This window comes from Homalodisca vitripennis, chromosome 3 (assembly GCF_021130785.1).
Source record: "Homalodisca vitripennis isolate AUS2020 chromosome 3, UT_GWSS_2.1, whole genome shotgun sequence".
Lineage (NCBI taxonomy): Eukaryota > Metazoa > Arthropoda > Insecta > Hemiptera > Cicadellidae > Homalodisca > Homalodisca vitripennis.
Genome location: NC_060209.1, coordinates 115,483,080 through 115,604,975, shown reverse-complemented (window position 1 = coordinate 115,604,975; position 121,896 = coordinate 115,483,080). Strand labels below are relative to the sequence as shown.

At 32.1% G+C, this 121,896-nt stretch overlaps 3 protein-coding genes across 6 annotated transcripts; 2 read left to right on the top strand and 1 right to left on the bottom strand.

Annotated features, from left to right (window-relative positions):
* Positions 1–8,149: 8,149 nt before the first annotated feature.
* On the bottom strand, positions 8,150–42,107 carry LOC124357361. Of its 2 annotated transcripts, none has more exons than XM_046809084.1 (9): positions 40,422–42,107; positions 32,626–32,820; positions 30,292–30,417; positions 27,761–28,074; positions 27,166–27,342; positions 13,340–13,446; positions 10,624–10,863; positions 10,159–10,284; positions 8,150–9,609 (listed from the first exon to the last, which is right to left on the bottom strand). In XM_046809084.1, exons 1-9 carry the CDS (start codon positions 41,759–41,761, stop codon positions 9,124–9,126), a joined length of 3,111 nt encoding a protein of 1,036 aa, XP_046665040.1. In that variant the 5' UTR covers positions 41,762–42,107; the 3' UTR covers positions 8,150–9,123. The 2 variants fall into 2 exon arrangements, with proteins under 2 accessions (XP_046665040.1, XP_046665042.1); XM_046809086.1 differs by having other exon boundaries at positions 32,626–32,817.
* Positions 42,108–56,319: 14,212 nt separating this feature from the next.
* LOC124357360 (tRNA (uracil(54)-C(5))-methyltransferase homolog-B-like) lies at positions 56,320–90,452 on the top strand. 2 transcript variants are annotated; one of them, XM_046809082.1, is made up of 8 exons: positions 56,322–56,655; positions 61,992–62,240; positions 66,580–66,750; positions 70,125–70,354; positions 75,804–76,018; positions 80,800–80,942; positions 83,960–84,038; positions 90,176–90,452. In XM_046809082.1, the coding sequence occupies exons 1-8, from the start codon at positions 56,536–56,538 to the stop codon at positions 90,394–90,396; spliced, it is 1,428 nt and encodes a 475-aa protein (XP_046665038.1). In that variant the 5' UTR covers positions 56,322–56,535; the 3' UTR covers positions 90,397–90,452. The 2 variants fall into 2 exon arrangements, with proteins under 2 accessions (XP_046665039.1, XP_046665038.1); XM_046809083.1 differs by lacking the exon at positions 61,992–62,240 and having other exon boundaries at positions 56,320–56,655.
* Positions 90,453–98,125: 7,673 nt separating this feature from the next.
* LOC124357359 (tRNA (uracil(54)-C(5))-methyltransferase homolog-B-like) lies at positions 98,126–115,797 on the top strand. Of its 2 annotated transcripts, XM_046809080.1 has the most exons (8): positions 98,127–98,296; positions 105,928–106,164; positions 106,856–107,026; positions 107,353–107,582; positions 111,037–111,254; positions 112,692–112,834; positions 114,903–114,983; positions 115,515–115,797. In XM_046809080.1, exons 1-8 carry the CDS (start codon positions 98,180–98,182, stop codon positions 115,527–115,529), a joined length of 1,212 nt encoding a protein of 403 aa, XP_046665036.1. In that variant the 5' UTR covers positions 98,127–98,179; the 3' UTR covers positions 115,530–115,797. The 2 variants fall into 2 exon arrangements, with proteins under 2 accessions (XP_046665037.1, XP_046665036.1); XM_046809081.1 differs by lacking the exons at positions 114,903–114,983; positions 115,515–115,797 and having other exon boundaries at positions 98,126–98,296; positions 111,037–111,258; positions 112,692–112,831.
* The last annotated feature ends 6,099 nt before the right edge of the window (positions 115,798–121,896 follow it).

Below are 121,896 nucleotides of genomic sequence, written 5' to 3'. Positions count from 1 at the left end.
TAAGAAAACTCAAATTTTGTGCAAGTTTAGACACACTTGTGCTGACCTATTATGGACTGTTCCACAGTCACCTGTGTTATGGTATTCGTTTGTGGGGCAACTCAGGTGCTGCAAAAAGAGTATTTGTTTGGCAAAAAAAGGCCATTAGAACAATTGCAGGCTTACCTACCCAGGCATCTTGTAGAAATAGTTTTGCTGGGCTCCATATTTTGACCTTGGCCTGTATTTATATTTTTCAAAATGTGGTCCATGTAAAGGAAAACTTGAATATGTTTGAGACTCACAGTAATATCCACGGCCATGACACCAGAAGTAAAGATAATCTAATCACACCCAATGTTAGGCTTGATAAATCTTATAAGAGTCACTACTATCAGCAGCTCAAACTTTATAATAAACTCCCCACTACCTTAAAAAACTTGCCATTATCAAGGTTCAAACCAACATTGTGTGACTGGTTAAAGAAAAAGGAATTTTACACCATTGAAGAGTATTTGGCCTGTGATGATTTTGAGGGGATAAATGTAAATAGCTAGGGCTTAGTTCTGTTAAAAATTTTATTTTGTTAATTTTTGTAATTTTAGGCTATGTTGTTCTCATTTTGAACTCAGAACTAAGTGAAAAGATTGTACACCCTGTCCTTCTATTGGTTGAATATTATTAAGTACAAATGTTTAGTACTTTGTATTAGGCAACTAGACTGTATAGTATAGAGAACTGACGAGACCTATTGTAATTTTCTGTGTAATTGCCTAATCGTCAATAAAGATTCTTGATTCTTGAATGAAATATTTAAGTGACTAATAAATGATTCTGATCTGCTGTGATGGTCAAATTGATTCTCCAACATCACGTTACCACTATACAAATAAATGTTAATCTCCTCAAATGACATTCAAGTTGCAGGAATTACGGTTTACTTATAAATTGTCACTCTAATGGTATCTTTAATTTACTGCTCTCCAATATTGAGCCTTTCTCAACACAAAATTAACGCACTTTTCTCATCTTTTGGTTCAAATTTTGTAGCTACAGGAGATAAATCTACAATAACCAACCCACATGGCAAAATGTTACCGTCATGCATTCAAAACAATTATTATGAAATCATTAGTGGCGGAGCTCTGACCTACAACAACCTCAAAACTAACAGACTTTATTGACTTCTTTATGTGCAAAGATAGTAATAATTTATTCCCGTCTGCAAAGAATTCATGGACTTATATTCAGATCACACTCCTGTTCTCAACCTCAACTCTCAACCATCTCTTTTGATACCTAAGCCTTCACTAACCATTGGTTTAAATGACTGGTGTTTTTCAAAAAAATGTAATTCAAAATATAAACTTAGTTACCTTTAAAAATTTCTTCAGATGTAGAGAATGCTGTTAACCTATTGTAATTCAGTCACTGACTTGGCAATCTTAATTACCTCCCAAAAGAATTTCAGTCAAATAATGTTATCTCTTACCCTATACAAATCAGAGAACTTAGTATAAGAGAAACAAAGTACAAGAGGAAAATAGCAGTAAATCCGCTTGAGAGCTGATAAGTTATAAATCGATTATCAAAAAGACTGAAGAAAGAAATAAGCCAGTTTGAAAATGACCAGTGTCAGACATACGTACTAAACTTATCAACAAAGGATAATAGCTTATGACATGAAACAAAACTGATATTAAAGCATTATTCCCAATGTCTTTCTCTATGCCAACGAGATCAAACATGGACAAAACAGATCTTGATAAAACAGAATTATTTTCCAAACCATCATTACTATATCGTTTCTTGGACATTTGTAATTTAACACTTTTGCACAGTAAAAACAAGTAACTTAAATAAACTATTTTTCAATCAAAAGTACTCAGACTTATTACTAGTCCTCTATATAGTCAACAATACAACAATACATCATAACCTGAAAATACATTTAAGATTCAAGAAGTAATCAAAATACTGTATACAAAATTCTATGTTAAGACATCACCTAAACCCTCTGATACAAAAGTTACGAGGTATGTTCAAAAAGTATCACGAATTTTGTGTATTTTCAAAAATTATTTATTTATTTGTGAATATCTATTTTGTCCCCTTCAAAGTAATCCCCCTAGGTTATTATACACTTGTGCCAACGTTTTTTCCAATCTTCGAAGCACTTCAAAAAATAATTTTTTTGTATCTTGTTAAGCTCCTCCTTTGATGCCGTCTCTATCTCGTCAATCGTGGCGTAGCGTTGTCCTTTCATGGGCCTCTTCAGTTTCGGGAACAAGAAAAAGTCACAGGGGGCCAGATCTGGGGAATATGGTGGCTGCGATATCATTAGTGTGTTGTTTTTAGCCAAGAAGTCGCGTACAAGCAGCGATGTGTGAGCAGGGGCGTTATCATGGTGCAAAAGCCAATTTTTGTTTTTCCACAAATTCGGGTGTTTCTGGCGGATTGCTTCGCACAAATTGCACATAACTTGCAGGTAATATTCCTTATTCACTGTTCTACCTTGTGGTAAGAACTCATGATGCACCAATCGAAGAAAACTGTAAGCAAAAACTTTCACATTCGACTGAACTTGGCGTGCTTTTTTCGGTCTTGGTTCGTGCGGCAGCTTCCATCGAGATGATTGAGCTTTGGTTTCCACGTCATAACCATAAACCAACGATTCGTCACCAGTTATGACCCTCTGGAGCAAATTCGGGTTGTCGCGGACAGATTCCAATGTATCATTAGCAATGTTCATGTGATGCTGTTTTTGATCGAAATTGAGCAATTTTGGTATGAATTTTGTGGCGACCCGTCTCATGCCCAAATTATCGATTAAAATCGAATGGCACGTGCCAATCGATATGCCTAGGTCCTTGGCAATTTCTCTAACGGTGATTCGATGATTGGCCAATACCATTTTCTTCACTTCATCAATTTTTTTGTCTGTTGTTGAAGTGCTCGGGCGTCCGGCACGCTCTTCGTCGTTCCCATCTTCTCGGCCTTCTGAAAACATTTTGTACCACCGATAAACGTTGCTTTTGTCCAAAGTAGCTTCTCCGTATGCCACAGTCAACATTTGGAATGCATCCTCGCACTTAATTTAGTTTTTAACACAAAATTTGATACAGGTTCTTTGTACCATTTTTTTGAATAGGTAAAAATCGAAGACGAACCAAAACACGTGCAAGCAAAGCAGCTGTCAACAATTAACTGAACATTCAAAATGGCCGAAATTGTCAACATAAGTGAAAGACATATGTACCAACATAACGCCACAAAAAAATCGAAATTCAAATATACGTAACCCGCGAAAATTCAAAATTCGCGATACTTTTTGAACACACCTCGTATTTAGACAACACAAAAGGGTAAGAAGACACCTACACAGGTGGAGCAGAGATCTTTTGGACTAAATATGTATGTGTTTCTATTATCCCTCTTTTCTTTAAATAAACCTGAGTTTGTGCGTGCTAATAGGTTATTAACTAATATCTCCAATTCATATTATTTTGTTTTAATTGTCTATTAAATCATTAATAGTAATAACACTATTTAGATGTGTGTGTACATAAAGACTAGAATAAACAATAACACTGCAATATATAATAAATTCACATTTTTAGATTAAAAACTAAAATGAAAATTTATACAATCTCTGGAGCAAATTCCAAAATGAAAGGATAAATGAGTGTTTTGTTTTTTTTTTTAGTTTTTTGTAACAACTAACAAATTTTATTCATAAATCATAATTATAACTAATCATAAATAACCACATCTACCTCAGTTGATATTTTGATAGAATTTTTATATTTGGTATAGTTCTAGAGAATGTACACCAATAAATAGTTGTATAAATGTATTCAATAATACAATGGAATAAGTATAAAATAATTTTAGCTTGACAATATTGCTAAATAACAACAATTTTCATTAATTTCACGTCATTTTATTCAACAAAAAAGGTAAAACATAGTACTTTTGAAGATTTATTTTCTAACTATAATAAACCTACTTTTTCTTAAATTACAAAATATATATTACCGGTAATGAACCCTTTGGGTGCCAAGGGCCGATATTATCGGCTCACTATATTTAACCAAAGCGTGCCGAGAGCCGATATTTTCGGCCCTTTACGTTTAGCCGAAGTGTGCCGAGAGCCGATGTTTTCGGCCCATTACGTTTAACCGAAGTGTGCCGCGGGCCGATATTTTCGGCTTTGCGATTATATTATCTTTTTAAATCATATAGTAAGCGAATCTTCATAACAGATACATCAAACGAAAGGGGAAGAGTTACTTAACAAATTGATATATAATTTGTTATAGTATAAGGTCCAGGACAGTATGTGTCAAGTGCACCCGGGGTTGCCACCTTGACTGTTTCCCCCGCCACGAGTGTAAATAGACTGAACGTTTATGTAACAATGTATATATTTTATATATAGACATTTCTTTGCATAGTTTTTTATAGACTTAGTAACATTTTTCAATAGGCCTATGCTATAGACTATAGGCACTAAAAAATAGTGAGTGATTGAAGATTGGACTTTTTCTGCCTTTCAATAACTGAGTGTGAGTAAAAGCAAATAATATAAAAAATAGGCTATTTGTCACGATTTTATTTTTGGTGAAGATGCATTAGGGCCCTAACCAATGTTTTTCAACCATCTCAATGCTAGTTTAATAAATATAGTTTTGTTTAGAAAAGTCCTTACAATAACATGCCCTTACATTACATTGTCAATATTTTAGCATTTTAGTCCAAATGTAAAGTTTTATTAAAAATCTTATAAAACTTTTATTTCTCAATATTTCTTTCTGAAATTTTCTATATTGATTCATAATTATACATACTAATGTAAAATGTAACATATGTTTACATAAATAGTAAAATAATATAAGTTTTCTAATAAATTTTTTTTTTAATTTATTTTTTTTAGTTTACTTATTTATATTTTTGGATATTATCATAAAACTTTGTTATTACATAACAGTATATTTCATAACCTACAAAACAAAACAAAAATTGTCCATTTATCAGTATTAGGATAGGAGTTATACAATTTTTAGTCTAACATAACAAAATAGCTGTTTTGTGCTTGGCACACTTGGCTGTTATAGGCCATTTACCACTGGCACTCAGGAAACACCCACAGCTCACATGCATGGCATTACTAAAAACGAATCTTGAAATTTGCTTGGCATCCAAAGGGTTAAAAAAAATTACTCAGTCAAAATGTTTTTGGAATTTTGTAAAGTTGCGTCACTATATTATACAAATAGTAAAACAATTAAAGTACAAAAATAGGGATAGTGGTCTAATGACTAACAAAAATAATAATATGACTAGTTCTTATTTACAAATTTATACATCTTTGATCTTATGACTAGAATTTACATTTTTACAAGGAATGATTTTTTTTCTATCATATTAAACAATTTCCATGGAAACACAATTTGAAACGAACATTACAGGATATAAGATCACAAGTATATAAAATATTCTTTACACTATGTCTTTTAATAATATGTTCATTTTTTGTTTACATTTCACTAACAAAAATTATAAATGATTTTACATCTAGATGACTTTTCGTATTAAAATAGAAAAATTAATTTGGTTTAGATAAGTATTTGCTTTTTTATGATCTCTTCAATGTAATATCTTAAATAGTTCAGCCACTTTTAAAAATAACTAAAAGTTATACAGAAGGGATGTTTTTAAGAGTTGAATGTATAAACATTTTTACAGTACTAGTTCAAAGTTAATTTTATTTATTGTATTTAAGTAAAAAGTATTAAAAAACCACTCTAAATTTCTAAACTAAGAAAATATATAAATATTAGTTTACTTTGTGTTCAATTGTAACAGTCTAAGTAGAAACTCACTAAACGTTAATTTTATTCAACAAAGAACATACTGTAATGAGCAGGAGAATTAGTGGTTTGTTGCTATAATAATTTTCTATGTAGAAAGATGTACAGTTGACAAAAAAATATATGAAGAAAATATTTGTTGTTAACCCTAGTGTTGGCAATTGACGACTATTCGTCGGTGACAGTCCCGCGGTGGTTGTCAATCGACGATTAGTCATCGATAATAATAGCGTCACTATTTCACTTATTATCGTATCACTAAAACTCGTATCAACGTTACTTGGGCACCATTGCAAACATCAGAATCTGTCCTGTCTACAGACATTATTTTTTTTAATAGTCGTAGGAAGTGGACGGATGACGCAATCAGCTGTTTATTAAGTGGAATTTATTTTCAACTCTAGTGCTATAGCCCGGCACAGTTGTTGACTGACTGTATTGGTTATTTTGTTCATTTCTTACGTTCGTTGACTGTAAATATTTATTGATTATTGCATAAAACGTTTTTATTATGATTCTGTAATGTTCTTATGTGAGTAGTTTTAGTAAATAATACTAACAGTAATATATTTGTTTACTAAATTTAGATGCATATCGTAGTTTTGTTTTAGCTCAAGTCAGAAATAAAACCATTACAAAAAATAAACAAACTAATTATTGATTTATTTTACCACTGTAAATATAATTTTGTTACTTTCTTCTCTCTTTTCAATAAGTTTCTTTATACTATAGCTCAAAAAAATTACATTTTTGGTTACTAAATTCAAATTGATATAAATAATAGATTTATTATTAATGATAGTATTATTGTTGATTATATGTATATTCTTTTTGATAATGGTAAATATTGAAATATTAAAGAAATATATTAACCCATTGGGGAAATTGCCCGAGCGTCACTTGTTGCAGCCAAGCGGGACTAAATAATCTTGCCTGAACGGCATTGGTTGTGCTCTTTCTAGACGCTAACAATCACATATTCGTTTGTTTTCCCGCTTTTTCGCAGTTTTGTGCATCCTTATGAGCAGTCATTCCGTTTCGATTTGTTATGTTTGCATACTGGAACCACAACTAGTATTGTTAGTAGCTTGTTTTGTTATTGTTTACATTTTGCCATATGCTCAATTTCTGTTACTTCAATGTTCTGCTTACATTGTATGTATTGTGTTCTCAATGTTCAGTGTTTAACTGTTTATAGTTGTTGAATGAGATTTTAGTTCTTCCGCTAGTGATATTGAGATATCAAAGATAATAAAAAGACTGACACAAAAGTGAATTATAAACATTTAATTAATGATCAATGTATGTAATGTACATAGTTCATTTTAATTATCGTTTCAATAATAACAATTAAATGTAAAAATGTTGTATCTCATCTCCTAGACAGCTATAATTCAGGAGCTTGTATTAAAATCATCAAAAAGCAAAAAAATGTAAATAAATTTTTATTATTTTGTTATTATGCTTTATAATTAAGTAATCCAATAAAAACTGGTTTTCCAAGTAAAAAAAGTTGTGCTGCTTTGAATAAAACATTATTGTAACAGATAAACAAACAAAAAATAGAATATTGGCAGTTGCTTTAGATTTTTTGTTTTTCTTACTAAAAATATTTGTAAATATATACTAAAAAAAAAAAAAAAAAATATAAAAAATTATTTGGAGAAAGCAACAAACACTATTGTAGAGCAACCAAAAAGACTAAAATGTTCTCAAAAATAGACTAATTTATCTGTATCCAAACTCATTTTCTTAATATTTCAGTACATGCATGCATTTTTGCCAAAATCAATTCAAACATTCAGTCATACAGGGGCTAGGTTAATTGGTTCCTCAAAGGGTTAAATTAAGTCATAGTGTTTTTTACATATACTATTTACTAAACAACCAATTGTAAAAGAAAACAAATTTGTATTTTGTGTCTTGAATGTTACGTTTTATCTACACAGGTTATGTTTTTATTACTACAATTTATTTTCTGTTTAATTCTATCTTTAACTATTCTACTTTAATGCCTACAGTCTGTTTCACACATTTTTCTTAGGGAATGAAAAGAATAATACTATAAAAACTCTTTAAGAAATATTAGTTTCCTTTTCTTAGTTGTGTAATGTTTAAGCAAAAAACAAGGATTTCTCTGTGATGTTCTAAAAAGTTTTTTATTTTACTTTAAGAATTATCATACTGTAGTCTGTATTTTGTGCCACAATTAAATAAATGATTTTGATTTAATTAGATTATCAGTATACTCTTTTTTGACAATTGAGCTAATTGCAACTTGTAACATTAATAGAAAATCAAGATATATCTGGTTTTATTGTTGATTCCTGCCTTTAGAAACCATAATAAATATAACACTGGCGTACATGGCAAACACTTTTCAGATTAACATTCTTTCCATATTAATATTTAATATTCATCATGTACAAAGATATTACTCACAGATAGAGACAATAATTATTTTTACTGAATCAAAACTTGTGCTTATTTTATTTTATTTATAAGGCAGCAAAGTAAGCAATTCTTTATACTAATGTTACATATTCTTACTTAAATTTTATTTAAGCTAACATTGTTACGTGTAACATTAAATTTGCTACTTTATTTAAAATCTGCATTTTAGTTTTAAACATATAGTTTACAATAAAAAATAAAAATGTGAAAACAAAATATGTTTTATTAAAAACATAATAACAATAAAACACATTCAATAAATAAATGGTAATAAAATAATATTAACAGAAACGTATTTGGAAAAATCTCACTATTTACTTGGATTACTATGATTTCTTTTGAGCTCAAACAATAAATGGTCACAAAGTATAAGATATACAAATTAATATTAATGAGACTTGGAAAAAATATTTTTTTAAGTTTCTAGTTTATAAACAGGACAGCTTTGCCCCATGTTTTCCCACTTTAGTCAAAACTTTTAAAATTAATTACGATAGAATTCCAAATTACATTTTTGAATTGAGGTCAGATTATAGTTTCTTGGATTAACATAGAGATTCCATTTTCCTTATTAAAAAAAAAAATGTATTAATCAATTAAATTACAAGTTTGTGAACTTTTTACTGTAAACTTTCTAAGAAATCTTATATTAACTAAGCTCTTCATGACTAATTAAATATAAAACAATAATTAGACCTATACCATAAAAAGCAAACACTGATTAGTTGTATTGCATACTAGCACAATTTATTGCCTTTTCAAGCTGTTCATCATTTACGTTTTAAAATTGAATAAATCATTATAAAGTAGAACAATTTTACCTATTATTTGAATGAAATTCTCTACTTAAAACCTCAAAGTCTAATGTATCCACATTTGAAACCCTGTCAAAAGTGTCTCTATCTAAAGAACTAGGCGCATCAGCATGATTCAAGTGAGATTCAAAATGTTCCAAACTTTTCATCAAATCTTCAGTTGAAGCTGACACATGTGTTCTTCGAGACACGATCGAGAAGCCTTCCATCAGATCATCTGTCTCGAGTTTACTTCTTTGATCTAATTCATTGAGCCCTTTCATTAATTCATCTACAGTTGAAGATTGACTACCTGTAAAGTTTTGTAGTCGTTCACTCACAATCTCATCCACATTTACAAGACTCCTATCATCAGTGTCACAGATCATCTCTTCAGTATTAAGAAGAAATGGTTGAGGCACTTCATCTATGTCCATTTTGGCAGGTTTTTCTGTTTCTTTCTTGTCAATCACAGGTATCGGTACAGGTACAGTTGGTGATAATGGCATCTGAGGACAACACTTTGAAATTAATAAACAGATCAATCTATATGGTGACAATGAAATTACAGACATAACATTTGAGTTCCAAACATAGTGTCAACAATCACTTTACACATATATTACGTTCAAAAATAAAATCTACTTACAAGAATATGCCCATACTGCAGTTCTAATAGTAGCTTTTAGAATCTATGTATAATTGGTTGTAGGCTATGACTTGAAAATGACAGATCAATAATGTTACACCGGGATTAATAAATGCTGAATAGAATAAACTTCAGTTCAATGATAGTGACTTATCTGAATAGTGTTAGCACAAGAAAGCTCTTTATTATACCCAACAAAGTGAAAATAATGTGGTAAAGCCAATTATATAGGGTTTATTGATTTGATAAAACAAATGTGATAAGGCTAGTAATCTGCAAACTTTCCAGTAGGATTCACTTCTGCTATAATGATAAAAGCTTCCACAATACTATTATCCCTTGAAGTGAGAATGTATGCATTATTTGGAAATAGTAATAGTCAGGCTAAGAAAATAGTTAAATAGCTTACCTGTGGTTCGTTTAAGGAATGTTCCTGAATGGTAGGAGTAGAAATGTTTTCATTAAGATCTTCATCAGATGCCAGGTAGATTCCACAAGGAAGATCAAGGAGTCCTGTCATGATCTCATCTTCAACCTGAATAATTTAATAATTTATATAACTATATGTTTATGAATTATCTCCTTCGTTGAGTTCTAGTACATCATTAATGAGAGCAACTTCAATACAAGTTACTAACTAAAAGACACTATTATCATGTGCCATTTGGGAAATCTGTTAAATCTATATTAATAAAAATTGAGGAACAAATTGGTAGATTCAAAATAATATGATCAGAGTTCATATTTAAACTGACATGGTGACATTACTGTAAGTTTAATAAAATTATATAGTACATGTGATGATATAAAAAAATAGAATTAAGATTACTAAGAACAACGGCAAAATCATAAATGTTATAATCTGATAAAATACCTGGACAGTAACATGCTTAGTGCCTGGTGGGAGAGGGTGATCTAACGGCCGGAAGAGTCGATGTGCCATCTGGCGAAGTTTGCACAGCAGTTGACATAGCTCATTGTATAGAGCAGCCACACGGCTATCCTGCTTGACACAGTCCACCCTCAACATGAGCAGCTCCCACAGAGATAACACACTGGCGACTGCTGGACCTGCAATCTCAGCAACCTCCTTACTCTGACACCAGTCTAAAGCCTGCAAACACGTCACACATCAGTTAACACAATTCATTCTATAGAACAGCACACAGCTAGCTTGACACAGTCCACCCTCAACATGAGCAGCTCCCACAGAGATAACACACTGGCTACTGCTGGACCTGCAATCCTTGCAGCCTGTTTACTCTGACACCAATCTAGAGCCTGTAACATTAGTTGACACGATTTATAATAAAGAGCAGCCATACCACTATCCTGCTTGACACAGTCTACTCTCACATGAGCAGCTGCTACAGTGATAACACATTGGCTACTGCTGGACATGCAGTATCTGCAGTAAATTCAGTAAATTCAGAGCCTGCAACACCAGTCACACACCAGTTGACACAATTCATTACATAGAGCAGCTATACGGCTATCCTGCTTGACACATTCCACCCTCAATATGAGCAGCTGCCACAGAGACAACAAAGTGGTCACTGCTGGACATGCAGTATCTGCAGTGCATCCTCATTACTCTGATACTTTTGCCCTTAATGATCTTAAAAGACTATTGTTTTTCGCCAACTACAATAACTGACAGTAGTAAGCCGCATTCTTTGCACATAGGTTATGTCGAAAATCAACCGATAAAATTCCCCTTGAGTCAAAAAGATTTGTTACCAGAACTTTTCCAGCAAACAGACAAGTTTTGGCTTTTTACAACCTTCATCTTTTCTTCCACCCTACTTGCCATTTTTGATTCGGGGATGTAGTGATTGATGTATTTTTGTGTTGTGTGTGTGTGTGTTGTTCATGTATGATGCACTTTAAAAACGCTTCCTCTTCTTCAGTGATCTCCGATCTGACCTGTATTTGGTTTTCAGTCAACAGCCTCAGAACCCATTGAGCATTAATTTTTCTGACCGAGTTGATCAGTGATTACGGATTGAACACTTCCAAAGCTGATATGCACTTCTGATGAAACTCCTTCCACAGTTGACCAGCGATAACGTTCAATAAGCTTTTGAACGGCACAAATATTGTCATCTGTAAAGCTTGTCCTTGGGTGTCGATCTCACCCCCGTAAACACATGATTCTGAGACAGTGTACTGTCTCCTAGTTGTGTCTGCAAACAAGTTAAAATTTTCAATGGTTTAACACCTTTATTGGTTAAAAACTTTATGATAATCTGTTGCAACAGACAAAGGAACTTCTTGCTCGGTCATGGCTGTACTGACAGCAATGCTGACCTTGAACACTAAGCAGAATGGTTTCCCCACTCCTCATAAACCAAACATCTGCTCCACACAACATTATCTAGATAAAATGTGCATTTTAAGAAGAATAGCAAAATTACTGTATATACTGTATGTGTATATATTTGACTTATGTATCAGAAAAATGCTAGCAAACAAATAAATCAATTTTGATTTTTTTCCATATAAATTAAAGTTCCAGCTTGATTCCAGTAATCCCAATCTCCACATACTATTCTGTCTCGTTGCTTCGAGACAGATTCTACATGGCCTCTAAAAAGATCATTCTAGACACTACCATGAACAGCAAAATGTTTTCTAGTATCCCTGAGGTAAGTGGTGGTTATGGCTAGAAAATTGTGTCAGCAATTCATTTTGTTCTGTTAGTCCGCGCTGTGTACCACTAAAAAATACGGACATCAGTCCGTATGACACAGGACCTATGTATATATATATAAAGGTATTGTATATATATATATATATATATATACACAATTTTAATAGAGTGAAATATTTAAACAAAATTGGAAATAAGTTTGATGCCTTTTCATAACTTTCTTCCGATACAATCAATTCAAGTTATCAATATTTGAAATGAAAGTGTCAGATTAACAGAGTATTCATAGACCAAAACCAATATAATACATTATTTAGATTCACAGATATCAGAAATCAAACCATCTACGGAAATATAGGTTATAAGTTGAAAAAAGAAAAAGATCAAATCAAATTTATGTATAACTTAATAACATAGGTGCATGAACACCTTTCATTTTAAAAATGAAGAAAATTTGCTGGATAGCCATTAGGATGGGCTTGGAATAGTTTTCATAACATATTTTAATAATAATAAACGGATGGCAAAAGTTATATATTTACAGGAAATGATCCTTAGAGGTTTACTTTAATAAGGTTTAACAAGGATATTACTTTCTTTATATCTGAACATTTCTAAATCCAAAGAGAACCAACTATCTATTCAGCTATGAAATATAATATACAACCTGGATCTAATTTTGTTCTGCATCCACTTATCTCTAGTTCATAAAAGAACTCTATTAGAACAAAGGATCACAATTCATTAACGAGTTAACTAACTGTATGTTTTATCCTATCCAGTAGTTATAACCTTGTTCATTTAATATCAAACATCCATTTATGTTGGACTAGGTGATACTACAACTACACAACTTAATTGCTTGTAGTTGTGGAACTCTTAAACAGTCAAATAATAACTGTGTCATAACATTGAAATTTGTTTGTTCAAAACCCACCTCTTTTAGTCTTGTACGTTTGTCTGCTGTCATGAAGAAGTTGTTTTTCCCTCTTCCTTTTTTCCTGCCCATTCGTTTTTTCCACAGCAAGTGTGCACCACTTTCAGCTAAAAATACAATTAAAATAATTATACAAAAATATGAATAAAAATAAAAACTATGACTATAAGGCGCTTGTCAAGGCATAGCACTATCCCCTATTGATAAATTTTTGAACATATGCAAATTGAAAAACTAAAGCAAAGTGAGTTGTATTGGACTGATTGATTTTTCCTACCCACAGATATAAAATTAACCCTTTGAGTGCCAAGTATTTTTTGAATGGGTATACTGAAAAGTGCCAGGTATTTTTCTAGTGGGTGTACCTAAAAGTGCCAGCCCTTTTTCAGACATTTTGCAAGGTTTTAGTAAAAAATTCACAATTCAATTATTTAATAAGCTATCAACATGGTTCTTTTTTATTTTTCTCTGAAAACTCTGTTTAATTAACATAAAATAACAAAGTTACCATAACACTAAATTTAGGAATACCAAAATAGTCTGGTCAATTTAGCCAAAAAATAGGGATAACTTTGCATTCATTCCCAGAAAGCTGAAAATTTGCATAGATGTTAGGGACACCATTGTTATGAAATTGTGAAAAGTCCCCATCGATCCCATGTCTACAAAAATTTTTATTCAAGGTCAAATTTCACAAAATTAGGTTTTTTGAATTTTTTAGCGAAACTGTTAGTTTTATGAAACAATATTTCAAACAAAATTGTAGATCATGCAATTTTCTACAAAAATGCTCCTTATGCTTTTTATCATAACACTAACCATTTTTGAGAAAAAACAATTACAAACTTTCTTACGCTGTATTGTCCATAATAAGCACGACTAAGCTGCCTATGATATCATTAGGCGTGTAATATAAGTAAAACTATAAGTCTAAGTGACTAATACATTCATATTGACCAATAATTCTGAGAATATGATATTAAAAAAACGGAGTCCCTAATTTTAAGGGACCATGTGCCCTTTGAACAACATCTTCCTGTCATTCCAATGTTCGAGTGACCGTTCCATCCACCTGCTTTTCTTGAGGTCGCACCTAAATCACCGTTAGCATAGTCTTAAAAATTCTTTCGTAGTGAAAACACGTAGTTATTTCAAATATTCTCTGTTAAAGTTTGTGCTGTATTCACTCAAATATGTCGCAAGAGTGTTTTATTTGCACTAAACTTTTATCTTCAAGTGAATGTGTTATTGTTGATCGTGGCATGAAGACGTTAATTAACGTGAGTATTCAAGGGGGAATCAATTTACTGATTACTTGAAGAATGTAAATTCAGCGACAAATCATGTGCAGTGTCGCAAACAATACAATAGAAAGAGTACAATTGCAGCAGCAAACCGGCAACATGAAGAGCAATCGGCTAGCACCTCTCAAAAAGTCCTCCTCGTACTAAAGCACATGTAAATGAGTCATATTTTTCTTTTAAAAATTGTTGTTTATTTTGCGGCGACGAGTTGAGTGAGGAATACAAAAAGAAACAAGCACAGATCTCTCATCGTAAAATTTGTAACATTAGAACTCTTTCATTTAAAGACTCAGTTATGAAATCAGCTCAATCTTGTTATGTTGGCACAGCAAAAACTATTGTTGCTCGCATCGAGTTTGAACACGATTTAGTTACTGCTGAAGCTAAGTACCATAATGATTGCTTTGTATAATTTTTAAAGACGACCACTGGAGGCTAAGTCGGCCGTCCTCAAGATGAAACACTGTATCTCGCCATGGGGTAAAATATTTTCATATATTGAAAGTAGTGATGACTGCCAGTTTACGCTAGAAGAATTAGAAAATATTTGTAAAAACGTAAGTGTTGATAACAGAAAAATTAAATTACGATTGAAGTTAAATTATTGTAATAGAGTAATTATTACTCAGAAACTAGGACAATTAACATTGTACGTTTCTTGTTTTTTATCATGATATTATCAATCAAGCTTAGATTGAAAAAACCTAAAGGCAAAGAAGATCAACTAAGGCCCTATCAACTGCGGCAGCAATTATTCAGGAAGATAATCAATCGGTTCAATCATATACAGTTTTTACATGCTATGACTGGCTGTGATAAAACATCAGCAATGTTTCGAAGGGGTAAAACAACAATTTTTTTATTACTTGTGCACAAGCTTTCCAAGATATCAACTTTTCACCAGAAATTCGTTTTCTTCTGTCTGTATGTGGAGCTCAACAAAATTACTTTGATAGACAAATTACGTTACTTATCTTTTGCAAAACAAACACGTAATAAAAAACGTGTGCAATTAGCTTGCCTTCCTCCAATCGCAGCTTCCGCTCACCAATAGTTTTTTTCTGTATATTACTAGGTTTAGGTGTGCCTTGGTAATCAACTAGACCCAGAACAATGGGGGTTGGAAGGATGTCAATAATGCATTGGAACCAACCCACACACTTCTTTAACCTGCACCAGAAAACCTCCTTAATTCTGTTTTTTGCAACTGCAAAAAGGGGTGTAACTTAAGATGCGGCTGCAAAAAAGTAGAATTATTTTGTTCACTGGCGTGCACCACTTGTCAAGGCCAATTGTGTTCAAATGTTGAATCTTCAACAGAAGAAGGTTTTTACATGAACGACGAAACAACTGATGTATCGCTGTTAGTACAATTTACGTCTACCCAAGATTATGAGGAAGAAGAAGTAAATAGAGAGAGAGAAGAAGATGGAGGGGAAGAAGAGGAAATAATTAGTGACAATAATCATGAATAAAATATGTTTACAACCAAGTATAACGGACTTGTCACTCGAGCTGTACTTGATCGACAACGACCACACTAACAAGAGTGCAACGACTGAAAAGAAGAAGAATAAACAAAAATTCATTAAATTTTACTGAAATAGACTGTGGAATATGCCTACTGGGGAAACGACATTAAAAAAATCGCGCTAGGTACACTACCTCATAGGTGGTGTGGAAACGTGTCCATATTATAGACAATACAGCTTAAGAAAATTTTGTAATGGTTTTTTCTCAAAAATGGTTAGTGTTATGAAAAAAGCATAAGGAGCATTTCTGTAGATAATTGCATGATCTACAATTTTTTTTGAAATATTTTTTCATAAAACTAACCGTTTAGCTGTGAAATTTGACCTTGAATATAAAACTTTGCAGACATGGGATCGATGGGGACTTTTCACAATTTCATAACAATGCTGTCCCTAACATCTATACAAATTTTCAGCTTTCTGGGAATTTTTGCAAGGGTCAATGTCTAAATTGACCAGACTAAAAATGGACTTACATAAAAAAAAATTCAAAAATATTTTTTAATTTCATTTTTCAACCAAATTATTATGACCAAAAAAATTCATATCCTTTTCTTAGTCCATATCACTGGAAAGTGTATGCAATTGTCTGTAAATCTTGAAAATGTATATTATTATCTTCAATAATGAGTAAGTTATATAACTTTTAAGAAACTATTGTCACATTGTTTCTGGTAGCTATGGCAACCAAAAATGTTTATATGTGAGTTTCATAATTTAAAGTTTGATCAGAAGTGTACTATAACAATTTATTTTCGTGTACTATAACGATTCTTCACAAACATTTCAATATGATATTATTTTAAAATATTAAAAGTCACAATTTTTAGTGACTTTTTCCTGAACGTCCGGTAAAATCGGACGTTGGCAAAATCGGACGTTGGCACTTTTCGGCCAACTTTTGTCGTCCGGTAAAATCGTATGTGGCACTCAAAGGGTTAATTTTGTGGTATCCCTTAGTATCCTATCCTTAGCACTTTCATCATTAGCCTGTGAAGACAAGCTATCATAAATCACTGTCCTGTGTCTCACAGCTCGGTTGTCTGCCTCATCTCATACCGGACGACAAAACAAGGTCAAATAACTTTACTAAATCAACGAATTGTTTTATACAGGGTTTGTCCGGAAAGTAATAGGACTGATTTTCTTTTGCCGAGACTATACTTCGGAGCGTGCGCGCACCGACTGGATTCGGTAGAGGGCGTTTCTAGCTAACGAACAAGCGGCTGGTCAGTTGTCTCCGAGCACCTGAAGAGTCAGGAAAGGCATTTTCGCGTGACGTGTTTCTGTGGGTGGTAGAAGCCGAAAATGCAGTGTTCGTTAGAGCAGAGGTACGCGATCACATTCAGTGTGAAACTCGGTAAATCTGCGACAGAGACATTTGATATAACTAAGCAGGCTTACCTAGATGGTGCTTTAGCAAGAAGTGGTGTGTTTCGATGGCACCAGGTCTTTTTGGAGGGCCGGGAAGAGGTTGCTGATGAAGACCTTGCTGGAAGACCTTCGTCTTCGACAAACACCGACAATGTGACTCATGTGCGCAAAGTTTTGAACTAAGACCGTCGACTAAGTATTCGTTTAATTGCCCAGATGTTAAATTTACCGAAATCTGTGGTTCATGAAATTGTGACGGAGCATTTGAACATGCGCAAGATGTGTGCAAAGATGGTCCCAAAAGTGCTCACTGACGACCAGAAATTGCGGCTCACACCACCTTTCTTGTGAACAGCTACCTGACCAAGGCCGGCATCCCAACTCTTCCACAGCCGCCCTAAAGCCCAGATGTGGCTCCTCGGACTTTTTTTTGTTTCCTCATCTGAAAAGGCTAATGAAAGGCAAGCATTTTGAGACGACACAGGGGATCCAAGCAGCATGCACCGCGGCTCTCAAGGCTATTCCGGAGAATGCCTTCTGTGTCGCCTTCAATGCTTGGAAATCGCGCTGGAAGCTCTGCATAGACGCAGAAGGAACCTATTTTTAAATTTTTTAAAGAATTATAACGATTTGCTCAATACATTTTTCTTAATTGACTCAGTCCTATTACTTTCCGGACAAACCCTGTAGTTTGCTGGTTATTGTCTAAAGCCCAAAAAGAGTTACAAACAATCCTGGAGGAGATATGTGTGAGGGAAATTGTACGAGATGTTTCATTTTATTTGTGCTTGTAAAGAAATAAAAGGTTATTCGTTTTCAAAAAGCGATAAATCAAAGTTTGTGTGTAACAAATGTAAACCGGAGTCAGAACAATGTGAAAATGCAAAGTGTTTCCCATGCTAATACATCCAATAAAAAAGAAGACAGTAATAGCAATAATTCTTGTGACTGTAATTTCCACATACAAATTCTAACTAATCAGAATATTTATTTAGCGAAGAATCAGTGTAAGCTCCGTGAACAAATTTAGTGCAAGCTGAAAATACTTGGTTAGCATTGGTAAGTACAATAGTCACACCAAGACAAATGTTGACATTTTAACTAATATGGTGTCCTACTCTAAAATTGTTAAATGTGCCACAAAATATACAAACTCTTTTTATTCAACCAAATAATGCTGACAATAATTCCAAAGGGTAATGACGATGAATATGTTTTGATTTAGTTAAAGTTAGCTTAAAAAATGTACATGTTAGCGATCATTTAGGCATTTTTTTTTTGTAAGAAATAATGTAGAGTTAGTTTTAAACTTTGATAGAAATGTTTGCAACGTATATAAAAGTGTGTCTAATATTATGATAAAATAGTAAATATTTTAAAATATCTTTTAAATAGGGAAACTGGTCTGAAGTTTTCTTTTCTGAAAGTATTGATGAAAACTTTGAAATTTATGTAAATATAATTTTGACATTAGTTTTTCTAAACAAACTAGTATAAACCCAAACATAAAGAAGCCTAATAGGCCTTCAGGAGGGGGGGGGGGCACAGTGGTACACTACTGAACTTAGAGAGATATGAACAGGCTTGACTTTCTGTACACATTACAAGAATGAACCACAAAACAGTTCTTTCTTTGGAATTAGTTAATAGACTAAAAGTAGGTTATAAGTACAAAACAAGAGAGCAAAAAAGATGGCAAATGTGTCTAAAATAAAGAGTTCAAAAAAACCAAATGAAATCATTGTTGAAAATTGTAAATAAGTCTAAGGGTTCAAGTAAAATGTTTAGGTTAAACGACAATGTATTTTATTCTGGTGAATTCAATAACTATTTTGTAAAAGTTACAAAAGAAATTATATAAACTCTGACCAGTCAAAATGTGTGCTCTAGATTTTTTAGCTCGTAAGAACCTCCCTGAGAACACAACTTGTTTTAGTTTTATTGTTGTTTCAGAAGCTGACATATAATGTAAGTGTGGTCAAGAGTTGTCCAATAAGTCAAACAAAGATCATTTTGATTTGTCAAACAGGCTAGTTGAAGATACCATTTACCATACATCACTCCTCTTGCTGTTTTAATTAATAATTGTATGTCTCAAAGTAAATTTCCAAATATTTTAAAAGTTACAACTTGGTGATTCCTGTTTAAAAAATATCAACTTAATAACTTTAGGGCTATTTCAATTGTTCCTGTTTTACCTAAGGCAATGGAAATTATAATAGGCAAATAGCCATTCACAACATGGAGTCTAACAAATGGATCTGTAGTTCACCATTTGGTTTTAGAACAGGTCTTTCTACAACCAATGACTTAATAAAATTGATTGAACATATTCTAGGCTGCTTTGAGGAAAAGGAACTTATTGGTGTCACTTGAAACCTTAGCAAGGCCTTTAACTGTATGTCTAATGAGCTTTTATTAAATAAACTTCAGCACTATACAAATTACAGGACCTGACTTAAAAATTTTCCAAAGTTACCTGAAGAATCCCAAACAATATTTAGTAAATAACAATAAAGAATCAAGCAGCCTATATGTAAATTGTAGTGCCCCAGAGGGATCAGTACTTGACCTTTTTATCGTCATGATAAATGATTTGAGTAAGTATGTACTTGTGGATGCTGTTTTCTATGCCAAAAACACTACAATCATTAATAGGCAACCCATCATCAGTCTAGCATTGACAAAACTAAAACTAAATAAAAAACTTATTCAAAATTGGTTGATTGCAAATGAATTGGTACTAAATATTAACAAAACACTTACAAGTTTGGCTTGAAATAAAAACCAAAACAACTAATGAAAAATCCAAAATTCTTAGGCTTAACTCTCAACTCAACACTAGTCAATAGTCAAACTACTTTATTCTGTAATATGGAGAAGGTACAAAGAATAGTGTCACTACAATGAAACTAAATACTAATATTAATTTTAAAATATAAGTAAAAAAATAAAATCGTAACATCTTAACAATTTATCTTCAATTCTTCTTTAAATGAATTAATTGGTTTTTGTATTGAAATTGAAATGTTCCTCAAAAGAATATAGACACAAATTACTTAAATAATCTTTGACTACTTTTTTAAATTTTAACAGATCTGTTTCCATTATAAATTTTGTTGGTAAATTATGTAAATATCTAACACCTCTGTAATATGTTTTCTTTTTGTAAAATTCGAGATTGTGTTGATCGACATGTCTATTAAAACGAGTATTATATGTATGTTTATTGGTTTTTAGAGTCGGATCAAAAAATTGTTTTACATAAATTATTGATTCAAATATGTGTAAACCATATACTGTCCAGAATTCCAAGTTCAGAAAAAATATGTTTAACAGAATCTGTATATCTTAAATTTTTCATGATTCTCAAAGATTTTTTTTGTAGGACCAAAAGCCTATCTAAATTACTTATTGTTGTTGCTCCATAAATGCTTATTCCGTAAGCTAAATGTGAATGGATCAAAGAGAAATATATTAATTTCAGTGTATGTAAATTACTAATTTTTGCCATTTGTCGCAATGCATATAGACCAGTAGACATCTTCTTAGTAACATGATCTACATGTTTATCCCAAGCTAAATTTTTATCCATTATAAGTCCTAAAAACTTTGTGTGGTCTACTTGTTTGAGTCTGCCATTGTCTAGAAAAATGTCACAGTTTAAATTTGATCTGGATTGCTTTGTAGAAAAAGAAATATAATTAGATTTATCTGAATTTAATAAAAGATTATTTTTGTCAAAAAAATCCTTAATCCTACTTAGACCAATATATGATGAAATTTCAATATTCTCAAGCTTCTGACCAGAAAACAAAACATTTGAATCATCAGCATACAGACACACGGCACCATCCAACCCCTCCATCACCCCTGGCAAACCTCCTATATAACATAAAAACAATAGAGGTCCCAGGGTAGACCCCTGGGGCACACCATGCCGTAGTGGCTGCAGCTGTGATCTATGAGCCCTCACATAATGATTTTTAAGGTGAAAAATTGTTTCTTCTATTTCTACATATTGTTTTCTATTTGTTAAATAGGAATCAAACCATGTTTGCTCCTTTCCATATATACCGAAGCTGTTTAATTTCCTTATTAACTTTACATGACTGACACTATCAAATGCTCTGGTAAGATCTAAAAATATCCCAATTACTTTTTCTCTTTTATCAACTGAGTCAATAATGGACTGGATAAATTCTATACTGGCCGTTATTGTTGATTTTCCACGACGAAAGCCATGTTGTTGTTTGTCCAACAGTTCATTAGACTCTAGGTGTTTTAAAAGCTGATCATAAACCACTTTTTCGAATATTTTAGAAAAAATTGGGAGCAATAACACTGGCCTATAGCATGCTGGATCAGTCACATTACCTTTTTTAAAGAGAGGAATCACTTTTGCAACTTTTAAAATATCAGGAAATATTCCTGAAATTAAAGAATTGATTACATGGACAAGAGGTTTTAAAATAAAGTTAACAGATTTTTTCACAATATAAATTGGTATATCGTCGTGCCCCACAGAAAACTTAGTTTTAAATGACAAAACAATTGTTTTTAACTGATACTCAGACACCGGTTGAAATCTGAAACATGGCCGAGCACAGGTCAGATGCTCACTATTGGTATAAATGGAGTTGAGCTGAGGTATGTTAGGTAATACTAGCAAGTCAACGGCTGTCACAAAAAAATCATTAAAAGTGTTTCCTACAGTAACAGGATTAGTTATTAATTTTCCATTTGCAATAATACTTTTATTATGATTTACATTGGATTGTTTATTTACCTCATATTTAATTATTTTCCAAGTTGTTTTTGGTTTGTTGTCAGAGTATAGAATTTTACCATCAAAGTATTTTTGTTTATTTCTTCTATTCATGCACTCTTTCAGTACCTTTTTCTTTTCTTTTATGACTACTTTCAAATTTGTGTTTTTGGAAATTCTAAATTTTTTCTCAAGTTCAACTAATTCATTCTTTTTAATTTGTACATCATCTGTAATCCATTTTTGTCCTAAGAAATGTTTTTTTAACAGTTTGACTAATTTTAGGAAAATGTATTTCGAAAATATAACTAAAAATACTATGAAATAGTTGATATTTCATATCTACCGGTGATTGATAAACTTCTATCCATGTCTCCTTTGCTATATCTCGCAAAAATGTTCCAGTGTTATTCAAAGTAAATCTTTTGCATAGTTTTTTTATATTCATTTTACTTGAATCAACACAATTTAATTCTAAAAATTCTAGAAGTTGACCATCATGATCGGATATTTGAGTTATGATACCTGATATATTTAATTTTGTACAATCTATATTCGTAATAAAGTTACCTATGGCTGTCTGAGAATCAGCTGTAACTCTAGTTGGAAAGTCCACCAAATATATCATATTATACACTTTTAATATATTACTAAATTTAGTGTAAATTATATCTTTTTTAATACATTTATGTTTATATTTCCAGCCAAAATCACATTTTTGAATTTATGACATAGTATATTACATAATATATCTAAGTTATTTAACCCTTTTAATGCCGACGTGCGCTGTAAGCGCTCGTCACTGTTTATTCGAGAAATGCTGACGTGTGCCACGAGCGCACGTCACTAGGTTTTACAAAAAATTCTGACATGCGCTGGGGACGCTCGTCCGGTTTTTGTTATATTGTAGTTTTAATTATTGACCAAATGCCACTAAACTTTGCATACTGTATCTAGACACTACTACTATTGATACAGTAAAATCTTTTTTACTCTATGCTCAACATGTGATGACGTATATCAGCTGATATCAACCTCATTTACATCCAATCATTCAGTGAGCGTCTTTGGTTGCTGTGGTAATACGTTGTTGGTAGGTTATGTTTTAATGGGAATTATTCGTGCTTTTCTTTTGTTTATTTCAGTTTGCTTATATTATTATTAGTTTTGTGATTATTGTATATAGATTTGACCATGAGGGGGATTTATACTTTGTGCTTCGGCAAACACAAGTGTTAAAAAATTTTAAATTATGTACCCTATATTGTAAATCATTAATTTTAATTTTATGTAACCTACTTTCTTTATTATTTCAACAAACAATTTTATACATTGGGCTAAACAACATGTGTAAATAAAGTGATTTTGAATGAAACTGACCAAAATATGTCTTATTGAATTTTACTGTAAAATGTGGAGTTTACAAGGTTTTCGATAAAATGCTGTAACTTCTCTATTTTTCAAGGCAAGTTCTTCAAATTTGGTGTTTGTGTGTTAACAGTTAAATATAGTACAATTGCCAGTAACTACTTTTTAGTTAAGGCTAATAATAAAGGTACTTTTATATGATCAAACTCATTTTTTTAAGTTTTTTTTATTTTTTGTTTTTTACAAATATAAATTATATAAATTTCTTAAAATTTTAATACTCATTTTCTTTAACACTCCACATTATTACATAAAAAACAACACCTCAATGGATAATTTCCTTCAATAAATAAATAAAAAAGTTATAAATTTTTAAAAAATAGTTGTCAAATGTTGGAAAAAGGGCCTGGCATTCTTCGCATGTACTTTTTGAAAACAGGCTGGCATTTTTCACATGGTCACTGAAAAAATGTCTCGCATTAAAAGGGTTAAAAATGTATCTACTAGACAGTGTTGGGGTGATGTAAATAAAACTGCCAATACAAAAGAAAATTGATCTATAGTTATTTCAGACAGGCAGCACTCAAATTCTTTTTCTCTTAAGAGAGCTTCAACTGCTGGTAATTTAATACATCTGAAATGTATATGCTCTTTAGCCAATATTAGCACTCCACCTCCAGATGAATGAGATCTCACAAAAGACGAGCAAATGTTGTACTGAGGAATGTGTAACCCAACCAATTCTGCTGCTGTCAATTTATGTTCAGTTAGTGCTAAGATATCTGGTTGTATTTCCTCTAAATTTATATTTAACATATTTAAGTGGGATGACAAATGTTGAACATTTTGATGAAAAATAGAAAACTTAGATAATGATTGACAGCTCCTTGCTTTAGTATGCCTACTATCTTGAGCAAAATTGTGGAAACTTTCAGTTGATGAGGGCAGGTGCTGTATGTTCTCATGAAAATTGGTAATGTTATTTGTATTTGTTGTATTGCTATTTTTGTAAAATTGAACCTTTGATATTATTTTTCTCTGCTCTATTTTACTGGGCTCTTCTGCAATTGATTTTCTAAAAAAGGTGACAGTGGTGACATTAATGAAGGTTGTGTTGACAAGTGACTACATGTGTTTTTATTGCTCATGGAGTTGCTGTTGTTCTGGATATTAGAGATTCTATGTGTGGTTGAATTGTCTTGTGTGTTTGTGTTACTCTGAGCACTGCAATGATCTTTGTTCACATTTTGTCTTATCAACTAGGCTAGTAAAGCTTTACCTCTTCTATTAAAATGAAAGCCATGATTTGTATAGTAGTTAGGCTGAATGGTTGACAAATCTATAAAACCTCTGATATTAGATGTTGACATACATTTATGTAGTTTTGCATTTACACAGTGAATAGCAAAGTTTTCTTTAGGCCTATCAAAACTTTTGGCATCTGTTGGCATCTGCATATAATTGGTCTTCAAGTACACTCAACCGAAGCATTTTATGCTATAAAATACCTTTGTGGTGAATTGAACCAGGATGGCATCCACACAACATTCCAAGCATGTATTATATGGTCTTGTTGTATGGCCAAAGAGGTATTTATAATGCAGGATATCTGTGTTAATGCTAGAGCAGGAAGGCTTTTCCACTGTAGGGATACTTTTAAATGTCTTAAAATTCTCACCCTGTCTTGTCTTTATATACTGCAATGTTTGCTATACCTTAGAAATAATGAAAACAGTATTGTGCTTAGAAATGAAACCCACTCTTACATAGTAGCCACAATACATGAAGTAGCCATTTTATAAATTTACTTCAACATAGACTAAGCAAAAGTGAAAAACCCCTCTTTATATTGCATATAGGTTAATGAATAAAGTTGCCAATTAAAATGAAAACATTAAGTGACTATTCTTTTAAATCAAAACTACACAATTAATTTGCTACATAATGCATGTTGTAAATGAGTTTTTATTGAGCTAATGGAATGAATATGACTTTTTTAACTGACCTGTCCAAGTATTTGCTTGAAATATTTTGTGGTCAATATACTATTCTATTCTATTCATTACCTATTTGTGCCGCCCATATTTCAAAAACTGATATTTAATTAAAGTACAAATTATAATCAACCAAACCTTCACACCATCTCAGTGGATTCCAACTGATCCTTCAATCATCCCACTCCATATCTCGTTTGATCAATCATCGTTTGACTATGAGCAGCTCTCCCACATCATCAGTATCTTTATTCCTTTACTAATATTAGTTTTTTATTTAACATTCCAAATTTAATTATTATTAGACTTCTTTCCATTTTTAAAATTAAATATTTTGTTTTTCTGCCTAAAAGCCCAAAACCCACAATTCTGATATTGAACTCATATCTCATTTCATTTTGTTCTTTATATCACACCTGTGCCCAGTTCACTCATCAGCAACTCACATTTCAAGCATTATAAAATAAATTTTTTGACAAAGTTTGATTTAGTGCACTTTTCTAAAAAAGGCACTACCATGATCGTGAATTGATAATTGGTATCATATTGAATACAGTAACAAAACATGGATCAGAAACCACTAGAAAAATACTGGTAAATTATTCTTTTTTCTACTTTCACTGTTCACCAAGATATTATGCTGAGCCATGTGGAGATGCTATCGTCAGGAAATACAATGAGGTGCCCTCATTCAGCACCTCTCTATTATGCATGATTATGTAATAAACGAAGCTGCAAATATATGTCCTGAGATTATTGCTAATGTGTGTAAAAATAAAATATAAGGGCTCATGGGTGCTATCAAACACGAATAGATCTTTCAACATTGTGTGCTCTTATTAGTGCTATTTAATGCCCATGCTAAAAATTCTTACTACAGTACAAGAAATACTGAATTGTGGTGTTGATTGACTACTTATGTTGCACGTAATCATATGTAAATTAATATTCATCAGATGATTAAAGACATATTTGGTTATGATCTTCTTGAAACATGTTATAGTTTGAATTTAATTAGTTGATCTTGTAAAATTATTGGTGAAAATAATTTATTTATGCAAGAAATCCTTTCCCTTTGTGATACTTTTTTGTTTCTATTTTTGTTTTTACTTGTACTTATTAAATTCAGTTTTGATTTTAAACCTTTGGCTACATACATATTCAATTAAATTCAACTAAATCTTAATAATCGTACCTTTCATTTTATCAATTTTCCACCACATTTTAAGAAGAATAATAATTTTTTGCTCTTCTTTTCTAGTACAATGCACGCTCCGTCCCAGGTAATTTAGTTACTAAAGAAAATTTGTATTTATTCAAAAGGATTTGGGACCATCCTTTTGAACCATGATCACTTTTTTAAATTTTAAACAATTTCACTAAAAGTATTCCTAATGATACTATAAATATTTTGTTATAAAGCTAGTAAACATTAGAGGGAAGGTAAATATACAGTATATAACAAAAACATTAATTTACAACCAACCTTCAGAATCAGGCTGAGAGTTGCGTACTGAGTTGAGATATTCAATGCTACCATGATCAGGGTACTTGTCAAAGTGTCTCTTCATCCGTACATAGCCCAAATAAATTTTTCCACATGTTGGACATAGATTATCTGCAGAGATATTGCGTTTGTGATTCTTCCTCTTTGCAACCAATCCTGTAAAAAATTATTTATTAATAAAATGCCAAGCACACTATTTAAAATTATTAATATGCTACTGATTAAGTTGTAATTTAAAAAATATATATTTTTAATTACCACTTAATTAGTATATATATATATATATGAACCATTTTTCTATCCTCCTCAAAACATTTTTAAATAATTTCAGTGACAGTCAATAAATTTAATAAAGTTACTGAACATGAGAACAGCCAAGTTTAAACTCTTCTGGTGAGACAAATAAAGAATATAATAGCAATCCAGTAACTTCTTGATAGAACAATATTTATTTTTTTATTTAAGAGGCATTATAATTAATTGAATTAAAAAATCTGTTATTTTATTTCACATGACAATCTAATCAATTCTATCCAATTGGCTTTTGTCAGTCAATGAACATCATCTGACCCACCAGGTAATAAATCCACAGGTGCGGTGTCAAGAGAGGGGGCTAGTTCTTCCTCGTGGTCACTTTGATAATCAGAGTAGGCTCCGTCAGAGTCATCTAGTTCTGCTCGACGGATGTGTTTGTAGTCTCGAACCATGTGTTTTGGTGGTCGGGATAATCTCCCTGACCTTGTTCTAGGAAAAGCTTTTTTAGGTGGAGGGACACCTTCTCCACACTCCTCTGGTTGACTCTCAGCTGTCCGTATCTTCTTAGGTCTACCCCTCCGCCTGGGGAACTCATCCTGTTTGCGCAGTGATACCTCCGCAGGGCTTATAATCCTACAAAATACCAAAATGCATAAAACTTTTTTTAAGTTTCACAAATCTGAGATAAAAATAAAAATTGTATATACGTGTAATAGAAAAGGTACGAGAACTTTCTAAGAACTTACCAAGGTCACTTTCTAATCAAAATTTAAGATATGTTATAGAAAATTAGGGGACACTGATAAAAATAGATGTATCAACATACTAATAGCCTCTCTTTAGTAAAGGTGCAATCATGTTGTAAGTTTGTGTATGTAAATACTACTCATACTCATTAAAATACTACAAAACAAGTTTCAGGATTCTTTGCCCAAATCTGGATAAAATATTCTGCACAAATTGCAATGGTTTTCTAGCACATTTTATAACTAAGTAAAGTTTAAAAATATACAATTTGTGTAGTTTTTCATATAAGTTTATACTTTTTGAATATTTAAAGAAGAAGTACATAAAGTTTACAAAAATATTATCTTGAATGAACAATACAAATATTGAAAGTACTAAAAATAGTTTGGATGTATGTTAATTATACCTTTACGGTCAAAAGTGAGGACATAACATTTTTATTATGGGGCTGAGATAAAAGTGATTGCCAGTGAAGCCGGCTTTTAAATATAGGAAGATATGTTGACTTTAGTTATACAATCTATTAGTATGTATAACAAGTTCATATCTAGCCCAAATAACACATATACATAATAGCTTGATTTCCAAAATATCAACACTGTTTTGAAAATCATAAAAACTCTTTTACTTGAATGTTTCACACAATAATACTACAAAACTAGCATTTCTTAAAATACTTATCACTGAAATAAATACAGGACGTTAGTAAATTAGATAGCCTACAATAAATTAGTTGATTACTATAAATACTTTCTGCAAACTTGAAAATAATTTCATTTTTCAAGTATTTGAAATAAGCAATACTTCAATTTAACATTTAGTGCATTTAAGCAATTACTGTACAGTACTTAGATAACATTTTAGTATAAATAAACACACAAGTTGTCAGTATTTGTACAGTATAGTACAAATAGTATACAGTATAGTAGCATTTGTACAGTACAGAGAATTGTACAGTACCTTTTTTTAAAAATTAATCTCTAACATCAATAATAATAAAGACTAAACTATACTCCCAGTTTTATTTAAAAAAATCAACAATATAGATGCTTTTAAAACTGTTAGAATAAATTAATGAACCGTTGTAATGTATAAATTGTTCAATTTGAATATTTAATAACTTCTAATCTATACAACTGAAATTACTTTTGTTTTTGAAAGAAAATAGTTGTGGCAGTATTTACTAATATTTTGAATACATTGCTACGAATAATTTAAGAAAAATGAAAGGGTCAAGTATACGATTTTGCATGAGAGCACAGAATACATTTACCTTGGTCAAATCACGGACGTACTCAAGATATTCATTGGGTTTCCGAGAGGCCCATATTTGCTGTTGTGATAGTTCACACAACTATTAATGTGGAAAGTTTCCTCATCACTAAAAATAAATTTATTGAAATAACTAGCTCCTTGAGATTATCATTGTTACAACGAATGATTTGATAGAATAAGAGTTCTTGGACATTTGCCTTTCTTAATGTTTAAAATTAGAACACTACATTTTGAGGATTAGAATCTATCCTCTTAATCACGTGAAAAAAACCTTAACACATTATGTTACATTAACAATAGCATTAACCTATCAAATTCAACATGTTGAGGTCAGTCTGTTGACTTAATTTTGTACCATGATTGAATCATGTATGCATGTAGTCATTGGCAAAATATGAGTCACATTTAGAAAGTAATTTTTATTATACATAATTCCAAACTGTGTTAAGCGATAAACTTCTTAGGGCTGCATAAATATGACTGTCTATAACTCTCTAAATTTTCTTCTGACATTCAAGGCAGGCCAGGTAATTTCTTAATGTCTACATTTCTGATTTCTTTAAAATTATGAAACCAATGAAAAAAGTTTCATTTTTGGGTGGGTCTCCTTAATAAGTTGGCCAAAAATGTTGTTACACAACCACCCCAGATTTACACTGTGTACCACGCAGAGTAACCACTACTGAATTCTTACTTTTTTCTATAGCATTTTAAATTATTTTACAGAATTTTAGTCATTATTACTTTTACAGAGTTATAAACTGAAATTAAGGACAACATATTCAATTACATGGGGAAAAAGAAAATTACGTATAAACAAAGACTCACCTGTAAATTATTCTTGTGTTGCTAGTTGGATCATACACAACATTTTTGCTTGGGACTCTAGAGTCAAAATTTTCTTGCAGAATTGGTTTGATCTTTGAAATATGATCTTCAGTCAAAGCTTGCATACTAAAAAAATAAAAACATTTAATCTTTGGTTCTGTTATAGAGACATCATCCTCAATAAAATGATTTTCAATTAATTCAATGACAACAGATTTGATGATGTTGAAATGAAAATTGGTAATTAGCAGTATTATAAAGTTATTTATTTCCCTAATTATTACTCTAAGATGAATTAAGGCAACATTTTGAGTAAACTATTAAACAGTTTTTATATAATAATTTGTATTATGATTTACCGTACCAATCAATCATATTATAGGACAGGACCGTGATTGATTTCACCTCTTTGAAACTTTGAAACAAAGTTATGTATTTATTTCTATTACATTTATAAGGTAGAGGTATGCCACATGAAGTGTTGCAGACTTCACTGAGATTCATTGCAACATTTCTAGTCTACAGCTCATTTTTTAATCAACAGATAGAAGGACAGACAATCGTACGGAAAAAACTGTGTACATCCCCCCGAAAAAAACAGACATTATGTCTGCTTAAATTTGAGTCATATGCTTCAACAACACTCAGCCAAATTCCATGATTGGACATCACCAACATATAATTCATTCTTGTTTGTGTAGAAATGAAGTTTCATGTACAATTTCAAGTCTACAGATAAATTTCCACAGACATCCTTCCTCAGATAATCTTACTACATGATACATTCACATTTTTGTTCATTTTAAATTGGGTTTCATAGCAGCGTTTAAATTTAAAAAGTTTACACACCAAGTCACCATAAACTGAGATTGAATATGTTGAATAGGTAGGCTAAATGAGTTAATAGGTCTGTCACATGTTAAATCTCCCTTTATATTAGTTAAATTGATACTTCATAGTTTATCTCTTGTTATGCATTCATCTTGGTGTCATTATTTCTTGTTGAGTCTTATATTTTATTATATCACAGTTAACTTATTTGTCAAAACTATTACCCACGTCATAGTTCATTTCTTGTTATGCATCGTTCTTGCTAAGCACCTTTCTTTGTTATATATTTACCTATTTATTGTTACACATTACTTGTTATCTATTTATACTTTCTTGTTATGCATCTTACAATTCATATCTATTTGTTTCATATTATGTATCTATTGTTTTGTTTGGTTGGTTGCATATTCTATTGCTTTTGTTTTAGTCTACTAATTAATTTCTTTGGGCACTTGTTAAGCATGTAGATAAAATTGAAACTTACTTGTTGAAATGGTGATGCCGTTGAAATAAAAATAAAATAAAAAAAGAATATACAAAGTTATTTATTCTGCTATTTCCACATTGCCTTTATTTACTCATAAGATCAATGTAAAAATATATGCTAACGTTCACCCAAATCCTAATACAGATTAAGAGATTTGTATAAAAACGTTACATTAACCCTTTCAGAGGTACATGTATTGCTAACATTACAGACTAATTTGCATTAAATTGTAGCAACGTTCCGGAACATCATTTTTCAGTCCAATGGCAGAGTAGTGGATAGTCACAAACATGATTGGATAAGCCCCTGAATAGATTTGACAAACATTATTCAGGTATGAAAGGAAAATATATGTCCTTTCTACATGCCACCTGATATATAGAAAGCTACTAGGTGGCATGCCACTAGATATATCAACATGTCAGTCTCCCTTAGCTAGTCGATATATCCCAGACATTATTCCTAAACTAGTCATCTTTATATTTAAATATTACATATTTCTTACGACACTATTAAAAATTCTCCTGAATCACCAAAACGACAAATTCTTCGATTGGTGAATAGAAAAATGGTAAAGTTCTAGTTGAAAAAAACCCTGAAAACGTTTAAAATCACGCTTATTAAAACTCATCAGTGCAAAATAGACCAAAGGACCCCCTGGATTCCAAAAGTTCACAGAGACAATCGTAGCAAGATTTCATTGTGCGCACATCATACAATCTCGTCTGTGAAAGGAAGAATTCTGTTAGGTGTAACTGAGGGTTACCAGTTAAAGATATACGATATTGTTTCTTTTCTCCCCATATGGCTTCATGTTTCATGTATCTCTGGTGATTATAAAATTTATATTTTAGATTACACTTGTTTGTTTGAAAACCTCCAATTTATTGAAATTAAGAGAATGAAACAAGTTTTCCATTGGTAATTGGGTCATTAAAAATCTAACAATTAGTTTCTTTTATAACTACAGTGGTTTAAATTTGAGTATACATACTTTTTGTTTCAGAGTTCATTACCTGTGAAAAGTGCTTCCCTGCTGGACAAGTTGTATAGGATTTTCATTGGAACCTAAAGGTTTCTTGCTGTCAGTTTTTATTGGTATACGACTCAAAGCAACAGAAACCTCCTTTGGAACATCCCCCTTTCTGGGAATGATAATGGTTGGTGCAACTTTTCCATCAGCTGCTATCTCTGTTCTATTATCAACACTTCTAGAACAAAGAGAACACATTTTAAAGAAGTAAAGTTTATATAGGGTACTATACGAGATCCATTCAAAAAAGTATCTATATTAGTATCATACATATCTGCTGATAAGCATTACAGGATTTAGAAACTTGGCAGAGTTGAACACTCTACCTAATTTACTTAAAGGTTTGGTGAACCTGCGTTGATTAGTTCTGTGACAATCTCTGTTTATTTCCACGCTTATCGAGGTCATTATCACACTTTGATTTATCAGAAAAATCAATCAGCATATTTGTATCCAGTTTTGTGAAAAGTATGGTTTCTGAACATTTATTAAACATGCTTTAGGTGATGACTTGTACTCAAGTTCATGAATAATTTCAACATTTTAAAGATAGTTATGAAATTGTTTAAAGTGATGAGAGGTGTGAAAAACCCAGAAGGCGTCTAAGTTATAAAAACATTGAAAAAGTGTGTGAATGAGAAATGGAAGATAACCAGTTAACTGTAGAAGAAATCAAAGAGGAATTAAGAATCAGTGTAGGTTCAGTTTACTCAATTTTAACCAATGATTTGGGTTTGAAATGTGCACTCACTTATTTAACTAATGTTTGTTTTTTACATTACTTATATGTAAATTTAGAAAGTTTGTTAAGTAATTTTGCATTATTTTCAATTTTCTTTTTATCGCCAATGATAACAAATTCACGTAATTAACCTATTGCAATCGTCCTTCTGAACAAAACAACATAGGGTTTAAGGATGAAAATGAGAAATAACGAAGATTTAGAACATTTAAAGTAGAACTACTTTTTATGGAAGATAGTACGAAGTAAGTTTGCTTTGTCAAGTTGCGTAAATTTCCTAGCTCGCAGTAATGGTCGAAGGTATTTGTTGAGGTTGACAGCAATTAATATGAGATTGACTCACAGTGACACCTAGTGCAGATGTAAAATAAGGAAATATTACTGCGATCGACAAAAGTAGTTACACTTTTAATGTTCTATTCATTGTTAATATCATTTCCACTCTTTGAAATCTTTACTGGTAGTTTCAGATAGTGATAGCAACACAATCATATCACATAACTGATATTTTACCACTTCGACCGTTAACTTCATAATTACCTTTTATTTTGTTCATTTCATCATTGAAGTTAAATCATCTGTAATATAAATAAAAACACTAGGCCTACTTTTGCAATTTATGTATTTTAAGTTTATATAACCCAAGAATTACCAATCTAATACTGTTGTGTTTTTCAAAACAGAAAATGGTTTGTTTTTAGTTTATTCTACCAACTTACTCATGATCTGAGAATACGATACTTTGGTATTATCCGGAGGCTACTTTATTTAAAAGTTTTTCTTTCTGGAATCTAAGAAAATACTTTCTTAGAAAGAACATACTTTATTTGACTTACTGTGAAAACTACATGCCATTATGAAGATCGGTTCTGTTATCTGCCTAAAAAAGAAAGCAATGTCGGCAAGAAAGAAGCCACTCTGTCTCTATCTACTACTTGTTATTATACAATACAAATAGGTTTAAATTAGGTTATAATAAACATGGTAATAGTGTAGTACCAAAGTTAAAATTAACCTTTACGTGCACTCACGTGATCTGAGTTTGAATTTTGAGTTCTATTTAGTGTGATGTTTCTTTTCTTTCGCAAAAGTGTGGAGTGGCTTCAGAGACGCCACTGATTCCCTGCACTGATGGCCAGGGGTATTTCTGACCGGTACTTTCCTTAGAATCATGTCCCAGATCATCCAACTTTACCAACATCAGATAACATTGATCATCTGGTACGTGATCTAAAAATGGGGAAAGTACTGATCAGAAATACTCCTGGCCATCAGTAAAGGCTTGGCCATCACCCTGCACTTCTACTTATATAGTCTAATGACAAACAAAAGAAAGGGACAGAGTAGCATCCTTGTCACAATGATGTGTAATTTTCACAATAAGTAATATAGTCTGTTTCATGGCCCTCAGTAAGAACTGTCCAACACTCAAATGATCGATAATATCAATGATTCGATATTCATGAGTACAGAATCATCAATGTAACTACTTTAAAAACCAAATTATGTTATACGTATTTCAAATTCCAGTATAAAAAAATAATAATGTTATGGTGAATAAAAAACAATCTAGGCTAAGTATATTTATAAAATATAACAAACGAAACAGTATAATATTTACTTACTTTTTACTATTTTGAAGGATAAACATGTCTGACAAATAAAACACATACATAACCATTGTACATGCCATCATTACAGATGCGCAGTATTAGTGTCGTAACAGGAAATTTAGTGGTAACTTATTACCGGGATACTGTTACTTCATTAACAGCTGGGCTGCATGATTAGGTGTTCTCTTAGGGATTTTCTGGTTTTAGGTTACCCAGTAACCAGAAACAACCAAGGCCATTTCATGGAAGCAATGAGGCTATGAATGGAAATATTACACTATGGAATGTTACTAAGTAGGTTTAGATTAAGTTATCGTAAATATGTTACTAGTAGTACCAAAGTTAACTATAATCTTTACAAGTGCTCATGTGATCTGAGCTTGAATTTGGTTCTATCTCTAGGGATATTTTCCTTATTTCACCAGAAATGCGGAGAAGACGCCACCGAACCCCGCACTGATGGCCAGGGGCATTACTCATCAGTATTTTCCTGACCTCAAATCACTTCCTAGATCGAACAACGTGATATGATGTCGAAGAAGTTGGACAATCTGGGACGTGATCAGGAAATTACCGATCAGAAATGCTCCTGGCCATTATTTAGGCTTTCCTCCCTTTAATATATATTGCACTACTCCCCTAAACTTTTATTTTAGTTGAAATTTTGACAAATAGTGTGAAGTGGCTAAAGTATATAATTACTGAGCAGTGTAGTACTTACAATTACGAGTATTTAGCCTAAGACAATAAACATGTCTGATAACATTTAAATTGTTCTAATCGTAATTCGATATTATTGATCATTTGAGTGTTATCCCTTCGCAAGACACTAATAAATCCATTAACCCTTTGCACTTGTGAAGGATTTTAAGAAATGTCCGCTGGGCTCGCGTGGCCATTGCCAGTGGCCACAGCGATTTTCCCGTCCGCTTGGAATTATTTTCGTACTAAATGCCCTCTCCAGTCGTATGGCCATTGTCAATAGCCAATGATGTCAAATTCCACGAACACTCGCACGGCCATTGCCAATGGCCATGTGTCATATCATGATAATATATATTTGTTATTTTTTCATTATGCAATGAAAATAAACTTTGCAAACTAACACGTTCTGTTTGGATACTCTATGGACTATGTCACTGTCAGATTCTCGCCTTTTGTCCACTGTTTTATTCCACTTTATAACCTTACCTATTTCAGAGCATTTGTTGTTGTTCTGTGAACAGTCACCATAGTAGCAGTGTTTTGATTTAACGTCTACATTAAATTTATTACTTCATTAGTTTTTAGTTTAGTTATCAGTTCATGAGCTGTTAGTAATTAGTATAGATAAGGATGTGTTGTTCGGTTCAGATGACATCAGAGACACGCTTGAAGGAAATGTTTCTGGTGACGAATATGATTCAGTACATGACAGTGACGTTGAATCAAACATTGGTGAAAAATTCAACGAATTAGTAAATTCCGAACTCGATTTTGTTGAACGTGAGGACGTAAACAGTGAAAACGAGAATGTAGAATTATTCCAACCAGAAGAGGAGGACGACGCTGTTGAAGAGCAAGAGGACGATGCAGAAGATGATGAAGGTTGGAAAGCATGGACAGCAGGTGATTTACCTTTTACAAAATTTACTTGGTTAAACGAAAGCGGATTTAAACCAACAGTTGGGCAATGCATAAATTAACCAATTGATTACTTTCAACTGTTTTTTACAGATGAATTGCTTATTGAAATTATAAAAGAGACTAATCGTTATGCGAGGGAAAAAATTCAAAAGGTAACCTCTTTGAGGAAAAGGTCGATGTGGTGGTCATGGGTTGATGTGACCCTCGAGGAAATTAAAGCTTTTTTGGGAGTATTAATTAATATGGCCATGAACCCAAAGCCAGAAATATCTGATTATTTTTCGAGTGACTGGATTGACTACCAACCTTTTTTTTAAGATGTATTTTCTAAGGAAAGATTTCAGCAGATTTTGTGGAATTTACATGTCTCCCACCCACCAACTGGTCCCGTATCAGGAACTATGACACGTTCAGGAAAGGTTCGAAATGTTGTGATGTACCTTTATAGAAAGTATAGGGAGTACTACCTACCAAGTAAAAAAGTCAGCGTAGATGAAAGTACGGTGGGATTTAAGGGAAAAATTCAATTCAAGGTGTATAACAAAGACAAACCCATTAAGTGGGGAATTAAAATCTTCATGCTTTCAGAATCCAAATCTGGATACATTTGCGCCTTAGAACCGTACTTTGGGAAAGTAACAACAGACAGGATGGAACGGCAAGACCTAGGGGTAACAAGTAGGGTAGTCTTGCATCCTGTAAATAAGCTTAAGGACTCATATGAAAATATTGAGGGACTACACGTTTTTTGTGATAGGTACTATACCAATTTAGATTTAGCAGCTGTACTACATGACATGAAAGTGCATGTAACAGGGACAATAATGAGGAATCGACTGGGTTTGCCCGAGCAAGTTAGGAAAGCAAGAAAACGAACAGGAAAGAAGATTAAAAATACAAGAGAAGTTCCCAAAATAAAATTAAAGAAAGGAGAAATAAAATCATTCAGGAAATATGATAAGTATCACCTCTTACTTTGGAAGGATACAAACGATGTTACGATGTTGTCTACACTATACAACAACAGCACAAAAACAGTAAGGCGTGTGACAAAAGGAGGTGTTACCGAAAGAAGTAACAAAACCGCTTGAGGTATGTAAATACAACCTGTCAATGGGAGGTATTGACATAAGTGATCAATATATATCATCTTATGGATTTGCAAGGAAGCCATTAAAATGGTGAAGAAAAGTCTTTTTCTGGCTTCTCAAGACGTCAATTGTAAATGCTTATTTTGTTGTACAATTTGAATGTAAGGGCAGGGAAAATTGCAGACAAAGAAAGTTTAGAAAACAACTTATTAAAGATTTTAGGTAGGAAACATCAAGAATTCGAGGAAACGAGGTAGGCCTTCAGACTTAGACGAAGAGGAAAGACTAAATGGGAAACTGCATATTCTTTACCCCCTAGGAGGTAAAAAATAATAATAAGTCAAAGGATTGTGCAGTGTGTAGTGACAGGAGTGCTGGCTAGGCAGTAGAAAAAAGAACAAAATATTACAGTAAAAACCTGCACTAAAGAGCCTGGTTTGTGCATTGGCGATTGTGTTTGAACTGTATCACAGTGTAAAAAAGATAAAAATGTAAAAAAAACTGAACATTTATCTATTATTTTGTTTCATTTTAAAACCCATTGCGGATCGTGGAAAACGGCGCGCGCGCGGGCCTTAGAGTACGAATTAATCCGTATTACAACTCAGCACCCCAGTGTTTGCACGCCTACCTGCCTGCTTAGCGCGCTCGCTAATTATACATGTTTTGTTTGTTTATGTTGTTATTTATGTTATATAAACATTATACAGATCATTTAGACAAGTATATTATACTAGAAGTATATTCCAAGTATATTCATAAATATCCTCGGAAAGCACTACTTTGAGCGTTTTTATTTATATTGAAATGATGTTGAAATAGAGTTTCCACATCCGGTGGAATTTTAGGGTTTTAGGGTGTTTGTGTGGATGTGCGGATGATGGACTGTTTTGTCAAGAACAATGTCTGAAATAGTCTGAACATCTGAATCAATGGTCACTAGCACCAGCTCGTTCACTGTCAACATTAGTATCCGCGTAATTATGAAAACGTGGACAAATAGCGCGTGATAGAACCGTCTCCATCCTCAATACACTATCGATATCACTTTCGTCACTTCCACTTTCTAATAATAGTCTATATCTAATTCAGATGATCGTAAATCGTCCACCCATTTTATTTACGTACAAACGCGCACGAGGCAAAGGAAAATCGAACGCCACGACTGTACGCCTCAGACAGAACAAACAATTTTGTCGCAAATAATAAAGTTATTGACCGATAACGAGGGGAGTGTTGTTTGTGGACGGAGTACCAGAGATAAGTGGCGGATAGGAAGCCAGTCCAGGAAAACTGAGTATAAATATGGGGGGGAGCTGGAAATCCGAGGCCCTTTATAACGGGGCGAGTGATAAGCGTTCAAAACAAATGAGTATGCTGTGTGTTTCTCGTTTTTTCCAAACTTGTCGTCTTATTTCCCTTGTAGGTGTGTTCTCTTTCTTCTTCTGTCATTTTCTCTTTGATTGTGTCTTTTGCTTTGTCTCTTCTTTCTTTCATTTCCTGTCTTTTCTCTTTTTTTTCATCGCGTGAGGGTCACGTTTATTTCTTTTTTTTCCATTGTTTATTTGCTTTTGGTCCACGCCTCGCTCCGCCGCACCCTCACGTCGTTGATCCGCAATGGGTTAATACACATTTGTTTCAAGTGTAAAAAATTCATTTTATTTGTATTTGTTGTTAAACAATATTTACCAATAAATAAACCATAAGTTTGTAAAATTGCTCAATCTTAAGCTCATATTTGTTTTTTAAACTTTAAATGCCCATCCCTCCAATTTCATATACAATGGTGCAAACTAATCCCCGACTAGTGAAAACTGGCAGACGACATTGCCCACCGAATGGCTCAAGATGGCAGCGCGGCCACTGACAATGGCCAAACGTAAACTGAATAATATACGAGTGCTCTCAGAGTGAATGGTGGCCATTGGCCATGGCCTTACGAGTGCAAAGGGTTTAAGTTTCCTATAACGCCAAAACAAGTAAAACATTTTGTTTCTTTAAGTTTAAAGCTAATTTTTACTATAGCTAAATTATAAAAGGTAAAAGCAAAAAATGTATAAAACAGGGCATGTTACTAAAAATTAGCGTAATTATTGATAACAATTAAAAAAAATCTATTTGCAAAACTGTTTACTCCAAACTAAATTTCAATTTTACTATAAACCAAGATAAATATTTCAAAATAATCGCAATACTACCGGACGATGAAGAATAATAACGAGATACATAGTTGACGCGCACTCATGACAACTGAGAAAGCAGTATCTAATACATGACACGGATATGTTTGGTTATGGCTTTATAGAAGACGCAGAAATGACGAGCAGGCGATTGGAGTTAGACAAAGGGCGCTCCCGTTACCCTGATGCTGAGTGAAGGTCATTTATAAATACTTCCTTGTCAACTGCAATAGGAACGGAGATTGCACCGGGCTTTTGTGAACTAAAAAACTCCAAGAGACATAATCTATATCAGATATAACTGTATTTGGCATTTTGCTCCAAGTCTGCCATTCTAATATATCTATCTACGGCGTGGGAAAGGTTAAGACGCAAATCATACAGGAGTCCAGGTAAGAAAAACTCTCGAAAAATAGAGGCCTAAGGATAATACCAAAATACTGTCATATAGAAACTTAATCAGTAAGAATTAATACATAAAAATAAGTTGTATAGGCTAATGTAACATAAGCTAATGTAATACTCACATTTCACTTTGCTTCGAGGAAGCAACATATTCAACTTCAGGCGGTAACGTATCGGGTTTATCTGTGTTATTACTTTTTAAGAAAGAAGAGAAATCTTTATCATTAGCTATTGTTGGCTCAACTGGAATGTTTAACTGACAATTTAAAGACTCATTAACTCCTTTGGATGGTAAAGTAGAAACTTGGTTTGGTCTACTCAAGATTTGTTTGGTCTTACTCTTTGGAAGCTGTGGATTTTTATTACTTATTCCATTTTGACAAACATCAGCATTTCTTTGTTTCAACAACAGAGATTCCCCACTTCGAGTTACAAACAGCTTCTGTTTTGATATATCTGTAGAGCGGCAAGGTGCTTTATCAACTAGTTTAGACTGTTGTGTTACTGATACATTATTAACATGTGTTACAATATCGGAAATATTTGTACTAACTGGAATTGCATCAGATAAACTCAAAAATGTAACATTCTCAGAGTTACATGATACAAGGCCGTAAGTCTGATTAGAATTACTATTACCCATGTCACTTTGAGCTGAATTGTCAACAGTTTTATTAGAAACAATATCTACTGGAGAATTGATAAAGTGTAAGTCAGAGGACGTAGCAAGATTATCCAAATCCAATTTTAAACCACTCTCAACTGAATTTTGAGCTCCAACAGAAGAACTATCTCCTAATCTAAAAAATTCACTGTTTTCTAGTTCTGTTATATTTTGATTTGATAGTTGAAGAGTATAAGTAACAGAACCATTGACAATATTAGGCACAAGAGTAATCTGTTGATCTTTAGACAAACTCACTGTATTAAAAGTGTCTAAAAATGAATCATTTGGGTTATCCTCATGCAACACATTCTGAGTGAAACTGCAAAGATGTGAATCTAATTTTATACAGTCTGTCTCATTTGATTCATCAGATTTTGCAACATGATGTATGTACTGGTTACTTCCAGAAGAAATGTCAACTTCCTTTAGGTTTGAATTTGGTTCTAGATTTTGATTAATACTATCCACAGCAACATGTAAACCTAGTTCTGCTGCTTGTTCTAATGTGAGGCTGATTGTTGATGTTTCTTCAGGATTTTGGTCATTTGATAATACAGCTACATATTCATTTCTTCCTGAACCATTAACATTTAAAGTTTGATCAGGATTAATTATACTTATGTTATTACTATCTACACCAGGTGAAATCGAACCTGTTGTTGTAACATCATCTATTGCTTGTTGTAAGATGTCAGAACCAAAACTCTGTACTGGATTCAAGCCTATTTCATCTTTCATAATATATGGGTGACCATTCACAATTAAAAGCCGACTGAAAGTACTAGACCCAGCCATCTTAAAATAATTGTCTTAAATATGTTTACTGAAACACTAACACCAGAAAGTAAGATGAACGCACATAGTCTTTATAAAGCCTAACCTATTTTTACTTCACTCGAGAGTTCAGGATTGACTTTTTTACATAAGATCCATTTCTTTCTAGTATTAACTGAGGCCAGACTCATATAATTACTCAAAATCACACATATATTATAATAGAATATACTACTGACTTCTAATAAAACACATAAACTTCTTTTTAATTCACAAAATATTAATATCAATATCCACATGCACATCAGAGGTTAAGAATTATTCTAGTCTACTCCTTCTCTACTGTTTATTTTAGAAGAATACAAGACGGTAGACACAAGAACTGCTGAAACACAGTTGTTGAGAATGCAATGTGAAATAATGTTATAATCTGTGAATTGTCAATATTTGCATTATACCAACTTATCCTAACTTTAACATTTATACGGCCAGTGAGTGAATTTTTAGATGATCTAATAATTAATAGGTATTTAAATTATTAACTATGTACATATTAATGGCCTTATAAAGAAGGCAGATAAATATTTACTTCATAAGAAAGCCTTATTTATCTTGTCTATAAAATTAAGTATTTAACCCATTCCTTCATTTTCTCATCCACAGTGCCCACTGCTTTTTGTGGTTTTATATTCCTTTTTGAAAAGAATTGCTATTTCTCAACACGAGTATGATTTATAAATTAGAAATATATCGAGAAGAAAATGTATAAATTGTAAAGAAAATAGTGGGACGAGTATCTTTACTTTAGCTTTCCCTAATTTACAAATTGTTGCATACGTAACACATAACTCCTTCAAAACACATTATGTTTGGGTACTTTGGGATTATACCGACCACACCCAGACATGAATCGTTATTTCACATTTCGTTTCTACTGATTACTAGATTAGCGTAGAACAATATTTCGTCAATATAAAACAGGAATTGTCTTATCGCAAACACCTCCCCATCCTCAGACAGAGGTCAAAGTCGAGCGTCTAGTAGATAACGTGATTGCAGAGTCTCGCCGCCCGTTCAGCTGGTGCATCGCTTTGTTGTACTTCCGTGTTTTACCTCTACATTTCTCCAAACACAAAAATTCAACAAAAACAAACATTTACCAAACTAAACTTTTTATTAAAAAAACACTCAAAACTTGTTTTTATTCTTGATCACATTCCGCCACCCAAAATGCGAGTGCCTCCGGCCATCAGCGCGGGCTTCGACAGCACCTTCGGTGCTGCCCCGCGCTGATGTCGACGAAAGAAAAACATCCCTCGAGATAGTACCTATCAGTAAAATATCAAATTCTAGAGGGGCTAATCAGAAATATAAATTGAATTGTAATGGAAAGGCAATGATGTACCGTGCAAATCACGTGATGCCGCGCGGCCTGCCGTAATCAGGATTCTCGAGAAAGATAAGATAACAGCGACAACAATACCGATCACAATACCTGGAAATGCTTGTAAGTTTGTAATTTTGTAATTGAAGAGTTGTTTTTTCGTTCTATCATGTTTGTTTCTATAAATTTCTATTTTTGTGTTCTTCATACTGGTGTGGTCGGTATAATCCCAAAGTACCTATGTTTGTAATATTTTTCTAATATTTATTAATAAAAGTTCCTATGTTTGTGCAATAATACAACCAAACATATCACATCACCAACGCTAACATGGAGTGGTTTAATTATTTCTGATGCATGGTGTTCAATATAATTCGGCATGGCCTCTTAACCTGGAAAGTCAATTATCTGTTTCCATTGGTACTTCTGTTACTAGAACGTGGTACATGATGTGTAACCCACACCTTGTTAACACGTCTAGTTTATTGGCTTCCATATCCCGAATTTTCGATGTACTGCTTAGTGCTTCTTACTGGTTACGTTCACTTGAAGCGCAAAAACTACGATCCATGAGATATAAAATAATCCATCCTCTTGTACCATCTGTCCTTCAGCATTACCTTATTCGAATCTAAAAACGATCTGATGTTCATAATTACAGTCCATAGTGAATAAAGATCTATAATTCACTAGATAAGAGTTTTTAGAATCTTGACTTAGATGGTTTAGAGTTTCAACTGAGAGGTTTAATCGTTATTGAGCAACATGGGCAAAGTATACATCCATAACTGTCTACATTACCTCTGTTTTCAACCAACGAGATCAAGTTGGATGCATTGTGTAAACATCTCCAAAACATTCTATATAGTTATCCGTAGTATTGGAATTTCCTGCTAAGTACTGCATTGACTGAGGAGTTATATAACTAATCGATGCCTGATAGCCAGTTTGCTAGAGCTCATTCTAGACAGAATCCAGTCATGTTCTGTGTACCCTAAGAGTCTCAATTGCCACAGGTCCTGTGATTTCTTCCTGAATGACATGAGCAGTGTAATATCCACAAAACATAAGCTATTTGCAATAGTATCAAGGTTTATCTTGGAGTGGCTTGCGTGGATGATTGTAGCATTCTGTAAACCATCCTGAATTCGATCATGACATTTTGTTTTCTAAACTGTAAGAATATCAGCTTTTTTAAGAATGCTGTCATTAACAATTCAAGAAACACTCATCCGTTATATTCGACTGCAACCAACTGGCATTGTACCAGAAACAGTTACAAATGGAAGTTATAATAGCACCGGATCTCAGCCCAGGAGAGCATGTCTCTGTGCAGCAAAATTAACTTCCTTCCTAGTTTCTTATTCGGAAAATCCAAGGATTTACTGTCATCTATAATTTATTGTACTATCACTAGTATAAACGAATACAACATTTTCCAATATAATTCGTATTTTGTGCAAGGCCTTTCTGAATCAAATATTCCATCATCATCCATCATCAGGCACTTCACAAATTATAAATTGATTTTATAATTTGTGCAGTGCCTGATGATGGGATATTTGATTCAGAAAGGCCTTGCACAAAATAAAACCTAAATTGGAAAATGTTGTATTCTTTTATACTAGTGATAGTACAATAAACCTTTTTTCCAATGCTCCAAGATTCTACAATCATCTATAATCTTTTGTTGATGTTATATTTAAGTTGCATGAAAATGTTGTGAAATTATTGTATATTGACGGATGCCGTTGAAATAATAAATAAATAAATAAATAAATAAAAATCTTAGCAATCCTCTTTACAACGCTAGTCAGACCAGTCCATAAATGTGCTACTGCAATCTGGTGAGCTTACCAATCTGGCTACAATTTGGAAAGGCTGCAGGTGATCTTAGTAAGAATAGTAGGATTACGAAATATTCATTTTACTGCGAGGTCCTGATGGAGTTACTGAGGAGTACACTTGAGCTTCCTTTCATACAGGTGAGAAGAAGTGTAGCTATAATTTCTGCTACACAAGTTAGTGAATTGTATAATTAATTGCCACGAGGACTCAGAATTTCGGCTTTGAAAATATTCGTTTCCAAGACATCGTTTTCAAGAGAGCCATGCCTTACTTTACAGCCATCTCTGCAGCGCCTCGCGACTCATAATAGAGGGTAACGAGGTATCCAATATTGCCAATATTGTAGGTTATTTTGGAACTTTATAACATTTTGCTTTTAATAAGTGTATTAGTGTTATTTCTTCATCATAAACAATAGTTATCCAACATACAATTTTATCTGCATTTTCAGTACCTCTTCACCTTATTTATTAATGTTGTTGTTTATAGTTGTAATTTATTTATATAGTTGTTGTTACAATATTAAATTGGTTATGAAAGACACAGCGCAATAGCATTTGAAGGTATTTACAATATTTGTCATTTATTAATTTGGATCTAAAAGTATTTTATCCCGAAACAGCAAAATAATATTATAGAGTGCAGAGATGGAGTTTTATAATTCCGCCACTTACTTTACGCGTGTAAGTAAAGACTTTCCTAGTTACGCTCTGGTTCCGTATGGCTTCTATTTTGGGTTTTGAAGTATTATAAAACCTGCCCTAAACTGACGGATATTTGGACGCGTTTATGCATAAATGGACCAACTGCCACTTTTGCTCATTTGAGTTAACACTGCTATCTGGTAGAGCGTTTTGTAAACTACATGCTCAATAATTGTGTAAAGTTTTTTTTAATACATAAAAAAAAATAATAATAATATTGCGTCACATTCAATAATACGCAGAAAGGAACCAAGTCCTCATTCTACTTCAACATTCTGCAGCGGTGTGTTTTTTGCTTTATGTTGTCATGTCATCTCTTTAAACTAATAAGGTTAAAATCTAGTATTAAATAGATTTATAATGAGTTTGAAAAGGATAAATCAATTCATTATTCAATTAGCTTTGCCTTAAAATTAAAAAGAAGCTGAACAGTCAGATGTTCAAGAAATTGCCCATGAGCCTTGATATTCGGTGAGGTAAGATATTTAGGTTAAGTTTTAAACTTAAATTGCAAGTAAATTGATATTGATAACCAGGCAAGTACAATAAGTGATGGAATCCCAATTAATGGCATAAAATGTTTTGGTTCTACAACAGTATGTAGCAACGCAGTTGTTTTAATTTTGTTTAGTATGAGTAATATGTAAAGCATGCCACTGTTAATGAAAGTGTTGAGCCGAAAAACCGGAAACTGTTAAACTTTCAGAGCTCAAGATCTGTACAATATGAAATTCTCTGTTCAGTACAAAACCCATGTAGTAATTTTACTTCTAACAATGAACTCCAACAGAAGTCTGCCTTGCGTTGTTTGGTTAATGCTGTTGAGTATTGGTGTGGCTTTTCTTTGTGAATCCAGTTCTTTTATTTACGATACTGAACTAAGGGTGTAATTCTTCCATAAATAACAATAAGATATTTTCATATGACCAGAAAATCCCCGACAGAATTTCAGAAGACCATATATATTACAACAGATTGCCTGTGCAAGAAGAATCAAAATAATTTTCCATAAACTGCTGATGGTGACAGTAATGTTACTATACATTTGACAAGAGAGAATCTAAGCATAAATTTCGAGGAAGTCAACAATATTATCGAAGAAAACGTGTCAAGCCTGGTAACTGAATCTCCTTCTTTATCGAGTATGATGGATTTGCAATACAAGTGTGTAACTTGTTCATTACAGCGCTGTATATTTGTTTCAGGATAACAGCAGTTTGTTGAACATTGAAAACATGGAAGTTTTTTTTTTAATAACACGACTCAGCTACTACACACGTTTACCATGCAGCTCAAGAAAATCAAGTTAGTTAGCCCAAACGCTCTTAACAATCAAACTGGTGTTGGTGACAGATGCATCTATTCATGTTTATGAAGGGCATATTCATTCATTATGTTTATGAAGGACACATTCATTTATTGGGTCTATTAGGCATACTTACCAACATCAATCTAAATATGAATGTATCAAATAATCAATCTTAAAAATACTGCAACAAATGATATAAGGTTTAATACAACCTAACCCTACTGAAAAACAATGTGCTTTCGTTAATAAACTAATAATGTTTTGCTTTTCAGAATGAAGAGAATTTTGAACTTGTCTGCAAATGAAAGTGAGGATAAGAGTGAAGAAGTAGAAGTCATTCAGCTGCCATATACAAATGAAGAATTGGTTCTACAATTTCATGGAGGATCGACTTCTAGTGACGAAAAGGAGCAATCTGATTTTTCTGAATTTGAATTGATTAATTGCAATGGCCGAAAAAATAGTGAAAGAAAAAGGAAATATCCTTGTAAAACTCGAACTACTTGTAAAAAACGGAAAGATAGTAACAAATCATGCAGTAACAAAAAAGGTGAGAAGGTGTACTCTAAGACCTTTCGGGATTATCATTGTATTGTAATTGTACATGTAATGAAAAGTTTCTGCACAGGCAAGAAAAAAATATCTAAAAAAATTTTGAGAACTTGGCAATTACAATAGCCAAACAATGTATATTTCTTTTCAAATTACAGAAAGGCCTATCGAAAGAAAGAAGGCAAAAGATTGTAGTAAATGTACATGCACTAAAGAGTAAAACCTAAATAAAGAAACCGCATGCCAACACATTTTTATGCATACAAATTTGTATCTTTTACAAACGAATTATTACAGCTCTGAAAAAGAAAACAGTTATCATTTGAAAGATCAACTAGGGACTCATGGAGGTTATAATAAGCTTGATATAGCTTTCCAAAATACAAATCACATTACTGTAGGGCAACGACAGAGTCCTTTTACCTACACAATGATCTTACTTTCTCAAGAATGTATGATTTATATATAGAAAATCATGAGAACACAGTGTCAGAGAGTAAATGCAATAACGTATTTTACCCAGAATGTGATATAACATGAAAACCACTAAAGAAAAGACACTTGTAGCGTCTGTGATGACTACAAATGTAGATTATAAAGAAATAAAAACTTGATGCTGAACACAACGATCAGCTCATAAAAACAGAAAAAAAATCTAAAAGATCTTAAATTTGCAAAAGAAACAGAAACGTAAGAAACTTAAACATGTGATTTACAGAAGACACTCCGACTTCCCAGATTCCAAACCAATGTAGTTTATTATAAAAGTTAGATCTTTTACAAACGAATTATTACAGCTCTGAAAAAGAAAACAGTTATCATTTGAAAGATCAACTAGGGACTCATGGAGGTTATAATAAGCTTGATATAGCTTTCCAAAATACAAATCACATTACTGTAGGGCAACGACAGAGTCCTTTTACCTACACAATGATCTTACTTTCTCAAGAATGTATGATTTATATATAGAAAATCATGAGAACACAGTGTCAGAGAGTAAATGCAATAACGTATTTTACCCAGAATGTGATATAACATGAAAACCACTAAAGAAAAGACACTTGTAGCGTCTGTGATGACTACAAATGTAGATTATAAAGAAATAAAAACTTGATGCTGAACACAACGATCAGCTCATAAAAACAGAAAAAAAATCTAAAAGATCTTAAATTTGCAAAAGAAACAGAAACGTAAGAAACTTAAACATGTGATTTACAGAAGACACTCCGACTTCCCAGATTCCAAACCAATGTAGTTTATTATAAAAGTTAGATTATGCTTTACAACAGTGGCATACATTCTGGAAAAACAGACAGAGGCTACATCTATGTATGGGTAGAAGGAACAGCTGGAAGGGAAGCTCATGAAGTGGGATCTTACAGCACATTTTAAACCACTGTGAAAATATCGAGGAGCATTTACTATGGGTGGATTCGTGTGGCGGACAAAACCGCAATATTAAGATTGCCCTAATGCTTAAGCGTATTTTACAATGCCACCCAACCTTGAAAACTATCAAGTTGCGTTTTGTAATGCCAGGTCACTCGTTCCTACCAAACGATTCTAAATTCGGATATATAGAATCCTACCTAAAACCCCAGCAAAGACGTGATACAGATGATGATTACATTGGAGCTATGCGTTCGAGTAGAAGGAACCCCCCTTTTGTAATCACAAAGATGAATTTTTCTCAACTCAAGAATTAGAATATGAAATAACAAACTTCAAATTTCGAGAGATCGTAATCCGTAACAATGCTCCCCTTTCATTGTTTTTTAAATGTGATTTTGATGAATATCAGCGAGAAGTGGTGTTGAAAAAGAGTTCAGCACGGAGGCAGAGTTCCCTTGAGGCAATGTATCTTTCTTGACTATACCTAAGTAAAAACAGTTGTGTTTTACACTTCAATAAATTATAAATTAAAGTAACATGTTTAAATGTTACTGGAACCAAGTGACTCATTATAGGTACTATGTGATTCAAGCTAATAATGCAATAAAGAACCAAGGGGCATTTTCATCAATATTTATTAAAGAACAAGAATATAAAATAATTCTATTTTGTTTAAACAAACATATTTGAAAACTGAGTGCTGTTACTAATTACATGTGTATGGTAGTGAAGCATTGATAACCTTAACAAACTTTGAACGTAAATATCTCAGTTCACTAACTCTTTATTTATTATAATATAAGGTCATAATTCATTGTCCCAATTCACACTGCAAGTTGCTTGCGGGAACCAAAACTAAATAAACGTATGTCCATTTACTGCTGACTTGCTGCATTTTCTTGCTATGATATTTTTATTAATATAAATATGGCCTGTCTATTTTGTAAACAATACATTTTCTCTGTTTTACAGTTTTTCAATTATTAAATTTAGCTACTGAAACAAAACAAACAAAAAACTACATATAACCTGAATTAACACAACACAACATCATACATACACATGCATTATACGCATTTGCATACACATACATATGACACTACAATAAATAACCATTATATAAACTATGAGAATGTACCACTATATAAACTATGAAAATGTATAACAATATAAACTATGAAAATGTATAACAATATAATATAATAAAATTAACAATTAAATAATAACCAACAAGACATGTATACAATTAATAAATTAACAAGCAACCAATAACTGCACATTCATCTTAATATGTAGTACACAAATACAATAAATAATACTACAAATATATTATACAAATATTTAACGTACAACCAAATATAGACTTCATTTTGACCTTAGGTTTTTTCTTTCAAAAATTAATTCATAGCCGCAATCCATAATAAAACGGTTAAATAAACTTGGACCCAGGCAGCACAACTGACGTATAGAAGACGTTCCATACAGAAGACAACTGACGTTCCATACAATGTGTCACATGGTCTCTTTGTGCATAAAAGCGTCCATTTCAAAAACAACCTCAGAGACTGTAGAGAATAATTTGCTAACCATGTTATAGTTCCAATTTATAGTTTATGGTCACATAATGTAAGTACTAGAGCCAGTCTAAAGTCGAGAAGTGGTGTTTCCATCCAATATGTCACTCACCCCTGAGATACTGTAAAAAATTGTATTATTTGTTAGCGGTTAAACTCAGTTTAGAGGTGAAATGTATTCCATCCTGGAGGAATGCGATAAGACGGAGTAAAGAGATTGAGGTTTATCCTGTTTTTTATTTACTGTATATGTTGTAAGATACCCTGGAATAATTTTCCAGGGGATCTTATTAGGAACAAAATAAAATCGTCTTTTATAGTAGAGACGTGATGTTTATGCTCTCTTGACTTTTATGAAGTGACAACGCCTGGGCTCTGTGACAATAGGCACATTCTTTTGTCATTTTTTAGTTTTAAGTTCAATCAGTAGTATTCTTAATTAATGAAACATACATATTAAGTTTAAAAAAGAGAGTTAAAGAGAGAGATTAGTTATCCCTCAAATAACTCTTCTAACGTTTTCACGGCCGAACCACCCCTATGCCCACGCTTCTCGGCTTAGCTAGTGTGGCTGCATCTTTCGTAACAGTAATATCGTTGTCATTCCTGACACGATTTACCTTTTGCTCTATACGACTGTATACTTGTGTCTTTGTGCCTTTTGCATAGATTCACTTCTTTGTAAACAATCCTATCTTATCAACTCTATCTCATCATCACTTTATGCTGGGTAAAGTGAATTGTCTTCCACGAACGTTGTCTACTCCATTAGTGTGAAAGCTGCATCCCTACACTCTCTCTGGTCCCAGCGCCCTGGTCCTAGGAATCCTGTTTTGATTGTGCTCGCGAAAACTTCTATTTGTGAGTGACTTCATTTTGCACATTCCGTGAAATTTCTCCTATCCTCATCTTATCTCCTTACACTTTTTGAAGTGGAGACCTCAACTGGTACTCCAAACTTCTGTAATTTAGATATTTTTCAACATTTGGTAGATTTGTTTTAATTCTCCACTACACGAGATTCTTGGATTAATAGTTAGGTTTATAAAAATACCAGGCATTTTGAGTATCAAATCTTAGTAATACGTCCTTTCATCTTAAAATAATATAGATCTTCCATTTAAAATTAAAATTAAATTAAATTAAACGAATACAATTTTTAATTCTATGTCCAGCTTGTGTAAAAGTTGAATTACAAATCTCGTCGAGTTGAATTAATGATTTGATTCAAATAATCATAAGGCACCCGTCATAATGTTGTAGAATAATCGAGCTATAAAATGCATTATGTGATGTGCATAGTATACCCATTGTATATCTATATGCATAAAAGTCTAATACCACTGACTCATTCATTATAATATCTTTGAAAATACAAAACGGATTAACATGGATCTATATATTTATGTTTGTCTCATCTCTTAGGTGCTCACTAAGAACATATTGAAGCTTTTGTTACCTAACCATAGAAATGCGCAACATCTAATGAGAATTATGTTTGTCACGTTCAGAATTGTAAAAAATATTAAAATTACCATAGGATCACTTAACAATCCTATAAGCGCGCTCAAGATGTGTTTTTTCCACGTTAGAATGACCAATTGCGAGAACTCGTGAAAAACCACGGAATCACTTACGTAAACTCAACACGCTCCATACATATTGGATACTAACACTTAAATATGAGTTAACATTTGAAAACGTTTCCTTGAAATGATGATTGCAATTATCAATAAAGTCCATTGTTTGAACCTACAATTTGGGAGATTTAGAATGCGTAAACAGTGACCTATTCTATGACTATCAGTATTACAGATTTTAACTAAGTTTGGGATCAGGTAGGCAAGTATATCGATGATAAGCATCTTCTTTCCAAATCTACAGTGTCATTATTCTTCCCATGATATGATGAGTGAACACATTACCTTCAGTATCTACAAAGCACATGGTAAGCTGTTTTATTTAAATAAACGTGCTATACTGTTAATTTTGTAGTTTTGGTGTGTGTGTGTGTGTGTGTGTTTTTATAGAGGTATGAAAAAAGATCTTCCAAAGACACCGCCATCGCTAAAGTCCACCGTCCATCTTCCGGCAGATATACGTTGGCGATAGTGTGTGATTCCTGCCAGACTGGCAGACCTACCCACTAAAAAAACATTCCTCTCCCCTTCCCCCGTAGATGGTACGGGGGGGACTGGATTGGAACCGCGTTAGCATTACATCTTACATCAATCCAGTCCGTGCTGCGTCTTGCGACGCCTACTCCGGGTTACTGATCCCTTTCTGCGATTTTACTTTTCTAAAGGCGCTGTGCGTAAGCTTGACCAGCTGACCAGTTTTCTTTTTTTTTGGATCATATAGGCCACCAGGCTTGAGGGGGAGCTCCTGTAGTCCCTCCACCGAGCACACTCGAAGAATGTGTGTTCGGCGTTGTCAATTTTGTCAGGGCAGTATTTGCACGTCGGTGTGGTGTGCAGGCCTATATTGAAAAGATAAGCATTGAACTGCCCGTGTCCCGTCAATAACTGGGTCAGGAAGAAGTCCGTGTCCCCGTGCTTCCGAGAGAGCCAGACATCTATGTTCGGAATGAGGCGCTCCGTCCATCTGCCTGTCTCCCCCGACGTCCATCGGTTCTGCTACTCCTGTAGCGTCTCGTTTTTTATTCTTGTTCTTGCCTCCGTGGAGTTGTCACCATTTCCTTTAGCGCCGTAGAGCTTGGCTCTCTCAAACGCCAATACGATAGGCGCAGCTCCTGCAATTACCAGTACTGCTGCTTCGGAGACGGTGCGGTATGCGCAGGTAACCCTGAGAGCGCCTCTCCGCTGTACCGCTGCTACCTTTCGCCGATATGTTTTCTGCTTCAGGACGTCCGCCCATATTTCTGCTCCGTAAAGCAGTACAGAGTGAACTACCTCAAGCAGGACTCGTCTTTTCCTGGTTCGTGGTCCTATTGAGATGGCCAAGATAGGATAATATTTTTTGATTAGTAAGCTCCGAGTGAATATTCAGTACAATTTATTACTAAATTGTTAACTATTAAATATTATCTGGTTTGTCTAAAATAAAAACACAGTTCTAAATTAAAATAATGAATTTATTTTAAACCGGCAAAATAATAAGTTCAATGTTTCAGAATTTTCGTCACTCTTTTCCACAAAGAATTGACAAACCGTTTAGTAAATTTAAAATGTCCTTTGGCAAGAAAACAAAATATTAATGAAATATATCAAACTAAAATCAGAGCTCTCTTCTGAAATAAAATAATACAGTTTTCAAATAAAAATCAAATACCACTTGGAAATAACTAAAATAAAAATGTTCACTTCTAAACTCACTCACAATTCAAAAATAAAAGTTTAAACTTCTCTTTCCACTAGTTGAACCTTAACTTTCAAGCCTCTGCAATTCAGATTACAACTCTCTTAAACAATTATTAAAGTTCAATTAATTACCAATTAACAATTCACAATAAAACAGTTCCAATTAAATATTAATAAATTACTACATTTCTACATTTCAATTAAAGTTATTGACAAAGTTCAATTTTAATTCAATTTTCTTGCAAGCTTGAACCAAATGTAACTTGTTTGATTTTATTATGCTCTATTGTTCATCGAGAATTAATTATGCAGATTGCTCTGTAGTTTATATGAATTTAATTTTTCCTATAAAAAAGACAACAAAATTAATTTAATATCAGATCTGGTAGAATATTTCAATAAAACGTGCAATAAATTTGGTGCTTACCTCAAAATCCCTCGCGGATAACAATTTAGAAACACGGCGCACTGTAATGAACTTAATTCACGAAAATTACCAAAAGAAGGGCGAAAATTATGAGCTGGCGCTTATATACTTCCCCCTTCCAACCAATTCTGATGGACATCCGCGGTTTTCTCTCATTGGTCCAGCTGTATCAAACTAGGAGAACAATAGCCGTAACAAGACAAGTTCTGATAAATTCAAGGCAGTGAACCGCCTTCCTAACAATTTAAAACTACCAGTACTAACTTGCCAAAGGATTACATATTCGTTTTTACCCTAACTGCTCACAATCTAATTTAAAATTAAATCCCAATATTTCGTTCCCAGAATTTTCATTTAATTTAAGTTTTAATTGAAAAAAAAAAACAATGTAGCTTTAAAAACACTACAAATAGTTTCCTGAATGTTGAAAATACTAGAATATTTACAAGTCTAACAAATAGACCCGTCAATTATAAAATGGCATAAGGGAGATTTGTGTGAGTAATTTCCAAAGAATTTTCAGTGTTCCAAAGTGACGGTGTGGGACTTCTAGCCTGCCAGATCTGCTAGAATAGAATGAAAGGCAATGGTACTCCGTCAAATAGGAAACAAATGAATATATTTCTTCGGTTCGTTTATGACCCTGGCGTTGTCAAGAACATCTGAAGACGTTAGTGTGCATCGTTCTTAATTTGTAAAACTGTAAGTAGACTAATGGTTATAGTCTCGGCTCTCTAACCGAGAGATCACGGGTTCAAATCCCGGGGAGGTTCAATCATGTACTTTGACAATAAAAAGACGTGTACTTTGAAGCCGGCATAGCTGACGCTGAGGCTTAAATGAGATTAAAAACCAAGTAAAGTGATTTCGCAAGAATCTCATTAGAGGCGCTAACTGTCACTTCGTGGTTGATAAAGCTAAACAAATACCGCCTGATACAGGACATTCCACTTATTACTGGACATGGTTAAATTCAGGAAACACTTGCACCCCTTAGAACTCACTGTCGAAGATCCTAGGTGTGAAATGCTAGCTAGAGGAAACTATACTAAACAACTAAACTTATTATTTTTGATTGTGCAAGACTTCAGGTTAGAAGAACCCTATGTGGAACCTTTACAGCCATTTGATGAATTCGACCTCAACATTGACGTATTGTATCTCATTAAAGGTTTAAAACATGATCTTATTTTTTTTGTTTAAGAACTTCTTCACCTAAATGTCCAACGAAAAATTATTATTCGCTACAGAAATGTAAAAGTAATTGATCATCTTTTAGCTGATGCTTCTACTATTTCAATGCACGAAGTCACCTCATTAAATGGCGTTGAAGACATGATTATCATTCATGTTCAATGCACTTCTAATTCGCTTGTTTACTATCATCTACTTATAGTGACTAAGAGAGTGAGTAAAAACCTGAGTATCTGACCAAATTCGTCAGTTACAAAAACAAAGATAAATTCTGCCTTCCTTAAGACTAAGAGAACTAAATTATTGAGGATTGCAATGCTAATAAGAGACGATTTTATTGATCTGGTCATGATTGTCTAAACCGTTACACATACGTCATGAAGTGCAACATATTGAAGATTTAAAAGTGAAATTCTTAACTCTGTTCATTTATAAGTTGATTCATATAAATTAATTTGAGACTGACCATGTTACTAGAAATTTTGTCAGTGTCGTTCCAATAAATAAATAATTAATTATACTTATTTAGTTATATTGAAATTTAAACATTTTGATATAGATATATAATACTTGTGTAATTTTGGATTGCATTTTTTTGTAAATTATGTTGTATCTACATTTGACGAAACAATTGTTGTACAATGTTTTAATTGAATGAATAGAGTTAATTTATTTTTTATTTGCGTATAGAGGAATACCGTATTTTTCAATATACAGCACAATATTACAAGTAATGATTATATTCAGTGATATCACAATTAAAGCACTAAGATTTAAGATTTCAAATTTCTGGAATATTTTACAAAGTAAATATAAAGTTTTCGTTATAATCTGCACTATGGAACTTCAATGAAATATTATAAAAAATTAAAGAATGTGCAGTTTCATGTAAAAATTCAATACCATAAAATAGTATTATCAGAAGATAAATACAAATTTGTTTGGTTTGGTTTGTTTATGTTTATACACAGAGCCTGAACTGTTCGTGGTTTTAGGTTATACCTGCATATGACTAACAAGTCTCTTCATATTTAACTTAATTCTGATAATTAAGTAGTTTATTAAATATAATTTTGATTTTACTCTGGAATATGTTTAGGATTTGTACAAGCAATGTGGAATTTGATGCTTTCTCCAAGTTTCTTATGAAGGGTTTAGAAAATTGTTTACCTTATGTAGGCCTATGTGTAAGAAGAAATTATTCTCAAAGAGTAAGTTGTATAATTTGCTTATTAATACTCTGATTCTTCATTTAAAATTAACATTACTTTAGTTGCAGTATAGTAAGTGGCCTCTTCCACAATCAAATCAGGATATAAAATTATCGATTAGAAATATAGCTAAACTCGAATACAAAACATTATAATCATTGATATATACGAGTAAACTGTAAACAGTGAATTGTTCGATAATAGCAATCGAATAGCATGTGTAGGCCCGCTTATTAAAGTCTCCCCATATTTACAATTAATTATTGCCAGCTCTTTTTAATTTATTGACTAACAATATTGTTCTAAGTTCATTCAAATAAAGTAAAATAATTTGCATAATATATGAGTAATGGCCACAAATACAGTACAATGGCGATTTAGCCTACATGTGCTATTTATACCACAAGCTGTCAGACATGTTTATCCTTCAAAGTAGGATAAAGTAACTTAATTTTACACTGTTTTGTTTGTTACATTTTATGGGTACGGTCCAATAAGCGGACCCGGTTTTTTTATATCGAAGAATATAATCATCGATACCTAATATTCGCATATCGAATCATAGACTATCAATCGATATAAAAGTAATAACAATCATATGTTTAAATTAAAATGTGAATTTAATGATAACAAATAATAAATGAACATAACCAAAATCAGGGAAATTCATAACTTTAACTAAATGAAACAGAACGAAAACGTTTTTACTAAAGTTGTGTCCACCATTACCTTTTTTTTTTGCATCTGAAGACGACCAAGTTAGCTCCTCTAACAGTTACATTTGTTACCTTTCCACAAATATCACATAATGGATTCTTAGGTATTAACCCAACATCCTGAAGCCATAAAAAACATATTTTATCGTCTTTTAAAGCAATTTCGTGAAGCTTCCTAAGATTGACGGCCATTTTAATACACAATGTTACGTGAAATTTAAAATATTACCTTAATTGTATTATTTGAAAGTGTTTACAGCTGTTCATATAGATTATTTAAGTTGTTAAAAATAATTCATCAGTATCTATTGATTATATCGATGGTTATGATTAAGTAATATCGTTTGCCAATTTCGATATAAAAAAACCGGGTCCGCTTATTGGACCCTACCCCATTTTATAAATACATATAACCTAGACAGTGTTTTATTCATCATGTTATTAATTTTTAGATATAAAAACAGTGAACAATATATTGTAATTTAAACTATCTATAAAGTAATTTTGTTGGACATTCTGGTTTTGGTAGTTTAGATAATCATGAATACAGTGATTCAATTGTGGTGGTGGCTGCTTATTATATTACAATCTTTATTATACTCATGGTACCTGAAATGATCTAATCCCAGGGTTGGATTTGAAAATCTGTTGGCACATTAAACATCTTAGCGCCAATCTTTCGTCCTCTGAGCAGAGTATGATAACCAAACCTGGTTTTTATATAATTTAGTATACTGTAATCATTTGTACTTAATATCCCACTGGACATCAGAGCAATAGTTTATCATTGAAATCTTTGGTTTAAGTGGGTAGAGTACGATAAGCGGACCCGGTTTTTTTATATTGAAGAATGTAATCATTGATACCTAATATTGCATCTCAAATCCTAGACTATCAATCAATATAAAAGTATCTATAGTCCTCAATAACAATCATATGTTTTAACCCTACAACTGGCAGTCGCCTGATTATCAGTCGATATTAATGTTTCTGTAGTGGCAGTCGTCTGAAAATCAGTCGATTTGACACGTGCCCGTTTGACATCTGTTATAATCAATACACGAACTAAACTGCAATGATTCATATACCACTGGAATCAGAAATAGTTGCTGATTTGTTCGATGTATTTTGTTTTGTTTTGTATGCCATGATTTAAGTATGACATATTGAAAACGAGAGTTGTTTGTAAACAGTCGGCCATTGTTGTTGTATTGTTACCTGGTCGCGTTATTCTTGTCCATCTAAAACGTAAGTTTATTACATGAAATAAGTGTTTTTATGTAATAAGTGTGTTTATTTATGCGTATAAATTCTCGTATATTGTATTTTATCAGTTTATTTTGTCATGTTATGAAGAAATATATGTGAAAAAATATATTAGTGAGATTTTGTGTTCTAGGCTATGTGCAGTGTTGTGATAGTTTTAGTTAGCTTTAGGATCATTTTCATATGCGATGATCATGATATAAAGCTTCTTTATTTATTTTTATAAGCTTACTTTTAATGTATTTTTATGAATTTTTCGAGTAATAATTAAGGTTTTGATGAATTTTTGTAACACAGTCGTATCCATAGCAACGAATTTAGCCGTATTGTACTATCTTCAGATTAGAGTATTTCATAATTGTTTTAATTAAAAAAAGTGTAGTAAATTATACATTTTCTAAAATTATAAAAAATTTTCAACATTTTGGGTATTTTGGAAATATTTTTTTTCACACAATATGTCTTTTATAGGTGCACCCCCACCACTTTTACATACCTTTTTTATTTTTTGAAAACAAACTTAGTAAAATAAAGTGATAAATTTCTTATATTTTTGGGTTTTTATTTCTATGAATAAAAAGTAAATTTTCTTGTGAAAACAGTGATATATAATACATATAGGTTTATAATCAAATTATATTAAAAAAAAGATAAAAACCAATACTACTGCAAAACACCTCAAAATGGCTGCCACTTGAGGAAATTTCAACTGCCAGCTCGAGGGTTAAATTAAAATATGAATTTAATATTTACAGTGATCAAACAAATTATTATAACCAAAATTTTGAAAACTGAAGACGAATATATTTGCTCCTTTCATAGTTACAGTTGTTTCTCTCCCACAAATTTCACATAATGGGTTTTTCGGTACGAGTCCAACATTTTGAAGTCATGAAAAACATGTCATCATCTTTCAAAGCAATGTCGTGTAGTTTTCTAAAATTGACTACCATTTTTAATAATCAAATGTTACTGATATAAAATTGAAATTTTACATTACGAGTATTATTTGAAAGTGTTTACAGCTGTTGATATAGATTATTTAAGTTAATTTTTCAAAATAATTAATCAGTATCTATTGATTATATCTATGGTTATGATTAAGTAATGTCGTTTGCCAATTTTGATATAAAAAACCAGGTCCGCTTATCATATCCTACCCGTTTAAGCTAATTGCAAAAAATGTGTTTTAAGTTAGGTCTATGACTTTAATTCATTAACATTGACATCATTCATGTATATGTTTTAAATACAGAAAATTTTAATTAGAAATAGAATAAAATAACTAGTAATCGATGCCAAATTGTTTGAACTACGAACTAAATAATCATGTTTAACGTTAAAAGAATAATTATATAATGACAATCTCCTAAATAAGGAACTATAAGTTAACCATTAAACAAATGGTATCAGTGAAGTTATCACCCAGAGTTACCAATCATAATTTCAAGGTTGTTATTATAGCCTACTCTGCTGAACCTTTTGAATAAAACTATATATAGTTTTAAATGGGGAAATCATAAATAACTAACTACCTATGCTTTTTAATAATTGAAATGTAAATGTCACTTAGTGGTTATATTTGTGTACTGTTTTTGTATGATTTTCAGCTTTATCTGCTCCCTATTATTGTGAGTCAGAAAAGATTAGTACACTACCATCAACCATCCTGTGTAGTAGCCTTCACTGCCTTATGGAAAACTATGTTGCCATTACTCAACTACTATGGCGCATTAACTCTAATACGGACAATTAGTTTTGAAAGTTATTTATGTGTTTGAGTGTGGGTTACGTTAGCAGTTGAAATATTAGGAAACTAATGTATTTCTTTATTGGTACTTTAGTATTATCTGGTGGCCACTACTTTCGGAACAGTTTTTCTTACCGGGGACCTAAAAAACTACATAACTACAGATAAATATTGAAATAGTCCCAATTGTTTATTTTGTTGTTATGGTTCCTGTACTATTTATTTATTAATCAGATGTTTCTCCATTTCCTTACATATTTTTTTGTTTAATAAATTTGAAATGAATGCCCAGAGTGGCAGAAGACGAGTTTTGTGTTAGTAACCTATAGCAAACGTTGGTACTTTTGTATTACCCGGAGGCCACTATTTTTAGTAGAGTTTTTCTAACCGGCGACCTATAAAAACTAAATTATTAGAAAGACTTTATTTGACTTAGTGTGAAAATTACATGTCATTATGACGATAGCCCAAAAAGAAGCGATGTCAGCGAGAAGTAGGCCACTCTGTCCTGTATGAAGTCATATAGTCTGTAGGTGATTGAGCTAGTTGATATATTGTTTTGATTATCGCACATCAAATGAACATGCCAATCTTCTCAATGAAATTCTCAATCTCTATGAAATTTTCATCAAATCAGCACTACATCATTTAAGGCCTCTATATACACTATGCAATGATCAAACCGGCAATCGCATAATCAATATCTAATGTAGTTTACAATCCACTCGAAGGATAAACCAAATGATGGTCAGTGCTATCACAGGTGGATTTCCTGTGCAAGCACGCATCTATTATCTACTCAATACTTTAGTTCTGTTTTCCATTTTACAGTGTTCAGTTATGTATAGGCTGGAATGTGCCAATGTTGTTGTCTTAGTAACAATTGATTGTACCTGGCCTAGGTATGATATACTATGGGGAAAATAAACCTTACAGAAGAAGATGCTGGGTAAATGGTTGATTGAGTATTAACATTTTTATATACATGAAGAATAAACATTAAATGGAAGTAATCACAGCAATTCTAGGCCTATTAGATTTCTAGGTTCTCAAATTCAAGGAATTACATGTGGAATGTGTACTTCCAGAATACCATCAATAAAATCCCAAATAAAACTTAATTATGAATATTTTATAAATGATGGCAAGTCTGGTGATGATGATGAACTATAAATAAATGTATTTATGAAATATGATGTTTGATTTATATTGACGATTTTTTATTGTTAATATAGTTGATGGAAGGTGACCTGTAATTTTATTTCAACCCTTTAAGTAGAGGTTGTCTAGAAAATGTTGAGCCGAGCGTAGCACTATAGTGCATAAATCAACATTTTGATTTATGTGAGAAATCAGAGTAGTAAAATATACCAATGAAATCTGATTTCAGTGGCATATTTTGTTTGGCTTTATTATTTAATGTTGTAATCTTTGAAGAAATAACCTATTATGTTGAGGAGTCATGGGAAAAAACTTACAAAAACTAGTACAGTAAAAACTGTACAATTTGACTTCAAAACTGTTAATATAGATAAGAATCAAACATGAAATTTAATTTTCTTCCGATTGATTGGAGGTAAATTTTAAGTTAGAAAGTGTTTTAGATGCAGCATCCTTTTAAAATGAAAAGTAAGAAATTGAGAGAGCAGCAGCACAAGATGATCAGTAGCATCAATGAAACTAATCAATATGAAGTGTTATCTAATAAGATTACTCCTTACTGGGAATCGTCTTATGAAGAAGAACTGGAATCCAAACAGCAAACTTGTGAAGACATTATTAATCATGTGTTGGACAAATTTTCACTGAAGAAGAAGGATTCGAGAACAATTTTGGATTTCATAATTCCCTCTGTAAGTTAATACGTCATAGTATTTATGGCAAATTATAAGTATATTAACCACTTTTACACTTTTTCTTATATATTAACCTCCTCAGTCCTGGAGAAACCTATTGCTTTTTGTTTATTTTCATGTATGATTTCTGTTTAAACTGATATAAGAAACAACCAAAAAATTAAAATAATTATTTTTATTCAACTACCTATAGGAGTCATTTGGGCAATTGGAAAGTAAAAGAAATCTTATTTTGAAAATACTGTTCATTAGAATACATAATTTGTTATTGAAAGTATGTTTAAATCTAGTGGAGAATGACAAAAGAATATGTAGCCTACATTACTCTAAATTACAGGTCGCCTAATCTTTACAAATGAGTAAAATTGTTATAGTTATGGGTAAATATACATGTTTTAGAAAATAACTTGATATTATGAAATAAACTGAAACAGTTAATTTTATTTTCTCTTGAACAAACAATAAACTGAGGACAAAATGAGAATAGTCACAGCTCATAATAAAGATTAAAACAGTTCCTGTTTTCCTGGATGCACAAGTAAACCTTGTATGTTGAGCACTTTATTCTTGCTGTGTTTGCTAAATAACCTGGTAGCCGACAATGGTTCTTGGTTGCAGGTGGTAGTGCGGTGTGAGGCAGCCTTAACACTTATATACCTGGTTGTAATACACTCAGTGACAAAAGAAGTGATTGGAAAATTATATGTGTGTGTATATTTATTTTTGTAACTCGGACCAAAAATCTGACAGCAGATTTAATAATTATTTTATGTCTGTTCTCACAGGAACATATGGTGAGAATTTTTAAAATGGCAGTGAATAGAAATTACTGACAACACATTTTTTATAATATAAAATCAAAGTTATAATAAGTACATTTGCTTGTTTGTTTAATGTTCATTATTAACAAAGGATCATTTCAAGGGATAACAGGGTTATGGACATCTATTTGTCATCGATAAGTGTTACAATTAAACAGACACAATATTTTGAAGAGTAGAATCTGTCCTTTTCTTATCGTGTCAAATATTAATCAATGCTTAAGCATGCAATCAAGTAAACAAGGGAACATAGATTAATGAACATGTCAAAATTAATATCAAAAAGGTTGTAGCCTATGTCCAAACACATAAACGTACTTGAACCCATGCCAATAAGGAATACAAATGAAAACTGCGACGCTGTTGAGAAAAGCTCTTACAAAATTGAAAGACCTTGTTTATTTTTGCGTCTAAACATAAAATCAAATTATTTACAAACAATAAACAAGTTTTGTGTCTGTAAGAATCTAAAAAGTTACTGGTTGTTGGTGCTTAACTACTAAACCGCAATTTTAAACATTAATTATTCATTGTTTAACCTGCAGTTAAGCAAGCTCATATAAAAAAAAATCTGAGGGAAAATGGTAAAATATTAAAACAATATTTAATTTATTACGGTTTCCTCTTGCAGTTAAGGGCGTGCATGGACCGTGCCTGGTAGTCACAACACCAGCCTTGACAGCCGACGGTTTAAGCATTCCAAAGCAAAGGCACCAGCCGTGGTAGATTTTCAAAATATGATTAATTAAAGTGAGGTAAAAAACTATAGTTTTATATTGTGTTTACAAAAAGAAATGACCTTTGAAATAAAAATAATGAATAAAAGCTTTATAATGTGACCAATGTCGAGTTTTTTTTTAACCAAACCCGGTTAAGAATAAAAATTAAACTGGTTATTTGACAACAAATTTTATCCATATAATTCAAAACTTCTAAAATGACATACTCTAAATCTGTACACTTATACATATCTTGTATAAAACTTTGGTCTTAATAGGATTATAAGTTTTCCTGGTTATCAATGTTCAAAAATTGGAGTTTGTTGTAAACGCCAAAAACAGCTCCATTTATCGCTCTTACCAACATAAAAACTCAAATTTAATGTTTGTACACAATTTGCTCTATATGTCTAGACACAGAAATAAACAAGCTAAATTTTTAATGTATCTCCTTTAATTTTTGCTCAACTAGTTAGTTTGTGGTTAACGTTTAAAGTAGGTTATCTGTACTTTTTGATGTGAGAGTAGTATTCAACCAAAGAATGGTCATGCTTGTTGTTATGACAGTAGTACTGATTCGTTGTGGATTACACACATATGGACAAAAACAAACATTGTACGCTTCTAAATGTCTTGTCTTGGCATCTGTAACTAGTACTAGAGATCTTTTGGGGTTATGTTATAGTCAAATTTTACTTTGAAATTAAATGATAAAATTTTAACAATCGTAAAAGGGTAAGTTCAACCAATTTAAGCAATTTGTTAATGATCTCTACTGAAAGTACTAATAGAAAGGTATTTTTACAATAAATTTAAAATTTTATTTTCAAACCAAACAGTTTTAAAATAAACCTCTTCACAATAAATCTTTTCACTATTGAGGTTTTAAATATTTTAACAATTATTAAGTGCTACAGGACAAACGTTTTTGCTAAAAAGTGAAGAGCCTGTAGCATTTTTGCTACAAAAATGTTCATTTCAGCTTAAATTGTTGACACATCACAGATGTACCACTGAACCACATAATACATGCATCGAAATAGCCAGGATAAGAATAAGACAATTGATAGAAAGGAATTTTGAAACAGTATTATCACTCATTTCTCAAATAAATGCATGAGTAGAAGTTCTGAATGTCTAAGCTGCCGAGTTAACTAAGGCCTTTTTTTAATTAATATGTTTGTTGCTTTATTAAATTGGGTATCTTTTTTATATTGCTACGTGATGCACACAAGGATACATTATTTTGGTGTGATATGGTGCACTGATGACTCTAAAAGATGGTGGACTTAATCATATAATTTTTAGTATAAAGTCATGGTATAGCGCTCTAGATGAAATTGGCAGAACTATCAGATTATGATCCGTTAGGAAGCACCACCGTGTATGTTGTTTACTTTTCAACTGCCCTGAGTCAGTTTTGACTTATACTACAGACTTTTTATCTTCAATTAGATTAATATTTAATTATTGAATAAAGCTCCAAAATATAACAAGCCTAAAGATCTACCCTGTACCTTAGAGGCTGATGTAGTAACGTAGCAGACAATGCCAGCACGTGAATTCAGTGTGATCAAGAAGAATAAGAAAAATGTTTGCTAATGATACCAAGTATTTCTTTTTACCTAGCCGTTTGCATGGGAGATTGGCCTTTCTTAGTTTGAGTAATAATGGTATGGGGTTAAAATGTGCCTATTTGCTGCAGCTTAGTAGTAAGTGATAATATAGTAATAACGTGGATTTATTACTATATAATTTGTTGTATAAATAATCCAGTTTTATTAACCCTATAAATTATTAAGCTGTTAAGATGATTGAAGTTTCACATTGATATAATGTCCTTACGTCTCTTTTGTACATATCTGCCCTTAAAAATTGGAAGATATTGGAAATGTAGCTAATTTCTCCAAAACTATTATTTATATATATATATTTAGCTTTTTCCCTTCTTGGACTGTATAAAATGATCTTTCAATTTAAAAAATTAGAACTTGATTTGTTAAAATCAGCAATGCTGTATTCTCCCCAAGAACTTTAAATAAGCTTTTAAAATTGGAAATATATTTCTCGCAATAAAACAACACAATTAATATTGAAAAGCACTATTGCTTTAATATATCAACTAGATACTGTTATGCATTTGTTCATTTTTAGATTTCTTTAGGTTTAGATTTAACTACAATGTAATAACTGAAATGCATGTGTATGATACCAATATAGATATAGCAATGAACAGATGTACAATTTACCATGCTATGTAATAGCAAAGATACTGCAAACTTCCATTAAAGCCTGAATTATTTAATAACAAAATTATCTAAAATTTTTTAAATGTATTTTTGTTGTAAGAGAAAATGTCAAACATTTCTTAGGTTTGTTAGTGATTTTAAGGTTTCCTTAGATATTAAATTCAACTATCTTTTAACTGTTAGGTGTTGTAATCTATGTTATAAATTTAAATTAATTTTTGTTATTATATAACTGTTTTAGATTCGCTGAGTGATTTTTTCTGCATCATACCTACTTTAAATCTGGTCTGATCTGTTTATCACATCACTTGACATATTTCCCTTTGTTTTATGTTATATCAAATTTTTAGATATTCTTGTTATACTTTCTGCTTGACATTAACATTAATTTTTATATGTTTTAAAGACAGTAATGTTTACAATATTGCCAGCTTATTATTACTATTTTAATCTTCTGTATAGTGTAATGTTTAAAACTAAAATTGTTAGCTGCATGACTGTGCCAAATGATAATAAAAATGAGAATGCAAATTGTATTCAATTTCAGCCTATAAGAGATGCCTACCGGAACAAAGATGAGTTCAGTGTTTGGCCAGGTCTTGATGGCAACCCAAAAACTGTTGGATTCTTTGTTGGTAGTCCTGCAGTGGGTAAAGTTGTGTGTGTCCCACCGACTTACATAAAATGCATACGAGAGTCCCACAAGAAAATTGCCAAGGTAACATTAATTGTATTTTATATTCAGTGAGTATAATAAAATGTTTACATTACATGTTCACATACTGCTTCATTTTGATTGTTTAACCTTTAGACGTCATTGACATGAATCCCAGGAAACCTCACACTTGACCTCCACTTTATTGATGCGGTTTCTCACAAAATATATTTGAACTTAGTTAAATGCAATTCAATGTCTTTTAGCATAGTCCTTCACAATTATGAGTGATAAGAAGGCCTTTATATTTCTTCCAGAGACAAATATAGCGCTACGTATCAGACAAATATAGCGCTACGTATCAGACAAATATAGCGCTACGTATCAGACAAATATAGCGCTACGTATCAGACAAATATAGTGCTACGTATTAGACAAATATAGCGCTACGTATCAGACAAATATAGCGCTACGTATCAGACAAATATAGCGCTACGTATCATAAACAAAGGCGGCCAGCGCTCGCTGACTTCCCACACGCGCCATTGTCTTTCCGCTGCTCCGATCAGTTGTGTCAGTAGATTTTATACCTATTATTTGTATGTTTTATTGTTTCGTAAATTTTCTGTGTGTTTATTTTTTATGTTTATATATATGTGTGTTTTAAACCAATTCCATTATTTTTTGTTACTTTATTTACATTGTTCATTAGTACTTTATTTTGATAGTATACTAGCAGTTACCCACGCTTTGCACACAATTTTGCACATGTATGAGCTCTTCTGGTTCAAGTAAATTATATATCCGACGCCAATGTTGAGTTTGCCTTCTTGTCACGATCAAGAAAATATGTTAAAAAGTGTATATTTAAGGCCATCGTAATTTATTCTGGTCTTCGTATTGTTTCATAGTTAATTTTGCCTTGTTTTTGATCAAGAAGATATATATCACAGATCAGAGAAGCCTATTTCTTTCAAAAGGCAACTGAGATGGGTTTTATAACATTATTCTTTAAATGTATGGTAAAAGTTAGATAGTAACTTTGTCTTTTATGTCTAATACTGTAAAAATGTACAGTTAAAATTACATTAACAATGACACTATTTACGTGTTTGTTTCATTATAAACTGAAAATATTTGAAATATTTTAGAATATTTTGAGCTGGAATTGGTACATTAGTTCAAAAGCAAAGTCCAACGAATATATAGCAGTTCTTGCCAACTGCTTCATAAGGAATCCTCGGAGTAAAATTCTGACCATCTTATGTTTTACATCAAACATTTTCTAAGGTAGATGAGTAATTATATAATCACTGAAATATATATAAAAAAAAAACGTGTGAAAACTAATGGTTACTCTTTAGAGAACACACTATAAATGTAAGCCAATTGAAAATAGTGATTAATTAATTAAACTTATGGTGGGCTGTTATAAACCAATGTTTACACAGAACAGTTAATTACATTTGACAGGCCTTTTCAATTAATATTTCAAAACCTTAGAGGCCAAGATAGGATACTTCACTACTTTAGACTAGTAGAGCGTAGCCCAGAGGGATTTTCAAAATGGACCATAGGAATGTACTCATAAAATTTCAGTACATTCATTTGAATAGATTACATATGAAAGAAAAACAAACAAACAAAGGCACTTTTGCATTTATAATATTATAGACATTTATAGTACTCTTATTTACATAAAAAAATTTTATTATTTACAAAAAAGTTTTCAAATTCCTTATATTTTTCAAATACTGTTTAAATAAAGGAAATACTATAAATTATGCAGGACAAGTTTTAGAGAATTGTAACAAATAGACTTATTTAGATAACTACATACATTTTTGTATATAAAAATACCATAAAGTTTCCAATAAATATGTTCATATATTTTTTACAATCCTTAGGTTCTATTAAAATAAAAAAAGTATAAACTTTATAAAATTAGTTTTTGTTAGTTACGTAATACAATCTCCTTAGGCAATTTCAGCGACGTTTGGAGGGTTAATCTATAAGATATAATTCATTGTAATGCCCCTGAGTTGAAATCTGCTATAATATTGCTGTGTTATACAGTAGAGTTCAAATGACATTTACAATTTAATTGTCTTCAGAAACATGATTTTTCATGTTCTTTTAAATTGAGAAAAAAGTTTGTTGAAATTCTGCATTTAGCTAATTATTGGATAAAATTACTGCCTATTAATTTGCTTAGTCTACATAACTTAGATTGTAAATGACAAATTAAGCTCAGGTAACAATAGAATGTTTAATTATACATGTTATTTTTTAATAATTAGTTATAATATATGTATATGTTTTTGAACTCTTGTTCCTCTTCCTTCTTAGAAAGTAATTATTTGTATTTTTTGGTTTATTGTTCCATGGCAAAATTCATAATTTAAATAACACAAATTAAGTAGATAGCTCCAAACTATTAAGTGATCCATAAATGATTTAATTATTTTTGGACAGAATAAAATGTAAAAAATGCATGTTTTATAAGAAGTAAAATTTAACAAATTGGGTTTTTAGTTTGGATCAGAAGGTTTCTCAATAACAAAATTTAGGAATTATTTTGGGATATGGTTCAATAGGTAAAACAAATAAGACAGATTCCTCTAATACTAAGGTCTATTTCACATTGTTTAGCATCCACCTGTCTTTCAGCAAAAAGTAACATCTTAATAAGACATTCAAACTTGCAAAATTAAAATACTGTTACTTGAATGATTTCTGAGTTATGATTATAAAAAAAATTCCCATAGTATTATTTTTTACCCTGATAACAACATATAAAATCTAATACAATAATTTGGTTTTACAAACATAGCAAATATAGTTAAGATAATAAATAAAATAACAACATGAACATTTACAATATTTTTTAATCTGTAATAATAAATCATATTTTTTTAAGAAAAATACTTAGCACAATTAAGTAATTTGTGCTATTCATCATAGCATATAATATTCATCAAGTATTTATAGATGTTTTGTCTTTGTAAATAGAAAAGCTTTAACTCCTGTGTTTTTAAGCATACAATAAATTAAATGTTGTAGTAACTTTTTGTCAGCCAAATATGTATTAAAATCAAAATAATTTTAGTTGTTACAATATCTACCTATTTTTTCTGGTTAATCTGGAAGTAGTATTTTAAAAGTTATGAATGACATAAAATATGTATGACATCTCATGTACATAATTCTGTATTATTACTATTAAATCCAGTTATTGGTTTTAAACTTATGCTTACCTTACTGGTACAATTTATTTTATTGTATAATGTTTGAAATATTCAGCTTAGTACTAACCATTTGTTTATCATATTTATCTAGGGCTACAAAATCTAATTCTCATAATTACTTTTTATTAAAATTATATTTCTAAGAGAATGGAGTTGTGTTTATAATTCACTATAATTAGTTGTTTTCAGATATATGAGGACTTCATTCGATCATCTCCATTGCCAGTCAGCTATCAGCTGTATGACGGAGGATTTTGGAGAAATATTGTGGTTCGTTCAAATGATAAAGGAGATCATATGGCAACAGTTATCACAAATCCCAGAGGCTTTACCCCAGAACAGATCACAGAGCAAGAGAGCTGTCTTCAGGAGTATTTCAGTCAACATCTACCGTCCTTGTCCCTTTTCCACCAGTCTTGGTTAGTTATCCACTTGTAATCCACAAAATTATATTATTTCTTCAACGAAACATTCCAATGTAGAAGTTGCAATACACAGAGTTATATCTTAATTCACAAAGTAATGAACAATCCAAAATCAACAATCCCAGCTTGAATAAAATATACAGGGAGGCAATGATTGTCTTCACTGTATTTCAGGGTCCTAACCAAAACACCATGACTTATCACTAGTAATGAGAGAAAACTTATTCATCTTTGAGACAAAGTCTCTATCAAGATGTTCTAAAGCACAACACGCCTCAATGTAATTTTTATTGTTGATTACCTTAGGCACAAATCAGGCAACAACCCTGTTCATCCCATAAATGACCTTGACGTTATTCCACTTATTTCTCTGACAAATGTTCAATGGTCTGTGTGCACAAGTTCTCAAATTTAAAAATGTTTGGTCTGTTCAGGCAGTTATCCAGATAAAGGTTTGTCGTCAATTGATATGATACCATTCTTAAATAGAAACCACTTATACCATTGGTTTCCTACAGAATCATCTTTTTAGGCTGTTTTAATATTAAAACTGTTTAAACAGCATTTTTACTAAACAGGAAACAGAATTTAATCCACATCGTTATCATCATGCACATTAGTTCAGCCATTTTTAAACCTAATGCACCGCTGATGCACTCCACCTTCAGTAATCACATTGTTCCCATAAACTTCACAGAATTGGCGATAAATCTCAATTGTTTTGTTGTGCTTAGCCAGCAAAAATCATATTTCTGATTGCACTTCACAACTCGTGAGATTTTCAATTGTGACACATATTTTAACCCTTTTGACCCCAAGCGGTCGATTTTTGGACGTCTGATAGGTATACTCAAAAGACCAAACAGTCGATTTCTGGACGTTTGTAAATCACGCTAAAAGGACCAGGCGGTCGATTTCTGGACGCCGGAATTTTGGTATTTTTAATAAGTAATATAATAATGTTAGAATTTAAAATATAATTTTATTATATACTTTAAACCATATACACTTTGTTAAAAGTATTAAGGATATTAAAAATATTGTTTTGAATGAACTACAGAATATTAAACAGCAGCAATACAATAGCGCTGTCAGCTGATCACTGCGTATTGCATAGTAGCTCGCCTCGCCGCCGGACGCCAGCTGTCTAAATATTTACGTTCTGTCCGTTTGTTGTTCTGTGTTTTCGAGGTAGTAATGTTTGCTTTCGTACCAATAATTTTTTAATGAATTGTGATGATAATGGCATATGAGAACTTGAGAACAAGTGAACTTGATAGGGAAATAGATAGGGAGCTAGATTCGTCTGATTCTTAAATTCCATTTGATGATGACTCGGACGCAGATCCAACCTATAACCCTATTTCACAACCTTCAACATCTGGTCAAAACTACAAGCAATCAAGAAAAAAAAATCTAGATTTGCAGTTGGTGCAAAGAGGGCTGCCATTCTCTTTGCTTTGGCAAACATGTGTATAAATAGTGCTACGAGTGAAAATTGTTTGTACATAGTGTATTTACTTTTTTTTTACTTTATGCCATTGTAAACAGTACATTTTATTGACTTATGCCTATTTTGATTTCACTATATTGTAAAATAAAGTAAGAGTTCGTATAACTCCAATTATTTTTAGATTTACGATGCTGTACTGATATTTCCGAATAACAACTTTTTTTATTGCTTTTGTAGCAACATGATAAATTTTGTATAATTTTATTATTTATATTCCAAATAAGTTAAAATTTGGTACACATGTAAGAAAACAATATTCTCTGTAAAATAAACTGGTTTCCCACAGTTAAAAACTCTTTGGTTTTATCAGTAAAACACAATAAACTAAAAAATAATTAAATAATTTTGTTATTTTATTTTTATTTTTGTATAAATGCAAAAAATGGGGGTCACATAAGACAATTTGGAGTTTTACCTACTTATGATGATTTAAAATGTACATTTTGACACCAAATACATAATCATAGGCCAACAAATACATATTTTATGATTTTTATCTTGAACCACATCAAAACAGCATGACTGACAACTGAGCAGTTTTTGAGCTAGTCCACACAGCAGGTATTACAGTATTGGGCAACATACACTTTAGGGTCCGGTCCTTAAAGGGTTAAACTGCTATTGTAAAACAATAAGGAGTGACAGTAACCTCTCACTAGCATGGCTGGATAGCCACTCAATGGAGAAACACCCTGACATGAAAGTGGCTGTGATAGTCCCACCCCTAGCAGCTACAGTGTGAAACGTAATGTACCTTCTGGATAGCCCTTGTGATTGTGGATTTTGAAAAATATATTTCATAAGATCTAAGAGATACAGATTTACTATAGTCTGAATTTTATGAATAGAAGGACTGATTAAATTACAACTGTTCATGGGTCCATTTTATATTGAAAGAGAGTTCTCTTTATCACTATCTACACTGTCATTATATGGAACTTTAACCACATCACACACGTTTGATGAGTCAACCCCAGTCGGCAGTTGGTCAGCGGCTGATAGCATCTCAGTTGTAGATGGATTGACTTCTGCTTCCTCCATGTCCACCTGCGCTACCATCAGATTGCTCTTGACCAAAGGAATGCTACCATCACAGTAGGCTGAAAAACTGGTCCTAGATGTTTTGAAGACTACATGTTTCAACTGTGCAACAAAATCTTCATGGCTAATTCCATTTTTAACCCTTTGATTATGACTTTGGGCATATGTCACAATAGTTATTGTATCATTAGTACTGTGCTGAAATTCAATAATGTTGTTAATAAAATGGTCCAACTGAACCAATCGGAGAACAAATAAGGTGTTGTATTTTTTTTTTTTAAATCTCAATCAAGTGCTTGAAGGCAGTGTGAGCCCCCGGTTTTGTAAAGGTATTGTTTTCTTCACTGTCATTAGACACTCATATTATTTGTTTAAAAATGTCATGAGGACATTGACTTGCAATTTAAAGAAATTCCAGATGAGATTTACAGTTTGTTCATAAAGATGGATAGTACAAAAATTGCTCATATAGAACAGTTTTTCAAATTGACAAGATTGTATCTTGTGTATATTGCTTTTTTGCCATAGCCAAAAAGTAAACAGTAAATGCATCTGGAATCTTTTCTATTACTGTTTTTTTCCATTTACAACTGAAAAATAAAATCTAATGTATTTTATTTTAGGTTATATACTAAATAATTGTAATATTTTGTCATTACAAAGACCAATGCTCTGTGAGATCCTGTAGAATTCTGTTAAAGAGGTTAAATATAAGTAATTGTTAAACCTCTATGAAAAATGCCAATGCTCTGTGAGGTCCTGTAGGATTTGATTTAACAGTTTAAGTATAATTAAGTTGTAATGTTTAACCTACAGGAATAAGGCCAATGTTCTGTGATGTCCTGTAAAGTTTTGTTGAAAAGGTAAAAATACAATAAGATTTTATTATTTTACTTTTTTGAAGATGGCTAATTATCCTTGACATACTTTAGGCTTTGTTTAAACAGGTTAAATATAATAACATTATTATTTTTTATCTTTATGAAGAAGGCCAATCCTCTTAAACATCCTGTAGGCTTTGGTTGAATGTCTTTCTGTTTGTTTCACCACTACTCCATGAATGTGTATAATTACAACTGTAATAATGCACAACAGTTATTAAATGTAACAACATAATGATGTTTTGTATTATAGTTGGGATTTAACCTTTCTTATTTCTATTCTTGCTGCAATTCTCAGTATCAATATTAGTATTGTAAATGACAGATAGAGAGTTAACATTAGAGTAAATACTTTAAGATCTTCCTCATCTCCTAATTTGGCACCACTTGACTTTTCTTGGGGGGCATTTGAAAATTAAAGTTTCAAACAAATCTCATGCTTTAGGAAAGCTGATGCAGTATATTATTTAAGAAATGAGTCTAATTCTTACTAGTCCTACATAATGCGATGTCAGCTTTCTACACACCGATTATGTACTGTCATACTACACAAGAAGAACATTTTGAATGCTAATTATTGTAACCTTTAACTGGATTTCGAAGATGGATTTCCAAGTCTTTATTGGAATAATCTGTATATTGTTGAAATATTTATGGATATATTATTGATTATTGGTATTTAATCCTAAAAGTGACACATAAACCCATTGTAGTGGTACAGTATTTTGTAGTAGATAAATAAATAAATTTTTATGGCAACTGTACTTAAATCATAACCAAGATGGTAGATATTTAGGCACTCAATAGACACATTTAGACACATGATATAGGCACTCAATATCAACAGTGGATGTGCTCCTACATATTGCGAAGTTTATAGTCTGTAAACCAACAAAATACTCACTAAGTACTCACCATTATTACATCAAACAACTAAAATAGAGAGTGAGAATAAACTAATAAAACAAAAAGCATGTAATAAAAAAGTTTTAAAAATCTGAGTACCGCCTTGAATTAAAACACAAAGTAGTAGTAACAGAAGGAATAATAAAGGGCCTTACAGCTGACAACAATAGACTCTAAGCTGAAATCAATCATTTGATAAATAAATTGAATAGTGAGAACAAACTCAAAAATGAAGTAATTGAGCAAGCTGAATCTAAAAAAACCATTTCTCTAAGCAAATAAATGACCTCCTTTCATCCAAATCAACCCATAGAGACCAAATAAAAGAACTTGAGCAATTAAAGTTGAAAACACAACATGGACTTTCTAAACGGACACAATGATATTTAAACAAATATAATGATAATCCTTGAAGTTGAAATATGCGTAAAAACACTGCAATAAACAAAATGTCATCTAACCATGAAAAATTGAAAGATAAACTATGTGAGCAGGCACAGACTGCCTGAGAACGCCTTGAGGCTCTTTTAAAGGCCCTTACACCAGTTCTGAGTGTTTCCAGTTCACAAAACTTTATGGATAGACAGATTTGGTTGGACAGGTTAAATATAATAAAATTGTAATGGTTTACCTTCTGAAGAAAGTGAATGCTTTGTGATGTCCTGTAGGAATTGTTGAACAGATTAAATATAATAAGATGACAGGTACCCCAACTCACTGCACTCCACTAAAACATCAGAAAACTTGTTAATATACTACCTTTTACACAAAATCTCTCCTGATATACTTATGCTTACAGAACATGATCTAACAAGTGACGATCTCTAAAACATCTCTAACAGGATATACTCCTATAGCCGATTTTCCCAGGGTGAATCAAGACAACAGGGTGTTGCTATATTTATGAAAGAGGAATTAGCTTTAGTTATTAGCCTGATCTAAACAAAATGGTACCTATTGTTTTCCATTTTGTTTTCCCAAGTTTCCATCCAGTGTTATCTGGTAAACAAGGAACAGTTGTGTGTGATGCTAGGTTCAACTAAATATTTAAAGATGATTTTATGAGAGATATTACATACAATCTTTACTTTCTTTCCTGTAGCCCCCATGTGAAGTGTTCCAGGGACCAAGCTACAATCCGTCATCTCAGTGGTCAGGCCTACCTGAAAGAATCCATGTGTGATCTTGAGTTTCGCATCTCTCCCGATTCATTCTTCCAACTGAACAAACATGCAGCAGAGATTCTTTTTCAAAAGGTGGTACAACTGGCTGGGCCCAAACACTACACAACTCTGTTGGATCTCTACTGTGGTACTGGTTAGTCCTTCCATATATTAATAATTTCTCATTGTAATGTTTAATTCTTGTAGAAAAATAAAGGTACAGGAACTTAAAAGTATAACAAGAAAAATAATAAAAAGTTTAAATTGCCTCATTATTTTTAAATTGACTAATGTCAGCACATTTACACTTAGCACGAGTACATAATGTTTAAAAGCTATTAATTTGGATACTTTTTAGGGATTGAAACAACAATAATTATTATTGTCTCATCTCTTTAATTTTATAAAAGATACAATTCATACTCAAAAAATGTTCTCCATTCTGGAATTGTCCGTGGAATTGTTTTGGAGTTTTCTATTTTATTGTTTTCATGAAAGTAACGAGATTTTTCTGACATTTGCCATTGTTTAGTGATGCAGAAAATCAGTAACCCAATTTTGCACTGCTGGATAGTGTCAAATGTGCAAAAAAAGTGTTGTGTGTGTGTTAAATGTAGATGTGTGTGTGTGTGTGTGTGTGTGTGTGTGTGTGTGTGTGTGTGTGTGTGTGTGTGTGTGTGTGTGTGTGTGTGTGTGTGTGTGTGTGTATGTGCTCTGTTATCTTCACAAATACAAACTTTAAATAAAAAATTGTTGTAGTCTTATTATTGGTTTAATTTTATATATTCTGCTGGATAGATAGGTTTAGGTTACAAGACACAAGGTACTAGGTAGTAGAAGTTTCCTTTCCAGAGCTAGAGTGCAAAACAGTCATAAAAAGATCATTACATATATTTATATTACACAAATTTTAGTTTTCCTGTTGACAAATGTTTCTATTGAATAAGATATTCAGTTAGAAATGACTCTCTCAGTTGTACTCTTTTCTTCTTTTTGCTAGTTTTTTTTTAATAGATAGGAAGAAAGTTGTCTGAATATTTGGAGTTTCTGGTGCTACAATTCTGTTTTTTTAACATTTATGGTACATCATATTTGGCGATTGTAGGAAAATAACTAATACAGTAGAGTCCCGCCGATCCGAACCCCGCCAATCCGAAAATCCGCCTAATCCGAACACGGCTAGGAGAAAATATAAAATTGCTAAAAAGGCAGGAAAATAAATTAAAACCAGTTATTATAGTAAAACGTAAAGTTTTATTTCTCAAAACATTTACTTAACTGACATATATAGAAACTGAAATTACATTTGAAACGTTAGATGATACATACATTGTACGGAATTTATACTGTTAATAAATGAAACATAGTACTGTACTGTACTGTATTTATAATTTACAAACCCCCTACGCAAGGCTTTAGCAAATAATTTGTACTTTAACTTGGACACAATAAGGGATAAAAACGTAAAACTAAACACTGCAAAACCCAACACTTTCTTAAGACCTAAAGTCAGTGATCTTCTTTTGACGCAACACACTGAAACGACTGGACAATGCAATGTTTCGCCAACGCCCGAATGAACATTACGTCATTGGGGAGTAGCAGCGGCATGTTGCTCGACGTAGCGTAGAGCGAGGTCAAAGGCACTTGCAGCTGCGCTGTGTGGAACAATATCGGTAGTTTTGGGCGTCTCCCTCATCCTCACTGCTACATTGAGTCATCAGCTGGGACTCCTTGCACCTGTGCCATGATGTCTTTCGTCTGTGTACTCCTCGAAGGCCTTTGTTTCATCTACAGCCGTCCACTCATCAACACACTCCTTCTCTACATTTTCGCATCCCGGTATTTTTTTTACAAGAGGAAGAAGTTCGCATTTCATTTACCGGTGGAACAACCTCTTCAACAAACTGCAGATCAGGCCAAAGATTTTTCCAAGATTTCTGCAGAGCTCCTACGCTTGTGTTCTCCCAAGCCTCTGCCACCCAGAAAATTACATCTTTGATCGTGATTTTCTTAAGCTTTTGGAGAATTGTGAGGTCTTCATTTTCCTCAAGCAGGCTTCGGAGCAGCTTTTTCCGATAATTTTGCTTCAACGCTTGTAGAACTCCTTGGTCCATTGGTTGTATGATCGAAGTAACGTTCGGTGGTAGAAAAATGGCTTTTATATCACACCAATAACCAGCTCTAAGTCATCCGGATGGGACGGAGCGTTATCTATGAGTAACAACGCTCTATCAGGCAGTCCATTTTCTTCATTGTAGGCTCTCACTTGGGCACAAATTGTTTCTCAAACCATTCTTGAAACAAAGCACGATCCATCCAAGCTTTCTTTTGGTTTTTATAGTAAAACCGGCAGAGCGTTCATATTCATGTTTTTTAAAACATCGAGGTTTTTTGGATTTAACCGATAACCATCAAAGGTATCTTATTGGTGGCGGAAGCGTTGCTGCATGCTAATAACGGTTTAGTCGTTGCTTATCCATTTTAAATCCTGGAGCGGACTTTTCTTCTCTTGAAGCTAGGCTCTTTGTTGGCAACGCTTTGAAATTTAGCCCCGTTTCATCAGCGTTGTACACTTGCTGGGGTGAGTAGGAGGATGTAATTTCTTTGAACTCCTGAAGATACTCTGCGGCTGCGTTGCTGTCTGCAGACATCTTTTCGCCAGTTACAGTCAGTTGCCTGATACCGTGCCTTTTTTTTTTCCACCGATCTAAAAAACCGCAACTAGCCGAAAATGACGGAACGCCTCCCATAAGGATGTTTAGTAGAAGCGCCTTTTCTTTAATAAGAGGGCCGGTAATGGGAATGCCTTTTTGTCTCTCTTGAGAAAACCACAAGTAAAGTGCTTCATCGAGTTTGTCATACGATGACACAGTAGTAGTTTTGACGTTTTTCTAGTGTTTTCACTTGTAACAGAGCAAAATTGTTCGATTTTTGCCCGCCTTCTTTTTTCCAGTCACTGATCGTCGCTTTACCGACCACCAAAATTCAATTGAAAGTTGAGTAGCACTTTCAACCATTGTCTAGTCTTTTGAGAACTTCGAGTTTTTTCTATTAACGTACACGAGTTGTGTTTACGTTTACTAGCCATAATGATATCGGATATACGCACAGAGCAGAGCAAAAAACAAACAAAACTGCAAACCACAAACTACAGAATACACAGTAAGAGCACGTGCTTGCGCGTATGGAAGATTGCACTAACTAAAACTGTCGTCTCGCCACTCGTCACCGGGGTGGGTGGTGGAGGGGATAGGGGTGAGGTATGGGCAGTCCAATAGTTTTGCGCGCCACAACTGTTTCAAGGTCACCGACCAACTCGCCCCGCCCACCACAGACAGGTGGCTTCTACTAGATTCATTACGCACAAACAATGGCACTCAGTTTCGACCACGCGATGTTACCGTACAAAGACAGGAAGCTGTAATATTATTATTACGTTTAATACGTACTTACTATTGTTTATTGCATTTGATTATTGTATGCATTTAATTGTTTTAAAACCACGTAAATTGCACTTGTAAAGTTGATAAATGGTACTATTTAACAAAAATCCGCCTAGTCCGAATTTCCCGTCAATCCGAACAAGGTTCGGTCCCAATTAGTTCGGATTGGCGGGACTCTACTGTAATTTCATTTAAATTTAACTCAAGGTTAAGTGATTTTACTCTAACTTTGTTTGCAGCTAATAAAACAAGAATAGCAGGTCACAATAGTTATTTTGTGATTAAAAATTATGCTTAGAGAAAACAATGTTTATTAGCCAATAATTCACAAGGCTTACAGTAGGGTAGATTTTTATATACTCTGTATAATTTTCTGTTGTTTTGATTGATATTCTGAACCGTACATATAAAATTTCCATTCCTTTTTTATAAACTGTGCATAAACAAAGCTCTTTTTTAATGTAAATCGATCGGTGTTTTATCAAAAATACTAGGTCTGTCCAGAAAGTAGTAGATATATTGAAATAAAAATTATAAAATGAAAAGTCAAATATTATTATAAAGGAACAATATTTCTGCATAATAGCCATTCAAAAGAAGACAAGCACAAACACCATGAAATTTTTGAAAAGTTTTTCAAAAGTTCTGTGATTTAAAACAAGATTTTCAAAAAATTTCTTGTTGATTTTTATCACCAGTTCATCAGTTAGAAAATAAGATCAGTTACTGTAATCCCTATTATTGACAATAGTACAGCCATTTTTAAAATTGATGCATTTTTCCTCCCTCAGCATTCAATTATTATTTATTTTCTGCACACACCACAATAATGGTGACAGATTCCAATTATGAATCTTGAGTTTGTGTCCAGTTCACCTTCCTCTTAGTGCAGCGTTTGGAATCTGACACTGTTACAGACTTAACTCCTGGAATTTGGAGTAATGTTCGTATGAAGGGGGTTATATTAAGAACAGGGAACCACTCAAATAACATTTCGGTAGGATTTTTTCTATTTTTCTTAAGAATGATTTTCATTATGGACCTCTAAGAGATTATAGCTCCATTCATTATAGCTAAAACTAAGGCATATTGTGAGCAAACAGAAACAGTTTACCTTTTAAATCAATTTTGACTGGATCGTTTATATAAATATTAAACAAAAGTGAATCCAAGGTACTTCCTTGGACTACACAACAACATCACAGGTATGATGTCAATATTCTTACCTGTGCTTATAAGCTATATTGATTTGGTATGGCCAGGTGCTTGTTTATTTAAGAAATAAATTTGGTCATACCAAATTCTTTCATGAATGTAAAAATGATCTACCTTAAGAGCTTGATGGTGATTGCGATGGAGTGTGGAAGTGGAGCTTGGAGTGGCAGCGGTTGAAGATGCAAAGCACAATGCTCAGATCAACAACATAACAAAATGTACATTTGTAGAAGGGAGGGTTGAAGAGGTTAGTCAGTTTGGACTATGCTTGTAGGTGCCATGAGCCTGCTGTTCAGCCCCAGGGTGCGAGGCTGCGTGGGAGTGGAACTTGGAGTGGCAGCGGTTGAAGACGCAAAGCACAATGCTCAGATCAACAACATAACAAATTGCACATTTGTAGAAGGGAGGGTTGAAGAGGTTAGTCAGTGCGTCATCGGTTTGGACTGCCTCAGTCAGTCAATCGACATTAAGTTCTTTATTCAATTAATATTAATATTAATTAGTTTAAAGTTTTATTTGAATTAATATTTATATAGTTATAATAAGATTTGTTGAAAGAATTTCAAAAGATTTGTTTACAAATAAGTATTTATGAGAACACAAAACCTGGAATTTGCCACATGCTAAAAATAGAAAAAAATCATAATTAAAAAAAGAAAGGTTACATCATAATTAAAGCCATTCTACAGTTGCTGTAACAATGTTCAGATTAACATTAACTATGGAATTTTTTTAAAGTTTATTATTGGTGATTGAAGGTTTGAAAGAATAACAGGATTTCGGACATTTGCCATATGTACATATGTTACAAAAGATGTAACACAACATTTCGAGGATTGGAATCTATACTCTTCATCTGGTGGGGTAAGTATTAATACATACAATAATAAAGAACAGAAAGAAGAAAAGAAGGGAAAGAAAAGGGTTCAAACATACCCAAAAGCTGCTTGGAGTCCAGTGACAATGCCTCGAAATGTTTTGTTATACCTTTTGTAGCATATAACAATGGCAAATGTCCGAAATCCGGCATTTGGTTGCTATAACCACCAGTTTCGAAATTATGACAGGTGGCTGTGAACTACGAATAAAGAGCAGATGTTATCTGACATTCATTTAACATTCTCACGTAATTTATCATCAGTTTTAAGAAATCCAGTTTGTCATGGAAGACAAAGACTTTGATTGTGACATTTTCCATCATAACGTACCATCACACGTGTGGAGTAATTTTTACTGGATACATAATACACATGGGAAGGGGTTAAGGTATTAAATATGGTTAACAATATGATTTGATGTAATATTTTCATAGTAGTAAAATTTTCTGTTGTCATACCCCATTTAGGAATGAAATTGAAGGTAATATAAAACTGTGATTATAATGGTAATTTTTGCAATTGTTGTGTGTTGCTGTAGTATACAGCCAAACCAGTTTCAAATTTTCTTTATTTTGATAGACTTAAGTCAAAGCAATGCTGTTACTTTCCAAAATGTAATGTATACAATTGTATATTAAATGTTTACATGCATTGAAATTTTCCTCTTAATAGCAAGCTATAATGTAGTAGCCATCTTGATTTTTTCATTTAAGAACAATTATACCCTTATTTTTTGTCAATGAGCTGTAGGAGCTTTGTCATGTTAACACTATGACTGGGGCTGATGCCTTACGGCACAGATAAAGGATACAGTGTACTCACTCTACCTCAGTGTAAACGAACAGTGAAAGTGTTAAAGATGTACTTGATAAACATCTTAAACCGTTTTCAATTTGTTATTGATTTTTCATTTAAAACTCTCAAATTTGTTGTACTTTATTTTTAAATATTTAAAAGATACATTTTATAAGAAAAAATAAAAAGCGTTTGGATGTACATTAAGCACATATTTGAACTGAGAGAAAACTTATAACTCTATACCAAAAATAAGAACATTAAAATTTTATTTGACATTTAAAAATAAGAACATTAACATTTTATTTGACATTTAAAACCGTTCTGATAGGATGAAAATTAAGGTCATTTCACTACAACAGGCTCCTAACTGGCCTCTCATGATTGAGGATATTCTATAAAAACACAATTGCATCGGTAGATTGGTTCAGGAGTTATTTAACAGGCAGAAACCAAGCAGTAGAAATAAAATTATTAGATCATACACCAACAAAAGAAACTGTCTCCAAAGCATTGTCAATAGACAAAGGTGTCCTGCTAGGATTCGTACTGGGCCCTATCCTTTATCTAAGTTTTATTAGTGACTTTCCTGAATGCCTAAAAAACTACTGCTTTATGCTAATGCATGTGAATGATACAGCATCTTGTTAAAAAATACACTTCACTCAAATTTAAAAAATAGAAACATACATTGCAGAGACAACAGAATTCTTCCAAACTCAATTCACAAAGGGTACTGGTGCTACAGAAAAAGGCATTGTGTATACTAACAGGATTGAGCCCATAAGGATCTTGTAGAGATCAAACAGCAAAAAAATTGACTGCAGTACATCCTAGAAGTAGTTATTTATGAAAGTCAACAAGACCTGACAAGGGGAGCTGATACATATTCCTACAATACAAGAGGAGCAAAAATCACACACATCCCATGCACTGACTGAGCGTCTTTAAAAAACAACCCAACTATGCTGGAGCAAAGTTTGTCAACATCTTACCGTAAGAAGTCAAAAACAGTAAAGGGCAGCAGCAACTCAGAAGAAATCTATCTCCTGTTCACTTTCTGGCCTCTCTACTCCACAGAGTAATTTTTTAACTGGAGAACAAATGACAAATCTACATCTCTTCACCAATCTGAGCTGTCTCTTTTTTGTTTCCTTCATTTCTTTTTGCCTGTATTGCAATGTGCTGATTTTCTTATCCATTAGTAATAATTTCCTATCCTTAGCTTTCAGCTCTATTATTCAAACCTTTTAATTGTAATTAACTTGATTTATCTATATTTTATGTTTGTATTTAAATATATTTGTATTTTGAATATAGCAAGTGTTTATTAGTGCTGTAAGAGTCCTAGAAAACAAATATTTTCCACTAAAAATCTTTCTTTTTTTCGGTTTACTGTGTTAAACTATTAAAATGAATTTTAAAACTTATTTTAAAGTTAAAAACATAAAATGTTTTGCCTTGAGTTATGAATAGTTTTGAGAATGACTTCTCAAAATTTCACACGAAAATTAAGTGTCTTTGAGTTGGTAGTTAAAAGGTGTGCAGAAGTTTGATTCTTGAAAATTGTTGTGGAAAAAATTTAAAGAGTGTTTAAACATCAAACTATGGACAAAATCAAAGTTTCCATTACTTGAAATTTGAAGGATTTGTGATAAATTAAGTCATAGTGGTCATAAATTGGTCATAGCTATAAAATAATCCTTTATAGTTTGTAGGTTAGCAATGTTAACATAGCAAATAATTCATGTGTTATTTCAGAAACTTTTCGGAGTTTTGAAGAATCTGGACCACTCCCCTAGTATCATAGCTGTGGTGAATCCAGGACGGGGAGGAGCTGGTAAGTGTCACTTACGGACATACATTTGTTTCAGAAATATATTTTTATTTTGAATTATACTTTTATTGTTATATAGTATTTACAAATCACTTCTATAACATTCAAGTATAATTAGTTAGAGTATTGACGGTTAATCTCTGTTACTCAGGAAACATCATTTTATTTTGTTCTTTATATAAGGTTTATTTTTAAGATGTATTAATAACTTACTCAATGCCCAAACATTGATATTATAAAATTGAACAATTAAAAAAAGTATATACAAGCAAGATACATAATATAGTCTAAATACATTATACAAAGTAGTACAGACAAAGTATAATGGTTTATAAAAAAAAAATGTATGGAACCATCATCGTTCTCCTCAGTATATAATAGTATCTTGCAATCGTTATATAATTTAGAAAATAAAGTACTACAGTAACAGTCTGATTATCCAAGCTGTCAGGGTAACAAAGGATTCTAAAAAAATTAGTAATTCCTTAGGAAACATGTACAAAATTACTCTGTAAAACCAGATCTGTCTTTGATATTCAGAGGCATGGAACACAGCAGTATCACCATTCCATTTGCATGGCTCTGTAAACCTTTATTAGTTTGAGTAATAATGGTATGGTGTTAGAATGTACACATAAGTTGCAGCTGGATAGTAAGTCATGTATTTTATTGTATAAATAAAGCATTTTTATTTTTCCATATCAAGGTCTCATTTAGCTCGGTCGATTAGTCTTCTACTAAATGTTCAAAAAGTAACAAAAGTAACTGGAATTTTCATTAAAAAAAAATGATTTGTTTGTCTACATTAATGTTGTCACCTTTAAAATAGTTCCAATTAGATATTATGCACCTGTGCCAGAGTTTCTTTAAATCCTCGAAACACTTTTCAAACTCGATTTCTGGGACATCCTTTAGCTCTTTCAGCTATGTACTTTGAATGTCATCATGCCTGTAAATCGACGGCCCTTTAAGGTTCTAGAATACCTTCTTCATCTAAGTTCACTTGAAATCCTTTGATCGTAGGAGTTGACATTCCATTAAATTCTTACATATTGCATTTTCCTAGCATTTGATCAATTTGCCATTTCTGAGTTATCTTCATTTAATTTTTTCTCTTTTTATTTCTATTCCAAGAAACTTATTTACTTCTCCTTGGTATTTAGAATTAAATTAATTTTGGAATTTAATCACCACTTTATTTATTTCCTCTTCTTCTTCAGTTAGCAAAATTGTATCAACAAATAAAGAAATAAAACAAGCTAAACATTTGTTCTAATATATATTAAATAAACAGAAGTCATTAGAAGACCTGTTAAAACCATTTCTTTCAGCAAATAAATTAAATCTAGTGTTCCAACGTTTTGAACTTTATTTTGAACTTCATTTCCAACTTTGATTCCTTTGGGTATTTTTCATTTATACTTCATAGTTGAACTCACTGTTTAGAAAAGCAGTTGGTATGTCTGTTTGTTTTATACTCAAATCTTTCTGTATAGAATGTGCAAGTAGGAATCTTATTGTAGTTATTTTATTGAAGGAGGAGCTCTTCTTAGTGGAAAACAAATTATTTTCTTTAAAAGAAATATACAATTTTCTGAATAAAGGCATCTCGGATGAAAGGCCTTATGTAAGAAATTAAAAACTATTGGAGAATTGTGTCTTTTAAAGAAAATAATTATTGTAGTTAGACTTGCAGCTGGTGATTAATTATATGTAAAATTATTTTCTTCTTGAAAACCTCTTGCAACCAATGGAGCTTTTTAAGTTCCATCCTCTTTTGTTTTAAATAGCCACTTAGCATCCACTATTGCTTTCTTCCCTTCTGGTAATGCCATTATGTGTTAATTTTCTCGTAAGCATTCAATTGATCTTGATTAGCTTTTTGCTATTCCTCACCTCTACTTATAGCTTTTTTATAAGTTACAGGATCATTTTCAGCCACCAACCAAACAAATGGCAAAATACAATTCTTAGTCATCAAGATGTTGAGGATTTTTGATAGCTCTTTTAATACTTAATTGTTGTTCATATCATCTCTTTGGTTTCCCATTGTTTTTTTCTCAACGTATATGTGAATTACCTTCTTCAACATACGGTTTCAAGTTCTGATTTTCAATTCTTAGTTTTTCTCTCGTGGTATTTAATTTGTATTTCATTGAATTTGACATATTTTGATATGAGTTTCATTTTTTTCGGAATTTAGAGCCTATAACCGTTTAATGTGTAGCCATTCTTGTTTCCAAAGGTTTTTCTTGAAATTTGGAATCTTTTGGTCATTTAATTGCCCATGCTTTGGGTCCAAATACTTTCAGTTTATCGAAATCTAACTTTCCATACCACATTTTAGCAGGTACTTGATTATTTATTGCTGGTGAACATCTATTCAGCTGATGTGTAGCACACATTATTGCTTTGCTCCAAAGATGCTCAGGTAGTTCTGTTTCTGTCATCATTGTTCTTGCTTTATTATAAAGTGTTCAGATACGCCATTTTGCTGTGGTGAATATGGTTGAATACATTCAATTACAAGTCCTTTTGTCTGACCGAACTCCTTTAGTCATTGGACAAATATTCCCCTCCATTACCATAACGAATTCTGGATCCTTCAACTCCTTTCTGTGTATTAATCTCTGTTATATAATTTTTTAATGTTTAGTGCAGCTTCTGACATTTTTTAATGAATAAACTTGTACAATGTCAATGTAGATGTGAAGTGTCATCTGTTACTGTTTGAAAATACTTATATGCATCATTTGAGGTCAGTGTAACTGGTCCTACTATGTCAGTATGAAGTAGACACCAATCCTACAACTTCTTTGACTTTCAGTGATTTAGATGATTTAGGTTTCTTCGCTAACTTACTTTTTATATAAAGTTCACAAATCTCATAATACACAGGCAGTTTCATTATTTTTAGTCCTTTTCTATTTAGATCTTCTCTGGTGCCACAAATTATTTCGATTGCACATTTTTCTTGATTGTAGATATTCTTCTGAAATTTATATTCCCTTTGAATAAATACAGACCATATGTTGATTCACAGCAGAATGTTATATTGTTATTAATATTGACTATTCTTACACCATTATTTTCAAAAATTATTTTACAATTTTTGTTAGTTAACTTTTTTACAGACAGTGTAGTCTGAAAATGTCTGGTAGTATTAATGCTTCTATATTCACTATTTTACCTTCACAATTTGTTGTTAATATTCCTTTCTTTTCTGCTCACAGAATATGTCCATTTGCGATTTTATGAACTTGTCTGTCTTAACTTTCTTACATGATGCATTGCATTTTCAAATTGTTGTTTCACTAAGTTTTATGTTGCACCAAAATCTATTATATAGTTATATGTGCTACTTGTTGTATCCTCACAACTGTTGAATACAATTTGTAAAGCCATACAATGTTTTCAGCATGTAAAGCTATGAAATTAAAATTATTATTGTTCTGGGTTACATGAGATTGATGTGTATCAAGGTTGTAAACCTATATTTACTATTTTTTAAATCATCCCTTTGATAACCACAATCATTTCCTTTAAAAATAGGGTTCCTTGAAAAAAAATTCTGAAGCTTTTTATCCTTTTTTATGACATTTAAAACATTCAATTAGCATATTAGGGGCACTAAATGCAGCTTCTAACAACAAACTACTACAACTAGTATTATTTTCTTGTTAGATTTCAGCATCAAGCAAACATGATTTTACAAAATGAAATATTATAGTTTATCTACACTCATGGTCTCCATAGTTGTAATAATATTATTGTAACATTCAGGCATAGTCAACAGAAGATTGCATACTTTATCAGTCTCTTCTAGGTTTGAACCAGTACATTCAAGTTGATTGATTAATGTATCAAACTTAAAAAAAGTAATCTTGTAACCTGTCATTACTATATTAGAGATGTAGCCTTGAAAAGTATTTGATAAATATAAACCTTTTTAACGCTTCTTGATTAACACATTTAACATGATTTAACACATCAAAAAGTGTTAAAAAGGTTTATTATTGTTTATATACTGTAATTACTTTTACATTTTAGATTCAAAATTTGTTTTCTTAAACAAAATTTACTAAATGTGATCTTAGGCTCAAAAATATTTTTCTATACATTTGATAACGATCTTTTGTAGTTTTTTCATTTTTTACATATTTCAGATACTTATTAGATAAACACTGAATAATTAAGGATCCAGCCCTAGTATCTTTTACTTTATTATCATCTGTTACATCATTAACTAAAATATCAGCACCTCCTTTGCCGTGAAGAACTAGTCTAAATTTCCAATTTGAAAAATTAGTTTCTTCTTTTAACTATGGTAAAATTGACAAATTATTATTACTTGCCATTTTTAACATAATATATAGATTGACTTATACACTTTTGGACTTTCATTTGTAAGCACTTGCTGAGTCATTTCTTCCAGTTCATCAAGATTCATAGGTTTTGTGCGATAGACTTCATCCTTTGCCCAACCCCAGAGGAAAAACTCCCAAACCATGAAATCCGGACTACAAGGAGGTCATTCATGTGGTCCTCAATGACCTAACCAATGTACCGGGAAGCGGTTACCAACGTCGGAGGTTGGGGGCCAATCTCAAACTTACAATATGAAGTGTGGTGGAGCCCCATCTTGCATAAACATCATGTTCTCAATGTAAATGCTGACAAAATTGGCCAAACTCTGTTTTCAAGCATGTTGAGGTACCGCTTTCCCACTCATTTTGTCTCTCAAGAGAAAAGGGCCAATAATTTGACTTGGTGTCATACAATTCCAAACGGTGACCTTGGGACAGTTTTACATTTTCTTAACCGCAACTTTAGGGTAAAATTTTGACCAGTAAGTAAATTGTGGGCGATTAACAAACCCCCTAGATGAAAAACCACTTCGCCAATCCAAAAAAATGTTATTAAAGAGTTCTAATCAATCTTCATGCCACCCAAGCTTTATTTCTCCATATTCCATCTGGCAATCTTAGTCTTTAGGAAATATTTCTTGTCAGTAATGAGGTTTTCGAGGAAGAAAGCTGAGAGATTTCAGGAGGAATAGTATGCCATGCTAGACCACCCACATGAGTTCTTGACGAGTTGACTTTCCAAGACTTCTTTTGAAAATCTCTTCAATGATTTGAATATTTTCTTTTAATCTGGATGTTGATGGACGGCCGGTTTTTCTTCTGTCTGTCACTGATCCAGTAGTCATTACTTTTGAATGACGGTTTTGTATTGTTTTTTGATACACGGCATGAGGTCTGCTGATATTGTGCCACCACCTTAGCACTTCCACTACTGACTGCCAGACTTCGTAAAGGCAAGCAATTTGCACTCCCTCTTGACAATCGTCCTGTACCCATTTTCTTGAATTTTATTTAAAATGTAAGGAAAAAACAAAATTAGATTTAATGTATTTGATTGAATCTGGCAAAACTGGTAGTTAAATAAAAATAGGAAGATTTTTTCAACCATCCTGTATACATTAAAGTGTGTTATGTTTCTGTATATAATTTAAATATTTATTTATCATCTTGAGTTTTATTTTATTCTTAGGATAGTTCTTAGTTATATTGAAAATGCACAATGCACCTGTTCATTTATGAATGTATATTTTGCAATAAAGATGGCTTGTGGCTTGTAAAATATTTACATATTCAATAAAAATTAGAGACCATTAAATTAAATAAAATTAGTATTGAAATTAAATTTTTACCACAGCAAATACTATGAAACTATGGGGTAAAAAAACATGTGAAATTCCTTTGTAGGCATACTTTAAACAAACAAAATTCTTTTAAGCATGCATAATACTTATGTTCAAAAGATGTGATGGGGAAAGCACAATGGGAAGAATCTAGAACTTTTGAAATATTAGACATCTTATAACAGATAGGCTATCAACAAGCAAATATTCAGCTCTCTGGAAATTACTTCTTACCTTAGGCTAATTTCAACCGTCATTGACAGCACTGTTGAGATTAGGGCTGTTAAAAAAGATTTGATCAACTAATTTAAGGAAGAAAACCAACTGAGTTATTTAAAAAAAATATTTTTAATATCTAATTCACTTTATAATATTTGCTTTAAGTTCTCAATAAATTTTGACTACTTAGAATGTTCTTTCATTTTTGTTGCAGGTGAAAGTGCAATTAGTTTGTTACGTCAACATCCTAACATCCATAAAGTAATTTATGTTTCTTGCAAACCGGATAATCCTTTGACGATGAAGAATTTTGTTCAGCTTTGTGAAAGAGTTGGAACTGGGTCTAAACCATTTCATTTGACCAAGGCTATTCCATTCGATCTCTTCCCTTACACAGACCATCGTGAACTAGTTCTTTGTTTTGAGAAAAGGTAATTGTGGTCAAATCATATGTTGTTTAGAAATGTGTAAATAAACTTATTTTCTACTTTTATTGTTTTAATCGTAACCACCTATTGTAGTTAAAATTGATTAATATTTTCCATATATAACAAAAGTATGTTTATTTCTTGAAAGGCAGCATTTAAATATAACTCGAAATTCAAATTCAAATTCAAATCTTTATTTGTCATTAGGCTATATTACAAGCAATAGACATTGTCATACTAATACTAAATATACTATGCAGTATACAAATTGTCATAACTACAATAATGATAAAAATCTTCAATAGAATATGGTGCAGTCCTCACCAAAAAACTTGTAATTATTGTTTTGAATACATTAATACTTAATTTTTTTACATATTCAGGTAAACTATTATACAATTTAATTTGCATATATTTATGACTGTTTATCACTTTTTGGAGTCTGGTACTTGGTAAATTAAGATTATCACAGTTCCTAGTATAGTGGCTATGATACACATTGCGTTCAACAAAATCAGATAAATGTTTTTTAACATATAATAAATTACACAATATATACAAGCTAGGTACAGTTAAAATCTTAAAACTAATAAAATATGGCTTACAACTTTCTATCTGACTTATACCAGCCATAACTCGAATTGCCCTTTTTTGGCATAAAAATACATCGTTAGCTCCAGGACTATTTCCCCATAGCAATATGCCATAGTTCAAGTGACAATTAAAAAATGCAAAATAGGCCATACGCAAACAATCAGAATCAACATTATACTTAAGCTTAAACAATAAGTATATAACACTCTAGATAGTTTTAGTAATTAGCTGCTCAGTATGATAATGCCAACTAAGTTTTGAGTCTAGATGAATACCGAGCAACTTGACATGCTGATTGACTAACTCTCCATCTACTTTCCTTAATGTAAAGATGATTTGTTCTGACTTATCATCATTAAGTATTAACTCATTTGCTGAGAACCAGTCACCAGCCCTTTCCACTAATAGAGCAGATTCACGTTTCACATAATCCAGAGAGTAACCCTTAACCAGTGCTGATGTATCATCTGCAAAGAGGACAGACTGATGGGGGAGGTTGGATGGAAGATCATTAATCATAATGACAAATAGGAGTGGCCCCAAAACAGACCCTTGGGGAACACCTCTAACCACTTCCCGCATACGAGACACCTGATCCCCCATTACAACCACCTGTTTTCTGTTCACAAGGTACGAACGTATAAGGTTTAATTCTTTGCCCATTACACCATACTTAGAGAGCTTTTTAAGCAGTATTTTGTGCGATATAATATCAAAAGCTTTTCTCAAATCTAACAGAGTCAAAGCCAAGAAAGAATTTTTTTCAAATGCCTTGAGAACTTCAGTAACAACCTTTTCAACTGCATCAATGGTAGACTTACCAGCTAAAAAACCAAATTGTGCATTCGTAAAGTAATTATTTTGTACAAACAAAGAATATAGTCGTCTTTTGATAAAGTGCTCAATAATTTTAGAAAAGATTGGTACCCTAAAATTACTTTAACATGGTCAGAATTATCCAGAACTTTACTTAAAAAATTTTCAAGTACCTCTAAAAACATTGATAATTTAGAACCTGGTGTTCTGTACAGTGATATTAAAATTATTGGTTCTTTACTTTCTAATTTTACGGTAGCAACTTCGAAAACACCAGGTTTACAAAACTCATCAACATCAGTACTCAGTAATACCAACCAGCATTGTTCTTTGGGACTATAACGGCCAAATATATATAGAAGTAAAATTTTTAGTGTATTTCAGTATTAATGCTTCACTTTTGTTAATATGAATTGCGTTCATGATTTGGAAACAAATTAAAATGTTGTTTACATGTAATAATTACTATTTTAGGACAGATCTTTTAGGGAACTGGTTCCTCGAAAACAGTGATCAAGTCACTTTTTTGTTAATTTTAGATGCATATGTGATACACTAATTATTTATTACAAAGCACTTAAAGGTTGTTATTCTTATGAGGATATAAATGTTCAGTACAATATTGAGGAAGAAAAAAATTATAACTATTTGCAGTATTTTCAGTACAAATATCATTTAAAAATATAGTTAATTAAAAATCATTAATTTTAGTTTTACTATTTAAATTTCTGTGCTGATGAACTGGTTCTACCATTGGTTACCATATTCAACAAATCTTTTAAAGAAGGAAAGTTTCCCTCAAAATTAAAAATTTCCAAAGTTTTCCCTAAATGTAAAACTGGTTGCAAACACAATGTGAACAATTATAATCATACAAAAGAAATGTATTAGGACTCTGGCTGGTCTCCAACCTCTTGAAAGCTGTAGAGAGGCATTCAAGTCTCTGAAGATTCTCACTGTCATTTCACTTTACATTTAAGAAGTAATAATGTCTGCTGATGGAGAAAATCTTCCAAGAAACAATGCTGTACACCACTACCATACCAGAAATGCTGAATTCTACAACCTTCCAGCACATCGTCTGAGACTTTACGAGCGAAAACCTTCGTACATGGATGTGAAGCTCTACAACCGCATACCACCTCACCTCTTGTCCAAAAGAGGAAAGGAATTGAAAACCGCTCTACATGAATGCATTCTTCACGCTAGATGAGTTTCTGCAAAATTCCTTCCCCTAATGTTAATGTATTTATGACACTATTTATAATCTCAAAGATTGTAAATAAAGATATTCTCATCCTTATTATCAATAAATCAAGCATTTACCATTCTTACCAGTGATTTAAAGAATATGTATCTATAAAACTAGGTGAAAGTAACTTAAAAGGGACCAAAGAAAGTCCTACATGTGTGCTCGCTCTTGCTATAAGAACTTTCATTTAATGTAAACTTTTAATGTAACAGATAAAATTAATGAAGAAAAGCTATAATTAGTTAATTGATTCACTAGGAACTTGATAGAGATCTGTTAAGTGGGATGGATGAATAATACTCATCTAAAATTGTAAAGCATTGTGCTGACGAGCTAATACCACCTTTAGTCAGTATAATAAACTAATCACTCAGTTTTGGTCAGTTTCCTACTACATTAAAACAATCAAAAGTGTATCTAAAACATAAAAAGGATCAACAACTAAAATACAAAATTACCGTTCTATTTCACATGTTGCATTCTTTTCAAAAATAATTGAAATAATAGTACTTAAGAGACCTATGACCCAGTTAAAGCGGCTGAACATAGCTTCTAATTGCCAACATGGATTTCTGAAAGTTAAATCAACCACAACAGCTATCATCAGCCTAATTGAATAAATCATTAACCAAATAGACAAATAGGACGTCTCTGCTCTCCTCCTTGACTATAGGCATTTTAGTGTTTATGACATGATCTCATATCGGAAAAACCTAAATCTCTAGGCATTATTGGTATAGCAAACAGCTATTTTTTTAGTTATCTGTCAGGGCGAACACAGGTAGTTGAAGTACAGAGCACTACTATGGGCTTAAAAACATCTATCAGTCAAACCCACAACCAGTCCAGTGCTACAATGATCAGTCATAGGCCCAGTTTTATTTGTTAATGACTTCCCAGCATACTTCCAAGATCACAACACAACCTGTGTAATGTATGCTGATGACACAACACTCCTGGTCAGGGATGGCACTGCAAGAGTTTTATCATAATCAACTGTATACAATAAAACTTTGCTCAGTTCGAATAAACAAAACTTCAGAACAAAATTATTTGTTTACAAACAACAATCTCCGTTACACAGAAGTTAATTACAAAATCACATCTAGAAAAAACACACAGATTATCAACTAGAAACAGGATAAAACAAAATAAAAGACCATCAACATTAAAAACAACTTTTGGTTGATGTATAATTTAAATGCCTTTGACTGGTAATAATGCTTTTAGCTATAAATATGAATTGATCAAATCAACCTATCAGGTTCGATCAACGTTTCCAGGGTTAAGTGCCAAATTAGATATGCTACTCCTGCAGTTTTATGACCTTCGTTTTAAGGTTAACTTTGGGCTGTTGGTACACATCTATTAGTAAATAAGTTTTTACTGCAGAGAGTATCAGTGATTAGTATAAGAAATGCAGTGGGTACTTTCTAGTTACTACAAACAGTTTGATGATAATAAATACATACTTGAATTGAGTAGGCCATTTCCAAAACCTGTTATATAGAATTTTTGTAATTTTACAGTATTCATTAAAAACGTATAAAAACATTACTAATTAACATATCTTTTTGATTTTTTTCACCAAAAATTTTAGAAAAATGTCCTTTTTTTATTTAACAAAGTCTGTATAATCACAAGACTTTTGTTTTTTAGTAATTAAATATTGAGTTTTGGATATAGCTGGTTTTGGAAATGATAATGAATATAACTGGTTTTGGAACTGTACAAGAAGCCATTTTGTTTTTTGGTACATTTCCAAAACCAGTTAAAATGATTTTAATTTCCAAAAACAGTTAAAAAGGGTTTGAATAAATAAATTACCTGTGACAAATTTTAATTTTATATTCATATTTGTTAATAAGTAAAAAAGACTTGATGATTTTATTTTAATAGTGCCCTTTCATGGTTGTGAAGACTTAACGACAATATAAAAATAAAAAGTAATTAAAAAGAACTTTAAAAACCAACAACATCATGAAAATGTCACTTTTACTGTCCACAACATCAATGTAAAAAGGTTTCTATGCAACCACTTCATCTTCTCATCCTCCATTAAATCAAAGTCAATATCTTCATGCTCAATAGGTTGTAACCGGTATTTAAGTTGGCTTGCTGAACAAATACATTTGAATAGTATTGCAAAAGTTCGTTTTGGCTCCGTTCTTCTCCAAAATGAAGTTCTAGAAGTCGTTTCACATCATCAAGTTTGGCGGATTTTACAGGAATTCCCTTGCTCACCTTTTCTGATCGTATATTCTTCAAAGTTTTTCCTCTTCTGCATAGAGTTTTGCCCTTCCCACTTTCAAAATTATAAAAAGGTCTCCTCGAACCAAAACAGTTGTCAACGTTTTGTTTCTTCTAAAAACAATCTTTTTTTGACTTTTGGAATTGAAAATGCCAGTCAGTCGTCCTCTTCAAAACTTCATCTGAAGACTGTTTCCAATCAATAACCTCACAGTCTTCTCCAAGTTGAATAACTGTTGTAACTTTTTCCGGAACATTTCAAGATATTTATCAGGATTTTCAATAACACTAATTACTTTTGAACTGTCGCTCAAGGATTCCGAAAACCCTGTCAGGTGGGGATAAAACGAATGGCCAACGATGGGAAACAAGAGAACGACTTCTTTGACGTGTTGTGGAACTTTATTTAATAACCAGTCAGACAGCATGAATATTATAGAGCTATTTTTATTTTGGCCACCACAACCGTCGGAAAAGAGATGGACAGATGTGATCCCATTCATATCTGTAGAACATAGTCTATGGTTCAGGGCAGAAGCAATTTGAACCCCTTAGCATATTCATTTTCACACCATACATAAGCAAAAGTGTTTTCCTTGTTTAAATTGGCTTTTGAATCTCCTTCAACAACTGTGAAATTGTACAAATACATCTGGCGTTTTCCACAATATCAGTAGGCCTACTATTTTGTAGATTATCTAAGACTGTATCCTCAGATTCCATTAGATAAAACTTAAAAAACAAACTAAATAACTGAGAACAATATAATTTTCAACTTAACCACAACAAACAACAAACGCTGTTATAGATCTTGATGTTGGCGGCAAAATTAAAGCACAGCTGGTAGAAAAATACGTTAAAAATATTTTGTTTCTGCAGTATTGCCAACACTGGTAGTAAAATATTTCATAAGTAAAAACTCAAATAATTATTTTATAAGAGTGCAAAAACTTCATTTTGAAATGCGCCTAATCACATGAGTGAACAAAATAGCTGGTTTTGGAAATGTTTTACTTTGACGCCATTTACATTTATTGATATATAACAGGCTTTGGAACAGTAAAAGATAGATGAATAAATAACAGGTTTTGATACTGAAGCTTAAGTGTAAATAACAGGTTTTGGAAATGAAATCACTTTTTAAATCCAATTTTTCTTGCTGTTTTAGCAGGTTTTTGCAACTTGAAAATATTTCAAAATGGTAGCAAATTCACTAAAGTTACCATGGCAACCATTATCTCAATTTCGATTTTTTTGACGGAAAGCTGGTTTTGGAAATGGACTACTCAATTGCAGATCACTCTGGGCATACACTTTACTGAACTATTTTGAAAATCTGTTGTATTATGGACCATTTAGAGAGAAATTATAATTTTGAACTATGACATTTCTTTTAATTTTGTTAATGGTCTCGAAAAGAGCGAAGATAAAAACAGTCTAAGAAAATGGTGACATTCTGGAACTTAACCAAACATCTATTTTTGGAATAAATTATTTTATGTATGACTTTCATTTCAAAATCTGTGACAAATTATTCCAAAAACTCATTAAAATGACAAGAAAACATAACCTGTTGTTAGTTATAAGCTGTACCCGAAGCATGCCAGGAGAATTATCAAAGGCAAGGATGGATTTGGCAAAGCCTGTTTTACCAATTGTTACCATGAAATAAAAATTGAGTACATACTAATTAAAAACCCCTAAGTACATTACAACAAGATTTATGTAATCTTAGTTTTCTGGTTCATATCGCATTGAAACTGGGGGAGTAATTGGGAGTAAAAGGGAGTAATTGCTTACACAATTAATCCCTTGAAATATTTCAGCCTCGCTGTGTAGGACCACCTTCAGTCAACCAATGTTAAACCTGAAATGCCAATAATACACTTCCGTCTGTTGTCTAAATATATACAGTGAGACAAATATTTTAACAATTTAATTCTGTTAGCAATGTTAGCTATGAGACTGGCAACGTAAGCTTATGAACGAAGAAAAGGTGTATAGGATGAGGGAAGCGAGTCCTGAGTATATAAGTTTATGAGAAGAACAAAGCTTCCAAAGTGAAATGAAGTCCGGTGTGTATTACATTGTTTATATTTGGTAACTGCTTATGTGTTAATTTAGTGTTACTTATTATTTAACAAACATTTATGAATCTCAATTACATTGCCATATTACTTCTAAAGCTCCAAGTACTCCATAGTATTGTTACCTTTAAAAAATGTAAATAACACAATAGTAAAAAAATCATACGTTATCAGCCATTGTAAAAGAAAATCTCAAGTTCTCTCTGAATATACCACAAATTTACCTTTTTTAGGAACAAACTGAAGGAAGAGGACTGAAACATAAAGTAACCTATCTGTTAACACTTGATTGTAGCATACTCCTTACAGAGCAGAATCGCAGCGAGAGTACTCAAGATCACTTAGTGTGGAGCTGCAGTGAAGGTGTCGAAGCAAAGCTTAACTATTCTTAAACCAAAACTAAAATAAATAAATAATTTAATGTATAATCTCTTAACAGGAACCAAACATATATTTTTAGAATTGGAGTGGATGTAGTCTGTAAAATATTCAGATGAAAAGAGGCATTCAAGCATCTAAACCGTGTTAAGCGTGTATAATTTTACAAATCAAATGATAAAGTTACTTATTTTGTCCAGTTATTTTCATAACAATATGATCTACATTGCATAAGTTATCAATTAAATCAGTTATCAGTCTGAATATTTGTATACTTTTTCAAAGGTAGAGGAAAACAAATATTGTTCCTAATAAACCTTTTATTGCACCTTATCAGCCAATACATCTTATCACTCCCTCAATATATCTGTATAATCTTAATGATATGAATTGATTCATATATTTGTAGAGTGATGTTTTGGTTAAATATATCAAAGTCTTTTGTTACTTCTGTTTTTTACTTCAAGTTGAAAAATACAACAGAACGGTTTTGTTTTATTTTCTGTCTTGGTGTTTACATATTTCTTCTTGTAAGTTTTTAAATTTGTGTCTGATTTTTTTCATTTGATTATTTATTTAGATTTTTAGTCAATGTACAATTGTTTTAATAATTTAGAATTTCCTGATATTTTGCAATTTTTTATCTGTGCATCAAATTCAGTGTCAAATGAAATGCTTTGTTTTATGAGAACATGAAGTTTTTAGTGAAATGTGTACAGTCTAAAGCTAACTGCCAATTATTAAAATTTATCAATAATCTATCAATTTATCAAGTTAAGTAATCTTTACTTGTAACTTGTGCTTAGTTCAATAACAAGCAAAGAAAATATATTACCCAATATAATTAATAGATTTGACACAGTAACAATAATGTAATATAGTAGCTAGGCCTGTTTTCTAGTATATAGTTCTACAGTCGTTATTGCTAGTTTCAGTTTGAGATATTTTTGTTTTACAGCCTGTTTTAAATTTGTGAGAAAACATGGAGGATTGATATTTCAAATAATTGAGTCACAGAGTTGTGTGTATGTGTATTACCACATTCTAGACTTTGGAATTTTTTAGAAGTCTTCTTTGTTTTAGCGTTTAGTATCTGCATTGATCCTGGAACTGGCAGTAATTTCTTCCTCAGATAGAAAGCCATTTTTGAGTGTAGCCAAAATTTAAAGATGTAGTAAAAAAATACATTTTTACTATAAACTTATATGTGTAATATACATCATTTCTCAGGAAAATGTGGACATAATTATATTATAAAAACATTATGCATAAACCAAAAAGAATGTCTACACTTAAAGAAATGTCTTTTATTTAAGTGGTGGGACTGCTCCAGGTAAAGTGTGATAGTATAATAAACTAGCGGACCCGACAGACTTCATCTTGTCAAAAAGATATGTAATGTGGCAGTTTTTTGTTCCTACCTATTTTATAGACCTTTTCGGCTTCACACGCAATTTTTAAAAACTGAAGTCCCTATTGTACTGAGTGAGAGCGCTTAAAATGTAATATTATGTAGTCTTATGAAATTTTTTAAACATAAGTAAGTAGACATATGTCAGGTACTTAGTATTTTAGTAATCACCGTTAAGAGAATCAGAGTTTCACCTGACTCTTCTATCATGTTTTGTACGTTTAGGATCATTTCTGGTTCAAATTAATTATGTTTTCACGAACATAGCTGAGTCGGCCTTGTTCTCCGTTCAAGAAAATACAAAAACATAGTTCACGGAAACCTAATTCGGTCAAAAAGCTTTTATTTCAAGCCCTTGTCATATACTTTCAGTCTAAGATATTTCTAGTGCGATAGTAGAGTTTGCCTTGTTGTCTCGACGAAGAAAAAATATATACATACTTAGGACTGAGAAGTCTACTTTGCTTATAAGTCTACTTCCGGCTTAAATTCACTTACGGTGTCACAGTTGTTTTGGTCGGTACCCTACTGACCATATCAAAATACTATATACGTATGTATATCTCAAAAGCGTTTGTAGGTCAAAAAGTGACTACTTCCGGCTCTTGTAATATACTTCCGGTGTAACATATTTCCAGTGCCATAGTTGAGTTTGCTTAGCGGTCTAGAGGGAAATACTTATTAAGTACATGCAACATTTAAAAATAATTTTATAAGGGTTTATGTTATAGAAGTCTGTATGTTGTTTTTCGGACTGTAGTCTGGGAAGAATGGATGGATCATCGAGACATGTTATTGTGTTCATTTCACAATTTTCCCTTAAGCCACTGTTAAAATGCCATATAACAATGGCAAGAAAGCCCACAAGTCTGAGTAGCTTACGTGAAAAATTCACATTTTGTTCTTAAAATTGGTTTCATAACAGTGTTTAAACAGTATTTACAACGCGTTAGTTGTTTTAAATTCGTCACTGGCGCAATCTGGAGTAAAAAGTTAGATTTTGACTTTGTCTTTGCTATCTGCATTACACAACTGATCAAGCACTGTATACTTAATATTTTATAAAGTTTGTACGTAAACAGATGTTTCAGCCACTTTGCCAATCTTCAGTTGAAGGTATCAATAGCTGTTTAATGTTAGTTAATTTTTGATTATAAAATATAAATATTACCATTCAGCCGAATTTCAAAATATTCAAGGTAACTTTTCCAACTTTTCTCTTCATATAAACCTTCCTCGGTTTTCAACAAACATTTTACAAAAAGAATTAGCCAAATTGGATTTGGAATTGGAGTCATAAAAAAGTTAACATCTATAAACATTCAAAAATAATATTTTTAATACCTAATACTTTTTAAGAAAGCTCCATCAGTAGTAGTCCTTGAGCTGAAAATCAGTGTGAATTGTATAAGCGCATAACCTGTTTTTTTTTTTTTTAAATCAATAGAGAAATTTTCCCTAAGAAAGAAACTGATCATCAGCAGTGCTGGTTTTGGTGGAGGTGGAAATGGGGAGGTATCAAATGAGTTAAAAAAAGTGAAATTTTAATTTTTTCAGATTTTATTTTTCTTAGCTTGATAGAACACAAAAATAAATGTTAAATAAGCGTCAGAAAGTGATGGGTTTCAGTCTCTTTATCTAGTTGTCAGAAAACTATTAACTATTATTTACATTTATGACGTTCAGTTTTAAGTGTATCCAGCTAGGAAAAATATTTGAGTAAAAACCTATCGTTTTATATTTGATTCCTTCCATATTTGACCTCTACCACAATAAAATGGTCCCACTAATTTTCGTATGGTTGACGATTTATTTATTTTTGAATATTTATTATTATTTAAATTGATTTTTTAATAATTCCTCTATCAAGATCAAGAAAACCACAATGTATTCTTTTACAGTGAAAATTGGCTCTTTCATTTTAGATGATTCAATAGTATCTATCCCACTATGTGTGTTCATTGTTCTTCAGTTTTGCTGTGGCAATAGCAACAATACTTTCTCATTTAGTGCTGCAGAATATATAATTTGCTGAAATGTTTTGCCATTTATGCAACATAGTGCCCAAGGGCTTATTTCTTGAGTCCAAAAGAGGTAAGAAAATAGGAACCCACAAATAAAACTGAATTTTGCACAAACTTCATGTTTCAATAGTAAGGGAGGCAAAAAGGTTCCTAAAAGGACTAAGAGCAGGACTTATCTCTCAGAGGAAGAAAACAATTCTTCCAATTCAAAGTTCTCCATATTTTAACAATGTACATTATGTGGATTTTAAATATCCAAACAAGAGGAGATCCATTGAGGTCATGAAAAATTCTGGGGACTTAATAGATCCCTAACTAGGAGTTCACGTATTTGGCAACCTTTCATCAGGATTTGTTCTGATTTACAAGCTGTGTTTTTGCGGTACACTGTTAAAATTTCACTTGAGGAAAATTGATTGTTAACTTTTGAAAAATCACATATACTCTTATCACTTCATTGGAGTGTTTTTATATCAAGTTTTTATGTGGATTTTAAATATCCAAACAAGAGGAGATCCATTGAGGTCATGAAAAATTCTGGGGACTTAATAGATCCCTAACTAGGAGTTCACGTATTTGGCAACCTTTCATCAGGATTTGTTCTGATTTACAAGCTGTGTTTTTGCGGTACACTGTTAAAATTTCACTTGAGGAAAATTGATTGTTAACTTTTGAAAAATCACATATACTCTTATCATTTCATTGGAGTGTTTTTATATCAAGTTTTTACAGTTATGCTGTACCAAGTATACTTTTATATTAAAATTGTAAACACTGCTTTGAAAGAATAAAAGAATTTCAAACAATTTGCTATAATTATATTTTACAAAAATAGAATACTATGTTTTGAGGTTAGGAATTTGTACTCTTTTGCAATCATTAAAAAAACTTATAGTTAAACAAGCAGAAAATTTAAAAAATCAGTATATGGTGATAAATTTGCCAATCGTGGAAGCCAAACTTGCAAAGGAACAAGTTGTATATAACATAATCAAACATATTCCTGAAAGTCTTGAGCAGTCAGAAGAATAAAAAGTCATATCACTGCTCAATGCAGGTAAAAAGCATAGTGTTCTATTTTTATAACATATAACAGTGGTAAATAACCAAAATTCTATTACCCTCTCAAATCGTTCATTGTCAATAATGAAATTTTACACAAAAAATTGCTTTGCAAGAAAACAAAATTAATTTAGGTATTTAGCCTCATTCTCAACGGAATAATAATTTTGTAACTATCATATACATTTCAATCAATGGATTTCATTTAATTCCTTAATTGAATTTTTATATAAATTTGTTAAGAATGTTTTGGATTGTAATATCTATAATTCAAGTTTAAACAACTTTTTTAGACTTTGTAAACAGGATTCATACGAGTATAATTATGTGTTCTACATTTTCCCCTGGTGAGTCAACTACAAGATATTTAAGATACAGCTAAACTTGCTTTTTGAACTGTTTATGGTAACAAAAAAACATTTCTTATGGGGATTTCCCTCATTGTTATCTCACCAAAATTTCTTTGCATATTAATTACAAGTATGAATTCTGCATTCCAAAGGATATAATAGTCTTTGTTGAACAGCCAGTGTCCCTCTGAGCAACTCACCCATGGTTCAAGGCACAGAACATGCTGTATATAGTTTCAACCTCACAAATGACACGTAATTCTCTATTGTGGTACAGTCACATCAAGACAAACTAAGATCTTCCTTGTACAGCTGTACATACAAGTTATTATTTTGAAAAAAAAACCGAAGGGGCCTAGGAACCACTGTTGCCAAAATGGCCGCACCTCTGTTGACAGTGGACCCTCGTTCTGGCTGACTTTCATTAACAACACCAGAAAACATCGAGCGTGTGCGACTTACGATTGAAGGTGATCATCGGTTGACTGTTTGTGAATTAGAAAATGATCTCGGAATACCAAAAACTACTGTTTGGGAAATGTTGAATTAGATGTTGGGATTGACTCGCGTGTATGCGAAATTCATTCAGAAAATTGCTCACAACCGAGCAGAAAAACCTTTGCTCTGGACAACTTGAAAATATCCTTAAGAAAGATTACTGGTGATGAGTCATGGGGTTGTGGTTACGATCCTGAAACTAAACAAGAATCTTCACTGTAGGAGAGTCCAGGCAAGCCATGGCTGAAAAAACATGTCAAAGTCAATGCTGTGTTGGGCACTACGAATTTACTCTAAAAGGTCAGACGATCAACAAAGAATATTATGTTGTAGGCTGCATTCTTGAAAAGATTGTGTGATGCTGTGAAAAGTGGTAACTGGCTTCTTCACGATAACGCACCAGCATATTCATTGAATTTCAAATTAATACGATGCGCAAGCTGAAGGCCATTCCAAAATCTACATTCTAGGAATTCTTTAAGAATCTAAAGCACTGTTGGGAGTGTATGGTTCAATCAAATAAGTACTTTAAAGGTTGCAATGGCCCGGATAACAAAGTATAGAACCAATGTGAAGATATGAGTACAGGTCAGATACGTTTTGGACAGACCTCGTAAGAATCTTCCAATCTTTAAAGACTTGTCTGCAGCATTCCAGTGGGGCTAAGTTGGCCATTATTCTAACAGCTCTTTTCTGTATGACTATAATTTGGTCAAGATTTTTGTAAGATGTAGCACCCCCACCAGTGACACCATATCTTAAGTGACCTAAAAGAGGGCATGATATGCAGTTCGAGTTGTTTTCATAGTGTTTATGGCTTTTATTCGTATAATGGCAAATAGAGCCCTGTTTAACTTATTGCAAAGTTCATTAATGTGTGCTTGCCATGTCAGGCTTTCATCAAAATGCAGTCCAAGGTGTTTGACTGCTGAGACACTTTACAAACCAGGAAAGTCAGAGATTTGGTCCTTTTTATTCCCAAAAGGTATGATTTTGATTGATTGAAAACAAGGTCATTACTTTGGCAATAGTCAACAGACATCGGGGCATACAGTGGTCCAAACAGACCGCCGTTGGCTACATAATCATCAAGGATTTAAACACTTGCAGATCTTCTTTCTTTGTTCAGAGAACTGCCCTCACATATGCTGTAACTATTTGCCACTTCTCTTCTGATTCAATCATTGTTACCACAGTACTCTTGGTGTGAAACTTTTGATTGCAATTAATGAACTACCTGTGTATGTCATTCTTTCCAAAGCAATACTGACACATGGGTGACTTGACCCTCCTTATCTTGTACAAAAAAGCTTCTGAAGTAGTGTAAGACCATCAGAACCTGGTATATCTAAAAGTTAACATTTCTATGACCACGCTCAATCCTAGAGAACTGAGTACTCTAATCAGTCTTTTAGTCCAGTGTCTTTCCACTTTGTCCCATTGTTACTGATTTTTCTTCTAAACTATTACCAAGTATGACACTTAAAGAGCCTATTAGACACATTTGAATTATGAAATAAAGTTCTAGAAGTTTATAGTTCCAGGCATTCATCAAAATTCCCAATACAATACAAAGATAGCAAAATAATCCTTGGATATCAAAGTCATCATTTGGACAGCTAAAAAGCAGGTGATCTTAGTTTTGTCATGTTCATTGTGTAGCCTACAATATGGATTATTCTAGAGATACCAACTTTACGATGATATGCACTCATTTATCTACGCCCCGTTATCCCTTTTATCCAAGAAGATAAACAAGTGCTCTTGGAGAGATCAGACGCCACCCTAGGGGAAGGTGAATAAAGAATAACTATTCTTGGTAAATTCACTTATTCCTGTCCTGCCTTTAATGCAGCTTCCATTACGTTCAAATTTACTCCCAGTAGAGAGATATCTATATATTGCCACACAGGCAAGTTGATAAGAGCTAGTTCAGATATTTATTCAATTCACGAATGACTTTGATTACATTTTACCTAGACAGCGTGGGTAAAAACACTTTGTTCCAGTTAACCAGATCTTGGTGTCATTTATAAAGGCAAGTTGAGGCCATGAGTATCTTCCATTTGCCTGTCGAAGGTCCTGCTTTGTTTATGATTAACCTCAATAGGTTCAACACAACTGTGATGATCTGTGCTCTAGAAACCTGTTGGAGTCCATGGTGTTCTCCATCCAGACACTTACTCTATTCATTACCATTATTAACTTAATATGAGCAATGGACTGATAACCACAGCAATATTGTCAGTATCCTTTTCAGTAAAGTATCTGGTATTTTTTATCTGTTTAACTTCAGTATGGTATCTGTTATAAGAAATTTTTCATAGGTCAAACCGAAGAACAAAACCCTGAGCCAGCACCTGTTTCAACTTCATTCATCTTCATGCTTTGTTGTGTAGAATAACCATTTTTCCTTCAGGCCATGACAAGCAGGTACTTCGAGTTCAATACTCATGAAGGCTTTACAGGACTGTTCTTTCAGAACACCTCTAAGTCTCTTTGTACTTGGGATCAACTGACAGCAGTTAAATACAAACACAATATTGTGTAGATGTAGCAAATTTGATTTATAAACAAACTACTTACAATAGTTTCATGTAAATATGTCATTTTGCAAATTCCAATAGTGTTTACAAATTTATCATTACAAAAAAGACGTAGCATCCATGCAATCCATCAATAATCAGTCAGAAATGATTTGAACTCATAGTAACTATAAACTTAACATATAACTGACAGTACAGCAATAGATATTCATGTTTGTGGATTTTATTTTTAACAATAAGATCATAAATAAATTATGCTATGTTTTGTAGGAGGTTTCAGGACAAATGTTTCCAGGAAGATTACGTCCTGAAAATGTGCGAGTAACAGTTGAAAATCAGTATGAATGCTTGATGAAGAAGATTATGCCATATTTCAATAAACCCTATAATACAGAATTAGAATTGAAGCAAAGTAGTGCTTGGATGATATTGAAAACGTTAAAAGAAAGGTTGTTACTATTGGGGACAGAAATTCCTGATTTTCCTGTTGAAAAGATCATACCATCAGTGAGTAAATCCTTGAATTGTTTATGTATGCTTGTGTGTATATGTAATTAATTAATTGGGAAAACAATGAAATATATTTAGTCGTGAAAGATAACAGAATTTTGGTCATTTGTCATCATTATGTGTCATAAAAGTAGAAGACATGAACAAACAAATAAAGAAAGAGTGAATTGGTTTGTTTACATGTTGTTATTTTAATGATTGCGTCCTATTAATTTTATAATTTCTTGTTATTGACTGAGCGTCAGCAAAGCCTATCATTCCAGGGGCTGGAAAATTTCATTTCTGTCTGTCTCTCCACACAATAACCTGAAAACAAACTGACCTATAGAGTTAACATTTTGCCTGATTCTTTATTTATATAAAGGCAACATTGAAAGTTTGATGATGGTGCATGTTAGTTCATGGGATTTGGCTAAGCATTAATGTTGGTTTTTGTTGGTCATATATGGGTAATCAGTATAGTTTCCAGTACTTTAATTTTTATACTTACTTAGACAATTTTTATTGCTGTAAGTGATAAGATGACAAATTCCTTTCCTTAATGATAACCTTCATTAATTACTGCACAAAAAACCTTTTCATACAAAATAGGGAATAAACTTAAGAAGAATAATTAATTCATACACACTATACTTTAAACTAGACTTTCAATTACAATATGGTTGTATTTTTCTGTAAAACTTTTCAGCCAGAAATCAATCAGTATAGGAACAAGGATGATTTTAGTGTTTACTACGGAGTTGATGGGAGCAACACAACAGTGGGCTATCTGACTGGAACTCCCAGCTTACCTGGGTGTGTGGCTGTCAGACCTACCTATCTCACCCACATCAAGGACTCACATAAGCGCCTGGCTTTGGTAAGTCTCTGATCACTTCATTGATGTAGATTCTAATATCCAATAATTGCAGGAACAAGGATGACTAGTGTTTACTATGAAGCTGAAAGGAGCAACATAACAGTGGGGTATTTTACCTGAATTCTCAGTATTACTCATTGTGTAGTTATCAATCTTGTAGCTCATATCAAGTACTCACTCAAGTGACTGGCCTTGGTAGGTTAATCCCACATGTCCAAACATGACAGGAAACAAACATTACTTTTGTATTATTTCATAACATTTTGTTCTCTATTTGTTTTTGTAATTTATACTAATAAAATAATAACATTTTTAATGTGTTACAGCTCTTTGAAGATTATATAAAAAAGTCACCATACAGAGTATGTTATCATTTTCGAGGTGGAGGATTCTGGAAGCGTTTATCTGTGCGATCGAATGAAGCTGGAGACCTAATGGCAATAATAATAACACATCCCTATGCACTTACTAAAGATGAAATGATTCAAGAAAGACTGAACTTAACTCAATATTTTATTAGACATGAACCAAACATAGTGCTTTATCATCAAGAATGGTAAGTTATAATCTCAAATTGGTCTAATTCAACTGTTTAAATTTACCTAAATAATCTTTTAATACAAAATGTAATAATTTAAGTTAAAAAGCTCTGTAGTACAGTATTAGCCAAAATAAACAGTACTGAAAGTGAATCAGCTGTAATTGGCTTCTCGATCAGCTGATTCAATTGTCGATTGTTGCCACGGCTTCGTGTTCATTACTTCTTTCTTATTTATTATTATCTTTCTTACTATTCTTATGTTAGTTTTTGCTAACATGGTGCTAACAACGGTAGAGAAAGTTTTTATCATAGAGCATTATTTTCGCTCATACGGAATTGGACAGCTTGGCCCACGCTTGCTTGGTGGGCCAAGCTTGTCATACATTGCATTACGTTTTCAGGACATTTCCACAAAAACCCGCCTAGTAATGCTGTGATTCTTAGTGTTGTTGAAAAATTTCAAAGAACAGGTAGTGTTTTGTCACAGCAAAAGGGCTTTTCAGGTCGCCCAACTACTGTCTGTACAAATGAAAACCACGGAAGAGTGTTGCAGCAAGTGTTACAGTCACCGAAAAGAAGCCTAATGCGAGCTCCTCTTAAACTGAATATTAGGAATACGTCAATGCGAAGAATGTTCAAAAACATTTGTGGTTTTCCCTACAGGATACAAACTGGACAACCTTTGAACTGTAGAAACAAACTAGCTAGTTCAGTACTGTGCTTCAATGTTAGCAATATGCTATGAAGAACTTGAGTTTCTGACTGGTGTATAGTTTACAGATGAATGTCATGTGCACCTTAATGGTTTCATAAACAAGCAGACAACACATTTCCTTGGATTTGAACGTGCATTCCTGACATTGTTGCATAGTAAGCGTGTAACCATTTGGTCTGGGAGGGGTATTATAGTGAGATTATATTTTTTTGAAGGTAACAATGGAGAGACTCTTGCTGTAAATTAGGATCGATATAGGGCCATTCTTGATCGTTTTGTGAGAGACCTCAGGAGATTTTGTCGTGCCCGAAACCCGCCGTTAAATCCACAGTAGTTCCATCAAGATGGCACAATCAGTCACACTGCCTTTAACAACATTGCTTTCCTCCAACAAACCTTTGGCAACCATCTCATCCCCCTTAGAATAAACTTTCCTTACCCAGCCTACTCCCCCGATCTTAAAACATTTTCCACGAGGACCCACCATCTACCATCGTTCAACTGAAAGAAAAAATAATCATGTGTATTATTAGAATGGAACAATCCCTATTCATAAAAATGATGCAAAACCTATAAGATCGGTACGAGTGTTGCCTCAAACTGTACGGGGGTCATATTGAACATGTTAATACCCGAGTTTAACCGATTTTGCTTCATCTGACTTGTATTTATTGGTACAATCTATATGTAATGTTACTACTGTGTTCACCATAATAAAATATTACCATTTCAGTACTGTTTATTTTGGCTAATACTATATCTTATAACATTGTTTGCATTATAAATAATTTAAACTTATTATATAAATTATTTTCATGTGATTGTTAAATGTTTAGATATTTTTGTAGGCCAATTATACATGAGTTTACTGCACTGATTTTAATCATATCTGCAGATAAGCTCAAAACTGTAAAAATAAAGATTTATTTTAAGAAAATATTTTTTTATAAGAAATGTATTCAAAACTACTTTGCTCCGACACAAATGGGCCATATTATTTGCTTGAATATAGTTGGGTGGAGTTACTATATGACAAATTTGTGGTTGTGACTAATTTCACTCATAATGAGGAACGGCAGCAGGAGTCTGGGCTTCTAAACAAAAATACATAGAATAATAATCTACATATTTGGAGCCTTTATGATTTTTGCCATTAGTTTAGGCAGGCAAACCGTTAAGAAGTTATAGATGGCAAATAAGAATAATGAAAACTACAAAGATGATATGTACACTGGTTTATGGGCAGGAATTATTGAATGCAAGGGGTTCTTGTAATACAATAATGTGATTGGAGTGTACATGGATACATGGTTCATTGGGGTCAAGTGGTGGGTGGCTAAAATGGACTAAATGGATGGGGATAACTAATTAAATTCTTGCATATCTCTCGAGTGACACAATATCATTTCCAGGAGTAATGAGGTTACACGTGTTCCAAATTAGGAGCTAATACCCTAAGTAATTGTTGATGTCTCTACAAGTTGTCGAATTCAAGGCTGCAGCGTAGATGGTCCACATTCCACATTGTGTACAAGTAGTGGGTACAGAAAATATGCTAGTTGGAAGCAGAATCTGAACAGGGATGAAAGAAGTGGAAAACAAATTTATTTTACTTACGCATGAAGTGACTCAAGACGATCCCTATAGATGGCTTTATAACTCGAATCCCAGATTAGGAGCAAGTAGCCTTTTATAATAAGAAAATCCCATACAAATTACCAGTTTTATGATTTTTTCACTGGAACATGGTCGATTACATGAGACTTGACTAATAGGTTTTATTGCTAGTTATTATATAAGAACTTCACAAAGCTGTCCCAAAACTCGCTTATCATTAATTTTTTTATTTTCATCAAAGTACATTATGTACAAGAATGGTATCAAGTTGCTTTGTTCAATGTCTGTTTTTAAGAAACTATAGATCGTGATAGGTAACATAACATATTTATCTTAGTAGGTAAGTCCTCAATTAAAACTACAATATAATTTTGTCATATTTTAAAATCTAAATACTTCAATCTAAAAGCCATCAGCAACAACAAAATCAACATACTTTGCCTTATTTGAAACGCACATACAATATTGCATAGCTCTCTGGGGAGGAACATCTCAAGGAAATCTATAATAAATTCTGCATCTTCAGAAGCAAGCGATAAGGATCCCAAATTGCTTGGGACCAAGAGACACCAGCAGAAGATTTTTTTTACAGATCTCACTCAGAATTATGACCGTGATATTTATCTATATCCGTCAAGTTATATTATGTGTTGATGGGAAAAAACTTACCCTGAGCAGCCGATTACCATGATTACCGCACCAGACATGCTACAGACTACCATCTACCAGCACACCATCTCATGCTGTACAAAAAGAAACCTTCATATGCAGGCCAGAAGCTGTTCAACCTACTACTGACAGAAATGAAGATTCTTATAGGAAAGAATCTAAAGAAATTGCTGAATAAATGGCTGACTTCAGGACCCTTCTACATGTTGGAAGAAGACCTGCACTGGGAAGATTTTTTTTCAAAACGAAACCTTGTATTTTAACTTTATAAATATAACTATGTGTACTTTTGTGTAAACATTCTTATTGTAACAGACATTAAATTATTTTAAAATGACGCTATGCATTTTCAAAGATATTGTAATAAAGAGTTCCTGTATATATGTATTGAAATGAACATGTCTGTCAATTTATTCTGATGCTGTTTTTATTATTATTTTAAAAGACTATTACGTATATGCCTTTCAGTGCCAAAGTTGACTGCAGCAGTGATATTAGTTCCTACATACAGCTGACAGGAAAGCGTTCATGTCTTCTGGAGAAAATGGGAAATTTTACATTTCAAATAACGTCCCACTCATTTTTTCAAGTTAACAAGAAAGCAGCTGAAAGAATGGTTGAGTCGATTTGGAATTGGATGAATGTAACAAATGGGGCCACCTTCATTGACCTGTACAGTGGTGTTGGTAGGTATGTGTAAAATTTGTTACATATCATCAATTATATATTTATTCATCAATAAATATTCACTTTAAACTTGGATGAATAAATATATTGAAATAAAATTTTCCTATTGTTAGCTGTAAGTTAACATTTGAAAAATAATTTTAAAATACAATGCTTTGTACAACTTGAATTAATTTATTAAAACCTAAAATATTTATTGCAAACTAAATTCTTTTCTCATTCATGTTTTGAAATCAAACTGTGATATAAACAAATTTCATTTCAAATCAAAATGAAGCAAAACATTGCCAGAGTAATTTACGCAAAATAATTAACTGATTAATTAAATAATAATAATAAAATAATTAAGCATAAATGCAAAGTCAAAAAAATGTTTGAAAATTATTTTAGGCATGTTATTTTTTGTATAATTTATTTTAGGCTAAGAATAAATATTTCCCATAGCTATTTAGAGTGACATTTAGTATATTTCATGCCGATTAATAAAATGTTGAAAATTGGTTGAAAAATAAGTAAAATATGATGTTTTACAAAGGCCTGCTAACACACACACAAAATAGTACTGGGATATTTAACAAGTAGATTGCAGTAAATTGCTGGAGTTTAGGAAGATATTTTTTTAAGTGGCTGGAATTGAAAGGGTTAATGAGAGTTTGGCACCGGTAAATAGCATTTGTCAATTTCAAATATTGTAATGTTTCTACATTATTGTAAGTAAAGGAATAAATTAAGTTAACAAAATTATAATTATTTTGAAGATATTAAAATGAAGTCCCTTGAAAGGGAAGGAATATTGTTTCTACTCTTTGATATTTCTTTTTCATATTCTTCAAATTTGATCTGTATTGTGAACTTTCTAAAAAAACTTCAATTAGTTACAGAGCAAGTAGATTTTATTTTTAGTGATAAAAAGTAATGATTTTGTACTTACTTAATGTCCCATGCAGAAATTTTACTTTCCCACTTCATTTTAAACAACATCAAGTTGAAATGGCATAAGTTGCAATAGTTCTCAGCGATTTACTTAAAAGTAATCTGAATATTCCAGGTTGCATAACTAGAGAATTAAACTTTAGTTCCACCAGGTTGGTAATGGAACCTTCCAAACACAATAGTTTCCCTTCCTTCCAAACACATTGTAATCTCCCTCATATGAGTACAATATTGGCTTAGTACAAAGCTAGATTACATTACCAACTTAAATAAATTTAAAAGTTAGGGTAAAGTGGTTATGTTATTTATTCACTTGTCATAAATGCTACCATAAGGTTTTATAAAGGGTTAAAAACGTGTCTTGAGTAATGATTGTACAAAGCTTTTTTTTAAATGTCTTAAAATTATGATAAATTTGTTTACTTGTATAACTTTATACTTTATATTTATTTAGAATTAATAATGTTTGTATTTTTATAAAATGGATATTTTTGTGTTTATAGGATTGTACAGTATTATGGGGAGTCATCTGGTGAATAATTCTGTTGGCATTGAAATGCTAGAGGGGGCAGTTATTGATGCTCGCAAAAATGCTGAATTAAATAACATTACGAATTGTGAATTCATTGCAGGGCGAGTTGAAGATGTAAGTTTTTGTTATTGTAACAATTCAATAATTATTTATTGAATTACATTTTAAAGTTAAAGTTTCTACATTGTGCAAAACATTTATTATAAAATTGTTGGGGTTGTCAATCATCTATGAATTTAGCCTTTTATACAGTGCAAGTTAAAAGTATATACTCTGTTTAGTTTTTGGTGAATAAAGATGGAGGAATGGAACTAGGGACTAGGAAATGGAAGTGACTAAAACTTTGTAGTTACTGTTACAACTTTGCCCATTTCCCCAAAATGTTGTACAAACTTAAACGGCATGCTGTACGGATTCACATGGGATTTTTTGAATTTCCACTACCATTCTGTCCCTATTAATGCACTGGGGTTTTGTTTTATAGACGTTTTTAATGCGACCCCACACTAAGAAGTCAAGTGGAGATAGATCTAGCGATCTTGGTGGCCACTCAATACTTTCTCTTCTGCCTATCCAGCGAATTGGAAAAATATTGTTTAAATAATTGCGGACATGCAGGTCATAATGTAAAGGTGCTCCATCCTGCTTGAACCAAACTTCATTATAGTTGTTGGTTGCTACTTGCATAGCTGGATAAACTTGTTTTTGTAACATTTCCTGGTATACCTCGGCATTAAGGTTTTCATCAATAAAAAAGTCCAACAGCAAGTTGTACTGTTTTTATGGTAGCAGCAATAGATTTTAAAGATTTTGTGTTAAGGAAAAATTCCCTCTTCATTCACCTAAAAGATGTATTCAAAATAAACAAATGGTAAGCTGTTTATACTCTTTAGGAGACTTTCTTACATTAAGTTTTTAATTGTTATTGGTTAATTGTAATTTTTTATTGTTTTGCTTTTACCAATGTATTGCAATATGTATTGTTTTCCATAGTACAGATGATGGATTCATGTGTTAAAACTTTAGTGTAAAAAGGATAGTTAAAAAAACTATCTTTGATAAAAAGATATGACAATTAATTGCTTATACTTAACAATTGTTTGGCAATAAATTATTTGATTAATTCCAAACCTTGTCGGTGCTAAGCTCTCTAATTGATGTTCAGTTGTATTAGGTGCTGGGTCATCGTGGAATCACAGGTAATGAGAAAACTGACCTCTTGGTTAAAACCACATTTGTATTTCTTGAACCAGCCTGCTGGATTACCCTTTCCCAGGCTGTCAGCATAGTAAAATATTGGCACATGATTAACACAGACATAGGTGGCAGTGTCAATCTGGCCATAAACTCTGCAAGAAGAGCCCCCAATGCCGTACTTGCCGGGTCCCTGTGTGACTTGGGCAGAGATAACTTCAAGAAAGTGATTGCTTTCCTGACTGGACAAGGCCACTTCATAGGTCATTTGACAAAGATAGTGTCCTATAATGATGAACCCTTATGCTGTGTTTGCAGCCAGGAAACTGAAACTGCTGGGCATATTCTCTTTTAATGTGTAGTGGTGGCTCCTAAGAGCAGACTGCTGGAAACTCAATCTCTGGAGGATGTCAAACCAACCAGACTAGATGCCACCATTCTTCAACTTGTGAAGAAACTAACTTAAGACTCCTTATCTAGCAATCATGTTGGGTTGCTACTGTATGAGTCATAAGGCTGTTGTTTCTCAGCCTCAGAGCTTCCCATATTTTTAATCAATCAACTAATCATATGCTCGTGATTGATGAATAAATCCAAACTTTTATTGGAGATTCTGTTATAAGAGTAACTCTAGTTGGTTGTATAAGTTAAAAAATTTAAATAATTATCGAGTTGGACCTTTATTTAATTTTTGTATTAATTGAATAGGTGTGAAATATTGTTTTAATTCCAAAAAAATTCAATTCAATTTTTAAATCTATATTTTGACATACTGTAATAAAAGATTTACATAATACTGTATTAGAGGGTGATACTTTCTCTCTGGTATGATAAGTAATATAAGCATAAGTGATTGGATGGCATGACAGTAGATTTGTTTATTTGACTACTTTTAAAATGTGAACTAGGTAGTGGTCATTTGTTATAACTAACCTTTATTAAATAGTGGTAGTACAACTGCATGTATTAAAAAAAACATTTATTGCAGAATTTATCACATGTCTTGAAGAAAAATTTTTCACAAACCAATCAAGTATTGGCAGTATTGAACCCGGACGTGCTGGAGCAAGTAAGTGATTTTTGAGGAATGATACTCATATGTAACACTAAGAATTAACTTACAAAACGTTCTCCCACCCTCTGAATGGTACATGTTAAAGTCCTTTTCCACTAATGATTCCAATTCTGTTCATTATTGCATGCATACATCTTGAGCCTTGCAACAAATAACTTGCGACTTGTCGCATACAGCTTGCCTCTGAGTTTCCAATACCAATGCATCTATTTAAATTTAGTATGATGTTGTTCGTGCTGCTGCTACAGCCATAATTATTTAACATTAGAACAGACAATGAATAAACCTATAATTAAATTAAAACCAGTTTTTTAACAAATTTTCAAATTATTCATTCCTCTACAGTTAAGAGCTAAATTGTTCCTTTTAGTAGTCAATCACAAGAGTTTTTATATATATTCAAGGAAAACAGAAGAAATTGAACATAAAAATTCTCTAACATTCGCCTATATATATATATATATATATATATATATATATATATACTGTATGTTTTAAATTTAAACGCTATATAATATTTTGCAGCTAAAAGAGTTATAACTTTACTAAGGGAAGACATAAGAATCAAGAAACTGATGTTTGTGGCATGCAAGCCAGACAACCGTTTCACCATGGGCAATTTTATCCAACTTTGCAGAAGAGGAGGCCATTTGAGAGGAGCTCCATTTCACATAAAGAGTGTGAGGTTGTTCGATTTATTTCCTCGTACACTTCATTATGAAATGGTTTTGGAGTTCATCAGATAATATAAATTTGTGATGTTTAGTTTCATTTATTGAAAGGAACAGAATAAAAATATTTTTTGATATTGTTGCATTTTTAACTGGCCTTAACATAACCTAGTTCATAAAACCAAACTACTTGACAATAGGCTCAATAAAGAGTCTGCTGTGCAATAAGACAATAGAGTATTACGAACTTAAAACTATTTGGAACAAATGCAACAGAAACCATTATTTTATTAGGCATTTACTCCAAACGTAATTGAATAACAACTTTAACATCTGACAGCTAACCTTCTTAGTGCCAGTGCCACCAACTCAGCTCTTAAATATCTTTTTATCTATAGAACAGACAAAGAAGAAATTCTAGGGATAATTAAACATTTGAAAAACAAACAAAAATCATGAGGTGTAGATAACATTTCTGTTGATGTACACAAAAAAGCAAATCAGCCTAGTATTGCATCTGCACTTGAGCATATTTTAATTTAAGAAAATTCATTTCCCAACCTATTTAAAAAAAACTAGACAATTTGTACCTTTTAGCCTTCTAACCACAGCTTCTAAAATACTTGAGAAAATTATCAATAGACAGTTTCTTTTACACACTTTTTTAGTGAAAATCAGTTTGGGTTCACTAAGGGAAAATCCACGGAAGATGCGCTTCCAGTTTTTTTACAATGTTTATATAGTAACATCAATTTTTGCAAAAAGGCATCTGCATTATTTATTGGTTTTAAAAAGGCATTTGACCTAGTGGACACTATCACAAAAAAAATACTAGAACATGCAGGAATAAAGAGGAGTGGTGCATAGCTGGTTTAACACATACCTTTCAAACAGAGAACAAATTGTCAAACTTAGACTATTATAGTAATCCAGAAATAGTTCAGAAAGGTGTTCTGCAAGGCTCTGGGCCACATTGTTCTTAATTTACATTAAATTAGAAATACCATTTAAGATCAATTTTATGATTTTGTCGATGATTTAGTTCTAGTATATGTTAATGAAAGCAAAGAGGAGATATGGCATCATTAATAAAACATTTTTTTGAACATCATTTGTGTGTTTAGACCCAAAGTGTTTCAATATGTGTTACCAATTGCCATAAAAAGTGCAAATCTAATAAAACATTAAAAAATCACATGAAAAAATTGCTGTTGAGCTCTGAGGAAACCAAAAAATTAACAGACATAATTGAATAACATATATATGATTGTATAAATATATGTTATAAAAGTTCTATAAGTAAAGTAAATGTTCTGTGTAAAAAGTTGTACATAGAGTATAGGGAGTGTTAGGTTTAATAGATTACGGTAAAACAAGTAAACTATGAAAATAGCAATGTCTAGTAAGAGATATCCATAATAATTTTGCTAGCAATTATTTTTTGGTTGCTTAAATGCTATGTTAATAGGTAAGGATTAAGATTAAGATTGTCCAAGTGGTTTGTAAATAAATCAAGTGATAACACTACAGAGGCTGAACACCAATTGTCAATGTAATGAAATTAGTGACTGATAATAGTATATTTTGCTTGACTGCCAGTCATAAAAACTGTGTAGGATGGTTGAGTGTATTGCTACCACTTTATATGATGCACAAAGTCTACTGTTTTAGAAGGAATAAAGATATTTTTATTTTATTTCATTTCTCCTATAGAGTAGAAAATGAAATTAATTCACTTTCCATTTACTCAATATATGATGAGATTATAATTCTCGTTTGAACATGACCTGATTTCAAAAGTGCCTTGACATACTGTAGTTCATGTGGCTTTCTCCTACCTTGTTAAGTTGATGAAATTTATGAGAAGTAATGAGAGCTAGAGTATGTGTCTGAAACTGTTAATGTTCCCAGATTTGGTCAGTTCACCTTGTTCCTGCTCTTTGTTATCTCATTGTTGAGAATAATCTGTTTTCCCAATGTTAATTTGCTAAGCGTCAGCGAAGCCCATCACTCAGAGAGCTGGAAAATTTTCTTCTGAAATACTGAAAATGCCAAAGTGTTCACAATTTTAAATGCCTTAGTTATAGTTGAATAGTCAACATGAGTCAATGTAATTTGTAATGATCTCACAGATGCATATCAGTTAGATTTACATTTAAAAAAAACTCACCCCTCACCAATGCCTTATAGACCACTGATGTTATGTTACTGGGTTGAAATTCATCTGGCTCAACAGATGTAGTCTTTAGAAATATTCTTAAAACATCGGTCAACGTAATTAGCTTTAATATGGTATTTGAACATAATAATGATGATGACACAACCAGTATCACAAGCATATTATTTTTGTTGTATTCCAGATCTCTTACTGTTGGTGTAATTATAGAGAAAAATTACTACATCTTAAGTAACGTATTGGAGAAAGTTACATTTGGATATTTCTATTGGTTAATTTTTTATTTTAATTGGTGCTTATACATATTGGTGATAAAAAGTGTTGTCTTCATATGGAGACCTTTGAGAGACATAGAGATAACATACAAAACATGTTTATGTGATTAGAAATTAAGGTAAAATTGAAATAAAGGAAAATCGATAAATTTTAACAATTTAATTATACAATTTCTTCTTTTCTTTAAATAGATATAACTTCCAACATAAGATAAATGAACACAAAATGGTAACATCTAATAACAACAAAAGTAAACTGTCTAAACATATTTTCTCTATATATCTCATTCAAGGAAACAATTGAAAATAATATTTAATTTATCAAATTAATAGTATGTGTCTATCTTAAAAGATCATCTATATCTTTAACACCTTGAGGTAGTTGTAATAACAATATTTTAAAATAAATAAATAATGAGCCATATTATGTGCACTTATTATAATTATAAGCATTAGACAAGTAAAGTAACTTAATTAATAAACATTAAAATATTTTAGTTTATAATAAGTTCTAGCAAACTGAATAATATACAGAAAATATTATATATTATTAACTAAGTCATATTAAGTTAATACCAAAATGTTTATATATTCTGATTGAACATTTAGTCTACAAAACAATTCTTTAGTGTAAACTAAAATAATAAATTGAAATTGTAACAAACCATACAAGGAAAATAGATTTTCAACATATTGTGTTAAATATTACTATAATATAAAGTACTTATAGTTATTGTTTTATATGAACGAAAATTAGAGATGTGCAAACACTAGAATTTTAAGTTGACCTGATTCAGTGGGAACGAAATATAACAATTCAAAAATAGAGTCTTAGAAACACGATTTTAGTATTGATTCTTAACTAGTAAACAAATGCAGGAATGCTTGACATGACATTGCATTAAAAATAGAGAATTTGGCATGACAAACTACACTGTATTGAATCACAACCTTTCTTTCAAAATAAAAATAAATCTTCAGTCAGGAAGGACCAGTTTTATATGTGTCCTTAAAAATCAGTATCTATACATTTCTATGGAACATATGTTATTTTAATTATCTGGAAAAATATGTTTGTCCATAGGTAAAATGTTAAAACATTCATTTGATTTGTAAACAAATTTCAAACTTTTCCTCTTACAAATGTTATTTGTGTATTAGACTAGGAAAGGGTCACTTTGTCATCTGAGAGAGAAGTTTAACTACTTCTGACTACAGAGCTAAATGTCAAAATTCTCCCGATAGTGACAAAGAACGTTTTTGTTTTGATAAGATGAATATCAACCTAAAACTAACCTAAAACTGTATAGCGTAAACTGCTAGTTTATTCCTATGATACAGAATCACTATTGGATAGAACACTAATGATTGAAGCATTTGCAGACAATGCAGATATATCCACTATAGTCTGTGTTTGTAGTGGACGGTTTACAAATGTATCCACTTAAGGTTCCAATCTTCATGGACAACTTGTGGATACTTCCACAAAATCATAGCAAGACAATTTCTTATGTAAAACTACTTTAAACCCTATTTATCAGAGGTAATTTACAAAAATATAAATAAAAACTCTTGAAACTCAAATTGAATGATGTTTTGTGAGTTGGCAACACTGGTCAGATTTTTTTCTTTTTTTTTTAAGGAGAGACCGATCCTCTTTTTGAGAATAGATATGAGGCTGATTCAGAAACTTTTGAGATATATAAAAAGTTTTTGTGTTACACTTACCAAACCTATTTAATAATCCTCTCCAGTGTCAATGCACTTTTTAAGTCGGATTTTACTCTTGATGAAAGCACTCAACTATTACATTTTTGAAATGGAGTAAAAATATTTAAGAATCTCATAATCAATTTCAGCTCCCAAAGAATGTATTTAATGACCGCATAAATGTTGCTTCACACTGTGAATAATCAGAAGTTGCACATAGCAAGATCAGGTGAATAAGGGGGGGTGCTCCATCATTTTGATGCATTTGCGGCCAAAAACTCCAAAGTTTTTGCAGCAGTGTGTAAAACGGTTTCATTTTACACTGCAGTGCCTCTTCTCACACTGATCTAGGCCTAGATATCCCAAACAGTAGCAATTTGTATAAATTTTATTTTTAAGTTAAGATATAAACTGTTTTTTGTTTTTTTTTAGTAAAAAACAAAAAAAAACATATGATTTGATAAACCAACAGCTTTTAAATAAACATTAAACTTGGGATTTTGGTTTAAAACAACAACAAAATACTTGTTTTATGTATTAAACTATAAAGTAAAATATAATGGTGTAACAAAAACAATTGTTTTATACCTTGTTTTAATCTACATTAAAGCTTAATCATAAAAAATACATGCATTGCCTTATTTTACATAATAAAAAGTGTTAGTTTTAAAAATAAAACACTGTACTTTAACTGAACATTTAAATACAAACCAGATAGAGAGATTAGCACCTTTTAATGAGTCCCTGAGGGTTAATGTTTAAAGTCCTGATGAACTTCTGGCAAGCATTATTTAGTGTATCAAGTTGCTATGACAGTCCTTTGTACCTTCAGCTTAATAACGTTCACGAGCCTCGTACTCTTGATGAAACAGTGTACATTTCTTTCTTTATAGATTGTTGTTTCTTGACCATTGTAGGGGATGGCTCGTCTTAAAACTACTATATGTGACTCTTTCCTCATTCCCCATAGCCCATCATTATGGGTTATTATCAGAATATAATGAGATACCTTATGTTTACTTTTTTTGCTTGATGTTACAAGTTTTTGCCCATACATCATTGAGCAACAAAAATGATATATTTTCCAATGGGTTTCAAATTTTAAGGTACCATTATTTTTTGCAATAAGAGACCTGAAAAAATGTATTCTTAATTTATGATCAAAAACTTTAAATGGCTACCATCTTGAAATTATACATTCGAGAAGTTATTTTTTGTTAAAAATTATTTATAATCTAAAGAGCCATGTAAAATTTCAATTCCCTTTTTTAATTCTAATAACCTACTCCTAAATGCAGACAAAACTAATGTAATTCATTTTCAAACTTGGCAAACTACAAACAAATTTCACCCTATAATCACAATTGGTAATAAAATAATTGAAAATAAGGATAGTATTAAATTTTTGGGTTTAGAAATAGATAAAACTCTTAATTGGAGCAATCATATAGAAAAGTTACTTTCCAAAATTTCATCAGATTTATATGCATTAATTAGACTGAGAAACCTGTGTGAAAAAGAAACATTAAAGGTTATTTATTTTTTATATATTCACTCAATATCTTTTAGAATCTCACTTTACAGTGCTACTGCTGTAAATAATCTAAATTCTATTCTAAAAATGCAGAATTAAAAAAACCAATTAGAATCATTTTTAATCTTCAAAATAGAACATCCGTTAAGGAATACTTTAAGAAGAAAATATTATGACGGTTTATGGGATGTATATTTTTGAAACTATTTTGTCAATTAGTTTCATGGGTTTAGTTTCATGGGTTAGTTTTTATGGGTTAGTTTCATGGGTCAATTAGTTTCAATACAACAAACTTCAGGAACTGGAATTGATAGGAGATAATCACAACCATTTCACAAGAAATAGTAATAATGTGGCAATAAGCCACTATACCTTACACATTTTTAAAAAGAAACCAAAGTACGTTGGATCAAAATTTTACAACAATCTTCCTATTGAACTTAAGTCAGAAGCTACATTCAATATTTTTAAAATAAAATTAAAAGATTTTCTCATCAACAAGGCTACATATTCCTTTGATGAATTCCTGTGATGATTCTGG

Bases quoted from the DNA above. Each gene is read 5' to 3' on its own strand.
- LOC124357359 (XM_046809080.1), top strand. From the start codon at position 98,180: ATGTTTTGGTTAAATATATCAAAGTCTTTTGTTACTTCTGTTTTTTAC. The intron at 98,297-105,927 runs GTAAGTTTTTAA...TATGTTTTGTAG, and splicing joins GTGTTTACATATTTCTTCTT to GAGGTTTCAGGACAAATGTT. The intron at 106,165-106,855 runs GTGAGTAAATCC...AAAACTTTTCAG, and splicing joins TTGAAAAGATCATACCATCA to CCAGAAATCAATCAGTATAG.
- LOC124357360 (XM_046809082.1), top strand. From the start codon at position 56,536: ATGTTTAGGATTTGTACAAGCAATGTGGAATTTGATGCTTTCTCCAAG. The intron at 62,241-66,579 runs GTAAGTTAATAC...ATTCAATTTCAG, and splicing joins TGGATTTCATAATTCCCTCT to CCTATAAGAGATGCCTACCG. The intron at 80,943-83,959 runs GTTAGTCAGTGC...GTGTTATTTCAG, and splicing joins TAGAAGGGAGGGTTGAAGAG to AAACTTTTCGGAGTTTTGAA.
- LOC124357361 (XM_046809084.1), bottom strand. From the start codon at position 41,761: ATGGCTGGGTCTAGTACTTTCAGTCGGCTTTTAATTGTGAATGGTCAC. The intron at 28,075-30,291 runs GTGAGTCTTTGT...GGTATTTTGTAG, and splicing joins AACACAAGAATAATTTACAG to GATTATAAGCCCTGCGGAGG. The intron at 10,864-13,339 runs GTGGGTTTTGAA...ACGTGTTTGCAG, and splicing joins AACGTACAAGACTAAAAGAG to GCTTTAGACTGGTGTCAGAG.